The sequence below is a fragment of the Vigna unguiculata genome, chromosome 11 (genome assembly GCF_037176805.1).
Source record: "Vigna unguiculata cultivar grain cowpea cultivar isolate G323 ecotype 2 chromosome 11, ASM3717680v1, whole genome shotgun sequence".
Lineage (NCBI taxonomy): Eukaryota > Viridiplantae > Streptophyta > Magnoliopsida > Fabales > Fabaceae > Vigna > Vigna unguiculata.
The window spans coordinates 39,521,339-39,642,516 of NC_140802.1; the positions used below are offsets into that span (position 1 = coordinate 39,521,339).

The 121,178-nt window shown below is 30.1% G+C and overlaps 11 protein-coding genes across 15 annotated transcripts; 7 read left to right on the forward strand and 4 right to left on the reverse strand.

Annotated features, from left to right (window-relative positions):
- Positions 1 to 946: 946 nt before the first annotated feature.
- On the reverse strand, positions 947 to 3,379 carry LOC114168369 (uncharacterized). 4 transcript variants are annotated; one of them, XM_028053153.2, is made up of 5 exons: positions 3,112 to 3,379; positions 2,748 to 3,019; positions 2,371 to 2,582; positions 1,904 to 2,165; positions 947 to 1,397 (listed from the first exon to the last, which is right to left on the reverse strand). In XM_028053153.2, the coding sequence occupies exons 2-5, from the start codon at positions 2,994 to 2,996 to the stop codon at positions 1,062 to 1,064; spliced, it is 1,059 nt and encodes a 352-aa protein (XP_027908954.2). In that variant the 5' UTR covers positions 2,997 to 3,019; positions 3,112 to 3,379; the 3' UTR covers positions 947 to 1,061. The 4 variants fall into 4 exon arrangements, with proteins under 4 accessions (XP_027908954.2, XP_027908957.2, XP_027908956.2 ...); XM_028053156.2 differs by having other exon boundaries at positions 2,748 to 2,939; positions 3,112 to 3,377; XM_028053155.2 differs by having other exon boundaries at positions 2,748 to 2,962; positions 3,112 to 3,349.
- A 25,145-nt stretch (positions 3,380 to 28,524) lies between these two features.
- LOC114168502 (zinc finger protein WIP3) lies at positions 28,525 to 31,986 on the forward strand. The gene is made up of 2 exons (XM_028053344.2): positions 28,525 to 29,121; positions 31,064 to 31,986. The coding sequence occupies exons 1-2, from the start codon at positions 28,642 to 28,644 to the stop codon at positions 31,523 to 31,525; spliced, it is 942 nt and encodes a 313-aa protein (XP_027909145.1). The 5' UTR covers positions 28,525 to 28,641; the 3' UTR covers positions 31,526 to 31,986.
- Positions 31,987 to 39,286: 7,300 nt separating this feature from the next.
- Positions 39,287 to 43,839, forward strand: LOC114169319 (poly ADP-ribose polymerase 3). 2 transcript variants are annotated; one of them, XM_028054426.2, is made up of 18 exons: positions 39,287 to 39,453; positions 39,611 to 39,900; positions 39,995 to 40,190; positions 40,307 to 40,420; positions 40,498 to 40,555; positions 40,634 to 40,703; positions 40,926 to 41,100; positions 41,202 to 41,335; positions 41,425 to 41,662; positions 41,744 to 41,871; positions 41,945 to 42,021; positions 42,100 to 42,260; positions 42,337 to 42,546; positions 42,626 to 42,728; positions 42,828 to 42,910; positions 42,991 to 43,134; positions 43,242 to 43,424; positions 43,509 to 43,839. In XM_028054426.2, exons 1-18 carry the CDS (start codon positions 39,448 to 39,450, stop codon positions 43,575 to 43,577), a joined length of 2,439 nt encoding a protein of 812 aa, XP_027910227.1. In that variant the 5' UTR covers positions 39,287 to 39,447; the 3' UTR covers positions 43,578 to 43,839. The 2 variants fall into 2 exon arrangements, with proteins under 2 accessions (XP_027910227.1, XP_027910228.1); XM_028054427.2 differs by having other exon boundaries at positions 39,321 to 39,453; positions 39,617 to 39,900.
- Positions 43,840 to 44,558: 719 nt separating this feature from the next.
- Positions 44,559 to 46,578, reverse strand: LOC114169320 (Glycosyltransferase family 29 (sialyltransferase) family protein). Its single transcript, XM_028054428.2, has one exon. The coding sequence runs from the start codon at positions 46,191 to 46,193 to the stop codon at positions 44,772 to 44,774; it is 1,422 nt and encodes a 473-aa protein (XP_027910229.1). The 5' UTR covers positions 46,194 to 46,578; the 3' UTR covers positions 44,559 to 44,771.
- Positions 46,579 to 60,967: 14,389 nt separating this feature from the next.
- Positions 60,968 to 61,755, reverse strand: LOC146881897 (uncharacterized). The gene is made up of 4 exons (XM_085669392.1): positions 61,641 to 61,755; positions 61,461 to 61,545; positions 61,273 to 61,357; positions 60,968 to 61,093 (listed from the first exon to the last, which is right to left on the reverse strand). The coding sequence occupies exons 1-4, from the start codon at positions 61,753 to 61,755 to the stop codon at positions 60,968 to 60,970; spliced, it is 411 nt and encodes a 136-aa protein (XP_085525518.1).
- A 576-nt stretch (positions 61,756 to 62,331) lies between these two features.
- On the forward strand, positions 62,332 to 65,405 carry LOC114169542 (UDP-D-apiose/UDP-D-xylose synthase 2-like). The gene is made up of 9 exons (XM_028054746.2): positions 62,332 to 62,656; positions 63,530 to 63,622; positions 63,715 to 63,816; positions 64,111 to 64,225; positions 64,316 to 64,449; positions 64,541 to 64,642; positions 64,728 to 64,820; positions 64,904 to 65,039; positions 65,129 to 65,405. Exons 1-9 carry the CDS (start codon positions 62,396 to 62,398, stop codon positions 65,236 to 65,238), a joined length of 1,146 nt encoding a protein of 381 aa, XP_027910547.1. The 5' UTR covers positions 62,332 to 62,395; the 3' UTR covers positions 65,239 to 65,405.
- Positions 65,406 to 65,626: 221 nt separating this feature from the next.
- LOC114169541 (S-adenosyl-L-methionine-dependent methyltransferases superfamily protein) lies at positions 65,627 to 72,864 on the reverse strand. The gene is made up of 5 exons (XM_028054745.2): positions 72,571 to 72,864; positions 72,299 to 72,405; positions 66,477 to 66,981; positions 66,192 to 66,310; positions 65,627 to 66,005 (listed from the first exon to the last, which is right to left on the reverse strand). The coding sequence occupies exons 1-5, from the start codon at positions 72,862 to 72,864 to the stop codon at positions 65,807 to 65,809; spliced, it is 1,224 nt and encodes a 407-aa protein (XP_027910546.2). The 3' UTR covers positions 65,627 to 65,806.
- A 3,809-nt stretch (positions 72,865 to 76,673) lies between these two features.
- LOC114169640 (protein SUPPRESSOR OF K(+) TRANSPORT GROWTH DEFECT 1-like) lies at positions 76,674 to 81,209 on the forward strand. Its single transcript, XM_028054880.2, has 8 exons — positions 76,674 to 77,318; positions 77,443 to 77,548; positions 78,703 to 78,901; positions 80,126 to 80,194; positions 80,277 to 80,351; positions 80,461 to 80,559; positions 80,652 to 80,807; positions 80,911 to 81,209. Exons 1-8 carry the CDS (start codon positions 76,847 to 76,849, stop codon positions 81,034 to 81,036), a joined length of 1,302 nt encoding a protein of 433 aa, XP_027910681.1. The 5' UTR covers positions 76,674 to 76,846; the 3' UTR covers positions 81,037 to 81,209.
- A 1,574-nt stretch (positions 81,210 to 82,783) lies between these two features.
- Positions 82,784 to 87,229, forward strand: LOC114169167 (subtilisin-like serine-protease S). Its single transcript, XM_085668809.1, has 11 exons — positions 82,784 to 82,900; positions 83,240 to 83,331; positions 83,466 to 83,563; positions 83,795 to 83,947; positions 84,022 to 84,133; positions 84,741 to 85,281; positions 85,382 to 85,476; positions 85,574 to 85,813; positions 85,931 to 86,049; positions 86,210 to 86,413; positions 86,576 to 87,229. Exons 1-11 carry the CDS (start codon positions 82,820 to 82,822, stop codon positions 87,121 to 87,123), a joined length of 2,283 nt encoding a protein of 760 aa, XP_085524935.1. The 5' UTR covers positions 82,784 to 82,819; the 3' UTR covers positions 87,124 to 87,229.
- A 1,283-nt stretch (positions 87,230 to 88,512) lies between these two features.
- LOC114169166 (subtilisin-like serine-protease S) lies at positions 88,513 to 93,021 on the forward strand. Its single transcript, XM_028054207.2, has 11 exons — positions 88,513 to 88,590; positions 88,727 to 88,818; positions 88,952 to 89,049; positions 89,171 to 89,320; positions 89,396 to 89,507; positions 90,085 to 90,625; positions 90,729 to 90,823; positions 91,083 to 91,325; positions 91,440 to 91,554; positions 91,897 to 92,104; positions 92,398 to 93,021. Exons 1-11 carry the CDS (start codon positions 88,513 to 88,515, stop codon positions 92,943 to 92,945), a joined length of 2,280 nt encoding a protein of 759 aa, XP_027910008.2. The 3' UTR covers positions 92,946 to 93,021.
- A 12,466-nt stretch (positions 93,022 to 105,487) lies between these two features.
- Positions 105,488 to 111,101, forward strand: LOC114168315 (fatty acyl-CoA reductase 3-like). Its single transcript, XM_028053078.2, has 10 exons — positions 105,488 to 105,733; positions 105,963 to 106,066; positions 106,351 to 106,553; positions 106,674 to 106,774; positions 106,897 to 107,095; positions 109,661 to 109,822; positions 109,940 to 110,021; positions 110,112 to 110,381; positions 110,465 to 110,592; positions 110,679 to 111,101. The coding sequence occupies exons 1-10, from the start codon at positions 105,655 to 105,657 to the stop codon at positions 110,830 to 110,832; spliced, it is 1,482 nt and encodes a 493-aa protein (XP_027908879.1). The 5' UTR covers positions 105,488 to 105,654; the 3' UTR covers positions 110,833 to 111,101.
- Positions 111,102 to 121,178: the final 10,077 nt, after the last annotated feature.

Genomic DNA, 121,178 nt, shown 5'->3' on the forward strand with positions numbered 1-121,178 from the left:
AAGTGCTAGCAAGTTCAAATTTTGCATTTTTAGTTAACAAAAAAACTGATGACTAGCTCCAACTTTGTGCTCCAGTCGCAGTAGACTGCATGAACAAACAACAATTTGATAGAGTAAGTGCAGAGAAATTTTATCTCTTTGGTCTATGACAGTATCACTTTCCTCCCGTCATAGTTGTATCTGTACTCTACTTTTTCATCAGAAAGTGTCAAAGTGAACTATATGGCCATTATATGGCCATAAGTTCAGATACAAATGAGTCGATTTAATCCAGTTTATTTATTGTGAATTAGAAATTTTGTAATTCGATTCAATCCATCACAAGTTGGTAGTTCAGTGAATTGACTTATTTAAAGATGTTTTGTTCTCTCAATTTGTTTTATATATTTATTGCAATATAATCAAAGTCGATTAACTCCATTTTTTTTATAACACTCAAATCAAAGTGTTCATTTTTTTTTTTCACCAAATATTATTATAAAGATAATAATTAAAAATAAAGTGACAACTTACTTAACTTTACAAACAAATAAATTAAAATTCAAACTATTTAAACATTATTGAATTACATTCTACTATCTAGAAGGGTCACTTTGCCAACCCACATAAGTAAAAGTAGTAAAAAATATTATAAAAAAGTTATAAAAAATAATAAAAAATTAATAAAGAATTATTATTGGTAGATTACGGGTTAATCTCTTTCCAACCTGGTCCGAACCTGTTTAACCCATAAGTTAATCAAGTCAAGTTTGATTTGATTCCTATTTAAAAAGTCTAAACTTCTTTTACCCTAATTAAACTTGAACTCATGGTGAGACGGTTGAATTTACGGATTAAAAATCATTTTGACATCTTTAATTTTCGTCTTCCTCCACTCTCATGTTTCCTGGTGAAGCCACTAAATAAGCTGACCTTGAAAAGCATAAAAAAGAATTATAGAAAAAAATGAAGTAAACTACATATATGACATTTTTTTCACCCTTTCAATCAACGAATGTGATTTACATATTTGACATTCTTAAAAAAAAAAAAAGTTTATAATGTAGAGAGTTAATGCAAAATCAAGATACAAACACTCCTGATCTAGGCCTATATGAAGGATTTTGTTGTCCAAGTAAAAGTGCCTTCAGAATGGCCTCACATACCCCACTATAGTGCACAATCAAATGACCACCATCTGGAACTTCATGATACTGTATCCAAGGCAGCTTCTCTATAACAAACCTTTGGATTTGAGAGGGCACTACCTTATCTTCATAGCCCTGCCAAATGTGAGCTGAACCTGTGTTCTCAGGGAATGGATTACTCAGCTTCAAAGGGTCAAATTCCCAGTCACCAAAGGCCACCAACCAATCATCCCTCAGAGTGTCAAAAACAACTTGTTCCCTTAATTTTTCCTGTATGTGGAAACATACATATACAATTACCTCAAAGAGGTTTTTCCATGATCTATTTTGATAAAAATCTAAAACAACACTTAGAGAAGAAGATGAAAGAGTAACATAAAATCAATTTTTATGGTGTGTTAGAAATCTCACATCAACTAAAAATAAGGTAAAGTTAAAGTACATAAGTCACTGCAATACATCAATGAGAAAGTTCCACAGCGACTAGAAATAAGATCAATTCAGAGTATAAAAGTGGATGCAAACCTCATCTTATAATCTAGTTTTATAAAGTTGAGTTAAATTTAAAGTCCGGTAAATTTGACTTAGGAATGACCTAGTTTATAGGAGGTGTCTTATTCAACTTCTTTAAAAGCTGGTTTTACCTTATGCTAAACCAGTTTTAGTTTCAATGTATGAGAAAACTTTAGTTTAGTTTATCTTTTACCTTCTTCTCCAACCAGAATCTATCTATATTATTCACATAGTAGAACAAGTGAAAGAAAAATGTAACTTACCTTGCTAAGCATTGGAAACCCGGGAATAGTTTCTAAGATATCTATATCTCTCTTGTTGAAGAAAGCTGGGTTTTTTTCTATGACAGAATTTGAAGGGAGCCACTTGTGAGTCACCCACCAGAGCAAAAGTCTTGGAAAATACTTTGCAAGCAACATTGCACACTTGATGAGTTTCCTCCTATAGTCCTTTTTTATCAGACTCTCAGGAAATGAAGGCCATTGATAGTTTATAACTGGGGCTATCATAGCTACACCAGCTAGCCTGCAAACAATAAAAGGGAAAATTTTGACCAGTTTGTTTGCATTTTCTCACAAATAATCACAAAAATGACTTTTTCTTTTCTACAGCAAACACCATGTGCTTAGAAATGTAATCTGTCATTTACTGCATTATTTGTGAAATCAAAAAGCACTTTCTGAAAACAAACATGGTTTCATAAATTTATATTCTGAGGCTTGAAATTTGCCTGTTGGGAATGTAGTTCAAACAACTCCAGGTAGCATATGACCCCATAGAAACTCCAATCACATAAAATTTTGACCCTATCTGTAACTGATCAGCCAGGTCTTCAATGTCAAGTGCTTCACTTTTCAGTGAGCGTTTGGGGTTTGGATCACTTTCTCCATACCCTGCTCTGTCATATTGCAGAATATATATACCCAGTTCATCTATCAGTTCCTGTAGAATTAGTATCTTAGTTATCATATTTTATAGGCACACACACACTGCAACTTTTATGCTTCAAAACTTAGATCTAAATCCACTCATACAACATAACATGTCCACTATTTCAAATCAACAGAAACAAGTTTTGAAAAGAGAGATTGAGGTTAGAGTACATACTTGGGGTGCCAAAAAGTTCATATCTTTGGAGCTTCCGAAGCCGTGTACAATGATGATGGAGTGTTTTGCTTGGTCTTTGGGGACACCCTTTTCTCTGTAAGCAAGGTACCTTCCATCTCTGAGTCTAACTTTTGGAGAAACTTGAACACCATCTGCAGAATCATTGGGTTTTGGAGGAGGGAGTTGAGTATCCTGGCAAAACATTCCCAGAAAACCTATGAGTAACACTTTTGCTCCTCTTGAAACCATCCCTGGAGGAGTAAAAGGTAGATCTAGAACACATTTTTTTAGTACAATGATCACATAGATGTGCTGGAACATGAAAAAAAGGTAAAAAAGAAAAGAAAAGTGAGAACATGCTTACCTGTCACAAACTGCGTATGTTTCTCTGTAACAAATTCAGGGGTTTCAAATTTTCAATCAATGATTTGTTTATAGGTGTTTGTGTTGGATCTTGTGTAGCCTTCATGCATCATTGGGGGAGATGAATGAATTTCACTGCTTAATTTTGTGCATTTTGACTTTCTTTAACCCCTTTGGTGTATTGAATGTGGTGGAGAGAACCTGAAAATTGGGATTAAAAAGTTTGAAATTTGAATGGAAAAGAAGCTGAAAGGGGAACTTTTATTTTATTATCAGAAGCTAATTTTTTTTCCCTCTTCAACTAAATAACAGAAAGTATACCGATGATTTTTCTGTCATTAAAATATGTCTTTGAAAACGACATATTTGGGTATTTTAATGAGTAATGCATTGGTAATCTAAAAACATTGTCTGGTTTTTCAGCAAAATGTTATTTTTCTCTAGCAGTAAAAAATTTATCTTTATTCTTTTTCTCCTTTTTCTTCTTTAAAAGATTTTGCTTTAAACCAGAATCAGAAGTAGTGATCATTTTTGGAAAGATGTGTTACAATTAAGAATTTTGCATATGTGGGAAATTTTCCACATGTAGTAGCAGTCACCTACCATGATCCTGTGGAAATGAATCAATTCTGTCATCAAATAATTTATTTCTGTCTCTGCTATGATTTCTTAAAATATTTTTTCAGCCATTATTGAGAAATTGTCTACTGGGAGAACCTTAAATTACCAAGATCAAATCAATTTCATGATTCATGTATGGATAAAGTATCTTCTTCATTAGCATAAAAATAGTGATTCATTAGAATAAAAGTTTCATTTTTTTTTTTATCTTGTGAAACAGATGAATCGTTTATGGTGTTGAAGCTTTTGAAACATGTAAGTATTTTATTTTTTTATAATTGAAGATATTTATTATTTAAAAATATTTCTGGCCATATGAGAGGTGAAACAATAATGAGTGAATTTGGTAGGGACACTTAAATTATCAGGGTTGTATCTGAGGCCATCATTGCTCCCACTCTGACATCACAGTTTTGGGGTTTATACCAAAATGTTTAGAATATTCTTTTTAAGCTATTAGGATAAATTAATGAAAACAATTTCATTGGAACATCTATCTTTTGTTTGTGTCTGTGTTCAAAAATTTTCTGGCTTTTGTTGTTGTTGTTGACGTTTTGTTGGCTGCATCCTTGCTAGTTTCCAACACTTCTTTTTTCGTAGAAGTTAAGAAAACATTTGGAAAATCATTTTAATAAAGAGTTTCGAGTTCAATGGTTTACAAAACAGAGTATTTTATTTTATTTAAACAGAATTGGCTCTCACCAAATGTGTGTTTAATTAAATAAGTGTTTGTTTAGATAAATGCATCCTTCCTAATCTACGTCAATGCAAAATTATATTTTTATAATTATATATTATATCAGTTATATATTTTGTCGGTTTTATAAAAGATGATGTAGAAAGAAAATAGTGACGATTTCATACTAAAGAGAATATGTAGTATCTTGGTTCATTTGAGATTTCCTATAACATCACTTGAAAACTGAATTAATGTAAATTCTAGTAAAAATGGTTAATTATATTGGTTCTTATTATAACCGATGTAATATTGATTTAAAAAACTCTTTTCATCCTTCTCGCGCAACTTAACTTTATGTAGTGTTTCTTTTATGTGATGATATTGTTTACGTGTATTTGTGAGGATAAATATTTGACTTCATCCATGTTCTTTTCAAGTAATATGCAGCGATTTGCGGGTGCGAATTTGTGGGATTGAACGTTTATTTCATCTACCCATATGAGCTTATTTGAGTGTATTATGCGTAACATTACCATATTAACCCTAATTTTAAACATGCATGAGTGAATGCACCGATGTTGGTATGTGGTGTGGGTTGCTGTGGTGGGGGAGGAAGATGGTAGACATTAGAGATGGCAAATAAACCCGGCAATCCCCGCATTGACTGGGTATGGGTATAGGTATGGGAAATCCCCGATTTTTTCAATTGGATATGGGGATGGGGATGGGGATGAATATATACTCGCCATAATACTCGTCCCCGCCATATCTCCATCCTCATTTAAATCATTAAAATATTCATAATTAATTAAGTAACCCTATATATATATATATTCTTTCTATTTTTTATTTCTTCTAAATATTTGGTTTGTCATGAAACTCATTCGCATCTCCAATATATTTTTTATCTTAAAATGATGTATGTCAATTAAAAAAAATGTATGTCTAACATTTGAATATTTCTATTATTTTTTAATATTTTTATTTATTGTATATTTTCCTTTCACATGAGAATGTTTAATACTCTTAATTTAAGTGTTTAATAGCATAAACATTTTATTTACTAGGTAATATAAAAAAAAATCTTTACTTATTATTATTAATTTTTGTTTCATTTGAAGAACTATTTTATTTCGATAAAACAATTTTTGTTATTTCTCAACCATTGAGTATATATGTTGATATTTGAAAAGTTTTCTTAGATCCCTAAGATATTTTTCGTCTTATCATACCCCTTAATTATACATTTATTTTTCTTTGTGCAATTCCTTCTAATAGTCTTCAAATTGTTTATAAGACACACATTTGTTAATTTTTTAATATTTTTATTTTTGTTTATTTTCATCATGTAGAATACTATTTCGATAAATTTTATCTAATTATTTTTTATTTTCTAACTCATTACAATCATACTTTAATTTTTTCACTATAATTGTATAAATAATTTTTATTTACTACAATATAAAAATTTAATGTAATTGCCATGAATATTTTTTTTATCATCATCCAACATATATTGGAGTTTAAAAGATACAAGATCTATGATAAACTTTTATTATGTTTATTATTTGTTCTTTGCGTCATTTTTGTGTCAACCATTGAGTATATATGTTGATATTTGAAAAGATTTATTAGATCTGTAGGATATTTATCATCTTATCATACCCTTAATAATATATTTGTTTTCCTTTGTGTGATTCCTTCCAATAGTCTCCAAATTATTTATAAGACACACATTGTTAATTTTTTAATATTTTTATTTTTTGTTTATTTTCATCATGTAGAATATATCTAATTATTTTTTATTTTCTAACTCATTACAATGATACTTTAATTTTTTCACTATAATTGTATAAATAATTTTTATTTACTACAATATAAAAATTTAATGTAATTGCCATGAATATTTTTTTACCACCATCCAACATATATTGTGGTCCAAAAGATACAAGATCTATGTTAAAATTTTATTATTATGTTTATTATTTGTTCTTTGCGTCATTTTGATCAAGTGATGTATTATAACTTTTATTAGTGTATAAAAAATAGATTCATTATAATTTAAAAAATTGAAGTAAACAAACATTTAAAATATATTTTAGGTTTAATTACTCGGATGGTACCCACTTTGGTAGGAGGGTGTCAATTTGGTACCCGCCAGAAAAAAAGTGTCAATTGCATCCCCACTTTTGAAAAAGTGCATCAAGGTCCCTTTCAGAAAAAAATAATTAATTGCATCCCCACTTTGGTTCAATTTTATCCCATTTTGTTTTAATAATTGAAGAAGATTTTTTAAGTCATTTTTTTTATAAAATTAAAAGTAATTAAGTATAAATATTTTTACAACATTAAGTACTCTGATATTTATATTAAAATTTAGTTGTACAAAAAATGTTATACTAATAGAACAATATAATCATCTACTTTTTTTTTTCAAAGTAAAACAATATTGTTTATGTCAAATTCAAGACCAAATCTATTATTTGTATAAATGTTATTTTAATTAAACCTATATTTTAATTTAAATATTTTTTCCTTTTATATTTTTTTTAAAAATAGTTTTTTCCTTTTATATTTTTTTTAAAATATTTTTAAAATTTATCAACTAGGTTTCATTAATGTTTGCAAATTTAATAAATGTTTTGGTTCTCATTAAATTTTATTTGGTATTCTAATATAAAATGTAAACAATTATGATTTATTTCAAAGTATTTGATATCGAAGAAACAACCATACTCCTAATATTGAATATTTGATAATATTGTGTTTCTTTTACCGTAATTTTTTATTATTTTATAAAAATTAATTAAAATTAATATTAAAGTAATAAAAAAATGGGTATGGGTATGGGTACGAGATTATACCTGTTACCCAGTGGGGATGGGGATGAGACAAAAGTTTGATACTCGTTGGGTTTGGGTATGGGGATGGGGATGAATTTTTTTTACGGGAATGGGTATGGGATAGTAAAACCCGTCCCCGCCTCGCCCCGTTGCCATCCCTAGTAGACATGGTGGACTGTGGTGGGGGAGGAAGATGGTAGATGTGATGGAGGAAGATAGTAGTGGAGGAAGGTCGATTGAAGGGGGATGCGCACCGGTTACATAATCGGTGCGTTACAGTGTGTGTGACACCGGTTGCGTAACTTGTGCCTGTGCAAAAGGGAGAGTGACACTGGTTACGTAACTGGTATCGAGTGTGTGTGTGTTTTTTTTCTAACTTTTTTTGTATAATTTTTTTTTTAATTTAATTGTATAACTTTTTTTACATTCATAAAAATTTAAATTTTTATATTTTAAAATTTCATATAATTTTAATATTTTTTTAATTCGTATTAATTATTTGTAATTATTTTTATAACACCATGTAATTATTTTTATAACACCAAATTACAAAATCATTCTCTTTTTTCATCAAGGGTATTTTGGCAACTTTCTAATTCTATCTATTTTTACAATTTATTTTATCTATCACATCAATCAAATCTCTCACTAACTTTCATAAAACTTATCTTTAAATACACTTATTTTACCCTCTAAATTCACTCAAAAAAAACACACAAATTCATCCACTTAAATCCACACAAATTCATCTTTTTCAACTTTTTTTTCACATTTTATCTCCTAAATCGTTGTAGTTAGTGTCTGTTCCTTTATCTTCATTTTCATTTTTGCGTTATCCACCTTTGTGACATTGCTACAACTTTGTTGTCTTTTTGTGTTTTTTTTTGTTTTTCTCCAAGCGTCGTTGTTGCTTTACTCGTTGTTGTTACTTTACTTACTGTCAACACGTTAGAGGTATTATCCCCTTGACACACTAGGAAACTAGGTTAGTGTTTTTTTTTTTTTGTATTTTGAAATATTTTATAAATTATATTAAATTTAAAATAAAAAATTTAATTTTGATTAGAATTTAAAGTAAATATTAAAATTAAATGATACTACCACGTCCAATAGTCTCACCTCGCTTAAAATCGAGGTCTAAGACGATTTAAATACTCTTTCCTCCTTTCACTCTCTGAGGTGACTTTTAAGGACACAACCGTTATGGAATTCGCTCCAAAGCGGACAATACCTTAGATGTAGGGTGATTGACAACAATTATATCATCGGACAATACATTGAAATTTTTGTCCTAATGGGTATGGAGTACAAGAAAATACATGTTTGTCCTAATGATTGCGATATAATTTGAAACATTGAATAAGTGTACAAGACGCGGGGTATCACAATTTAAGAGTGTGTGGCTCGTTTTGCTTATCGTTTACATCCATACTTTGAGAGTGATCTAAGGTATTTAAGACTTGGTTTTGCTAATGATGGAATGCCTTATGGTAATTTAAATAACAAGCATAGTGTATGGCTCGTTTTGCTTATCGTTTGTAACTTGTCATATTGGATGTGTATAAAAGGAAAATACATGATGTTATCTATAATGACATCAAGATCAAGGCAACCTATAAATGATATTGATGTTTATCTAACTTCGTTGATAAAAGATTTGAGATTGTTGATGGGAGATGGAGTTTAGGTGTGTGATGCATATCGAAAAGTCAATTTTATTTTGTGAGCATTTTTATTTTGCATCATTAATAACTTTTTAGCTTTCAAAAATTTGAACTGTTATAGTTTGAAAAGACATTAAGCTTGTCCAATATGTGAAGAAAATACAAGTTACCTTGAACTGAAACAAAGGAAAAAAACATGTTACATTAGTCATTGAAAATTTTGAGACATAATCACCCATATATCATAGAATGAAAATGACTTTCAATGGATGTCAAGGAAAAAAAAAAACTACCCACCACCCTTAACTAGAGAACAAGTGTATGAGTGGGTGTACAATCAATGTTTGGGAGAACACAAAAGAATCCTATTGTAAAGAATAGATGAAAGAAGAAATCAATAATTTTAGAACTCAGATATTGATGTAAATTAGATGTTAAACATGACAAATTTTAATCCATGTGAAAAAGAATGTTTATGACAATGTAATTGGAATGTTACTAAATATTAGAGGGAAAGCAAAGGATGATGTAAATACTTATAAAGATTTAATTGAGATGAATTTTCATTTCAAGTTACAACTACAAGATTATGATAAAAAATATATATATATTTATCTCTAGCATGTTATACTTTGTTAAAAAACAATAAGAGTTTTTATGGGTACTTGGGAGAAATGAAAGTACTACAATAATACTCTCTAAATATTAAGAATTTTATGTTAATGAAAGGATTCAAACTATTTAACTTAAAATTTTATAATTGTAATGTTCTCACGTAACAACTTTTTTCTGTGGCTATTTGTACATTTTACCTAAAAATATCAAACAAATTATCACTTATCTTTTACGTATTTTTACATGTTCTTCAATGATATTTATATAAAAATAATTAAACGTAATTATATTCATTAATTTATATTGAAGTCAATGAAATATTTATATATCTTAATAAAAAAGACATTTTTTTTTTCGAAGAACAATTATTTAATTAAATAACATTTAGCATCTATTTTTTATTATTTTTCATTTTTTATTGCAACAATTAATAAATTTAGCTACTCATTTTATATATTTATATATTATGTATAAGGCAATATTATGAATTTCATAATTTTTAATTCGTTGTTGTACAATTGGATCAAATTTCTCGATCATTTATTTGATTGAGAAAAATTGCATTACCATAGATCTTTTCATTTCTTCCATGGAAAGACCAAGCTATTTACCAAGGGTTTTAACAATTAGTAGTTCTTAACAACATATTTAACAATTAGTAGTTCTTAACAACATATATGTCCAATCTTCTTCATTTCTATTAATTTATTTGATATTTGAATAGTTTTTTTCCTGTTATTATATTTACATTGTTATTTTATTTCTATTAGGAATCTAAGTGTGAATATAAATTCCACATTAGTTAGAAATAAGAAAGTAGAGCATTACATAAAGATGAATACCCATAAATTCAGTGTCTTAAAGTTTTTGATTGAAAATAACGTCAATGTCTTATGTGATTGGACTCAGGTCTGTTCCAATCTAAAACACAATGATAGATTGATAAGAGAAGATACAGAAAATTATTAGGTATTGACTAATTGCAATCCACACTCTGACTAAATGCCAAAATTGAAACCAAATTCATAAATACCCCAAATAATAGCATAGAGTAAAGAAAGTAAGAAAATAGAGTTAAGAACTAATAATTAAAAACTATTTTGTTTCTTTTGCTATTCACTTATTTTCTTTTGAGAAAATAAAATAAATAAATATTATTATTATATTTATTCGGAGAAAAACTAATGTTATTTACAATATCAACAAAAAGTTAACAATACTTTGTACAATTTTAATAAACTATTATTAACATCTAACTAGTCTTATGTAAGGTTTTAATATACAGGAAAATAAATTTTCTAAAAAAAAATAGGGACAAAGATCTTGTAGTTTTTTTCTACAAATTACGTCAACATTTTTATTTCAATAATGTTTTAATCTTAAAAACAACTAATATAACATCGCTATTGCATGTAATAACACATATATGATGATGACTTGATTTTATTATGATTTCATTTTATTTTTTAAATATCTTGGTAAGTTAAAGAATGAAAATATATTGATATCGACTTTTAAGTGTTGATGAAACGTTTGGATGTGCTAGAACATAAATCAAACATATTTTAAAAAGATAATTTTAAAATTATGTAAAATAAACATTGTTTATATAATTTTTCTCTTCTTGATTTTCTGGAAAAAATAAAAATATATAAAAAAATTTATATGTATTTGAGTTTTTTGAAAAAATTAATCCATTTTTTTATTTTAATAGTTAAACTTTTAAAATTTACACTTATCATATAGCTTCTATATTGTACAACATAGAATAAGTTTTCAACAGTTCTAGTTTATTATAGAGTAATAAATATCTTAGGAGAGAGTGTTCCTTGATGTATAATTAAATTTTTTTTTCAAATTTTGAATTGTGGGATATAGTAATTCTAAGAAGAATAATACCATTCTGAAATATTAAAAAAATTCAAAATATATGTTTCGAAATTAATTTTATTACATTGTCGTCTTTTATAACTTCAGTGTTTAGAAATTCAATTTTTTCTTTATTGGAAAAGAATTATAAGATAATTTATGAAAAAAGGTGTTTGAACAAAACTTAATACCAAAAAAGACAATGCTAATCCATTTCGGTAATTAATTTTATTGTAGCTTCTGTTACATAAATTCTTTTACTATTTATCCTAATATAACACAATTTTTTGTACATTTATAAGAAATAAAAATTTATTATTAATAAAAAAAATTATTTTAACATGGATGCTATAGACATGTGGAAGAGAGTTAATCATATAAAAAATTTCTGAGTTCGTGGAACTCATGAAAATAATATTTTTACTAATGGAAAATCTTATTAAAAAAAACTAGAGATGATCTATGAAGCCCAGTAGAAGTGACGGAACGAGAGTATATTTAAATTATGGGGGTGTATGAAGTATATTCCTGGTTGCAGAAAGCAATGCCCTTTGTAACTTGAACAGAGGTGCGTGTTGTTGTGTATTTGGGCTAAGCCCAATGCAAATTGATGTGAGGATAGCCCATGTTATTTGCGAAGAAAGATTAAGCTTCACTCGGTATGAGAAACAAAGTAAATAGATTTCATAATATTAATTAACATTATTTACTCTCTAAGTGCGACTCTTAAAATATTTATAAATTAACTTAATTATTGTTATACTTTCTTAAAGTAACATGTTTAATTTCGATTAACGGAGAAAGTTTAACTATTAACATATAAATGTTTTATTTTCATTTTGACATTTCCACACGATTATAAGTTCACAATTCTAAGAATTTTTAAAAGTATTAGATTCTATACCATTGAACCATGAACATTTCATAGACCAATACATTATCATTCCTAACCCACGTAATAGACCAATACATTATCATTCCTAACCCACGTAAGAAAGAAGATTCCGTAGATTAAAGAAAATATATTGGTCTCTTACATGTATTGTTTCTGATTATTTGGTGAGTTTAAGCTTAATTCATCATGTACAAGTTGAATATTATTTGTCATTATGTACTATATTTTGATATTTATCTTTTTTTGTGTCAAGACATATGTATGTTTTGTGTGAGACTATATATTTTGTAGAAGATCTGATTTAATAGGTTCAATAAACTTCAATAAAATATACTTTGATATCATACTAGAGAGTGAGTTTAAGTCTAACTCATGCATATTCACAATATTAACTTGTAATAAGATGAAAATTATACTTACTTATATCATGTAAATTAATCTTATATCCACTAAACGTAAAGTTTTTGACCCCACATTTATGATGCATGAATATCTTGCATATGAAACTAAATATTTGTAAATAATTCGGTAATGACCTGATAATAAATGATATAATAGACTCAATAAACTTTGTTATAATAGATTTTGATACCAAATTGAAAAAAAATAAATTATAACTTATCTTCATAAAATTGATTAATAAAATAAAAATTACCCTATTTATATCCTACTTATATCCTATAAATTAACTATGTCAAATGAAATGTGTCACATATATCACTTGTCACTTCTCTAATCCTCCAATTTCCAACAATTTGTGTTAAGAAGTATTCCAACCAATCACATAAGCACTTTATGTTCAACAAACATATGACATTCTTGTGCTCCACTTATTTTCTTAGTGAAAAATATATAAATTGTTACAATTTTCAGTTTCAATAACCAAAAGGAATTTAAGTCGTTTAACCTAATTTACAAATTCTCATACAAAGTCTATCGGTCAAAAGCTATAAAAAGGTTTGGTCACATACCATTTGACAAACTATGAACCCTATTTTTGTCTTGACCATTATACAAGTTGAATTATGAGCACACAAAAAATTGAAAATGAGAATTTGAACGCGTCTTCACTAATCTCAGTGTATGTGCTCCACACATATAACTTTTTTCCCCTATGAATCCAAGCCATTTGATTTATTAATATTTTTTTAAGTACATTTGTATTTTATTTTTAGTTTCTAAACATTTTTATTTGTTTTTTTAATTAATTTGAGAGATATAAAATGTGGTTAAGTCCTTAAATTGAATTGAGTGTTTTGTGCATTAGCATTTTGATAGGGAAAAAGGTTACATAAAATTATGCGATGACTTTGGAAAATTTCCGCGTAAAGAGAAAGTGATTGGGTTGGTGAAGCAGTTCAAGACACTTCCCATTTCACACTAAGTTATAAATCACTTCACTTTTCTTTCATTTTCGTTTTTTTCTCAAAACGGTAGTTACTTGAAAGGTTCATATAGCAATGATGAAGGTTTTGAAGTCATCAAGTTTTGTGATTTGGAGAATGACCAAAACGTGGAATCAAAATTCAAGGTAGTGACACTAATTAATAAATACTTTAATACTATGTTTAGAAGATTCTTTTTTAAAAAAAAAATAATTTTCCATAAAGAAATTTGAAAATTGTTTCTTACTAAAATATATTTTGTTCAGATAAATTAAAATTTATAAGAAGTAATTTTGTTACTTAAATTTAGAAAATTAAAAGTTTCACCTAAAATTTGAATATTTTACATTTAACTTAATTTTATTAAATTGGTTTGTAATGTTAGGTTTGCACTCACTTATATACTACAAACTTATCTTATTTATAGTCTATGTAGGATCTCCAATACACACTTTTCAGACCGAAATATATACGTTTTAAACATGTAATTAGATATTGGTGGGTGATCTGATAGTGGGTAACATGATAAAGTCCAATAAACAATAAATGTCTCTAGAATAAACTTTAACTCATAACTCTATTATCATGTTAAAAAATAAATTTTAAACCTAACTAAATCCTATAAAACCGACTTTTAAAATAAGAATTGTACCTACTTATATACTATAAACTAATTTTGTTGACTTGGAATCTCCGATAATTCATTCTTAAATTTGTGTTTTCCTATTCATATTCTTATTCAATTTCTTCACTTACAATAAAAAAAAAAAGTATATCCGAATTCTTATTCAATTTCTTCACTTACAATAAAAAAAAAAAGTATATCCGATTCATATATCTGAAGAAGAAAATAAAATAGAGGGTTTGATTAATTTGTAAAGTTGTGGTCTTTCCATTGAAATTATTCGTTCTCTGGTTGGTATTCTCCCATTCACTATCCCAACGGCTCGAAACTGCCATATGTTGATGATAGTTGAGTCAAGGTCTGTAACGTAGAAACTGCTCCCAATCTAAGTGAATAATTTGCTTTTTGTTATTATAATTTTGGAATTTAATAGAAGTATGCCACTAATTAATTTAAGTCCTGACCTACCACCAATGATGTAAGGTTATGATGTCAACTTCCACTACCATCCAACATTTTAACTTTTCACATTAATATAACCTTAACTACATTTCAAACACAAAATGTTATACCAACCAATACGTATTTTAACTTACATTAATAACTCTTTGGACTTTTGGTATAAAATTAAAAAAAATAAAATTCACACCTATCGAAATGTTAAACAAATAAATAAGGTTTATGTTTATTATGTTGTCACTTAGTCATAAAGATTGAAAATTTATCACCAATGTAGGACAAGAATGTTTGTCACAAATGAAATAGAAACCTGTGTAAAAAATATTTTATATCACTTTTAACATAAAATCTTATCACGTATTATTCTTGGGTTAATCTTTCTGTATCTAAATTAGTGTTCGTTTTGAAATATGTGTTTCGTAACGATTTTGTCCTTAAAAAATATTTCAGTAGATAAAAGTGAGAAAAAAAATTTAAATCATATTAAGTCTCAACTTCTAAACAATGTAAAACTAATGATTGTGATAGAAAAATAACTCATTTAAATTCCTGATACATGTCTCGAACGAGGAATAGGTTAAATATTCTCATAAGTATAACTTGAACCCACTTTTTTATAATAATATTATAAAAGAATTATAAAAGTAACTTTATAATCATAATTGAACCTTAAAATTTTAATTTAAAGAGTTATTTCTTCACAACGAGTAGCAACTTTTGTTTTCATATTTCCCTTTCCCGAGAAAATTGTCATTCCAATTCAAAGTTCTGAAAAAACCATGATAAAGATAGGTTTATAATACTACTATTTTTTTACATAAAGTTTTGATAAACTATTTGTTGATCTATAAAGTCGAAGAATTTCAAAATGAATCAAGAGACTCGGTAAAATTCAATACCATGTATGCAAGACAAATTGTCTTTGGTAGATATTGTTGCATCAGATATTTTTTGTAACACATATATTGTAGTGTTGCTTGTACTTAATGCCTTAATAAAATATTAAAAAAAAGGTTTAATAAAATTCGTAAGAGAATAAAAAAGTATGTATATTTCACAGCTATATGACCTAGCTAGTATGAACTTTTTCATTTAAACCTAATTATACGAAGGGACAAAGAAGGAGGATTACTTGGTTCATGACATAATAATGTTTTTAGAAGTTATATTTTCACCGATAGACTAAATACGTTGGAAGTTTTACATTAACTAAAAATAAAACAATTTCATAATATAAAAATGAGTGCAAACTTCACCATACAAATCAGTTTTATGAACTTAAATTAGATATAAAATTTATCGAAAATCTCATAAGAACACAGTACAAATGAAACATATTCTCAGAAATGACGGAGAACAACTTAAACCAAACGTTCCTTTATGACAAAAAAAAAAGAGAGAGGAATGATTCAAACACAAAAATATAGTGATGGGTGTGACTTTAGGGTTAACTTTAATTAGCTGAAGAAAGATATGTGTGTTAATTGTAGTAATTAATCTGTGGAAGATTAGATTGAAAACTCTGTCGATAATCATTACGTGGTTGAAGAAGAAAAGTTTGAAGATTTTTTAGTCGAGGCTACACACTTTGTTTCTATCTCCTCCATTATAAGACTATGTTCTACCCTTTGATTGCGGACAACTATTTTGAACAAACCAACAATACCTTACACACTTGAATCAACTGTCACGAAACAACAAGGCTTCTTCTTCGTTTTCGATTTCTAGAATGTGAGTGTTTTTGTGTGTGTGTGTTGAGTAATTCAAATATTTGGAATTCAATAATTTCGGCTTAACAAGCTAAGAATGAATGTTAATGATGTACTTGGTGACTCTTGAAGAAGAAAACGTTTAGGATGATTGTGCGCGTGGACTCACTTCTATGGGCTAAGTTCTGATACTCACAAGTCTTGCATAAACATTATTTCTTCCCTTTTACATTGACACATTCTTTTATTGGTTTGGATTCATTCTTAGGTATAATAATAATGAAGAGATTTAATACCAAATAGATCATAAACAAATATAGATAATAAAAAATTATAATATATATATATATATATATATATATATATTTTTTTTTTTTTAAGATTTCACATCGATCAGACATAAGACAAAGTTACAATATATAAGTGGATATAAACTTCATTTTACATGTTAATTTTATAATGTTAAGGTAGGCTAAAGTTCATTTCTTAATATAGTATTATCGTCATTAAAATATATAATAACGAAACTTATTGTTTATTGGATCTATCATGTCATTCGTTATTAAACTACTCTTAAATATTTAGTCTCATACTCAAAATGTATATGTTTTGACGTCAATTAAATATAAGATTCACGTCAATTCAATCTAAAATAATTTCATAATATATGAATGAATCCAAACTTTACCGTACAAATTAATTTCGTTGAGTTAAGTTAAATTTAAGTTACACTTCTTAATATTTTCAATTCAAAATTTTAATAATTTCTATTATATATTACTTAAAATCTTATTTGCACTTAAGTTTCTTACTTAATATTATTGTATTCATTTGTATTAGGGAAATTACATTAAAGAAAATAAGTTATAAAAAAGTGTGTAATAAAATTCATTGATAATTTGTAATTTTTCACAAATTTTATTGGTGAAATAAGTGTCAAATTTCATGTTTTAATTCATGGTCATTTCGTTGTTAAATTCGTCTGTAATATTTTTGTTTTTGAATTTGTTTATGATTGATTTTTTTAAATACGTTGAGAAATTCATGGGTAACATAATTTAATAATAAATAAATAACACAAGTTTATTAAGTTAATAATAAATAAATAAGATAAATATTATTATTATATATTTGTTATGTGAAATACATTTTATATTTTATACTCCTACCGACAATGACAAATTTTAGTGTGTCTTTAGGGACCATGATCCCCCAAAATTTTTTAATTTTTTTTAAAGTATATCCCAATTTTTTTTATTTTTATTTTTAAAATATATTATTATTATTTAAAAAAAAAAATATATATATATATATATATATAATATATATTGCATTGATATGGAAATTAAATTAGATAGATTTTTATTATTTTATAAAGTATAATAGTTAATGTTAATAAATAATAAAATATAAAATTAAATATAATAAAGAAAAAAAACTTATTGATATACTTTGTTATCTCTCATTATCTTTTAAGTTTTTCAATATTTTATTCATCTTTTATTTTTGCATGTTTTTTTTTGTGTTTTTAAAGGAAGTTAGACATAAATTTATTCATTCTGCTCTCATTTTTTTCTTTCATTATTTTAAGATAAAAAGATAATTCTCTTTTATTTGTTGATAGTGAAATATTAATTTAATAATTAGTATTTTTTTCATGTCATTGGTTTTTTGTATATTTATATTTTTATTTATATAGAAGGAAAAGTTATATATGATATGTTTTTTCATAACCATTCCGTACACTTTGCTTGATTATCATATAATATATTTTAATAATTACATCTCTCAATTTTTGATTAAATTTTGTTAAATTATTTTTAGTCTTAAACAATATACTGATGAAAAATAAAATAATAGATTATTTTTTTAAAGTGAGTAAAGAGGGAGATATCCATGAAAAGATAAAAATAATACATATTTACTTCTTTACATATTTGCAAACATGATACTATCCAATGGTTGAATTAGAAGAATAATTTCTTAAGATTCAAAAATTATAGGTTATAATTTTATACTAATTCTTTGAATCTTAACCAGAAAATGTTATCCAATAAGTGAAATAGATGATTTGGAACTTATATCAGTAAAACGTTCTTAAATATGGAAGTATCCAATAAGTGAATAAATGAAAGAGATGAAATTAGAAAAATATATTTAAAATAGATTCTATATCAAATACAACTTAAAAACTATAATTTTTCTAAGGAAAAATTCAATACTCAATTACATATACTTTTGTTATATTAATGACTAATTAAATATATAAATTTTGAATATATTATTTTAGTCCGCTCAAACTTTTTGATCAAGATTCGTCACTAGATATTACTATATAATTAAGAAAAAGTATGAATGTTACTGTATAATTAAGAAAAAGTATATATCATAGTGGCATAATACTTCCGGACATATTATCGTCATTAATACTACTTTGTGTATAATCATATGTCGATTATGATTAATCAAATAGTTAGCTCACACTTTAACTTTTGTTTGTAATTGTCATCCTTATATCACCACTTTTTAACTAAGAATCGTATGATTCTACAAGTTCTGAAGCTAGAAAAATATTTATAGATAATTCAAAATATTTTGCTTTTATATCTTTTATTTTAGATACATACATATTCGCATTTTGTAATATGTACATATGCATGTTGTAATAGAATTTAAATGGTTGAATAAGGTGATAAAACGATAACTTTTTAATGGATTGGAGGGATAAAACGTCAACATTTGTTTATAAATTATTCTACTTTGGTTTCCAATTGTTTCCACATTTAATATAGATTATTTTTATTATTTTTAAGATATTATAATTATATTATACAAGATAAATCTTATTAAAATCAAGTAAAATTATTATGGATATCAAGACTATTTTTTTCTGAATATTTATTGTAACTACTACTTAAAATGGAACAAAGCCACACCTAATTTATAGTTGACATCATTACTGATTAAATTAAAACAAGTTTACACCACTCACATCATCATAAATTTTATGATGTCAATAGTCACATAAATAAGGATCAATATTACATATTTCACATCACAACATTATAAAACTCACCACATAAATTTTTATTATTTTCTTAAACCCCATAAACGTACCATTTCATGATTGTAATAATTTCCTTACATCTAATCTTCTGCAAACATATTAAGAAAATGAGGATTCCTAAAACATTATGAGAATAATTACAAAGCAAAAATTGATTATATATATATATATATATATATATATATATATATATATATATATTTTATCTCTTTGCTAATTAGTTGGCCGGTAGAGAGATTAGGTAAAAACTCTTAAAAATTGTTTCTTTTTGGCATTAGTGGAGGAGTTAGGTAAATAAAGTTGAAATGACTGTGTTGGGGGTTCATGACTTGGTAATGAAAAACCTCTTTCATGATTCTTGGGCAAAGAATGAAAGAAAAAGTGAGATATTTTGGCACTTATAATCTTTGGAGAAAGGAAAGGTGCATGAGGAGGGTTAAGAAGATGATGATAAGAAGAAGAAGAAGATGAAGAAGAAAAAGGAAAATAAAAAGGTAAAAATTTGGATATATCATAATCTTGAAAAAGCTTGTCCTCCACTATCACTACCCTTCAAATAAACTAAATTTGGAAAAAGGTGAGAAAATGATTCAAAAGGTGGTGGTGTCACGGGAGTGTCACTAGAACATAGCCACAAAAACATAAAGGAAAAAAACAACAACAAAAAGAAAGAAACAAAGAAAAGAGAGGTATCAAGGTAACCTATTACCGTGCCTAGTATGCGTATTCATCCAACACTTCCTTGTCAGAATCTTCACACACTCATAACAGTAATAATAACTTTAATAACACACCCCTGCACCTACATATAACCAATTTGTTTTCTTTTTACGATATAGTTGAACAAAATATTTAAGAAAGTTTATTAGGATAATCTTTAATTTGATTTTAATATCATATTAAAAGTAAATTTTAAATCTAACTCAATCCTACAAAATCGACTTGTAAGATGAAGATCACAATCACTTATATATTGTAAATTGATTTTATTTCTAATCGATGTGAGACTTTCAATGATAACTAATAATAAAATTAAAATGAGATTATTCTTGCAAGTGTTTACTGACCAACTACGAATTGTATATTTTGTTTGGTTGAAATCTCATATATATTTAAAGGTTAAGATACCATTGTCAAAATATTAAACCAAGTAAAATCCTAATTATTAAAAATCTTAAAATTAATTAAATTATCCACACATCGATGGCATTCTCTATGAATGTGTACAGAACTTTAATTTCATATTAATTTGCATATTTGATCCATCCCAAAAATTCCAAGAATAAGAATCCTATTAGAAAAAGCCTGAATGACATACATAATTATATTCAAGTCAAGTGATGATAGTTTGACTTTGTTATTTTTCTTTTATATTAAAATTACAATTCTATAAATTATTATTTATTATAAAATTTTATTTATATTTATTATTATTATTTTAACAAACGAATGTAGGTAAAAATTGGGTATAAAAAAAATGAAAATATCAAGTTCCATCTCTTCAAAACTAAGAATGTCACCAGGCTTAATGATCTAATAAAATAATAACCTCTCTAAAATAAATTATTTAAAAATAAGGAGTGAAACTTTAAATACACTTTCCACCACTATGAGAAAAAGTTAAATTAATGACAGAATTTTATAAATAAAACAAATTTATTGGTAAAATAGATATTGTGGACAAATTTTATTACTAAATTTTAAATTTTAAATTATTAATAAAAGTATTTGTTAGTAAAAACTGTTAGATAACTTTTTTTGGAAAAATTTGGTAAATTAATTTTTTTATTGATAAAATATCTGTCGAAAATAGATTTATCGGTAAATTTATCGATAATTTATAATTTTTATTAATGATATATAAGTTGCTAAAGTTCTTGTTTTAGATTTTAACTATGTTTGTCAAAAATTCGTTGATAAATTTATTAGGAATGAATTTTTTTAAAAGATTTATCAATAAATTTGTTAATAATTGATTTTTTTTTTAAAACTTACCGGTTAATCGTTTAATAATTCAAGTTTTCAAAATTTGTTTATAAATTTGTCAATAATTCAATTTTTAAAATCCATCAATAAATGGATAACTAAAATAGTACTAATAATTTGTTGGAAATGCACATCAAAATTAAGGTAATTTATCCTATTAACTACTCCATTGTATATAAAGTATAATTTGAAATGCTAATTCTTCTTTCATCATCACAAAAAAATATTTCATAATATAAAAAAATTTTAAATTCTAAAATAGTCAAAGATTTGAAAATATAAAAAAAGAGATTAAAAAATAACACGAGTTCATGAATAATATACAACCCTAACTAACGATTGATGTTGACCACATTAATGCAGATTTGATGACTAAATGGCTTTTCTTTGAACAATTGCAACTGCATACATACCTGCACATCCATGAGACAAATCTGTGGTGAAATTTTGATTAATGAGAATTACTGTGATGTTTATGTATGCTTTTAATCCTGAATTTCTGGAATTGTTTTATTTTTAATGTTTTACTGATCTTAGTTTTTAAATATTTTGTTCTGCTAATATTTTTAGTTTTATTAAAGTGAGTTTAGATTCGTTATTAATTTTTTTATATTATTATTTGTTAAATATTAAAAATACACTGTATTAATACTTTAAATATATTTTAAAATATTTTAAATATATTTTAAAATATTTTAAAATATGAAAATCAACACAGTAAAGGATCAACAAAATAAAATTCATTAAAGAATCCAAAATCCAAATTATATCAAACTGATGACAACTTATGTGGATTATCACGTGTACATGAGACATGACATCCTTATATTTAGTTTTTCTTTTTTAGTCTCTTCACTTTTTGTAAAAGTTACTTTAATCCTTTAACATTTTGCTAATTTAGTCTTGCACCAACTTTTTAATTAGTCTCTATTTTATTTATATATATGTTATTGTATTTTTTTAATTAAGTTTTATCTCTCTCATAATTTATATAATTTTAATTGATTTTTGATTAAAAATATTGATTGATCAAGTAATTAAATTTTTTATATTTTCTAATTAAATCTCTATTATATTATTATTTTCGTTAACTTAAATATGTTATTTCACTTAAGTTTTAAAAGATGCGAAACTTCGTAACTATTTTAGTGATCTTATTATAAATCTCACTTGTCTTCCTAAATTAATCATATTAGTACTTTAAATTAGTCATAGAATTTCTTAATATGTGAACAATTACGGATCTTGAACCGTGAGACCTTCATCCCATCCAAATTTTTTATATAAGTATAAATTAATCGTTATACTAAAAATAAAATTAATTCACAATATATAGATAATATAATCCTCACTTTATAAATTTGTGAAATTAATTTAAATTTAAACTCCATCTCATAACATTAATATATAAATTATTTTAATACTTAAATTGACGAAATACTTAAAACTTATTTAAATCTCTTGTATACATACATGTAATTTTTTAATTAGCTTTTTACACGTTTATGTAACCTGGGGAAGAACGTAGAACCTTATTTATCGATGAAAGTGAGATACTGAAATAATATAAAAATGGAAGAAAAAGTTAAAAATAAAGATTGAAATAGTGGAAAAGAAAAGAAAAAGATAGGAATGATGATAATGATAGAAGATGAGAGTGACGATATGGTTGGATCATAAACAAAAAGGAGTTATAAAATGAGAGGTAAGCATAAAGATATGCATGAGTGAGCATTTTGTCGGTAAAAATCATTTAATTGCTTCCACACACCTAATCACTAATAACTTCTTCCGTTTGCCTTTAAAATACAAATTACGTACAAATTTCCCTTTTTTTCTGTACGTTTCTTCATAGTTATAGATTTGAATTTTGTAAAACGGAATATTTGCCAAGTGTCTTCATACATAGTCATACGCAACCCCTCTCTTTATATATGTTGTTGGAATGTGCATGTCACATATTACCTAGAGAGTCAAACGTTATTAGTATGAAAACATTTGGTATATCATTATTGACTTCATGTTTAATTATTATTATTAGTATGAAAACATTAAATATTATATATATAGTATTATTTACAAAAATATATAGTCTAATTTAATTTATTAAATACATGTTGAATTGTTATACGAGTCTTTCAAAAAATTCACTTAGAAAATACAATACCAATAAAAAATGTTTAATTTATATAAGTAATTGACATCACTTTCAATTCAAAATCTTAACATAATAAGATTCTGATTTTTCTTCTTAAGTGTTGGGAATCCAAGTGTAAGTCTAAGTCCCACATTGAGTAAAAATGAAAAAGTTGATCACCATATAAGAATGAAAACTCATAAACTCATTACCTTAAAGTTTTGGATTAGAGGTGGTATCAATCGCTTATTTATGGGTTGAGCTCGTGACTTGAAATGCTTTCGCTTGAAGGAAAAGTATCAATGTGAAGGACACCATATAAGGATGAAGACCCATAAATCTAATGATCATTTCTAAAAAAGATCCAAGAGTGATATCAAAACCGAAGATTAATGTGATGTGATTAACTATATAAGTACTCGTGACTTGAAATGTTTCTGTTCGAGAAAAAAATACCAATGTAAAAATATCATATAAAAATGAAAACTCAAAAACTTATTGTTTTAGAATTTTGGGTTAGAGGTGATTATTAATTCATTGGTTCACCAATAAAATAAATTGATTTAAACTTTAAAATAGCTTATCTCATACAAGTCATATTGAAACTGTCTCTATGACATTTTTTACAAGCCAAATCGATCAAATAACGTTGTGCCAACAAATATAGCGAAGTTTTCGAACTCTTGTCTTTAAGGCATTAAGGTATTAGTTATCGTGTTATCATTAGGTAGAATAACACGAAAAATTTTATCCAACCATAAATTTTAGATTTCAATAAATTTTAACAAATAGTTATGTCTTCTCGTATATTTACATATAAGCATAATTATATAATTATTAAAGAAAAGAGCATTTGATCTTCTCAAACTTTATTTCTTATATAAAATGTCCCCAAATTTTAATTTAATTATTCTTAAACTTTGTCATATTTACAAATGCAAGAAATTAGACTTTTAGACAAATCAAACTTTTATCTATGTCAAATTAAATTAAAAAAAGAAAACCAACCATGAGTAAATAAATAGATTTATTTATTTTTTTGATTAAACATCACATTCAAATTTACTAAGGTTAAATTTAACTTGATGTCAACGAGTATAAAATTTTTATTTTATCCTCATATCTATAACATATAAGGTATACTTCACTTGTTTCAAATATTGATTAATTTTTTTTAACAAAAGAAATAAAAATTACAACAAAAAAACATGATATTATTAAAGATTTAATTAATTTCTAAATGACATATATTTTAAGGGTTTATACGACTGGAAACTTGAAATTGAGGATCAAATATGTGAAAAAATAAATAAAAAAGAAATGAAATAATGAAATGTGTGGCCTAACAACTATTTAATTTAATGAAAGTGAGGTTTAGTTTTCTTGAAATACAATATATCATTTGAATAAAATTATAAAAAATAAAAATGTAAAATCAAGGTTATGAAGACAGGGAGTACCTCAAAGATTTGAGTGGACTTTGTAAATATTGAATAAGTGGAATAATAGTTGATAACAAGAATGAAAAGTCATGTGACACAACAAAAAGAAAAAAAAGAAATAAGAGTTTTACAACTAAAACAAAACTAAACAAAAAAAAATAGTAAAAATAAGTTTGTTAGGTTGTCTAATAAACAATATGGTTGTTTTAGAAATTTAAAATAATAACGAATATAAGGACAAAGACAAGAAAAATATGTAAATACTTATCCATATTAAATTCAAAAAAGTTTATTATTACTCATATTCATGCTCATCTAGAGATGAGGATTTTATGTTAAAATCAAGATGAGTTAGGACAATATATACATAAATAAATGGTGAAAGTAATGAATGGTGACATAACTACATAAAGGACAAAAATCACAATAATTATAAATGCAGAAAACAACGGACCGAGTAGAGGGGAAATGAAAAAAAAGAAATGTGAAAACTAAATGTTTATTACAACTAAATTTTATATAGAATTAAAATCGTATGATAATAATTATTTTTTAATTTTCATTATTTCTATCCTATAATAATCATGGGAAGAATTTGCTTAGTTACCTATAAATTTTTTCTGACAAAAATAAGTATTTTGGTAAAACAAGATTTATCAATAAATTTTAGTGACAAAATTTAGAATTTTAATTAAGATCTTTCGATAAATTAAAATTTTAATTATTAACGAAAAATTTTGTAAGTAATAGATTCATCGATGAAATCCATCTGTAAATTATAATTGTTATTATCGACAAATATTTCTGATGAAATGTACATCAAAATTCTTGCTTTGACTTCGATATTTCATGATCAAATTCGTTAGTAATGATTTTTTTTTTTAAAATTTGTTGATAATTGATTTTTTTAAATATTCCTTAGCAATTTTTTTTTAATTTGTTAGTTTCATAGTTATCAAATTTTTTGTCAAATCTAATGAAATATATTTATAAAATAAATGGAGATGGAGGAGAAAAAAAGAAGGAAGAGGAAGAGGAAAAGGATAAGAAGAAAGATGAGAATAAAGTGACAATAAAACGCAACGACATAGTGGCGAAACAACTGCGGGTTACGTTAGATTAACAATGAGAAATAAAATATGAAGAGAAAATAAAAATAAAAAAGAAGAAAAAGAAAAAGAGGAAAAATAAAAGTAAAATCACAATATTTATCACAGATAAAAAAATCGTAATATTTAACAATGAATAACGAATTTTATTGATAACCAAAATTTTCAATAATTATTTATATGTTTACTAATAAATAATTACTTACAATTTTTTTCTAATAATTACCCATCGATAATTATTTATAAATTTTTTATTTGTGTGTAAAATTTATTAACAATCATTAAAAAAATATTATATCTGTCGGTAGAATGTGATAAAACTGATTTTACAGTGAACGATAACAAAGTCGTCGTGGTATTATATATATGATGACGGTTAAAAAACAACTATCACAATATATTATTGGATACGAGTATTACTAATCCTATATTTAACTTAATAGAAAAGTACCATAATCAATTTTTAATGATAATTTCGTATGATGATGCTAAAGAATATTGTTGCACATTCAATACAAGATTCAATGATCCTACATCCTGTTCGTTTTTCTTAATTAGAATATAAAAGGTACGGTTTTAATAAGATATATCCAAAAAGAAGCTTTTGCTTTTCCTTTTAGAAGATGGTATTAAACATCGGAATTTGTTTCTAATTGAAAAAACAAAGAATTAAAACAAAAGAATACAATAATATATCTCTAAATAATATCTTATATTATTTAGGAGACGAATTAAGTGCAGTTCAAATATTCTTATTACTCTACATTCTTAAATATGTTTTTTAAGGATAAAACTATAACAAAACTCTAACTTTCAAAATAGATAATATTTCAAGAACGTACTGATTAATTCTAATGATCATTGTCTGACGAACTTGAGTTTAAACTTGGGTTGGGTCATAAGACTATAGTTTTGTGGATTGAAAAAAAAATTGTAAGTTGGTGCAGCCACGATGAATGAGGCACCATATTTTCTGTCCTTAAATTATTGACTTATTGAAATTAAGGAACACGATGCACATATTTATAAGCACTAGATAACACTATGTCAAGGTCCTTGTTTCCTTTTGTTCGTCATTTTTAGTATTTTTCTTCGTTTAGGTATTGACCAGTTAATGCCGTATTCGCATTTATCCTACATTAATTTCATATCACTTCCTTTAAGGTCAATGTTTCACAAACTCTATGCATACTTCTCATAAACACGTTGCACTAAATCTTTCGTAAACACAAATACCCTTCACATTATACCAATCGGATTTCGATTACTTTTTCCTAAAAAATTATATATACAAACAAATTTATATAACTTTTTTTAAAATTTTATGTAAATTAATTTTAGTTTATAGAAAAATTAAATGTTTTTTTTTAATATTTTTATCTCCTACACAATCTTTAACTCTTGGAAATAAGACGAAACGCTGTATATATATATATATATATATATATATATATATATATATATATATATATATATATATATATATCTATACAAAGAAGAGTTAAATACACGATACGTATATAAGTCTATACCTTCATGATGAAAAAAAATCAAAGTTCAAAGTTTCTAGCTTGAAATAAATAAATGGAATATTACTTGTTTTAGAAAATATGACAATATCGTGTCCCAAAATTTCATTTGGGTAAAAACGTTTTTTTTTAATATATATAATTAACATTTTTTTAGTAGAATACATAAGATATTAAATGAAAGTAACACTCATTATATTTTGAAAATGTTATGAGGTCTACCCATTTGTTTGGATTCCTTTTTTAAGATTCAATTTTCTCTAAAATAAGTAATTTATCTAATTAGAGGATAAATATAAAGCAATTTTAATCATTACTTGATAAGAATAAATTATCATAATAATTGAATAACTCTAAATAAGCCGAATCCTTATATTTATTTATTAAGTTTAAGTAGTTACTTGAAAGTGCATTTATTGAAGGAATTCAATATTATTGGATTTTTTTTAGTTAATTTTAATTCCTTGGTAAACTTATTGAAGAGCTTATATATGATGTTTCTAAAATTGATGACCAAGGAATATCTTTCCCAATCTGACGACTAGCACTGATTAGAATTCAAAGTTGAGACTATTATAGGATTCTTTCTAATAAATGAGTGAGTTTTATTTTTTGCATGTCATTTTCAGCACCTCCAATTAGTCTCACACTAAAAGAAACAAACAATAAAAGGACAAGAAGGGAAAAAAAAAGAAAAAGTAAGGGTTAAAAAAAAAAGAGAAAAGAAAAAAAAAAAGTCCATAAAGACAAACAAAGCCTCCATTCCTTAATCAAACCATATTATAAGTGCAGGCTTTCTACCATAAAGTCTGAACATACACACACACACACACATAACAACATAACATAACCCTTTTCAGAAGAAGAAGAAAATTCTCTGAATCCAACAAGGGTTTGATGGAGTGCAATGTGGAGAACAAAAAGAATCTATACCTTCATGCTCCTACTTTCATTGAGTGGCTCAAACCATCTTCTTCTTCTTCTTCTTCTTCTTTTTCCTTCACTCATGAAACCATCCAATTCTTGCCCATTTTAACTGAAAAGGCCTCAAAAGATGAAGAACATCATCATCTGCAAAGTTTTGAGGTGAAAGAGGAAAAGCTTGAACAAGTGACTGTGGCTTTGCACATTGGTTTGCCTGACAGTGCTAAAAGGCATCATGATCAGGTTGTTGTTGATGATGATGATGATGAGAAGATGATTTTCCATGTCAAGGAAGAAGAAGAAGAAGAACCCTCCAAGAGAAGCTTCCATGGCTGCTCCTTCAACCAAGAAAGAAGGTTCTGGATTCCAACTCCTGCTCAGATCCTCGTTGGTCCGATGCAGTTTGCTTGCTCCATATGCAGCAAAACCTTCAATAGGTATAACAACATGCAGGTTAGTTAAATTCAACTTCTCACATACTCAATTTTGAAACTTGATTTACCAAGAAAAAGGAAATTAATTAGAGACAAAAGATACTCAGTAAAGTTTGTGAAGAACACAAATGAAGAAGCTTTTATAAAGATGGAGTATGAACAGTACTACAAGTTCAAAGTTTTTGATCCATTTTAGTTTTTCATATCTGTGGAGAGGTTTTAGGATCTACTTTTAGGGTGTGAAGTAAAAGGGTTCAAGATCTCTGATAAGATCATAGTTGCACGTGCCTGATCTACCTTAAAAAAACATGATCATGATAATTAATTACGATTTGTTTCGATTAAAACTAAACATATACTGATTAACTTGTGTGATTTCTCTAATGAGTTTTCAAGATTTATTGGGCGGAGAAATGCAAGCTTATTAATTAGTACTGTCAAGTACCCCACTTGCGACAAACTTTGTTTCAGATTTGATCATCACCTCAAAAATTACCTCGGATTTTATTTTCAGAAAAAAAAAGCACTGAATACAATTAATTATTATGTCCTTTGGTACTAAAAGACAAAAATATTAACTTTTATTCTTAGTATTATTATTCTTCATGTGTAGCATTTCAATGGTGTTATGTTAGCTAGGTAGCTAGGTATATTCAGAAAAAATTTATGATGAAAGAGTTGTTTCTGTTCTATAAATAATTGTTGCCACTATGATCATGCTATCATACTTAAAAATATCACGATCACTTTCAGAAGAAATTTCTTGTAACATATATACATGCATTTCATCGAAACCAAACTCATGAGCAGAGTCAATGATTGTTTTGTTTTTCCACAACTGCTCTTTAACTTTGTACAGCATTGAGTAGTTTTAAAATTCCATGGCTTGTGTGCATATATATATATATATATATATATATATATATATATATATATATATATATATATATATATATATATATATATATATATACCTACTGAATTTGAATTCTCGCTGCATTTTATCCATACCAAACTGAAGTAGATGCTTTACATGATAATGACAATGATGAAAATCATTAAAAAGAGATTAAATAGTCGCATAATTTAACTTTAATTAGCATGCTTTAAGAAAAAAATGCACTAGGTGGCGCGTACGTGATGTCCCTCTAACCTTTTTCCCTTCACTTTTAAATTAAAGGCTTCTTTTTCATCTCAGAATTCATTTCAAACGGGAATATTGTAATAATAATAATCTTCATATGCATGCATATGCTTTTACTTCCTTTCCGTTGCTTAATCTTCATCCATATATATAACTACCAGGCTTAAGCCAAGATTGAGAAAGAAATTAACTACTCAAACCTTTTAATTTTTAGTTTTAATTACATTGTGTATGTATATATATGTACAGATACAAAAATGAAATACATGTTAGACCCATCACTGAAGATTAATGATTATTTGCAACAATGGCCACTGTTAGGCCATATAAAGGACGACACTTGGTCAAATATAGTAGGCTTCACATTTTTCTTGAAACACGAAATATAAACGAAACTTTTGAACTAAACAAAATTAACATTTGTAAAATGATTTTCTGACAACTTTCTTATGAGAGATGTCATCTCTTAAGTGTTATCCATTTTTGCATTTACTCATTTCTCTATATTTCAAAATCACTTAAAATATAACATTTTATGTTGTAAGATAAAGTTATCAAAATTTAGTAGTCAAAATATCATTGTCCTTAACATTTTTTAAGCAAACAGACACTTACAAAGATGTTTACACCCATTTATATACTATAAAAATAACGTTTGTATTCACTTATATAATATTATGAACACGTCTTATGTCTTATGTCTTATATCTGGTCGCTGTGGAATCTTCAATATGTATTATAATTTCATCTTATATCTAGTCGATGGGAAACTTTAATCATAATCATTGATCTAAAGTTAATTTTTGTTGATTTGCAGATGCATATGTGGGGTCATGGATCAGAATATAGGAAAGGACCAGACTCACTGAAAGGAACACAACCAGCAGCAATGTTAAGGTTGCCATGTTACTGCTGCGCGCAGGGTTGCAAGAACAACATAAACCATCCGAGGGCGAAGCCATTGAAGGACTTCAGAACCCTCCAAACGCACTACAAAAGAAAGCACGGCACAAAGCCGTTTATGTGCAGAAAATGTGGGAAAACATTTGCAGTGAAAGGTGATTGGAGGACTCACGAGAAGAACTGTGGGAAGTTGTGGTACTGCACTTGTGGCTCAGACTTCAAGCACAAAAGATCACTGAAGGACCATATCAGGTCCTTTGGGAAGGGACACAACCCTCACCCTCCCTTCCAAGCTTTTGAGGATGAGAAGGAATGCATCACTGCCTCTGATGAAGATGATGCCAATGCTCATCATCATCATCATCATCATGCATGATCTGATTAACATTATTACAAAAAAGTTGCAGAGAAATTAATGTAGTAGAGAGAGTTTGGAGAGTACGTACCCTTGTGCTCAGTAACAAAAAGTTCTCAACAATGGCTGAGACATGAAGGCTCAGGGAAAGGTTTGTTACCGAGCACTTGCAGGGTGGTGATGAAGTACTATATGAGTAGAGAGGTTTGAACTGAATTTGCATGCTTTTGGTTAGATAATAATAAGATGGTGCCTCAAGTGATGAAGTTGATGAATTTTCTTCGCATATATATAGTCACAGAGAGAAGTGTTATGTGATGATCATGTTTAGTTTTCTGTAACTTTCAATATGGAGGAAATTTATCCGCTTCATTACTCAATGGTAACCCTCATTATAAGACATGTAAAATCTTGTTTAAATATTTGTTATGAATTTGCTGTTATATTTGGATAACCAGTCGCAGAATTTTCTCTTAGTCTTCCCTATAATCTTTCATTTTTTTTACTCGTTTATGTGACTTAGAATGAATCATTGATTCTTTCAGAGAAAAAGAAAATGATACATTAATCGATGATCCGCACTAAATTCATGTTAAAAAGTAAAAGATGAAAATAAAAAAAATAAGAATCATAATATATTTTTCTATTATTTTATTGCAGAACATCATCTTTTGAAGAAACTACAATTTCATCCTTAAATATCATTGTCTAATTTTTATTTATATAAATAAAAATTTTATTATGTATATAAATATATACAGATATTCTGTTTCTGATAATTATGCAATGCAGATGTAAAGATGTATGTGAAACATGACATAGATGATGTGATGAAGCAAGCATTTTGAGAAAAGAAAACATTGAATTATTATAGAGAAGGTAACATGGTCCTAATCCATAAAGGTTTTGTACAATGTTTGCACCTTTCTTAGGAGAGTAATTATTAACTGCCCTTCATTTAAGGAACACCGGAAAGTGCTTATCTATAATGCATTATCCTTTTTTCCCTTAACATTCCCCTTTACCCTAATAATTTACTACAATGGAAAAACAAAATCACAAAATACTCATGAATTTTAGAGTGGTGTTGAAAGCTAATGAAGGTTATTACAAGAACCAAATTCAAGTACTGTTAATCTTTTTTTTTTATACTTAATAGATTTTTTATCGGAGAAAATTATTTAATGTGATTTTTCAATTTTTTTTGTTTTTAATTCAATCATTATTTTATTTAAAAAGAACTAATGTAGTTTTTACCATTAGATTGATATTGAGTCACTAAAAAGTGATCATTTTTCAAATAATGTCGATATCAATTTAATTGAGGATGTTACATTATTTATTTAACAAAATTGAAAGTGAATTAAGTTTAAAAAATTACATTCAGTAGATTTTTTAAATATTGTGAAAAAAAATAATTTTTTTTCAAAGTAATATACCTGCTCTAATTTTATTCTACTGTGAGAGTCCATTTTGGAGGCATGATGGCTACAAATCATCCACCCCCCCACGTAGATAGAGATGAATTCCATTTTTTTTTTAAATAGATATAATTAATTGGTGTGAATCTTGGTCTCATTGTGGATTAATTTATTATTATTTGGTGAAAGAAAAAATCGAAAAATGGTGATCATGATGCATATGTGTATTTGACAAAGGGATGATGAGTTTGAAGGACCCCCTTTTGTTTTATAGAGAAAAATAAAAAATTTCTTGACACGTGAGGGAGATAATTAAAGGGAGAGAAATAGAGTTTGAAAATTGAGGGTTTTTGAGGTAGGCTTGACCAAAGGAAAAAGTAGGAGCTTTATAAAATAAAATAAAAAAGATAAAATGTGTATTTGGTCTTGAAAATAAGGGACCTCCACTAAGTTTTGTCGGGGTAAGAAAACGTTGGAGAAGGGAAAGATCACAATCACACAATAATCTTAAAGGAGAAATTATAAATATTGTTTTGTAATATTTGATATTTAAAAGTTACACTTTCCCTTAAGTGACTTATGGTAGTTAGGTTAAGTTAATGTTGAATTATGTTGCCGAATCAAACTATCTCTCTCATCCAATGTCCTTTCATCATCTATCAATATCAAAAGTAGGTTTATAGTTTCATCCATCTTATAATACTTTTCACTTAATATACATACACACATATATACCTACCTAGGAGGAAATTGTTTTCTTTCTTAATTTCTTCTCATATATATATATATATATATATATATATATATATATATATATATATTTTTTTTTTTTTTAATAATGTTTGTTTTCTCAAACAATGTCTTGATGATTTAGTAAGCTCGAGATTTCAATTTTTTAATTTTTTTTCTTATAAATAAGATATTGATAAAGATATTATATATTTTCTGTTATTATTTATATTTATAGAGATAGAGTTGTTAAAATGGGTTGGAACCTGCAAGTCAATTCGGCTCACCATGGATTCGGGTCAGGTTGGGTTGAAATTTTTTTACAAATTTCAATACGAGTTGATTTTAGACCCGGCTCATCTAGAACCCGGCTCATCCGGGTTGAATCCATGGTGAGCCAGGTTGGTCACCAACCCGCAAATAAAAGAGTCACACAAGTATTTTTTATTAAATTGGGCTTTACATTTGTGTTAGGTTGTTTTTTTAGCCAACACATAAATAATTTGTATTTTTTTATTTTGGTTTGTATTTGGATTATATTAAAGTTTATTTAGATTTTAATTAAAATTAGAATTTAGTTTTGACTGAAAAAAAAAATTATATTTTATTTAATTAAGTGAACCCGTGAGCCAACCCGTTTAACCTGTCCACCCATGGTGGACTGGGCCGAGTTCGAATTTTGTTGGCTCGCTAAAAAGTGAGTCAGGTTGGGTTGACTCACTAAATCATCAACCCATGGTGGGTCGAGCCGGGTCGGACCGAATTACCCATTTTAACAGCTCTAGATAGAGATATCATATATTTGATTCTCTTTTATTATTATCAAATATTCTGTTTTATTAGGTTTTACTTTTCCCTTCATATGATGAGACATTGTATTTTATATATTCATCAAATATGTCTTCTTAATATTTTTTCTTCTCATGTTTTATAGATATTTCAATGTTTATCTATTCTATTAATAAATAGGATTTTTTTATATATATATACAATTTTTTTTATTTTAGCTTTTAAATATCATTTTTTTAAAATTAAAATACTTATCTCATTATTTTTAGATAATTTATTTAAATTTATTTTTTTAAAATAAACAAATTGCTTATAATAAAATTTACTTTTGCTTACTTTTGGAAGTTAAACTCTAATAAATGATATATCATACTTTTATGATCTTACACTAAAAGATTTATTCATCTTTATCCTAAAAGGACCACATGCAAGATCATTAGTCCCACACGTGTAAAACTTTCCGAAACTAACTCAATAAAAAAGGAAAAAAAAAACTCTAAAACCTCACACAGAAAATTAGGAATTTGGAGGATAAAAAATAATTAATGTTCGAGAGAGTGGAAAGGAGTGTAGGATTTTGAGAGAGAAGAAAATACTTTACGGTGTATTGTAGCACAATTTTGATAAACTTTGAAATAGAAGATAGTATAGTGTAGACATGTGAAAAATAAAATAGAATTTAGTCGAGTGAGAGAGAATGAGAAAACAAGATAAAAAATTATATAATTATTTAGATTAATGAATAACAGGGAAAAGTAAAAAATAAATAGTTTTTATAGCATAAATAATAATTTAATACTTTTTTAAAATAAAATATAATTAAACCTTATATTTTATTAAAAATAAATAAATTGTTATTTCTCGTTCATGTGGTTTTTTCTGGACATGACAAAGTAAATTAATCTGACTCACACATGTTGACTCACCACGAACAAGGTTGAAAAATGAGTGAATCCAACTCGACTCACTTTATGGTGAATAAATTTTTTTGCAACTCAATCCACCACAGGTTAGTAGGTTGAGTCACATAATTTTTTTTATGTATTTATTTTTAGGTATTCATATATTTAAATAATTTTTTAAGCAGTTATTAAGATGACAGTCACAGTAAAATCAAGAATCAATATCTTCATTAGGCTCACCACCAATATATGATGAATTATTTTCAAGAAAGTGTCTATATAGTCAAAGAAAATATGCCTAATATTCACATTTTCTGTCATGATATTCAACAAAATATAAATAAAAAATATATTTTTTTTTGTCATGCTAGTTTAGAAAAATTTGTTTATAAGATAGTTGATTGAGTAATTTACTATAAAGATGATAGTTAAAGATTAAAGTACTAATGTATATAACTTGACAATCAAATTAATTAAACATTCAAACTGAGCAACATTCTAGCATTTAAAAATATGAAATTGTGAACCTATATAATTAGGGATAGTAAATAATTATTTAAAAAAATTAGAAAAAAATTGTAAAAGAATGTTGGTAGGTTAAGTAGGTCAATCTCTTTAACCTATAGTTAAGTAAGTCGGGTTGAGTTCAATCCACTTTTAAAAAAACTAAATTTTTTTCAACCTAACTTGGCTTGAACCCGTGATAAGCTAGGTTAGCTCACGAATTGAAACTCATCGACATCTATAGTTTTTTCTACTAATTTTATCCTTTCATCAAAAAATTTAAACAATGGAAGAATATCATATTCTTCTTTGTATTTTCACACTAATTCCTTAATGCAAACCTCTAAATACTTTATACTTTCATATTGTGTGTTATAACTTTAATATTAATTAATAAAGACATGAGACCTTTTTTAATTTTTTCATCATATTAGTGTAATTTTAAATAAGAATCATGGATGTAACAGATTTTAAAAACTTTATGCATATAAATTACTTGCACTTATAAGATACAATTTTATTAAGAAGTTATTATTTTGTTTTATTATTTTTGTTTTAATTTTGAACTATGACCATAATTTCAATATAATATAAAATCAAGTAAAATCATGATACTCTACACAACTAGTACAAATCAAATTATATCGAATGAAATCATATTAACTCTACACAACTTTCAACTTTAAATCAAATTACACTAAAATCATGTCGGTTTAACAAAACAAAAATAACAAAAGAAAAAAAAAAGGTCAGGACCAACACAACTTCATTTCAAAATTCTAACATTGTGTTCCTTTAAACGGATGGTTAAAATTCGTTGATTTGTGAAGCATATAAGAAACAACAAATTTGTGAAATAACTCCTAAATCCCATCGTCTTATTTTGCGAAGATTTGCATGAATAAAGGATACATTTTCCATTATATCCTGCATATTGCTTCATTCACGTTGTACTTTATATAAAAATTGATTTATTTTATATATAATCGTTTATATATTAATTATATGTTGTTATAATAATAGAATATATTATTAAGGTAACATATATAATAATGTTGAGATATAAATTAAACAGTATATGTTACAAATTATTTCAGGTTATTATTAAAAATAATAATAATTTTTTAAAAGTATTAATGATATTAATAAATTTATTTTATAACTTTAAATAATATTTTTAATTTTATTTTAATATTATTTTTTTTATTTATATCGAAAGGTAAAATGGTAATCATACAATTTATTCTATTAAAAATTATAATTTATTAAATTTTATCAATCATATCATACACAAACTTTTATAAACTTTCCACTCATATCCACTCAAATCATATCATCTTTTCTTTAATCCAAACAATTTCAGCTTTACTTACAAATAAACTCAAATCAACGCAAATTTACTTCTCTAAATCCACACTTCAATCCAAATACAACATAAGGGATTTGGAGATTAAAATAAGTGAATTTAGAAGGAAAGTTTGTCAATGATTTGATTAATGTGATAGATTAAAAATTAAGTTTAATTAAAAATAATTACTAAATTGTCTTTGATGTTGAAAGTAATATAAAATTATATTTAAATGAGTTAAATTTATTTTATAAAAAATATTTAATAAATAAATTTAAAAAAATTAAAACATAACAAAATATAATATATTTATATATTCAAATTTTTTAATAAATAATTTAAAATTTTGGATATTAATTATTATTGTAAGCATAATTTTAAAAATTATATATACATTATTATTGAATTAAGAAAAAAAATCAAGAATATAATGGTAATGTTACACAATTACCTTTAAATCTTGGCAATGAGAAAAGATGGAAAAGTAATAAAATCTTTTTGTTCTTTTCTTTCTCTTAAATTCCACCGATCACTTTAAAATCATTTCTTTCTTATCTTTCTAAACGGTAAATACCCTCACATAAAATGAACACAATGTAAAAGGAGTTAAAGTTAGTTTTAAATTTACTTTTGTAGTTAAAATTACACTAATATGAGTAAAAAACGCTCTTTTTAATTATTGTGGTATTTGGTTATGTAGCGAATCATTGAAATTTTCAGTGAATACATACATTTCGCAATTTTGTGATGCATCTCAATAAATGGTTGACCGAAAGGAAGGAGAAGATAGTTTTTTTTATTTATTATTTTAGGAAGATGTAGAGATAACAACAATGGACATGATTGCTGCACAATATTTGAAGTGGTGAAGGTTAGATAAATTGCTGAAGCGGTGGTGATGATTATTGCACTCAAGTCAATTCAATTAATGTTGACACTGCATTTAAAGTGTATGTGGGGTGTGCAGTTGTATCATCATCATCATCTCTAATCAAAGGGGTCACAATTCTCTTCTCTATCCTCTTTCCCCAGAAAGAAATCGGTAATCAATTAAATATTTTATAGTCAATTCTGTTCATACAAGAATTTCAATCTTCTTTAATTGAAAATGAAATGGCATAGTCAATGACCCTGCCTTACACATTTTTATTTCATCAAGAAACAATATAATTAGTTATGTTACTATAAATATAGCATACTCTAGGATTTTTGTTTTTCTTTAAGGAAAGTTGATCTTCTCTTGTATTTAGATTTTCAGGTTTATTCTTTGCTCTATGTTTTCAGTTTTTCTTCGCCATGAGCCTGAGATTGAGCATATCTATGGATGATGCACTTTACTTTATATATATATGTTGTCTCGATCCAATGGTTATAATATTTATGCTGTTCATTTGAGTGAATACAATAATCATATGATAATTTTTAAATGTACAGATATAAACACATTTGAATAGTTTTTCACCTCTTCAATTTATTTGAACTTAAGAACTAAGTTCAATAAAGTAATTAAATAAAGAAACTCGAATTAATTTCCAGTTGATTCGAAATAAATCCTCTATCTGTGACTAACACCAACATATATGATACTTTTTAGCCTTTAATAGAGATATTTCTCAGCGATGAAAAACATTACAAGTTTATATTTGTTAGAAAAAGATACTCATTCAAAAATGAAGTTCAGCTATGTGCTTATTTTAATTTGTGTGCACGTTAACTTTTCCTATCCATGAGACTTGAAGCAAATATCAACTGCTTTATCTTTTGGGGAAAGAAGAAAACAAAAGAAGAGATGTTTATCTTCTTCCTCGAATATAATGCACCGTTTTCTGACGCCAATCCAACCGAATGGTGCATGCAGGGGTGACCAGAGTCAGATAAAGGATTGGAACAAAAGAATAATTAATAAGGAATCAAACAAGAAACACAGTAGCATGGTTTTACCACATGTCACCGTTGTATGGCCTTGAATGTAAACAGTTGGCTACGTGTAAATAACTAGCAAACGTGGCATGTTGTGGTGACGACAAGAGATTTTATTTTCTTGTGAGAACTGCGAACTCAATGTACGTGGCATTGCAGGGCTGTTGTTGTCTCAGCTCCAACATATTATCATGTTCAGGTTAAGAGAAATCAAAGCTTATTTAGAGCAGACCACATGCGAGTTTTGAGATTCTAAACTACGTTCTTGTCTTTCGTTCATCGTGAGAAAACTAGAGAGTTTTTCGTTATTCAGTTGGATTAAGCACCAAGATGAAGGTTTGTTCTTGTTTTCAGTGTAACTTTACCTGAGATGGAGTTCTTTCTTTTCCATGAATAAGATCGAGTGGTTTTGTTTTGTAAGTTTGATGTGTTGTTAGTGTGGTTCTTTTTTTTTGGGGTTTAAGTAGTTAAGGTGCTTTTGGAAATTTTGAAGGTTCAGGAAACGAGGCCCCATGTCCATGCACCTGGGGAAGAAGAGAAGGTTATGACAAGGAAGCAGAAAGCTGAGTCCAAGGCACATGAAGTGGAGCATTCTCCTAAGAAGGCCAAGGTGGAAAATGAAGATGGTCATGTCAACGGAAAAACTGTGGCTGATGTTGCCGAAGAATATGATGAGTTTTGCAAAGCCACAAAGGAGCACCTTCCTTTGGAGCAAATGAAAGAGATTCTAGAGGCTAATGGCCTTGATTCTTCTGGCCCTGATCTCGAAATTACACGAAGATGGTTGGTTCTGGTTTAGATTAGACTATTTCTTCAAAGTGGATTTTCATGTTTAATTTAATGACTCGTTAAATACACTCACCGCATTTTTGAACAGCCAAGACTTGCTGTTTTATGGTCCATTGGACAAGTGCTCTGTTTGCAATGGGAGTTTGGAGTTTGATGGCAGACGCTATGTCTGCAGAGGGTTCTATAGTGAGTGGGCTAGTTGCATTTTCAGCACCAGAAACCCTCCAAGGAAACAGGAACCCGTTAAGCTACCTGATTCTGTTCAGAACTCGGTGCCTTCAGATGTGACATTCTCCTTACTTTTCATTTTGTTTTTCCTCCTTTTTGTGTTTCAATTTTGTTGCTTGTAACCTAAGATTTTGTTCTTTTTGTTGGCTTGTTTCCTATGTCTTTGCCACAGTTGCTAAAGAAGTATCAGGACCCAAGTCAGAGACCTCACAGGGATCTAGGCTTAGCTGAAAAACCCTTTACCGGGATGATGATATCTCTGATGGGTCGTCTTACTCGGACACATGTATGTACCACTCTCATTGTTGTTGCATTTATACCCTCTATCAATTGGATTTTGACATTCTGTTTTTTGCTATCAAGCATCATTGGAAAACAGCTATTGAAAAGCATGGAGGGAAAGTGGCAAACTCTATACTCGGTAATATAATATAAGAACTGATTTTGTCATCCTTTCGTTGCCAGGAATAACCATAACCTGGCTTGTTAAATTTTGCAGGGGCTACTTGTTTGGTAGCTTCACCTGCTGAGCGAGAACGTGGTGGCACGTCCAAACTTGCAGAAGCCATGTGAGCGTAGTTTAAGATTCCTTTGTCTTGATCCTTATTTATGAGTGTGATAATATCTTTGTTTTGTTTGGTTACATGTTATGAACACCATTGGATTGCCGTTAGAAAAATGATCACACAAATAAGTGTTCATAAAACCCAGAGTTATAGAGTGGCTAATGTGCCGCATTAATAGTAATACGATAGAGCATTCTTAGTTGATTATGAGGTATTTTACTGTAGGGAGAGAGGTATACCAGTGGTTAGAGAGGCTTGGCTGCTTGACAGCATTGAAAAGCAAGAACCACAGCCTTTGGAAGCTTATGATCTTGTCTCTGATCTTTCTGTGGATGGCAAGGGAATTCCCTGGGACAAACAGGATCCTGGGGAGGAGGCTATTGAATCACTCTCAGCAGAAGTAATTAATTTCCTCTTGCACACTCAATTTTTTTATTAAATTAAATTCATGAATAACATATCGAGCACCCTTTTGTGTTTGATTAAATTTGTCCCAAACAGCTCAAACTTTATGGGAAGAGAGGGGTCTACAAAGATACCAAGTTGCAGGAACAAGGGGGAAAGATATTTGAAAAAGATGGGATATTATACAACTGTGCCTTCTCCCTTTGCGACCAAGGACGCGGACTGAACGAGTACTATTATGAACACTAAAATCACTTCTAGTTCATATCGACATATATAGGATAACATTACCTAATTTGTTGGTGTTAATTTGTGGCAGCTACTGTATCATGCAACTGATCGTTGTTCCAGAAAATCGTTTGCATTTGTACTTTAAGAAAGGGAGAGTTGGCGATGATCCAAATGCAGAGGAGCGATTAGAAGAGTGGGACAACGAAGGCAGTTGTCTGAAAGAGTTTGCGAGACTCTTCGAGGAAATAACAGGAAATGAGTTTGAACCTTGGGAAAGAGAGAAGAAGTTCCAGAAGAAGCCATTGAAGTTCTATCCCATTGACATGGTACAATACATATTTATTCTCTCCTAAATTATTTGCCCATTCCTCCTCTTTTAGCTAACACAGTACTACGAAATTGAACAGGATGATGGAGTTGAAGTTAGACACGGAGCATTAGGTCTTCGGCAGCTGGGGATAGCAGCAACACACTGTAAACTTGAGCCTTTGGTTGCAAATTTTATGAAAGTTTTATGCAGCCAGGAGATATACAAGTAACCACAGTATCTGATAATTATAATGCATGGGATGATTACGAAGTTTCTAAATAACCTACACTGTTTTCAGGTATGCATTGATGGAGATGGGTTACGACTCTCCGGACCTTCCAATAGGAATGGTAACAAATCTTCATCTGAAAAGATGTATGTACATGAGCCACTGCTTTTTCCTACTTCTCTAATGTCACTCAAGAAACGTTACTGACAATTGAACCTTATCAGGTGAGGACGTTCTCTTAGAATTCATAGAAAAGGTGAAATCATTGAAAGAAACTGGGCCCAAGGCTGAGGCTGTTTGGACTGATTTTAGCCAAAGATGGTTCACTCTTATGCATTCCACAAGGCCTTTCAATTTTAGAGATTATCAAGAGATTGCAGACCATGTAAGCACATTTGGTCACTACCTTGATTGGTTCAATTCGACCACTAACTAAAACGAGCAATCTCTTATTTTCCTAGGCTGCAGCTGCCTTGGAGGGGGCGAGAGACATAACCCTCGCTTCTCACCTCATAGGAGACATGACTGGCTCAACCATCGATGATCCATTATCAGAGACATACAAGAAATTGGGTTGCTCAATTACTCCCCTGGACAAAAGTTCGAATGATTATCAGATGATTGTGAAATATCTTGAAAATACTTATGAGCCAGTTAAAGTTGGTGAAATTGTAAGATTCCAACTTTTGCATTGTGTGTTTAACGTAACCATTCGCATATCTTCTTCTGTTCACTTCCAATGAACTTCAGGATTACGGGGTGTCAGTGGAAAACATTTTTTCGGTGCAAACAGGTGGCTGCCCTTCCTATGAAGACATAGTTAAACTGCCAAATAAAGTTCTTTTATGGTGTGGTAAGATACGCAAGCATTTCCTCAAAATTGGAAGTGGGAAAAACTAAGTCTTACTTTATTAGGTTGGTTGTTCTTACTGTACAAATTCTATTATGCAAGGAACACGAAGCTCAAACCTTTTGAGGCACTTGAAAATAGGATTCTCGGAAGCAATATGCTCACTACCGGTTCCGGGTTATATGGTATTAGAAATAAAAATCGTTATTCAAATTTAATGTTTGGGAGCATTCACTCATCCCTTGTTACGTACTTCTGGCAACAGTTTGGCAAAGCTATAGTCTGCTCCGATGCTGCAGCAGAGGCTGCACGATATGGTTTTACTGCTGTGGACAGGCCAGAAGGGTTCTTGGTTTTGGCCATCGCTTCCCTGGGGAACGAGATTACCGAGTTTAAAAGCCCACCCGAGGTATCCAAAATGGACTTGTTATCTCCATTCACTAGGAGCATTTATTAATTTGTTTTTGACATCACCAACTCGGAAGAATTATTTTGTTTTCAACATCATTGACACAGGATACTTCATCTTTGGAGGAAAAGAAGCTTGGAGTGAAGGGACTGGGGAAGAAGAAAACAGATGAATCAGAACACTTTGTTTGGAAAGATGATATAAAAGTTCCTTGCGGTAAACTAGTCGCCTCAGATCATCAAGATAGCCCCCTGGAATATAACGAGTATGCTGTCTACGATCCTAAGCAGGTATAGTACCCGTTTTGTTCAAAAGAGTGGACCAGATTAACAATCCTAAAACATTTTTACATCTGTGAACTTTTTGCTTACCAGGCACGCATAAGTTACTTGGTGGGAGTGAAGTATGAAGAGAAAGGGGTGGAGATTGACACGGCCGAGTAACAGAGAGGTCGAAAGGAAAGCTTTTTTGCAATTCGCAAGTTGAAAGCTACCATCTTGGCTGAAAGGTGTACCCCGTGGTTTATCTAGTTAGGGAAAGATCTTATCTATGTCATTTCGATGTATATTTACATGTGACAAAATCAGCTCTATGAAAACCGGCTGTATGTTGTGTCACATTTTGATGTAAGTCAATGACCAGTAACTTAGGGTAAGTAAATATTTTGTTCTACTCATGACGGCAATAGAGTGGAATTACAATTTACATCCTACAGTATGTCGTTAAATCTTAGTCGACTACTCTTCAGTCGGTTTGAATCAGATCATGAGTAGAAGAAATGGTATAACTGTGTCCTTTGTATAACTTGACTGTCATAATCAACAATTATGATTAAAAAAAGGGATCTAGTCTACAGCATTATAGTCACAAAACCCACATGGATATTCTTATAAATTTGTACCTCCAAATAGCATTTGGCCAGACAGTAAGCTTGTATGAAACGTACGACGAGAAATGCACCCAAGTGACCAGACGCCCTGCATATTTATAATTTTAAATGAGTTATAAAATGTAAAATAACAGCAATTTCACACTAAACCTTAAGGGGCATGCCAATTAATGATAATTTTGCTTCATCAGCCAGTATTTTGCGAAGTTGTTAAAATACCATTTTAGTGCTTGTAACCTTTCTGCGCAAAGGACGGGGCAAAGTCAAAGATAAAACAGGCAGATGATCCCTGTTAGCGAGTATGCCTATTCCTTAATATAGCCAGCATCTTTTACCAAATCACTTGTTTTACTTTAAAGGCCATGATGTTTTATACAGATGCGAGAAAATCATTTTGGTCCAATTCGAAGGCATGCACTCCAGAATTTTAGTTAGCAAGCGATCACAACCGGAAAAACCGGAAAAACAAAGTTACCCAATTAAAGAGAGTCCAAGAAGAGAGTCCTGAACAAACACAAATTATATATGGACATGCTTAATCATCATTTACTGGTCAAAGCTGTATTGATCTAACCAAAATTTACACTTGGTGTGGTTGCCTTGAGGCTTCATATGGGACAGTACGACGCAAAAACATATCTTGAATCAGTATTTTGCTTTCCACTATATGTGCATCTCACAATATTACAATAACAGAACAGCAACTAACAGATGCCCTCTACCACTTGCAGAAGCAGTTCGACATCCATCAATGATACATGACAACAGGAGGAACCTTAAACCTGTCCTCGAGGAAGGGTATCGGCCTGTGTCCATCAACAAGGTCCCTATAAAACGCATACTCAGCCTCATAATCATGCAAATGAAGCTCAGCCTTCTGGTTAGTGTGGTAATGATGCTTGGCAGAAGCCGATTTTCCAAACCCAAAAATGCTAACCCTATCACAAATACCCAAAGCCAGCATCACAGCCTGCATCCCAGAAGAGTAATGAAAAAGAGCCCCATCGTGATACTCACCCCACTTCTCCAAGCTCTTCCCACTCTCCTCCACGAACCTCTTCAAGGAATAATACTTCACAATCCTCGCACACAACACATCAAACCTAGGATCAGTGACCAATAAAGGAGCCTTGTGAGAAGCATTGCAGAAAGTGTAATCCAAGAAATGCACGGCCTGGCAAATATACATGACAATCGGAACATGGTCACCATAAGGGTGACAAAAACACCCAGCCCTTCTAGCACACAAATGTAGAATGTTACTATTCATAAATGAAATGCTAGTTTTCTTCCCAACCTTCTTCTCAAAGTGATCAACCCTAGCATTGTTCAACCTTATCACAACTTCATGTGCATCAATTTCACTTCCATAATCCCTATTCAGCAAAATCCCACTGTTCCCAACAACAGCACAAGAAGAATATCTACTTTTGCCATTGGTTACTACTTTGTTGTGCGAATCAATTGGAAACTTAATCGATCGAGTCAACTCGGACATGATACCGGGTTGGAATCGTCGCTTCCTGAACCAATCATGCAGAACCTTCCGGAAGTCGAGCCAGTACCGGTAGAAAAGGGGCGACCGGAGCGTCACCGGGATATTGGCGGCGACTCCGCCGCCGCGGTCGTGGTGAATAAATCTACGCCAGGAGACGAATGTACGGTGGCGCGCATGGCTGCCGAAGTTTCCATCGAGGAGGCTCTGGATCTCCTGCTTGAACTTCTCCTCGCCGATTTCAACTGCCGCGTGGTGGAGGAGCGTGTCGTTGAGCTGCGGCGGCGGAGGGTTGCGGATCCGGACGCGGTACTCGAGCTCGATGGAGAGGATGCCGCGGCGGAGGACCGCGCGTGAGGTGAGCGTGGCGGCGAAGACCAGGAGGAGGAGGAGCGCGAAGAGAGGCCGAACTGTGCGCTTCATCGGAAGACTGGAGAAATTAGGTTTCACAGTTGCTATATGTGGAAAAGAAGAAAACGGATCGATGATTTGTTTGAGGGTTTCGGTTTCAGATCCATCTTTTTCTTCTGTGTCATTATGCATGGATGAAGAAGAATACGAAGAAAAACGAAAGAAAGTAGAAGATCTTTCGGGTTTTGTTAGAGTTGAAATGATAATGCATGGAGAATGTAATGTGGAAGTTGAAACTGTTTTCCGGTCAAAAAGTGATTTCATTCATCATTGCAGTGTTGAATATTGGAATAGCAAGTGATAATGGAGTTCTGAAATTGAAGGCACAGGAAGAAGATGAAGAACATTGTGTGAGTGTGATTCATGTAATTAAGAGAGTGAAAGATGAAGAACAAACCAAAATCAAAACCAAAACCAAAAGAAAAAGAAAAACCCTAAGAAGAATCTAGATTAAAGTGTGTGTGTGTGTTGTTAGAGCACATTAAAAAGACGTGTTGTTTCTGGGTGAAGTGTAGTGGCCACTATGGGGAATGATAGTGTGCTTTGCAAGAGAGTGATAATGGAGAAAAAGAGATTAGGGTTGGTGGGTCCATGTGTTGCATTCATTGCTTAGAGTCTCATAGATCTACCATTCTAGCTATGCACGGATTGAACATAGGTAAACAAATGAATCATCAAAATAAATGTTCATATGATTGGATTTTGAATCTTGTTAATGAGGAATTTAGCCATAGATTTCTTTATCAATGTAAATATTTTATTATTTATTCGAACGTTTCCAAAAATGGGTATCTTTTTCTTGGTTTAAGTGATAATTCATGGATGTTCTGCAATTGGGTTAAAAAAATTTGGCACCACATATGAGTAATGAAGAAAGAGAAAGGTTAGCGTGTGGTGCGGTTGGAGACGAAAGCGATTAGGATATGGAGGTTAGATCTAAGGTGACAAATGAAGATCTACTTTCTGGTTTTTCTTTTGTATCACAATTCTTAACTTAATTGAATGTTTCAACTCACTTTTAGTAAAGAATATAAGGAATAAAATCACTTTTCTTTTTAACTTACTATCATTTATTTTATGCAATCATTTAGATTATTGTTTACACAGGTTTAGAGTTAGCTAGCTTTCAAAAAGTAATCATTTTGAGTTCAAAATTTATGCATTAAATTGTTCTAATTTTTCTATCGTTTTAATTTTCAAATATAAAAAGTATTTAGTATTAGTTTTCAAATAAAAGTTTTACTTTTATGCACTGAGTCTTTTTAATATTGTTCAGTTAAAATATATTTTTATTTGTTTTAATATGTTTTTTTATAAATTAAATAAGTTTACTTCTTTTATTCTTATTTCGCTTAACTAATTGGATTTATCTAAAAAATAGAAGTTTGTTAGAAATTTGCGTAACTGACCTGACAAATTGACTACAAAAGGTGTATTCAATTCTGTTGACAAATTGAATTTGTTTGGACAAACAAATAACAATTTAAGAGAACTGATATTTTTCTAAATAGAATTTTTTTTCATTGGAATTCAATTTTACGCAAACAAATTATTTTAAGGAAATATGTTTCTTGTATTAATATTTAGGTATAATTACTGATTTTGTGCCTCAACTTTTCAGTCAAGTTCAATTTGGTATTTATACTTTTGGTTTGTTCAATTTTGGTACCCCAATTATCTAAGGATCATCTCCGTTAAGTCGGAGTTAACCCCGTATCTGTACAGGAAACGTGTCAGGCCCTGGAATTTTTAATTTTTTTAAAATTATTTTTAAAAAAGAATACTTTTATTTTTTTATTTTTAAATTTAAAAACTGTCACATGTCAGTTTATCATCGTGCCACGTGGTAGCTTACAATCATGACACGTGATAATGGTAATAGTTATTTTTAATTTAGTATCACAATTTAAATTTTTGGTTCAATTTAATACCCAATTTTTTAAAATGATCCAATTTAGTCCTCTCCAATTTAAGACTAAATTAGTAAATAAACTTAATTACAACTTATATATACATGTTATAATAACTTTTTCTAATATATACATCAATAATTTCACCTAAATACTTAAATTATTTTATTTTTTAATTTTTTACATCTGTAAAAAATAAAATAATTTGAATATTTAGGTGTAGTGATTTGATGTATAAATTCAAAACAATTATTTTAACATGTATATATAAGTTGTAATTAAGTTTATTTACTAATTTGGTTTCAAATTGGAGAGAACGAAATTGGATCATTTTAAAAAATTAGGTACTAAATTGAACCAAAAATTTAAATTGGGTACTAAATTGAAAACAATTATTATCACTGTTATGTGTCATGATTGTAAACTGTTACGTGGCACGATGATAAACTGACACGTGGTAGTTTAAAAAATTTTTGAAAAAAAAAATTCTTTTAAAAAAATTATTTAAAAAAAAAATTCTATGGCTTGATACGTGTCCTATACGAACACGGTGTTAATTCTAACTTAACGCAGAAAATCAAATTGAGTATCTTTAGATAGTTGGGTACTAAATTGAACAAACAAAAAATATGGATACTAAATTGAATTTAACCAAAAAATTTGGATACCAAATCAGTAATTATATCTAATATTTATTATGCATGTGTCAATCATTTCTTATACCAATGGAAATATTATTCACAAGAAATAAAAATATTAAAAATCAGGAAAGAATATAAACTATAAATTTATGAAGTTTAAAACTAGCTACAGTTAGACAAGATTCAAGATATCATATAAGTGTTAGAAAACTAATTTTATATCCTTTTATGTTGTGGTAGCACTTGAAACTATTTCTAAATCTTTATATAATAAAAATATTTATTAAACTCAAAATCTCAAATCTCTCAAAGTAATTTGAGAAATTCGATAGAATTATATAATGAGTAATAATTATTTCAAATGAAAAATAATAAAATGTTTTAATTTACTAATTATATATGTTCTAATTCGTTAATTGTGACAAAATCTAATTTATTTTACCAAGTAATCAATATTTTAAGTATGAGATTGTTCAGAGAGAGAACAAGTATAATATGGATAAAATATTAAGATAACTAAAATAATCTAATATTAACAAAAAAATTAAAATATATAATAAAATAATATATCAATCCTATAATTAAGATTCAATATAACAAAATGGTTCCTACCTCTCACTATTCGTCTACTTTTCTTTTCTTTTTTTAATTAAAAGTTTTTTCTTTCTCTCTCATGTTTACATCTCTTTCATATATTGTTTTTCTATTAGCCTTTTTTCATGAATTGAGTTAAATTTGTACTAAGATTAAAAAATAAATATTTTTCTTATTCATTTACCACTATACGAAGGAAAAATGATTTTACTGTTGATTTTTCTTTTTTAGTGTATAAGTATGTGAACTTTTTAGAGTCTTACCGTTTCTTGTTGATATTCAAACAAATCAAACTTTTTGCTCTTCAAATATTTATCGAGAAGAAATAACATAAAATATGGATAAAACATTTTTGCATAAACAATGTCAACTCACATCGTGGTTTACGTTTTTTTTTTCTTAATTTATATAAATATTATATTATATTATTCTAATTATTTTGTTTAGTGAAATCTAATTGCATGGATCATATTAATGGGTTAAGATATAATTAAATGGTTATTAAATAGTAATTGTATGTATTATGATGTCTTTATCCGTATGTATAAAATGAGTATTGAGTTATACAAAATCATTAGGAGATATCTTATTTAGATTTTATAAGTAATGTTTTAAATTATGTACACAGAGGAGGCTAATTATACATTTTATGAAGTAAGGATATTTTATGCGAGATTCTATGAAGGTAAGGATATTTTATGGAATAGATATAAAATAATTAAGCGTGGTTAAGATTTAGATCACACAATAAAATATAATAAAGCATTAATTTTGGAATAGATGTAAAATAATTAAGGATAGTTAAGATTTAAGATTCTCACACAATAAAACATAATAGAGCGTTAACCTTGTTCATAAGAATTCTTGTGAATATGTCTTCTTCAATTTGTAATGTTCAGTGCTCTTTAACCACTGTCTCCCAATCTATCTCCTGCCTTTCTTTTCTTTACATCTCACACGTTCTTGATGGGTTAATGTGAAAAGAACCGCAAGAGACAGAATCTCAATCCCTTCTATAAACCAACGTTCATCAAGTTAGTTTTTATTTTATTTTATTATCACTTTCCATAATAGTAACTAGATCTTTAAATTTTATTAAATCACAATTGGGTTCATCATAATATTTCAAACGAGTCACTAATAGAATTAATTCGTCAATTAATTAATTCTAACAGTAGAGTAGACCGTAAACATATATGAAATTATTTTGATTTTGAGGTGTGTTATGAATCTGAATGAAATATGTGGTTTTTTATGGTTAACCACACATTTATCATAATTAAGTGATGGTTTTGTTAATGTAAATTATTGAATTTTGCACTATTTCATTTATGTTTCAATGACATTGTGTAAACTTTACATGTTTAACTTGATAATATTAAATAAGTGTTTTCTTTTTTTAATTCATTCAATGTGTTCTGTTTAATAGTTGTGAGAATTGTGTGTTCACATCTAAGGAAATGTCGGTGTATATCTTAGATATATGTTATTTTATACGTTTTATATTGAAAGTTATAATTACAATCTTTTTTAATATATAGCTATTTGATTTAACTTTTGTATAGTATGTGATTTAATGAATATGTACATCAATATATTGAATTCAATTTTATTTCTAAATAAGCTTATGATAGATATTTGTATAAATTTTGACGTTTTAATTATAGTGATATCCCAAAGTTTATTATTATCATATGAAATTTTATCAAAGAAAAAATAAAATAAATAAAATAAAATAATAAAAAACATGAAACAATATTCATAATAAAAATTATATTTCGTGAAATATAGATAAATTATATTTATTATGAAAAGAATATATAAAATAAATACATAAAGTAAGACATTAATTCACTTATACTGTTTTCTATAAATAAAAGTTAAATTAGTTAACTTATCCGCTCAATAATTTTTCTCACAACAAACATGACAAATTTTAAACTTGAAAAACATCAAACATTAGTGTCATCTTTCTATAAACTCTAATGAATCACTCGTTAATATTTAACCAAAGAAAAAAAAATGACAACTTAAGATAGAATCACACTCCAACTAAAATGTTAGTTTGGTACCCACTTTTAAAAATGTATCAATTGTATCCAAACTTTTGAAAAATGTCTCAATTAGGTCATTTACTGTAAAGAAAATTTATTAACGTGGTTAATTAAATTAAAATTAAGACAATAACATCTGCGACACATGGTAGTACCTTGCCCCGTGGCATTATCAGTATCACGTGACATTAACAGTGTCACGTGTCACACTTACCTAGGACCAGACATGTAACAGAAAAATTTAAAAAATTAAAAATTAAAAAAAGAAATAAAACAGAGACTAGTACATGACACATAGTTAGACGTTAATAATTTTTATCTGAAAGTGACATAATTGAGATATTTCTCAAAGGTTAGAACCTAATTAACATTTTCTTAAAAACGGGTAACAAAATGTCATATCTAAATCAAAATGGGATTATCTAACTAATTACACCAATTATTTTTAGTCTCAACTTCTCCTAAACGTAGAAGTAGTGAGCCAACCAAAATAAAACCCGAATTGGAACTAAGAAAAATCATTATTCATATTTGAAACTCTCTTTTTTTTCATTCTCGCAAATGGCGTTAATATTTTAACACAAGATATGTTGAGATAATAATATATATACTCAAACTCCATCGAAGATATTTGTCTGCTTAATACTGAAATAGAAAGAAAAAAAAATGATTATTTCAAAGGTAAAATTGATAAAAAAAAACGGTTAAATAGAAAAAATGTTAATATTCTAACACAAAGTATGTTTAGATAATATTACATATGTTCAAACTCTATCGAAGATATTTGTTTACTTAATATTGAAATAGAAAAAAAAATTATTTCAAAGATAAAATTGATAAAAAAGAAGCGATAAAATAGAAAAGTTAACGAATAAATTTTAAAAAAGGGTTACTTAAAAAAATTGATAAAATAATTATTTTAATTTAAAAATGTAACATCCCATTTAATAGATAAATCTGATTAAATGAAACATCATAAACGATATAATATAAAGAGCAACGCCAAAGAGTATAAATATCACCCATTATAGTTATCCAAAAAAAATACTCGAAGAGAAAACTAAGGCACTACACAATGCCAGAACAAAATATAAAAGTTTCAACGGATACCTAAAGACTTGCCCATAAGCTGGGAATTACAAAATAATGAAAACTCTCAAACATGGACTCAACAGTGAGCCCAATACCAAACCATGCGCAACTAAGTTCCAGCATTTCCGTTGCCACTGTGATCACCAAGAGTTCCCATATCTGCTCACATCAAGGGATTGGTGATCATTGCAAAAAGGAAAAATCACACAAGAAGACAAACACAAGCAAGAAGGGTAAGCTAGAGTAAAAAGGTTTTTATCATATGATTAAGCATAAAATTTAATAGTCAAGAACACATAAATCAACCAAGCATGTGATAGCAAACAATAGGAGTCTAAGACTCAATTTATCCGAATACATATAATCGATTGGATTCACTAGATGGTTGCACTTCTAGTGGCCTCTACTACTCTACAGAGCCATTGCCAATGGGTTTCATGTAAGACCCAGTGAAATTTAATTAATTAAATAAAGGTATAATTAGTCGTATAGTACCCAGTTTGGGGATAGGGTGTCAAATAGGTACCCGATTTAAAAAAAGTGTCAATTGCATCCCAATTTTTGAAAAAGTGCTTCAATTAGGTCCCTTTCAGACAGAGTTGACTAACACTGTTAGTCAACATGCCACGTGTCAGTCTGTGGTTTTTTTTAATTTTTTTTAAATTTTTTAATAAATTTTTTAATTTTTTTTAATTTTTTTGAAAAAAAAAATAAAAATGCCACGTGTCAAGTCCCTGTGTGTGACACGTGGCATTGTCAGTGCCACGTGGCAGAATCACTATCAATGCCATTGTGTTGATTTCGATTTAGTTCCCATATATGTTGTTTTGTTTCAATTTAGTACCTAAGTATGTGTATTTGAGTCAATTTTGTCCCAATTTTTTTTAATAATTAAAATCCATTTTTTTATAAAATTAAAAGTAATTAAGTATAAAAGTTTAACAAAAATTAAGTATTTGATATTTATATTAAAATTTAGTGGTAAAAGTCATTTTATTAAGTCATTTTTAATAATAATAAAATTAGTATAACATTCAAACCAATAGAAATTTTGGTTTAAAATTAGTAAGAGACAATATTGTTCTATTTAAAAAAAAAAAATTAACAAAACATGAGTACTTAATAAAAAAGTAATTAATAAAGTAATATGTTAAAAAGTCATTTTTAATAAAAAATATTAGTATAACATTTATATAAATAATAAATTTGGTCTGAAATTGAGGAGAACAATATAAATATTAGTACTTAATTTTATAAAAATATTTATACTTAATTATTTTTAATCTTATAAAAAATGGATTACAAAAATATTTTAATTATTAAAAAAAATTGGGACAAAATTGAATCAGATACACATACTTAGGTACTAAATTGAAACAAAAAGACATATATGAGAACTAAATCAAAATCAACATAATGACATTTGATAGTGACACTAACACGTGGCATTGCAATGCCACGTGGCACTAACAATGCCATGTGTCACACATAGAGACTTGACACGTGGCATTTTTATTTTTTTTTTCAAAAAATTTTAAAAAAAATTTTAAAAAAAATTTAAAAAATTAAAAAAAAACAAAAAAAAAACAGAGACTGACACGTGGCACGTTGACTAACGAAGTTAGTCAACTATGTCTGAAAGGGACCTAATTGAAGCACTTTTTCAAAAGTTGGGATGCAGTTGATACTTTTTTTAAACTGGGTACCTATTTGACACCCTAGCCCCAAACTGGGTACTATACAACTAATTATACCTTAAATAAATAATTAATTAATGAATGCGGGTAGTGAGAGCCTTTATGACATTAATATTGATTGATGTGATGTGGAAAAATACTAGCTTAATTAGTTAAAAGTACTTTATTGTATGAAAGGACTTGGGTTCAAGTCCTATGTATGCCAATTGTGTATTATTTAATTATTATTGTTTTTAATAATATGATTGAGAATGTTGAATGATGTGATAAATATATAATTATATTAATCATTACGAAACACGATTTGGTTGAATGGTTATGCATTGATTTGGCATTTGCATGTTTATGGGTTCAAATCTTGGTGAACCCAAATTAAACTTTCTTTTTCCAAAATTTCCTTTGGCATGAAGGTGAAAGGGCATGGAAACCAAGGGTGGCTGAAAAACAGACCATAAAGAACAGAGCATTAACATTACCATTAAAAGCCCAATTTGTTGTCTTGTAAGATAGTGGTGAGGTTTGAGTGAGGCATTGGGCTAAATTGAGGGGAGCTAAGGAAGGCTATTAGAAGCAAGGGGTATTCAAGTTTTAAGCAAGGGAAATCAAGTTAGGGGAGTTGAACCCATATTTTTTGTTGTTTTGTTAATGGTATGATGTATGATGTGTAATTACATGCTTCTTGTTGAATCAATTCGCAAATTCTGGGTTTCTGGTAATTTTCAAGAAACCGCCTGGCGGACGATGAACTGCCGCCAGGCGACTCATCCTATTTTGCTTGTTTTCTGGGTTCCCGAGAGGAACCGCCTGGTGGTGAGCTTTGTGCCGCCAGGCGACGCGCGACAGATTAACCCAATTGTTGGGTTTTGCTTGAACTGCCTGGCGGTGATAAACACCCGCCAGGCGACGCGAGCCAATTTTGGCTCGGTTTTGGTGTTTTGAGTATTCTGATTGAAATCCAAACGGAAGGGAAGGATTCTTTAGCTTTTAATTGAATATTGGACGATAGAAATTGGGGAATTTCACTGTCAACTAGAGTTAATTTGAAAGAACTCTTATGAACCCTTTTAGGGTTGGAAGAATTGGGGTTTTTTTAGAACTAAGCATAATAGTTGTTAATTATACTAAAATTGTTGTTGGAATTAGTCAAGGTGATTAATGGTGTCATTGTTATCGTGTTTTTGGAGAGAAATGACTAAGATAGGCAGAGAGAAGCATCGAAAAGGTGTGAGAGGTTCCTCGCAGGTGCTTAAATTTTGGGAAATTGGCCAGAAATACATGCACCGCCTGGCAGCATGGGGCTTGCTGCCAGGCACCAACGCATAGACAATGAGTTTGTGTGGTTGCGGGACACAATGATGGTTTTGGGTGTTGTTACAGTCTTAATTGGAATTAGAAGACTGGATTTGGTGATATCTGGGAGAAATTGATGATGGAGTTCTTGGGCATGAATTAAAGAGGTTGGATTATCTTAGAATGTGATGGTATTAGCTATTATAGGACTTGCTTATATAAATTGTGACATAGTAGGAATTATGGATTTGGATAATCTGTGTGCAAGGGGTCTAAAGACTTGACCTATTTTTGTGAGTGGGTTTGGATTAAGAGTGAAGTGTTGGTAAACAATTAGATAGTAATGAATGGGAATTTAAATCAAAGCTAATGTTAGAATGGGATTGAGTTGTGATACCTAAGAGGAGTTGACTTGGAATGAGTTGGGAATGGTTGTAAGGACTAGAATCAAGGGTAAGGAATAAGCAAAATGAGTGCATTGTGGTATGGTGGTGATGAATAAGGTTAACTTTAAGAAAGCCAATTTTGTAAACTTGGGTGGCTGAACTTAGATGGAAGTAGGAAATTTGATAATAAGTTAGCCTTTGGGAAAGCAATTCCACTAAACTGGTGAAAGACATCGTGAGTTTTGATGCCTGGGTTGAGGAATTAATTTTGTGCAGGATTACAAAGAAACCAGTACTGTTCCTATACTGATACAGTGCTTGGCGGTGGTTTTAGACCGCCAGGCGATAGCGACAGCGTCAGAGGGCTTTGGAACGAGTGCGCCTGGTGGTGAGGTTGGTCCTGCTAGGCGGTGTCTGTAGTGATTGATGGTTCAAAGGCATTACACGCCTGGCGGTACGTTTCCCCCGCCAGGCGATTTTACTGTAGCAGTATTGGTGTTTAACTTTGGACGTGCGTGATTTACAAGGCTTTAGTGATGCTTCAAAGGCGGGTTGTTGGTGTTCCTTGAGTTGAGCTCGAAACGTATCCCTTGAGTTGAGCTCGGGATAGGGGTTAAGCACGTGACATTCCTTGATTTGAGCTCGGAATGACATCTGTTAACTCTTTGGCAAGTGTACCAATTCGTTACAAGTAGTAAAAATGGAAGTCCAAGTATCGTTTTCCCAAGGGATTTGTTGTTCATTTGTCTAAGTGTGATTATTTACTAATTTTAGCAATAACGTCAAAGTAAAAGATTGATTTAATTTAAGAACAACATGCAAAATTTATAAACACTAAAGTTATAAAAGGATTTAAGAAACACTTCATCAAGGTTGGATTTCATGAACCATACTAACGCAATATTTCCTACACAATTTCTCTATCGCTCAAACATCCTCATTATAAGCTTACTAACCACTAATTCCTTAGAAGTAAGTTCTAAGTCAAATATGTCAAAATATTAATTCCTTAACTATTTTAACACATGACTTGCATTAAGATTTAATGTATAGAATGACCTAGAGATTATGTCTATTCCTAGAACCCAATCTCATGGTTGTTCTATCCAAGGTTAAGTTCTAATTCATTTTCCAATAATTAGATACAACCAAATAGCAAAGATTTCCATCAAGCACATTTATAATTGAGATAAAACATATGAACAACGAAAGAGATTACATTGCATAGGAAAATTACAAAGAGTATAGGTTCATTACATCCAACCCCAATGAAGGAGGAGTTTAGTCACTCCTAAGCATCTAGAACAAAGTATGGATGAATTTGATGGAATGGATGAATTGTCGTGAAGTCTCCCTGCCCTAGAATGGCGCTTTTTTCGTCTCCTTTCTGGTTCTGTCGCGTTCCCACACTCCAACACACCGTTTCGTGTAAGTTTTCGAAACTATAACCACTTCAGAAAACCGTCTTCTCGCTGGGCGAGATGACTTACTCGCTGGGCGACCGGTGATCACTCGCTGGGCGAAAGAGAACACTCGCTGGGCGACTGGGTCCTGACAGAATAACTTCACTTCTTCTCCAATCCTTCACTTTCCTATACAATAATTTCAAAAATAACACAAAATATATCTAACCTAAAAGAACCTAAAAACAACCTAAAACTATCCACAAAACACATGATTAAGTACAATTAAGAAGTCCAATAAAATAAGAATAATAAGTATTTTTCATACTTATCAACATCCCTCGAGTTGAGCTCGAAATGGCGGATGAACACGAGGAACCCTTGAGTTGAGCTCGGGTTGGCGAGTGTTGCTAGTGAGAGTGTGCTGGTTGTGACCAATACGGATGGGTCTAGATAGATTGCCCTCCTTAGTAGTTAGTTGACGAGTTTGGTAGTCTTGGGACGTTGCGAACTATGTTCGTATTTGGGAACTCCACCTGGCGTTACGGTGTATGATCCGTAGCAATGGTTTCCCACACGTGCTCTATCGCTTGTGGCCGATAGGTATGGCAACAAGTCACCTTGAGGTACTCACTAGAGGATGTAGAACACGAATAACATGGTTGTGGCCATGTGATATGGAATCAAAGGAAGAAATCTCTATGAGGTGGTTTTATGATATATATATATATATATATATATACATATATATATATATATATGTATGTATGTATATATATATATATATATATATATATATATATGTATGTATGTATATAGGTGTTTAATATATGTATGTGCATTTATATGATTATTCTGTTAAGCTCACCCTATCTGCTTGTGATTGGCGATGATCGTATACGTAGTGCACGTGAGCAGATGATGTTGTTGCAGGTGGTTCTGGTGAAGCTTAACGCTGGAGCGAGGATAGCTTGGGAGTTTTATTATTTTATGGTTTTGAAATAATTTGTAAACTCTTATGAGATGCGTTTATATCATTTCTAGTTTTATAATTTATGGATTTTGGATTATTATTTGGAAGTAATAAAAGTTTTAAATTTCCCACGTTTTTGGGAAATGATGCATTAATAAATGAAGCTGACGCAAGATTTCTTTATTTATTATTTAAAATATGTAATATCCTGACAGGATGTTACATTTCACCCTACCACGCACAAGGTTTACCTTCAAACATCTAAGGCCATTATCTTATCAAAGACTAAGGCCTCCTGCTACTCTCACCACTTGAGTCAGTCCACTCTATGTGAGACTAACTGACTCTTTAGAGTTTCAGGATGCAATCCTTACTTGAATTCTTACCTAATTATATACATTACGACACCATTATGAAACCTTACTAAGAGGTTCATGGAATTACATCTATCACATATGGCACCACCATGAGATCCTTACTTTAGAGTTTCAAGATGCAATCCTTACTTGAATCCTTATGATGAAGGATTGACCCCAACCAAGGATGGAGGCACATGCTCAAGAAGACTAAGCATGTTTAGAAAGGAAGTTCACTAATCCTTCATCCCTTTCATTTGTGGTTTTTATTTTTGATTCCCTATGTTGACTTAGTTGAATCAACTTTAGTTGACTTGTTGACCTTTGACTAGGTTTGACTTGTTGACTATAGTTGACTTGACTTAAGCCAACATGTTAATATATGTTTATTTGCTTTGTAGGTTAATTAGGAGTAAGAAAACAATGCTAGGTGGCGCATGGTGATTGGGGAGCATAAATGATGTGGAGGAGAGAGTAAAGCAAAGGCATAAAGCATAAAGTAAAAGACATAAAACAAGTGTACCTATGTACCTTTGGTCTCCTTTGTTTTTAACACACTTTGGCCACATTTTGGAGACATATGAGACACATTCTTTGTCTCTTTTTATGCTAGAACGAAATTAGCCTTGCACACACCATAGTTAGCTCTTTTGTCTCTCTTTTTTTGTAACCTTATTTGACCTAGTTTCTAGAAGCTAGGGTTAGGTTTTTGTAGAGACATCCTTAGGTATCTTTTATTTGCTTAGAGGCCCCTAAACTCTTCTATATAAAGGGTGCTCCTAGACATGTAAAAGGGTTGAACATTTTGAAGTTAAAACACTCTTGTGTCTCAACCATTTGTGAGAGTTTCCTCCCTTGGGAGTGAATACTTTTAAGCCTTATCTTGCATAGCAAGTGACGGCACACATCCACTCATCTTCAAGGTTGCCATGGCTTCTAGCCTAGCCTTGTAGTGGCGTGCTTCTCACATTTTTACCATTTCTTTCCTTTCCATTTTATGTTTTCTTCTTCCTTTGATTATTCTTGGTTTTCATTGGTTTATGTACTTTCTATTTCCTTTTTGTTTTGAATCAATCCATCATCTTCTTCTCTTGAGCTTTGTGAAAGGAACCTTCACATCTAGATAGCTTGCTATCTTAATGTCCAGTGGGGATTTCACTTAACTTTCTTAATCAACTCACTTCAATAATCTTAAAAAGGAACAAGTTAATCCTTCATCACCTTACCTAATTATATATACTACGACCCCACTATGAAACCTTACTAAGAGGTTCATGGAATTACATCTATCACATATGGAACCACCATGAGATCTCACCAAGAGGCTCATGGAATTACGTCCATCACATATGACACCACCATGAGATCTCACCAAGAGGTTCATGGAATTATGTCCAACTCATACCATAGCCATGTCTCACCAACCAACCATAGATTTGTCATGCATAACAAACTCATACCAATATCCAACCAACCACCCCATCATGTTTTATGAATTCATTCATACCAATCTCATCAATTCAAATCCCAATATATCATATAGAGCATACATGGCATCATACTTGAACTTTTTAAAGCACAAATCATCCAATCATGTGAAACACATACGTGTACAATCAACTTTGTCAATCTCGCTCAAGCTAAAGAGCTCTCGCTTAGGCGAGAGGAACTCCTCGCTCAAGCTACCAACTCTCGCCTAGGCGAGACTGCAAATAGAGGGCACATTGAAGTCTTGCTCAAGCTAGCCCATCTCGCTCAGGCGAGTGGCCTTCTCTTAAGTGAGCCCTCAAAACAGAGAAGGGGTGAGCGGCTGCTGTTCTCGCTCAGGCGAGAGCTCTTCGCTTAAGTAAGAGCTTTCGTTTTGAGCAACCACCCCGCTCGCCTGGGCGAGTTCAAAAGAACTCACCTGCTCTCACGCATGTCGTCACGACTAGAAGCACACCATACATTTTCCATACCATCAACAACACCACACAAGCATTCTAGAGTACCAAACATTCCAATAGTAGATAAAACAACATAGAAATGAAAAACCCTAACTTCCCTTACCTTTTAGTAGAGCTAAACTTGAGGGTTTAAACACTTACAGAGGGACACCTTAACTCCAAGAACGAACTCAGTAGCTGTAAGGTACAATAGGAACGAGAATGAGCCTATAGGAATGACTCAAGACAAAAACAGACAAAAACACGCAGATACAAATTGAGCCACATTCTTCTTCATGCTCTGCCACCAAAAGGTCTCTTTGAGATCCTGGTACATCTTAGTCATGCCAGATGCAAGTTAAGATGACTCTTGTGTCCTTCCTCAAGGATCAACCTCTTCACCTCAACATCTTCAGGTACACACACTCTGCCTTTGAATCTTAGTACACCGTCACTACCCAAGGCAACCTCCTTTTCTTCATCTGATCCAAGCAATTCTCTCACCCCTTTCAAACTAGCATCCACCAACTACTTTTCCTTAACTAAGCTCAGAAAGTCACTAGATATAGTCAGGGTGCTACACCTAATGAACTTCGGTCCCAACTCAACTTGCAGCTTCAGATCTCTGAATATCTCTAGCAACTCCATCTCATTGATCATAAGGTGCACTACATGCACCGTCTTCCAACTCAAGGCATCTGCCACCATATTCGCCTTTCACTGATGGTATAGAAGTTCAAAATCATAATCCTTCAAGAACTCTATCCACCTCCTATGCCTCACGTTCAGCTCCTTCTGATTAAATAGATATTTGAGGCTCTTGTGATCACTGAACACACGAAACTGGGCACCATATAGATAGTACTTCTAGATCTTCAAGGCAAACACTACTTGCCGCCAACTCCAGGTCATGAGTGGGATAATTCTTCTCATGCACCTTAAGTTGTCTCGAAGCATATGTCACTGCTTTCTTCTCTTGCATTAACACACAGCCGAGACCTTGATAAGAGGCATCACAGTACCTCAAAGGGTTTACCAACATCAGGGATAACCAACATTGGAGCACTCGTCAACCTTTGCTTAAGCTCTCGAAAGCTTTCCTCACACCTATCGGTCCAAACAAAAGGTTGGTCCTTCCTAGTAAATTGTATCAGAGGCGCCACTATCTTGGAGAATCATTCTATGAATCTCCTATAATAGCCAGCTAAACCCATGAAGCTTCTGATTTCTGTTACTGACTTCGAACTTTCCCACTTTATCACTGCTTCCACCTTTGTTGGATTCACAACTATGCCCTGTGCAGAAATTACATGCCCCAAGAATTGTACTTCGTTCATCCAGAATTCGCACTTGGACAACTTAGCATACGACTATTTCTCCCTTAGAATACCAAGCATTATCCTCAAGTGCTCGGCGTGTTCCTCCTGAGTCCTGGAATAGATGAGTATGTCGTCTATGAAGACCGCGATAAACTTATCAAAGAATGGCCTGAAGATCCTGTTCATGTAGTCTATAAATACAGTTGGAGCAACTCAAGACGAAAACAAACAACCAAAAAGGGAAAAGAGAAGAGGAGGGTGGAGTTTAACTTACATGGGGGAAACGCTCAACTAGCTTGGAGAGAAAGGGGCTCACTCAAATCCTAACAGAGCTCTTTGCCTCATCAGTGGAAGGAGAAATATTCCTGTTTTGTGAGAATGGACAGAATGAGATGGGTTAGGGCTGGAAAAGGGTCTTGAGACACTCTATAGACTAGCCTTAGACCCAACAGTTAGACCTTTAAACATTTAGGACAGATATAAAATGGGTCTTATAAAAAAACTTTTATTCAAAGAATGAGATTGAAACTTAAATATGAATTAGAAAATAATCCAATAATTATAAATATTTAATTATAAAAATGAAAAAATATTTAAGTTTTCAAATACATTATTAATTATAAATAATTATAAAAATTGCATGGGAAATAAGAAAGAGTAAGTAACGTCCTTAACTGAAATCTAGGGATTATTTACAACACTGCCACCGCTTCCGCTTTCGCAGTTCCTTCGTTCTTCTATCGTTCAAAAACCAGTTATAACTGCCACACCCTTTCTCTCTGCAATCTCCTCTCCTCACTCGACTGCACAAAACTTGGTTGCTGCAATGGCACGATTGAACCTGGACGGAAAAACGATCCCGATGATGTCAATATGCATGATTGGCGGCGGCGGCTTCATCGGATCGCACCTCTGCGAGAAGCTCGTGGCGGAAACCAACCACAAGGCCGTAGTGGTCGACGTCTCCTCGGAGAAAATCGACCACCTCCTCGACAGGTCCCTTCCCTGGGCGCACCGCATCGAGTTTCACCAACTCAACATCAAGAGCGATTCCCGACTCGAAACACTCATCAAATCCACCGATCTCGTAAATATTCTTCCCTTTCCTTCCAGTGGTCTTCTTCACGTTTTCAATACTCTTATTCCGCTGGCTAAATGTTCTCATGGTTTAAAATGTGATTAAATTAACCTGTAAAAAATACTACATCTAGCTAACGTTTTAAATAATGTATCAATACGATAAGACATGGTTGATTCTCAGGTATATATTCGAGAACTAGTTTTTAATTCCTGTTCTACAGATAGCCAAGTTCATCCAAAATGTTGTGACAAGGTAAATGTTTTTGGAGTCAAAATGGTTACAGTGTGTATCTCCAGTTGTGAACATGTTCGATTTTTGTAATATCAAGAAATGTAATGATATTGTGACTCAAAAGTGCTTCCGGCTAAAGTTTAAAAACCGTCGCATGTAAAGGAAAGTAAAATTTGGGAGAGGATCATGGTTCCCTGTATGATAGCATAGCTTGTTATTCATCGTAGTCACAGTTTTAATTTGTGGCACAGTTGTAAATAGTGATCAATAATGAATAATAAGTGCAGTTGACTCAAGTCTTGACTTGGGACCATAGTTGTTTATTGCCGTAGCAATTTCATCGCAATTAGGAACAAATGTGGTTAATGAATTGTAATTGAAGGTCGTCGTCTTGAATTTTTATTGCACATTTTTTTCTTGAAACTTTAATCACACATGTTGTTATGTCACAATTCCAGGTGTTATGAAAAGTTGCATGTATTGTCAATGCCATTTCAAAATTACAAAAAAACTAATGTTGCAGCTAACTTATGTGTACTTGTAATTTCAATAGTTGTGGCTCTGTGGTAGAAATTGACAGCTAACTAAAACCAGGTTGGATTGCTGATATGTCATTTTTATTTGAGACTGAGATTTTGCTTGCTGTAGACGATCAATCTTGCGGCAATTTGCACGCCGGCGGATTACAACACACGCCCTTTGGATACCATCTATAGCAACTTCGTTGATTCGATTCCGGTGGTGGGTTTAGAAGATCGGGTCGTTTCTTGAAACGAGATCTCTTAAAGTATATGTGTATATATGTATGTAATTGGGTTGTTCATGTGATGCAGATTAAGTATTGCACTGAAAACAAGAAACGTTTGATCCATTTTTCTACGTGTGAGGTTTACGGGAAGACTATAGGAAGCTTTCTCCCACAGGAATTTCGAAAGGTATCTCTCCTTATGTTTGTGCCCCTCGTTAGAATGCAAATTCATACGCTTGTTCTTGATGCAAATGAATGTCCACCTCGCGTCATAGCAAAGTGTAAAATTAGGAGTTAGTTTTCAAAGTTAGTCGATAGGGTGTTGTTTACTTCTTTTTTCATTTTCAGTTCATGTGATTTTGTTGATAATATGCAATCATTAAACTGTTTTAAGAATTTACAAATATAATTATGAGAGATTAATTGACTTATTTCAATAGTCTCATCATTTTTAGAATTAAGATGAATTTGCATGATGCAGGACCCCAAATATTTCATTCTCAAGGAAGATGAGAGTCCTTGTATTTTTGGTCCAATTAACAAGCAGAGATGGTCTTATGCCTGTGCAAAGCAAATGACAGACAGGCTAATATATGGTACACAGTGACCTGGATTCGTCTTTAGTTGATGATAGTTATGATTAAATTTTCTTTCCCTCTTAACTTACTCTCAGTACTAACCCATAGCTGAGTACGCGGAGAATGGCCTCGATTTCACCATTGTGAGACCTTATAACTGGATTGGCCCAAGAATGGACTTCATTCCTGGTGTGGATGGCCCAAGTGACGGTGTTCCACGAGTCTTAGCTTGCTTCAGTAATGTAAATTAGCTAGTCCATTTTGTTTTCTGCAAATGTCTCCATGAATCATGATCTTAATAAACTACTGTGTTTCATATGCTTGTTGTTCCAGAGTCTCCTGCGTGGGGAGCCTCTTAAACTTGTTGACGGCGGGAAATCACAGAGAACCTTTCTCTACATTAAGGATGCAATCGATGCTGTTGCGTTAATGATTGTAAGTTCAGATAGTTCAAAAGTGAACTTCCATCACCCATGTTGCTGTATGAGCTTGGACTAATGTACATGCCAACATGACACAGGACAACCCTGAGAAAGCAAATGGGTATATATTTAATGTGGGAAACCCAGACAATGAAGTATCTGTGAAAGAACTGGCTGAGCTTATGATAAAGGTAGCCCCAAAGCTTAAATTCTAACAGTTCTACCTTCTATACTCGGTCTGTAAATATACACTCATATTTTCTTTCAAATTAAGGCTTATGCAAAGGTGTCTGGTGCACCTGCCTCTAGTATGTCAACTGTAAACGTGAGTTCAGAAGATTTCTATGGTAAAGGCTATGATGACAGTGATAGGCGCATCCCTGACATGACATTTATCACCAGGCAGCTTGGTATTCAATCAATACTCTTTTAAGCCCTGTGTGTTTTTATTAAACAGAGTCTGAAAATTCATCTTAAAATGTATTCTTCTGGGTTTCAGCTTGGAAACCAAGGACACCTCTCGATGAACTGTTGGATGTTACCCTCCAATATCAACACCGGACATATTCTCGTGCCATAGAGAGAGAACTTTCAAAACCGACAAATTGACTACAAGTTTTTTTGGGAGATTCAGTTTACTTTTTATGTAAACATGCCACGAGGGGCAGAAAAATGTACATGCTACACTAATTGTGAGGTTATAAATCACAAATCAAGTGTATCTATAGGGTTTTTGAATGACAATTCTTCCCTTCCCTTGACACTTCAATTACTTCTTTTGTCCAAATTTTGTTATGTACACACCGATATAAAAGTTAGAGTTGAGACATTATTTCTAATCATTTCCCACATTTACATTGAACTGCATACGACATCTCTCTGAACTGTTCTACCTTCAGCATGTATGCTGCTAATATGGCAAGAGGTAGAGTTAGTAAGTGTTCAGTGACACCCAGTCTTGATCAATGAATGTTCATGCATTGATTGAACCAATAAGTATACTCATTCATGGTAAGATCCATTGATGAAATTCCATACCAAACATGACAGAAAGCACCTTGAAATTTTGTTAATTCTATTATTCTTCAAGATGAATAGAATTGTTACGCTTCATAAGGGAGCTTGTCTAGTTATGACAAAATTAATGTAGCAGAAAACTACCATCTCTAAGATGAAATCATGCAACACCAACTATGTAAGCATTCCAAGAATCTTGTTGCTGAAAACTTGTTGCCTCTTCATATTTTACATTCTTTCCCGCACCAAATCCCTCTGTCTTCATAATTTCCGCGCTGTCTGGCATCTCTCGAACCCAAAAATGAACAGATCGAAATCCAGCCTCTTCCAGGCAATCCTTAATCTCAGGCAACGTCCACCTGTATAATCAAATAAAGATTACAATTATTGATCAATCACACCTCTTATGATGTTAAAATGACCAGAAATAAACAATCAAACCAGGAATAAACTTCAATAATGAGAAGTATTGAGCATAATTTTCACCTCAAAAGCGGAAAATCATTTCTTAAACTGAAGGTGGAAAAAATAAATATAGAACTTACAACCGCCAGCTGTATGAAAATGCATGACGGAGTTTTCTTTGTTCCTTCTTCAAATGGAAATGGAGGCTAATCCTTGTCTTCCGTTGAATGATATCAAATTCAGCTTGCTCCCATACATACTACAGATTTGATTACAAAGTCCATATTACAACTTCAATATTTGATAATCAAAGAAATTCAGTGAGAATATACTTGTTTCCATGCACTATAATAACATAGATTGTGGCAACATCATCATGTAAGTCTAATGAACTGTTACAAAATTAATGTCAAATAATATTATACCGTAAAATTAGGAAATCTTCTTTGAAGCCTCAACTTGTGCTCTGAAGATGTACCCCCATATAAATCCATCACAAAAATTCCACCTTTAGTTGACAAGGCATCACGGGCATGCTTGAAATACAAAACCAGGTCTGATCGTTTATGTAGACAACAGCAGCTGTAGTTAAAAGCGCACACAATATCTCTTCTAGGTAATGTTATGTTTCTCTTAGTAAACTTATCATCTTGAGCAACAGAGCCTGTTGGATCCTCAGATTCCAGCACACCAGTCTGCATATTTTCTTCATTCTGTGCCAATGAAAGGTCGCTTACCAGCTTCTGAGGATCCATGTTTACAAGTTTAGACTGCAGAGGTTGTAGGACATTCCCATGAAAGAGGGATATTCTTGAAAATCCATCAGCCCCAAGTGAAGGCACGTTGTTTTCCATGCACCAATTAAGTGCTTCATTATCCAAATCTAATCCTACTGCTGTTCTTCTTGAATCACTGCGGAGCCATTCTGTACTGAAAAACATAAATCCTAGCCAGGTAAGTTAACTTGGTCTGACAAAAAATATCGTGAGCCATCAAAAAGAGAAAAGGATTAACAGTGTTAGGAACTGCACTACAAAACCACAAGCAATGATGCAGAAGCTACAATATGTAGCATAAATTGAACTTGTGTTGACCACTTTGGATCTAACTAACAAAATTCATGGCTTTTTTGTAATTGGGAGTCCATTGTAACTCGAATTTGTAAAAAATGGTCCCTCAAATTTTTTTTGCGAAACATGGTCAAGTCCTTATAGGGGAGGATGACATTTAAGATGAAGTCGTCCTCCCCTACCCGGTTTCATTTTTTTTTTTTTTAAAGTGATGTCTTCAAAGTGGAAGCCGGTTTTTTTTATATATAAGATTGAAGTCGTCAACCAAGCCGAGGCTTACTTGCTCCATATGAATATTGTTTGAGTTTTAGGAGAAGCAAAAGGTTGCATACCCTTATGAAGCAATCGTGAAAATGCATCCGAAGGAGAGCAGCAGGAACAATTTTGTCATTCATGGTTGCCTTGTGAACAGAAGCAGCTACAATGGAGTACACATGAGGCCACGTATTTTCATAGTAATTTACATTTAGTGCTCTCCTTCGGATGCATTTTCATGATTGTTTCATAAAGGTATGCAACCTTTTGCTTCTCGTAAAACTCAATGCCTGTTTCATTTTTTTTTTTTTAAAGTGATGTCTTCAAGGTGGAAGTCGATTTTTTTTATATATAAGATTGAAGTCGTCAACCAAGCCGAGGCTTACTTGCTCCATATGAATATTGTTTGAGTTTTAGGAGAAGCAAAAGGTTGCATACCCTTATGAAGCAATCGTGAAAATGCATCCGAAGGAGAGCAGCAGGAACAATTTTGTCATTCATGGTTGCCTTGTGAACAGAAGCAGCTACAATGGAGTACACATGAGGCCACGTATTTTCATAGTAATTTACATTTAGTGCTCTCCTTCGGATGCATTTTCATGATTGTTTCATAAAGGTATGCAACCTTTTGCTTCTCGTAAAACTCAATGCCTGTTTCATTTTTTTTTTTTTAAAGTGATGTCTTCAAGGTACAAGCCGGTTTCTTTATATATAAGATTGAAGTCATCAACCAAGCCGACGGTTACTTGCTCCATATGAATATTGTTTGAGTTTTAGGAGAAGCAAAAGGTTGCATATCCTTATGAAGCAATCATGAAAATGCATTCGAGGGAGAGCAACAGGAACAGTTTTGTCATTCATGGTTGCTTTGTGAACAGAAGCAGCTACAATGGAATCCACATGAGGCCACGTATTTTCATAGTAAATTACATTTAGTGCTCTCCTTCGGATGCATTTTAATGATTGCTTCATAAGGATATGCAACCTTTTGCTTTTCCTAAAACTCAATGCCGGTTTCATTTTTTTTTTTTTAAAAAGTGATGTCTTCAGGGTGGAAGCCGGTTTCTTTATATATAAGATTGAAGTCATCAACCAAGCCGACGGTTACTTGTTCCATATGAATATTGTTTGAGTTTTAGGAGAAGCAAAAGGTTGCATACCCTTATGAAGCAATCGTGAAAATGCATCCAAAGGAGAGCAGCAGGAACAATTTTGTCATTCATGGTTGCTTTGTGAACAAAAGCAGCTACAATGGAGTCCACATGAGGCCACGTATTTTCATAGTAATTTACATTTAGTGCTCTCCTTCGGATGCATTGATTGCTTCATAACGGTATGCAAACTTTTGCTTCTCCTAAAACTCAATGTCGGTTTCATTTTTTATTTTTTAAAAGTGATGTCTTCAGGGTGGAAGCCGGTTTCTTTATATATAAGATTGAAGTCGACGGTTATGAACCAAGTCGACGGTTACTTGCTCCATATGAATATTGTTTGAGTTTTAGGAGAAGCAAAAGGTTGCATACCCTTATGAAGCAATCGTGAAAATGCATCCGAAGGAGAGCAGCAGGAACAATTTTGTCATTCATGGTTGCTTTGTGAACAGAAGCAGCTATAATGGAGTCCACATGAGGCCACGTATTTTCATAGTAATTTACATTTAGTGCTCTCCTTCGGATGCATTTTCATGATTGCTTCATAAGGGTATGCAACCTTTTGCTTCTCCTAAAACTCAATGTCGGTTTCATTTTTTTTTTTTAAAAAGTGATGTCTTCAGGGTGGAAGCCGGTTTCTTTATATATAAGATTGAAGTCATCAACCAAGCCGACGGTTACTTGCTCCATATGAATATTGTTTGAGTTTTAGGAGAAGCAAAAGGTTGCATACCCTTATGAAGCAATCGTGAAAATGCATCCGAAGGAGAGCAGCAGGAACAATTTTGTCATTCATGGTTGCCTTGTGAACAGAAGCAGCTACAATGGAGTACACATGAGGCCACGTATTTTCATAGTAATTTACGTTTAGTGCTCTCCTTCGGATGCATTTTCATGATTGTTTCATAAAGGTATGCAACCTTTTGCTTCTCGTAAAACTCAATGCCTGTTTCATTTTTTTTTTTTTTAAAGTGATGTCTTCAAGGTGGAAGCCGGTTTTTTTTATATATAAGATTGAAGTCGTCAACCAAGCCGAGGCTTACTTGCTCCATATGAATATTGTTTGAGTTTTAGGAGAAGCAAAAGGTTGCATACCCTTATGAAGCAATCGTGAAAATGCATCCGAAGGAGAGCAGCAGGAACAATTTTGTCATTCATGGTTGCCTTGTGAACAGAAGCAGCTACAATGGAGTACACATGAGGCCACGTATTTTCATAGTAATTTACATTTAGTGCTCTCCTTCGGATGCATTTTCATGATTGTTTCATAAAGGTATGCAACCTTTTGCTTCTCGTAAAACTCATGCCTGTTTCATTTTTTTTTTTGAAAGTGATGTCTTCAAGGTACAAGCCGGTTTCTTTATATATAAGATTGAAGTCATCAACCAAGCCGACGGTTACTTGCTCCATATGAATATTGTTTGAGTTTTAGGAGAAGCAAAAGGTTGCATATCCTTATGAAGCAATCATGAAAATGCATTCGAGGGAGAGCAACAGGAACAGTTTTGTCATTCATGGTTGCTTTGTGAACAGAAGCAGCTACAATGGAATCCACATGAGGCCACGTATTTTCATAGTAAATTACATTTAGTGCTCTCCTTCGGATGCATTTTCATGATTGTTTCATAAAGGTATGCAACCTTTTGCTTCTCGTAAAACTCATGCCTGTTTCATTTTTTTTTTTTAAAGTGATGTCTTCAAGGTACAAGCCGGTTTCTTTATATATAAGATTGAAGTCATCAACCAAGCCGACGGTTACTTGCTCCATATGAATATTGTTTGAGTTTTAGGAGAAGCAAAAGGTTGCATATCCTTATGAAGCAATCATGAAAATGCATTCGAGGGAGAGCAACAGGAACAGTTTTGTCATTCATGGTTGCTTTGTGAACAGAAGCAGCTACAATGGAATCCACATGAGGCCACGTATTTTCATAGTAAATTACATTTAGTGCTCTCCTTCGGATGCATTTTAATGATTGCTTCATAAGGATATGCAACCTTTTGCTTTTCCTAAAACTCAATGCCGGTTTCATTTTTTTTTTTTTTAAAAGTGATGTCTTCAGGGTGGAAGTCGGTTTCTTTATATATAAGATTGAAGTCATCAACCAAGCCGACGGTTACTTGCTCCATATGAATATTGTTTGAGTTTTAGGAGAAGCAAAAGGTTGCATACCCTTATGAAGCAATCGTGAAAATGCATCCGAAGGAGAGCAACAGGAACAATTTTGTCATTCATGGTTGCTTTGTGAACAAAAGCAGCTACAATGGAGTCCACATGAGGCCACGTATTTTCATAGTAATTTACATTTAGTGCTCTCCTTCAGATGCATTTTCATGATTGCTTCATAAGGGTATGCAACCTTTTCCTTCTCCTAAAACTCAATGTCGGTTTCACTCTTTTTTTTTTAAAGTGAAGTCTTCAGGGTGGAAGCCGGTTTCTTTATATATAAGATTGAAGTCATCAACCAAGCCGACGGTTACTTGCTCCATATGAATATTGTTTGAGTTTTAGGAGAAGCAAAAGGTTGCATACCCTTATGAAGCAATCGTGAAAATGCATCCAAAGGAGAGCAGCAGGAACAATTTTGTCATTCATGGTTGCTTTGTGAACAGAAGCAACTACAATGGAATCCACATGAGGCCACGTATTTTCATAGTAATTTACATTTAGTGCTTTTCTTCGGATGCATTTTAATGATTACTTCATAAGAGTATGCAACCTTTTGCTTCTCCTAAAATCAATGCCGGTTTCATTTTTTTTTTTAAAAGTGATGTCTTCATGGTGGAAGCCGGTTTCTTTATATATAAGATTGAAGTCATCAACCAAGCCGACGGTTACTTGCTCCATATGAATATTGTTTGAGTTTTAGGAGAAGCAAAATGTTGCATACCCTTATGAAGCAATCGTGAAAATGCATCCGAAAGAGAGCAGCATGAACAATTTTGTCATTCATGGTTGCTTTGTGAACAGAAACAGCTACAATGGAGTCCACATGAGGCCACGTATTTTCATAGTAATTTACATTTAGTGCTCTCCTTCGGATGCATTTTCATGATTGCTTCATAAGGGTATGCAACTTTTTGCTTCTCCTAAAACTCAATGCCGGTTTCATTTTTTTTTTTTAAATGATGTCTTCAGGGTGGAAGCCGGTTTCTTTATATATAAGATTGAAGTCATCAACCAAGCCGACGGTTACCTGCTCCATGTGAATATTTTTTGAGTTTTAGGAGAAGCAAAAGGTTGCATACCCTTATGAAGCAATCGTGAAAATGCATCCGAAGGAGAGCAGCAGAAACAATTTTGTCATTCATGGTTGCTTTGTGAATAGAAGCAGCTACAATGGAATCTACATGAGGCCACGTATTTTCATAGTAATTTACAAATTACTATGAAAATTGATGGTCAAAACGACCCAAAAATAAAAAAAGCCCAAAATTCATACTCTGGTTCTTCAATTTCGTAAACTGCCATTCATTTTACTCTTATTTTTTCAGTACAAAATGAAAAAATGAACACTGCACATTCCACTGTCATGGCACCCGAGTATGAATTCGTAACACAGTTCCAAGCACACTCACTAAAGATCGAATCTTTGTAAACTCAGATATCAAAGGGAGGAATTCGTAATGTGAGGCACCCTAAAATGTAATAGTAACAATCTAAAGAACTAACAAGAATTTGCTCCTTCAATTCATCAAAAGAGATAACAATTTAGGATATCCATGAGAGTATCAATAACTTAAAAGAGGCATGAATAAGGGACGATGTACCTAAGAAACGCAGTACCACAGAAATCTTCTTGAAGATGAAGGGCTACCCTTCCACCCACATACATGAGAAAGAACTTTTGCATATAGCTTATGTCTCCTTTAGGAGACTGCACAAACACAAAATAACATGATTCACCAAGTCACATTATGAACTTCTCAATCAACACAACAAATCACACAAAAACTAACAATTTTGAATCTTTCACATTTCATCATCCAGAAGCATATGCCCATCGACAAAAATCCAATTTCTTTAAGATGGGAACACAAACCTGCACAGATTGTTGATAAAGGAGAAACTTTGAAGGCATATCGTGTGATTGGTTTTCATTACTTATCGTTGCTTCGTCGTTATCGGCATCATCTTCTTCTTCTTCCTCATTGCTGTCATGATCAGGTTCTTCACCGGAAGGTGAGAGTCTTGGAGTGTCATCAAAATCTTGGTCTTCTTGAAGATAGTTGAAGGAGCTTCTTCCACGGTTACGCCTCTCATGCTTCTGCTTCTGCTTTTCTCGTTTACCCATTTCGCCGCCGAAAAGTGAAACCCCAACTGTTTGTAACGTCATAATTTATATCAATGTAAATAGTAATAGTTTTATTTTATTGGATTTTTTTTTCTATTAGTCTACTGGCTCAGTTTTTCTTCTTCCGCAGAAAAAAAATAAAATCATAAAAACAAGTCTACCTTTTCTAATCTTGATTAATATAACTATTATTTTTAGTATTTTAAACTACTTTTGTAAAGACTAAAAATGTTTCTGTACAATTTTTTTCTTATTTCTTTAATCAAAATCTTATTAAGATGAGTGGTATAATCTTAAATAAATGTAAGGTTCACTTCTATTGAATGAAAATTTATTGATTTTTTATGATTAAAACATGTTAAAACTATTAGAATTATTTTCAAGCCATACATGATTAATGTTGTTTTATAGATTTTTGTATATTTATTTGCTAGTTGAGGAACACTTAATACTTGAAATTTGAGCTAAGGAAGCGTGCACATGAGTATCTCTTTTTTTAGAATGCAATATCAAATTTTAAAATTGAAATTAATTTTGTATGTTAATGGAAAATTAAATATAAATAGCAAAAATAGATAAAATATTATATAAATTTAAACTTTTACGCATGCCAACGCACAGGATTTCTAAGAAATTAAAATATATTTCTTATATAAATTTAAATTTATAAAAATATAATTAAAATTTAATATAATCATTTTATTTTGTAAAATTGAATAACAATATTTTTATATTTTTATTAGGAAAATGTATCTAACTTATTTATAGATTTTTTTTAATAAAATGTATTTTATTATACAATTAATTGTGATAAATAAATAAATAAAAATACAAAATGTAAATATAAATAAAGTAAAATTTAAATATAAATAAAGTAATGGTTAATAATTTCACATATTTTGTGAATATTTAATCAAATATTTATTTAAATTCATTAAAACAAAATAAGTTCTGCAACTTTAAAATAAATTAAAACAAATTAGTAGTAAGATATTTCATGTATAATAAATAATAAATTAGTAACAAATTAATAAATATTGAAATTTTATAACGGTAAGATGATTTGAACATCAGTATATTAAGGGTGTGTTTTTAGAAGTAGAACGATTTGAGGGATATGGAAATAATTACTTTAAGTGGATTTGAGGATAAAGTTTGTATTGTTTTTTTTTTAAGGAATTTGGAGGTTATAGTGAAGTAGATTTGAGAGTAAATTTTGTGAAAATTTGTGTAAAATTTTAGTGATGTGACTAATAAAAAATAAAATTTAATTTATGAAAAAATTAGATTACAAAATTGCCCTTGATGTTAAATATAGTATAAAATAATAATTAGATAAATTGTAATTAATTTTGAATTTTTTTTCTACATATATTAAAATATTAAAGATAATTATTAATTGAAAAAAATAAATACATATCCGGATAAAAAATAACACCAACTTTTTGCCACCACGTAACAACAATGAAAAAATAAAAAAACAAGAAGTTGTTAATCGAATATATGCAATACGTATCTGGATACAAACTTGAAGCACTTGGAACCGGATACATCAACAATGGAATCGGGTAAGTGGAGAAGCAAGAAACAAGGTGGAATCAGATATAAGTAGAGTGTATCCATTCCTTTACTTTTCTATATCTCCATGAAAATTCTGCAAAGCTTGGGTGTGGTACGAAAAATCAAATAGACACACATAGAAGGGAAGGGAAGTAGAGTCAATGAAACATCTTATGTTTTATGCAGACCTCAAGTCCATGAGTGCAGTTTCAGCAACGGATATGTTATATTTTCCAATATAATAACAAGGGGTAGAGTGGTAAATTAGCAAAGTTATCTCGCAAATCTCCTAAAAACAGCAAGATCGAAATTACAGTATAACTCCGTAAATCATCGTCTATCAAACACATTGAACGGGAAATTTAAATTTTAATGTAAAAACAAATATAATTATTAAGATCAATATAAATTAAATTAAATTATATAAATATATAAATATTCTTAAAATCAATAATGGATCCAGAGTAGAGATGATAAAAGTATTGTGTTCGTAATAGATAGTTGTACTTGCGAGTATTTATTACATTTGGAGGGTAGCATGTAGCAGTATTCATTTATAAATGGATCGGGTGCGAGTATCATACTATTTGCACTTATGACTATCTACGAGTATTCGAGTATTCACAAATTTTAAAAAGCTTGTGGGTATTTTCTAAAAGGGTACCTGACAAGTAAACGAACGAGTAATAGGTGGACATTTTGTTGCGAGTAGGCATTATCTGTATCTGACCCGACCAGTTGTCATCATTATGAAATTCATGTTCCATTCATTCTCAAATGAGATAACTTATCTATCAACAATTTCTGAGCTATTTTAAGGATTGATGAAAATAAGAAAATATTTGACTTATCCTTTGATTGATCATTTAATTCAATTAATATTAACTCTACTTGTTTCAATTACTACAATTGAGATATCTTTTTCTAAAGACTGTGAAAAATAGACTTAGAAATAAGATGCAAGATGAATTTCTAGTTGATTGTTTGATTATCTACATTGAGCATAAGTTTGATAAAGATTGTATGATTGATGAATTTTATGATAAGAAAGAACAACATATACAACTTAAATAACATATATCATGTATTCATTTACTAAGATTTAAATTTTATTAAATTTTATTTCCTTTCTACCACTTTCCTTAAATTCCTAAATATATTCATGCTTAAAATTACACTTGAGTATATGTTAGCTTTTTGTGTAAACTTCTTTCATTGAAGAAATTGTGGTGATCTCCTTATGGCTAGATTTTTTACATTTTTTTTTACTATATTGATGGATTAGGACATTGGATCAAGATGACCAGACTCGAAAATTTACGTAAATTCATAGAATTTTTAAACTTGACTTGTAAACCAATTTCGTAAGAGGCTACTTCATATGAAAAAAAAAATTATATAATAATGCTCTATCAATTCAAAATTTCATCCCATAATTAATGAAAATAATAAATAATAATTCAACGGTTTTAAAATAACTTAGTTTAACACATATTATATAAGTTCAAATAACACCAAATACAAGTCCATGCAATCATAAATCATAAATATCTTCAACTTTCTGAGTTGAGAGAAAAAGAGGTAAACCGTGAGACTTTTAGAAATATGCAGATAGAGAAAAATAAGTAGTCTATGTGACTCTTTTGGATCTACGCGTTCAATGTTTAACTCATTTTTATATTTTATAGATAAATTTGGACAAATCTAATTATTTAACTTATATGAAATGTGTCAACTAATTGCAATAGATTTTTCATATTTTTTTTATGAAAATTGTGTTTTAGATTCAAATACACTTATAATTAAACTAGTATTCAAGGAGTCACGTAAAAAAGTCTCTCTTCTCTTAATACTCCATCAGAATCATAACAATTAAATAAGATAACGAATAAATAGATAATAGTCACTGATTAATAAAAGAATTAAAAAATATAAACTTTATACCTAAATATTCAATAAACAATAAAATTTAATAACAACTGAATTAAAAATACTTAAATTACATAACTAAACCAAAGATTAAAATATATCAATGTATTAGAAAGAAAACCTGTTCCTCAGGAAAAAAAAAAAAAAACATACAAAATGAAACGCAAAGCATTACGCAGGCGAGACGGGTTTCCCTGAAGTCTCCCTACTCACGCAATCACACACGCAGAGAATAAGAACCGTTAAATAAAGATCGAACAGTTTTTGTTTCATACAAATGAATCCAACCCAAAATACGCATCCGAAACACAAACCGTTCGATCTTCATCCAAGGATTCCAATTGAGGAATATATATAAACCCGCGAATTCACGAAATTCGATTCCCTGCGAAGGAAGGTTCGACGGAAGAACCTTCTCTGACTCGCCCAACCATTCCAAACGCTTTCTCTTTCCACGCGCATCCTTTTCTTCGTCTTCTTCTTCTTCTTCTTCACAATCAGATCCTTCACAAAATCACAGAACAAGAAGAAAAAGATGTATAGCAATTTCAAAGAACAAGCAATAGAGTACGTGAAGCAAGCGGTGGATGAAGACAACAAAGGTAATTACGCGAAAGCGTTTCAACTTTACATGAACGCGTTGGAGTACTTCAAAACGCACCTCAAGTATGAGAAGAACCCTAAGATCAAGGAGGCCATCACGCAGAAATTCACGGAGTACCTGCGTCGGGCCGAGGAGATCCGGGCCGTCCTAGATGATGGGCCCAGCGGCCCACCTTCCTCCGGGGATGCTGCTGTCGCTACCAGGCCCAAGACTAAGCCCAAGGACGGCGCCGGCGGTGACGGGGAGGATCCTGAACAGGCCAAGCTCCGGGCCGGGCTCAACTCTGCCATCGTTAGAGAAAAGCCCGACGTGAAGTGGAACGACGTGGCGGGGCTGGAGAGTGCCAAACAGGCTCTGCAGGAAGCGGTTATCTTGCCCGTGAAGTTTCCTCAGTTTTTCACCGGTGAGGTTTTGACTTTTTTTGTTGTTGTTTGTTTTTGATTATCCGATTGAGGAACGGTGATGGTGTAACCTTAAACCTGAAGTTTGAATTTTCTGCTGTTTGGTGGATGGTTTGGTCGGTTCAGGTAAACGACGACCTTGGAGAGCGTTTTTGTTGTACGGACCACCTGGGACGGGTAAATCGTATTTGGCCAAGGCTGTTGCAACAGAAGCTGATTCGACATTCTTCAGGTGAATTTTTTGATTTTCTGTTGTTTAAGCTGGATTAATTATGTGTTTGGGTGAGGTTTTGCAAAATTGATTTTGGAGTGATGCAATTTGGATGTATGTTTGTTAAAAGCAAGTTACCGGCAGAACTTTGTGGTTGTTTGGTTTCATTTTGGATTTTCCATGTTGAGATACCACCAGTTATTGTGATTTAGATTAATTTTTGAGGTTTAGTTTCATGTTGAGGAGTTTATTATGTGTCTAGAATTGATCATGAGTTCAAACAACTATGGATAGTTTTCGCTTGGATAAAAAAAATTATATTAAGTTTTAATAATACTAACCTGTTTCTATAATAAAAATATCTAAATGTAGATCACTCCACTTCACAGTCAGTTTTAACCACAATCAATTCATTAAATTTTCAAGTTTGTCATCGTTAATCCAAACACACACTTAGCACACTCAGTAATTCAATATATTTCTTTTGGTGCAACAAAAAATTAGCTGAAGTTACTTCAAATAAAAAGCAATTCTAGATCCTTAACATCAAACCAAACGTGTGAACATTAGGTTAAACCACATTACTTGAAATTTCAACATGATTTTGTGAAGAGAAGTCTCACTTCTTTTTCTTTTTTACTGTCTCAGTGCCTGAGAGAAAAATTGAGCGAGGAAAAAAGTAGTTTCTGCTTTCATTCTCCTAGTAGTTGTTTTTTCCATTTCCAAGAGAGAGTGTTATTGTTCTTTTCTCGATGTTAGAGAGAGGGGTATTGCAATTTTTCCTTCCTTCGGTGAAAGTACATTATTGTTTATTGTCTGTTTTATTTCCCTTTTCAACTTTTATTTTATTTTTGAGTTCTTGTACTATTTCTCTGTTTTCTAACATAATATCTTGGATTATCCAGTGTGAATTGAAACACACTAAGTTTGGTCGATAAATGTGTGTCAACATGGATGATTTCACATCATCATCAACATTGTTAATTGTTAAAATTTTCAATTTGAGTGACAATGACATATTCATGATTATGATTGATTTAGTTCCTTGTGCTTGTGCAAGCAAATCAAACAGTTCTGTCTTCATAGTGATCTTGTATTGTTAAATAAGGCTGTAAACGTGAGTGCTTAGGGGGGCATTTTTTTTTGCAGCATTTTTTAACTTTTGAATTCTTCAGTGTTTCTTCATCAGACCTAGTTTCAAAGTGGATGGGTGAAAGTGAAAAGTTGGTTTCAAATCTTTTTGAAATGGCTCGTGAAAGTGCACCTTCTATCATATTCATTGATGAAATAGATTCTCTGTGTGGTCAGCGTGGAGAGGGTAACGAGAGTGAGGCTTCAAGACGAATTAAAACTGAAGTTCTGGTGCAGATGCAGGTAAAAAATTTATGGTGTCAAGTTGGTAATATGTTGATTAGATCATATGTTTTTAGTTTACATCTGAATTGCATTATGCGGAACTAGTGAAGGAGATTGTATACGGGTTTAGGATGTTGATGAATTATCCTTACTTTATTTGAGGAGCAGTTGAATTAAGTTTCATCCCCTTATCAGTTGTTTGGGCTTTTATCGTTTCCTTTAATAAGCCATCTAGAGCTACCTGACACATTACCTTTGTTGTTGGGATGTCTGTAAAATATCCCATTAAATCATTTGTGTCTTAGAATATTTTGGAAAATCTTAGAATATTAATTTGTTGCTTCCTTGGGTTAGTAGCCTTTCGATATTAACTGGAGTAATACTGACTATACTAGTCCTATTTTTCTTAATAATTATTGTTTTGTAATAGCCAGGACTAGTGCAGGGAGTAAATTACATGGTTCTTAATCCAGTGAAAAGAAAGAAAGAGTAACCAAGAAGGACTTAAGAGGAAGTTTTTAAAAAGAATCATATGACGAATAATATTTTGGTCTTTGATTGAGTTAAATGATTTCGTGTGATTCATGTTTTATGATAGAAAGGACTGTTATATTATATTTTCAACCATATCAATTTAAGAATATCATTTTCTGTATTCTTTCTCCGTTTCCTTGCCTACTGAACATTATAAATTATAATACAAACAATTGTTATGCTTGATATGTTCTACATGTTTTTCATAGTATTCCATCATTGTGCAAACTGCCTTATATCTACATCTATTATATTCTTCTTTTTGTGTATTTCCTTGTTTCCTGAAATTGTGACTCTTGACATAAATTATTCAATACTTTAATTGTTTGATCATTTGCAGTTTTTTTTTTGGGCATCCATAATCACTTGACTGGCCAAGCCTAGATTTGGTGATAGTATTATTACTCTTTTTTAACGGTAAAAGAATCTGTAAAGTGACATATTGGATGATTTTTAGCCATATAGAAAGTTGTGCGCACTTTTTGATTAATGACTCGAGTCTCGTCATATATAGCATTTTTTTATTAAGCTGAACACATCATGTATGGCTCAAGTTTTGTTATACATATATCTTTGTTTTTTTTTTCAAAAAAAAGGTGTTCGAACTATCCTCTCCCCCTGTAATTAACATTATTATGCATCCTTATCTTCTAATTCAGAAGATTCAAGGTTTCTATCATAATGTTGGTTTTCCATTTTACGTTGTAGGGTGTAGGACACAATGATCAGAAAGTTCTGGTTCTAGCGGCTACAAATACACCTTATGCTCTAGACCAGGTAAGAAAATAGTTATGGTTACTAGTTCTTATTTTAAGTCAACGGTATGATACTATTTATATTGATCAAGTTGTTATTGTAGGCAATAAGGCGACGTTTTGATAAGCGAATATACATACCCCTACCAGATTTGAAGGCTCGCCAGCACATGTTCAAGGTATGGGCAATATGCACGATGATGTTCATTGAAGGATTGGTCTTATTATGTATTGTGAACCTAGCAAATGGTCTTACTATGTCTTTTTCTTCGTTGATAAATTGAACAGGTGCACCTAGGAGATACTCCCCATAGTTTGACAGAAAGTGATTTTGAACATTTGGCTCGCCGGACAGAGGGGTTTTCAGGTTCAGATATATCTGTCTGTGTAAGTTTGACTTCTATGTGAAATGCGTAGTTAGAATGATCATTTTTACTTAGAAGAATTTTAAGGCAAAGGTAATTTTACCTATTTTACAGGTCAAAGATGTTTTATTTGAACCTGTTCGCAAAACCCAAGATGCCATGTTTTTCTTTAAGAATCCTGAGGGCATGTGGATTCCATGTGGACCAAAGCAACAGAGTGCAATACAAATTACAATGCAGGAGCTTGCTGCGAAAGGACTTGCTTCACAGGTATTCAAGCTGATGCAGATTTTTATGACACTAGGACTCCAGAATTTCATTATCTAACTCATTATTGAAGAGTAATAATTTTTATGTCCCGTCTGCTCCACAGATCCTGCCACCACCTATATCGAGGACAGATTTTGACAAAGTACTTGCTAGACAAAGACCCACTGTAAGCAAGACCGACCTCGATGTTCATGAGAGATTCACAAAGGAGTTCGGAGAGGAAGGATAATTCTGACGGAATTTTTCTTCGACTATATGCACTAGTTCAAACATGTTATTATTTGTAATTTACAGAACTATTGGATCAAGTGAAGTGCATAATTTTACTTCTCATAAATTGTGTATAAAAACAGTCTGAAATTCTCAGAAAAATAAATTTCATGTGATATATGGTACCGGTTACTCATGTTTGTCTGCATTTTAATGGAGGATTCACAAATTTTAGGGTTTTCAGGTTTGAGAATTTTTGCTGCTGTGCTTCACCAAGCTGCAACAGACATACTAGTTTCGATACTAAGAAACAGTCTTTTAACCATAAAATATAGTTTTCAACAGAATGTTAAACCAGATGTGAGATTAGTTTACACTTCAAAATACTCCTAAAAGAGATTGTAAATTGTATAAGATGTGATTCATCTATGTGAAAATATTCTTGGCAAGGCCATTTATGGACTTGAAAGAGAACAGCGGGTATCGATTCCTGATAGAGTTAGAAGTCATCTACAGAAACAGATAACTTTTCATTCATCTATTAGTTTGAATCTTCTGGACGGCCATTTGATGATTTGAAGTAACATGTAAGCTGTCTGGTTACTATCAGTTATAAGTGTGAGGGAGGTGATCTGCCAAATGGACATATAAAATCAAAAGTGGTTTGCCACACATCCTTTGCAAAAGAACAGGGACAATTATGATATAGATGTTAAGAAAAGCCTGACTAGAAGGACTCAATCATTCTACTTGGTATGCAAAACATCAATTTGGAGAAAGCAAGTTCGGCTTTTTAGTGTTTTTTTTTTTGTTACTATTAACTATTTTCTTATATAAATATATATATATATATATATATATATATATATATATATATTTTGTTAGAATTTTCATATTGGTTAAAAATAAGACGATTTAACAGTATATAAATAGGTGCAAATTTTCCTTTACGAGTTAGTTTTGTCGAGTTGAGTTAGGATTAAAATTCACTGAAAAAACTTTTATAATTTTTCTTATTTGTATATCTTATGGAAGTCAATTACTCGGCATAAAAGTAGTTTATTTTTTCTTAATAATAGAACTGTGTGTGAGATTTTGGACAAAACTATATTTATCTCAACAAAATTTTGTGTATTTACATACAATTGAATGATTCCAAATTAAACCAATCCAGGTTTTATTGAACCGGTTTGATTTGGATTGCATTTTTCTTCTGAAAACTTCAAATCAGTCTAAACCAATGAAAATAGATTGTTCTGGATGTTTTTTTTTTCAAAATCTGATCTAACTCAAACACCTACAGCAGAAAGAATTGAATAACAGAGTATCTTTGGAAGAAGCATGTAGTAGTGAACTGTAGTTTTTTCTTTCTAAAAGACTCTAACATACACTGTAGCTTTTGGTATCTGGGTGAGTATATGCCATTTGTAGTTGCCAATAACACACTCAAGTTCAGACAAAGGGAAGACCCATCGTCCTTTTATGTTTTAAATATTGGACAATTGGTGTTAGTTCTCTGTAATGTAGCTGTGAATGATACAAGTTTGAATCCAATCATTGTTGTTTATAATTCGTCCAAATGCTGTTAGTTCGTTAAATATATATTCATCTTATCTCCTTTTGTGAATGTCATTTTACTTTCTGAAGAATCCTAATTGTACACCAAGTAATAAACAGAAAAATATAAAGCCGGCAACTGTTTGAATTGGTCAGTTTTGGCTATAAAATGGACGAATCACCAACCATAAAATTAGTCACCATTTCCAACTCCAGCTTTCTATTCTGGACCCTTTCAGTGTATCATGGGGTTTGCCAAAGTTTTAAGCTATTTCACCCTTCTCCTTTTCATAGGGTATACTTTGGTGAATGGATCCACCCCAAAGGTAAGGAGCATATTTCACTTGGACTTGATGTATGCATGCAATGCTGTCTACGTTAGTTGCATGCATGTACAGCCTCTTAGCTACAATAGTAGAAGGAATTTGAATTCTCTGTTAAATTTGTCTGTACTGTTTCTTTATTGTGTCTTTGTAATACACTCATGGATAACAATTCTGATGTTTTAAAATATATTAAAAGAAATTTAATATATCACATCACTGTATTTTTAATGTTCAGTTGAGGACAATACTAAAAAATTCAAAAAAGAATCTGGACTTAGAGTAAAAGCTATAAACTACTTGTATGGAACTAAACTAACTTTTGGAGTTGTATTGATACAGCATCATATAGTTTACATGGGAGATCATTCACACCCTAATTCAGAATCCGTGATCAGAGCAAACCATGAGATACTAGCTTCAGTCACTGGAAGGCATGCCACTCATTTTGAGATAAAATCCATAGAATTGTTTATAGTTATAAGTGTTCTTCTAATTTTAATTTATTTGAAAAAGGAATAGTTTTGACCAAAATGGACTTCCTGTGTACATTCTTTCTACTTTTCAGCCTAAGTGAAGCAAAAGCAGCAACCATCCACCATTACAGTAAAAGCTTCCAAGGCTTCTCAGCTATGATTACACCTGAACAAGCCACTCAACTTGCAGGTATTATTTCCAGTGTTATATGCTTCTGTCTTCATCTTTTCACTATATTGGAGACAAGGAAACAATGAGGACTAATTCAATAATTTGAAAATGGCCTCTGGATTTAAAATATGTGGCTCCAATTTGGAGTTGTATTTGCTCAGGTTTCAGAGTGAAAAAACATATTCTATAAGGAATTCATCGACCATTTACTTGCTCAGGCTCTGAACAACGTTTTGAATTGTGTTTCAGAACATAAATCGGTAGTGTCAGTTTTTGAGAGCAAAATGAATAAACTCCACACCACACATTCTTGGGATTTTCTTGGATTGGATACTATCTACAGGAACCATCCTATACCACTGGACACTGCATCCGAAGTCATTGTTGGTGTCATTGACTCTGGTTAATATTTTCCTTTGCACTCTCTTTTTTCTGTCATTTGGATTAAAAACAAGTGACTCAACATTGGTTTTCAGGAATCTGGCCGGAATCGGAAAGCTTCACTGATTATGGATTAGGTCCCGTGCCCAAAAGATTCAAAGGAGAGTGTGTGACTGGTGATAACTTTACACTAGCCAATTGCAACAGGTAAGAACTCAAAATCCATCATTGACTGTTTTTGAGATTGATGTACAATATTGAAGTAAATAAATCAAGCAGTTGAAACTGTTAAAGTGTAATGTAAAATCATCACATTTTTCACCTAATAGTTTAAATTTTTGGGACAGTGTTAATCTCTAACACGCTATTAGCATGTCTATGACAAAATATTAAGAAATGAACTTTAAGTCTAACTCAATCTTATAAAACCGACTTACAAAATACTGTAAACGGCTATCGATGAGAGACTTCTAACATCCTCACGTCGGGGGTATATACATTTCGAATGTCAATTTTACAAAACTAACTTGTAAATTGACCTTATTACTAGTTGTTGTAGGACTACATAAAGTGGTCTAGATTTCTACTTCTATCTTTGCCAACATAATTCTTCTAATAAGAAATACTAGATTTCAGCACAAACTAGATTCTCTTACATGAATGAATGTGTTCAAATTCATCATACATTCATGTTCCCTCACCGAATAGGCTAAACTTTTTCGATAGCTGGTTTCTGGCAGAAACTTATGGTATGCAACTGATATATAAAGATTGTCATTTGCTATGTCATTCACCTGGAGTTTGGATTTTTCAGGAAAATTATAGGTGCTCGGTTCTATTCAAAAGGGTTTGAAGCAGAAAATGGCCCTCTAGATGGTGTTGTGAATAAGATATTTTTCCGGTCACCTCGAGATAATGATGGACATGGAACACACACAGCTTCCACAATAGCAGGGTCCATTGTTGCTAATGCCAGCTTATTTGGCATTGCCAAAGGAACAGCTAGAGGTGGTGCCCCAAGTGCTAGACTTTCCATCTACAAGGCCTGTTGGTTTGACTTTTGCAGTGATGCTGATATTCTTTCAGCAGTGGATGATGCTATTCATGATGGCGTTGACATATTATCTCTTTCTCTTGGTCCTAATCCTCCTCAGCCAATTTACTTTGAAGATGCAGTCAGTTTAGGAACATTCCATGCATTTCAAAAGGGTATTCTTGTTTCTGCTTCAGCTGGAAACTCAGTTTTTCCACGTACTGCATGCAATGTTGCTCCTTGGATCCTCACTGTTGCTGCTAGCTCCATAGACAGAGATTTCAGTTCAAACATCTACCTTGGCAACTCAAAGGTCTTAAAGGTGAAGTCATCAACAAACCCTTTTGAAATTTTAACACCAATATACGTGTAATGCATATATCAGTCTCGGTTACTAAATTAAGGTTTATAAACTCCATCAGGGTTCTTCTTTGAATCCAATAAAAATGGAGCACCAGTATGGTTTGGTATATGGAAGTGCTTCTGCAGCTGCTGGAGTTTCAGCAGTAAATGCAAGGTATTCTCTCTGTTATGTGGCTGATCACAAACTTTGCTGTTATAAAGTGACATGATTGAACTTTTAATCCTATTTCCTTGATTTCTCCATGTAACAGCTTCTGCAAGAACAATACTCTAAATCCTACCTTGATCAAGGGTAAAATTGTGATCTGTACAATCGAGAATTTCAGTGATAACAGACAAGAGAAGGCCATAGAAATAAGGAAAGGTGGAGGGGTTGGAATGATACTTATTGATCATAATGCCAAAGATGTTGGTTTTCAATTTGTCATCCCAAGCACTCTCATTGGTCAGGATGCTGTAGAAGAGCTTCAAGCATATATAAAGACTGATAAGTGAGTTTCAAAAGTTTGTCAAATAGAGCAATAAATCTATAATATCATTGTTAGTCACACTTCATTGTCAGAAGATTGATCCATAAAACATCGTCCGCTAATGCTTTATTATGTCAGGAATCCTACTGCTAGAATCTACCCAACAATAACTGTAGTTGGTACCAAACCAGCACCACAAATGGCAGCTTTTTCTTCTATGGGGCCAAATATTATAACACCAGACATTATTAAGGCAAGTTTACTTAGACTCATGTATATTTAGACTACTGCATGCACCAGATTCTTCCTAGTTAACCTTTTTGTTGACCCAGAAAGGATACAGAGGACATAGTGTTGAAGGTTTATTCTATAGCCATTTATGCTAACTAGTGTGCTCTAATTCAACTCTGCAGCCAGACATCACAGCACCTGGACTGAATATTTTGGCAGCATGGTCTCCAGTAGGAACTGATGCCACAGTTGAACAACGACCTGTCAACTACAACATCATTTCAGGAACATCAATGTCTTGTCCACACATAACTGCAGTTGCAGCAATTATTAAATCTCACCACCCATCTTGGGGTCCTGCAGCCATAATGTCTTCAATAATGACAACAGGTAAGTTTTCATGAGTGCAGATTTTCTATTGAATTTTTCGGTAGAGAATCCAAACTCGTTTTTCATGCTTCAAAACTTTGTGGCAACTACCAAAGTCATGAGAATAGGTGTTTGTTACTATGATCATCTTAAATTAATGCCGTTTTTTTCCTAATGTTACAGCAACAGTTACTGATAACACACACCATCTCATAAGACGAGAACCAAATGGAACTCAAACCACACCATTTGACTATGGATCCGGACATGTTAATCCAGTTGCATCACTGAATCCGGGATTAGTATATGAATTTAACTCCCAAGATGTTCTGAATTTTCTGTGCAGCAATGGAGCAAGCCCAGCACAACTTAAAAACCTCACTGGGGATCTTACTCAATGCCAAAAACCTCTTACAGCTTCCTACAACTTCAACTATCCTTCCATTGGAGTGTCCAACTTGAATGGAAGTTTATCAGTTTATCGTACAGTTACTTATTATGGTGGGGAGCCAACAGTATATTCTGCAAGTATTGAAAATCCATCTGGTGTGAAGGTTACTGTTACTCCAGCAGAATTGAAGTTCTACAAAACTGGGGAGAAGATAACTTTCAGGATTGATTTCTTCCCTTTCAAGAAAAGCAATGGAAACTTTGTGTTTGGCTCCTTGACATGGAATAATGGCAAACAAAGGGTTAGGAGTCCTATTGGTGTCAATGTACTCTCTACTTAATGTGGAGTGCTTCTTGGTCTGTGTCATTCTTGGGTTTACACCTAAGAAAATGCATTTATGATCATATCACTTCGATTTCTGCAATAAAAGAAAGGTTCAACTCAAACCAATATTTATGAACTTCTATTGCCTGTGATCATCAGTGCATATGCTCTCTAAGTCATGGTAAACATTGTATTACACATGTTAAGGACACTGTAACATTGTGTTTTTCCATGATGGTTAACAAAAAGCTTGTTTTTGGAAGCATACCAAATCATACAAGTAGTAAAATAGAAAGTTCAAGAAAAAATATTGGACCTACTCCTGTTTAATGGCTGGATTAACATCAAATTAAAGCAAAATTTCAAGTAAGATAATTGCTAGACAAATGCTCTAAATGTTGGTATATAAAGCATTTATCAATGGTTAACCTTTGTCCAAACCTGATTATGTTTTATGTAAACACACTGTGTTTATTGTGGTTAAACTTTGTGTAGTTTTTGTGATGTTAATGTAGGTCATTATACCTTTATCAATTATCATCAAGGGGGATCAAGATGCATATTACAAATAAAATTTATTGTTTCATTGTGTCACATATTTTAATAAATTGAGACTAAACTGTTAGTTTTTCATTTTTTAAATTTGGAATGAAGTAAAAGCTTTCTTATGTATTGTTGGTCTCACTCATCTCCACTAAATATGGAACTCTGACTTCTCACCCTTAAATTTCTTACAATTATCAAGTTTTATCTTGAAGAACTTCTTAGAGTTGAATCTTCTTAGGTTCCTTTTATTGACTTCATACGAACCCATTATCTGTGCTTTGAAGTCTTCTTAATTTGTTGCATTCTTTGAGATCACCTTTTCTTATTGCTTGAATCCTGAAAGTCCACATCAGTAAATTCAATTATTACTCAGCACATTTTACTTCTTACCAGCACCATAGCTTTTGTTTTAACATAAAAAGAAATTTGAAATGAAACATTTTGCATTGTAAACATACAATTTGTGTCGCCAACAACACACTTTCGAGTTTCAAACAAGATAGATTAATTGAAGTTTTAAATATTGGAAAATTTGTACAGTTGCAAATAACGTTGTTGTGAAAGATACAAATACGAGTCCAGCAAATAATGACCCATGTTGGTTATAATACAATGACCAAGTGATTAATTAAATCAATATACATTCATCTTATCCTATAGATGTCTTTTTTGCTTTGTTTAGAATCTCATGTGTTCACTAAGTTGTAAACAGAAACATATAAAGCCGGCAAATGATTTTTTTACATGAAATAACATATAAGTTTGTTCATTTTTGGTTATAAAACTGCCCTATAATCTACCATAAAAAGGGTCACTATTTCAACATCTATCTTTCTACTCTGAACCCTTAGGGAATATCATGGGGTTTGAAAAAATTTCAAGTTTTTTCATCCTTCTCTTCTTTGGGTATACTCTGGTGAATGGATCCACCCCAAAGGTAAGGAACACATTCACTTGAACTTGATGCATGTGTGTCTGTGTAATCTGCATGCAACTGCACCCTATGAGATAAGTTACTAGTAGCAACTACTTGCACAGATCAAAACTAATTTTTTGGATTTGAATTGTTGTAGCATTACATAGTTTACATGGGAGATCATTCACATCCTAATTCAGAATCTGTTATCAGAGAAAACCATGAGATACTAGCTTCTGTTACTGGAAGGCATGCCACACAATTTGAGATGAACTTCAAGGACTTAATTACAATTATCAGTGTTTTTCTTTTTGTTTTATTCAAAATGGAACAATATTCAGGCTAAAAAGGGTTTCCTGTGTAAATTCTTTACACTTTTCAGCCTCAGTGAAGCAAAGGGTGTTGCAGTCTACCATTACAGTAAAAGCTTTCAAGGCTTCTCGGCCATGATCACTCCAGAGCAAGCTAAACAACTTGCAGGTATTGCTTCCACTGTGTCAATTTTACAAGAAAACATTTTGAATATGACAGGGAGATTCCCAGTTAAAATAATCTTTGATTGTCATCTAAAGAACAGTTTTCTAAAACAATTTTGTTTCAGAATATAACTCAGTGGTATCCGTTTTTGAGAGCAAAATGAATAAACTTTACACAACACATTCTTGGGATTTTCTTGGATTGGAGACTGCCTACGAGAATCATGCAGCATTGGACATTGCATCAGATGTCATTGTTGGTGTCATTGACTCTGGTAAATAATTTTTTTGGTACTTTCTCTTTTTTCTTTCATTTAGATTACAAAGAGTGACTTAACATTGGTTTTCAGGAATCTGGCCAGAATCAGAAAGCTTTAATGATTATGGATTAGGTCCTGTGCCTGAAAAGTTTAAGGGAGAGTGTGTTACTGGTGATAACTTCACACTAGCCAATTGCAACAAGTAAGAACTCATTTTGGAATTCAAAACCTAATACAGTGGTAGGTACTGCATCCGATGTACATAATGAAGTTATGCAACACATGCCATCTGTTGAACATAATTTGGGTTCTGCATCATTTAATACTTTTTTGAATTGGGTTAACCACAAAGTGTAGAAGAGATAAAACACTATAAAATGAAAGATATTAGCATTTGTTGTAGCTAAGTGTGAGTTGGAGTTCTACATCGGGTATAAATGGTTGGGAATTCAAGTATGAGTCCAAGTCTCATATCGGTTAGAAACGAGAAAGTTAAGTACTTTGTAAGAAAGAAGACTCATTGTTAAAAAGTAAACTTCAACTTTACAAAACGATGTGTAAGGTGAAATTTGCATTCATCCACTTAAATACTGCAAATTGGTAGAACAATAAACTCAACAATCATCAAACTTTGTTAGGATAGGCCATAACTCATGGCTCTAATATATATGTTAAGAAGTAGACTTTAAGTCTAACTTAACCCTACAAAATCCCGGTAGTAGAAAGTGTCACAAGTCCTTCACTACCTATGTCATCTCACCTGGAGTTTGGATTTTCAGGAAAATTATTGGTGCACGGTACTATTCAAAGGGGTTTGAAGCAGAAAATGGTCCTCTAAAGAGCATTGCCAACAGGATATTTTTCCGGTCAGCCCGAGACAGCGGTGGACATGGAACACACACGGCTTCAACAATAGCAGGATCCATTGTTGGCAATGCCAGTTTACTTGGCATTGCCAAAGGAACTGCTAGAGGGGGTGCACCAAGTGCCAGACTTTCCATCTACAAGGTCTGTTGGTTGGGGTTCTGCAGTGATGCTGATATTCTTTCTGCCATGGATGATGCCATCCATGATGGAGTTGACATACTATCTCTCTCCCTTGGCCCTGGTCTTTCTCAGCCAATTTACTTTGAGGATGCTATCAGCATAGGATCATTCCATGCTTTCCAAAACGGAGTTTTTGTCTCTGCTGCAGCTGGAAACTCGTTTTTTCCAGGTACTGCTTGTAATGTTGCTCCTTGGATCATGACTGTTGCTGCTAGCACAATAGACAGGGAATTCAGTTCAATTATCTACCTTGGTAACTCAAAGATCTTAAAGGTTAAGTCAACAATAACAAACAATTTCTATAGTTAACATTAGTATACATCTAATGCATTCCAGTATCAGTTAATTTAATCAAGAAAGGTTTATCTGCCTTCAGGGTTCTTCTTTGAATCCAACAAGAATGAATCAATCGTATGATTTGATATATGGAAGTGCCGCTGCAGCTACTGGAGTTTCACCCATAAATGCAAGGTATCTTCTGCATTATTTCTCTAAGAACAAACAAATTTCAACATTGATAAATGTTTCAGATTCTACCTACGCAACTTCTTGGCGTCTACTCTACACTCTTTAAGCAAACTCAAACAAGTACTTTAGTGAGAGAATGAGACAGTATTTGTTGTGGATTTGAAACAAAAAAATATTTTTAATGGCAGACAAAACTGGTCTCATTAAACCAGGGTGACATGATTCAAATTTTTTAATACTATTCTTTGATTTCTTCGTACAGCTTCTGCAAGAACAATACTCTAGATCCTACCTTAATCAAAGGTAAGATTGTGATTTGCACAATTGAGGATTTCTTGAGTGATGACAGACGAGAGAAGGCCTTAACAATAAGGCAAGGTGGGGGTGTTGGAATGATACTTAATGACCATAATGCCAAAGATTTTGGTTTTCAATTTGCCATCCCAACCACTCTCATTGGTCAGGATGCCTTAGAAGAGCTTCAAGCCTATACATCGACCGAGAAGTGAGTCCTAAAAGTTTGCTACAAAGGAGAGAAAATATTTAGTAACAAGTTAGTCACACTAATTATCAAAATATTGATCATGAAACATTGTCTACTAATGTTTTACTATGTCAGGAATCCCAAAGCTAGAATCTACCCAACAATAACTGTAGTTGGTACCAAACCTGCACCAGAAGTGGCAATTTTTTCTTCCATGGGACCAAATATAATAACACCAGACATTATTAAGGCAAGTTTACAGATAGATTATGTTTAGAGCTACATGCACAACAGATTATTCTGAATCCAGATTCTTTATTGGATTGTTTGATGTTATCCTCTGTTTAACATTAAAAATACACTCACATTACTACGTTAAAAAACTTTTTAATATATTTTAAGACTTCAAAATCAGTGTCCATAGGTGAATTTTGAAATCACAGAGGAACAACACATAAAATCCAACAGAGAATCCAAATTTGATGATTCCTGATCTAGTTGACACAAAGGGATATAGCGTTGAAGGTTGATATATACTTGGTCCCATAATTATATATGATGCTAAATAGTGTGCTCTCATGCAATTATGAAGCCTGACATCACAGCACCGGGAGTGAATATTTTAGCAGCATGGTCTCCGGTTGGAACTTTAGCCACAGTTGAAGAACGAGCCCTCAACTATAACATCCTTTCAGGAACATCAATGTCTTGCCCCCATATAACTGCAGTTGCAGCAAATATAAAATCTCACCATCCACACTGGGGTCCTGCAGCCATAAAGTCTGCAATAATGACAACAGGTAAGGTATTCTTCGTTCATGCTAAAAAATTCCTTGTCAAGAACAAGAGTGGATGTTTGTAATTGTGATTATTATGATGGTTCACCGAAGAGATACAACATCAATTAAACATGAGCCTAACTCATATATAAGGGATTAACACTACTTCTGACTCAAAATCTTAAGACAATGAATTTATGGATTTTCATCTTTATATAATATTCAACTTTCTTATTTTTACTCGATATGGAACTTAAACTTACACTTGCATTCCCTAACACATTCTAACCGATGCCTTTGTTTTAATGTTACAGCCACAGTTATGGATAACACACATCACCTCATAGGAAGAGATCCAAAGGGTACTCCAACCACACCATTTGACTATGGATCCGGACATGTTAACCCAGTTGCATCACTGAATCCGGGATTAGTATATGAATTTAACTCCCAAGATGTTCTGAACTTTCTGTGCAGCAATGGAGCAAGTTCAGCACAACTCAGAAACCTCACTGGGAATCTTACTCAATGCCAAAAACCTGTTACAGCTTCCTACAACTTCAATTATCCTTCGATTGGAGTGTCCAACTTGAATGGAAGTTTATCAGTTTATCGTACAGTTACTTATTATGGTGGGGAGCCAACAGTGTATTATGCAAGTGTTGAAAACCCATCTGGTGTGAAGGTTACTGTTACTCCAGCAGAATTGAAGTTCTGGAAAATTGGGGAGAAAAAAAGTTTCAGAATTGATTTCTTCCCTTTGAGGAATAGCAATGGAAAGTTTGTGTTTGGTGCTTTGGTATGGAACAATGGCACACAAAGGGTGAGGAGTCCTATTGCTCTCAACGTGCTATCTACTTAATGTTCATTGCTTCTTGGCTTTGTATCAATATAAGGTTTTCATCAAAAGAAAATGCATTCAAATGTTCTATCTTTTATCGCAGTATCAGTTCTGTATCTGCACATAACTTCATCTTAATTTTAACTAAATTATAAAATTTACTCCATTATTAAAAAAAAATCATTTTTATCATTATTAAAATATTATATTTACATATATTAATATTAAGAGTCTTAATTTAAGACGATATATATGTAGAGGCACGTTAGCATTAAGGTTTTTCGAGAAAAAATAAATAAATAATGGGTTTGCACGAGTAATGGTGTTGAGTTGAATGGGGCTTCTGGACTAATGCACTGGGTTAATTTATTGGGCTTATGTCAAACAAAAAAAGAAGGAAGTTACTTTTTCCACCCCCACGACTATTTCCTAATTCTCTACGAGGGTGTTTAAAATATCTAAAACACCCATGCTTGAATTGTGAAACTCATAAACATAATCCAGAATGTATTTTCAAATCAAAAACTATATTTCAAATTATGCATTTCATAATTATATTTCTAATTGCATAGCTTGGAATGCATGTCAAATCCAAAAATCTACTCTTGATTTTGTGGTATGAAATAAACTTCTAGATGTAATCCAAAAATGTTTTTCTAAATTTTTAGAGAGTTAAATATGTTTTCAATCTTTTAACTTCTAGTAAAAATTGAAATTAGTTTCTCTTGGAATCTCTAGCTTAATTTAGTCTCTCAACTTTAGAAATTTGTGGATTTAGTTTTTTTAACCAGATTTCATTAAATTTATTTGACGTTTTAAATGTGTTTCATAATACCATTTAAGCGGTTTACACTATTTAACACACATTTTCGCTTTAATGATAGCTGGAAACACGTTTCAAACGTCAAACAAACTTGACAAAATATTGTTAACGAGACTAAATCCACATATTTCTAAAGATAGAAGACTAAATTAGTCAAAAATTTCAAAGATTGACTAATTTTAATTTTTACATAAAATTAACCAAAAAATATATTTAATCCATTTTTAAATTACAATGTATTTCTAAATTATTCATAATACATTCTTTAATTACTCAATTCAAATTTACTTTTAAATTATGAAATCTAAAATGTATTTTTAAGATTTAGAAGATAATTTTGAATTATATAATTTTAAAAAAATTAGAATGTACAATATAGAATATTTCCAATCAATGAATAAGAACATATGCCCAAAATCTAGACCAAGCTCTACTCAAGTGTTCATGAAAATGGAAATTAAAACAAAGAATGAACAAAGGAGAAAGTAAAGCTGGGAATAAGAACCATGTTTTTCTTTTCTGTTTTCTCTCTTCCTTTTTCCCCTTTCACTCCATCATTTCTATTTCTTGGTTTGTTCTGGCCATGAGATAACGTTATTTGAAAAACAATCGGTATCATGAGATAACGTTGTTTAACTTTCTTTGTTTTTTCTTGTCCAAATTTATTTCATGGCTCTGATAATTCATGATTGTGAATATTTAGAAAGTTCCGTTTTGGGTAAGAAAAAAAAAGTTGTTTTTTTTTTTGTGTGCCTAGAGTCAAGAAAGTTCATAGTTGGACCTACCTACCTACGACCAACCAAATAATGTTGCATAATTTATCCACTTCGGTCAAACATATGTGAATGTTGAAAAGAGAAAAAAAAAGTCAACAAAATTTGGATGGTTTAATGAAACTGTCAACTGTGACCAATTTGTGTGACAATTCATCTTTTGCCGATTAATAAAGAGATTGAGAAAAAAGAACACAAAAACGGTGAGACTCGTATTTAAAATACAAACACGTAAAAGGAATAACTACATTATCATCTTTTACATTAATAACGTAAAAGGAAAGATCAAAAGGAATAAATTAATTATCTTAATAAAAAAATTAATGTCATCAACTTAATCATCACCTTATTACCTGCTCATAAATCTATCTAGACATCATAACATTATTTCATATTACTTCTATTTTTTTACGCAAATTAAAATTTTTGAGAGATAAAGTTATGATGAAATAAAAATAAAAAACATGAATAGTTTACTAAGAAATTTTTTAATTGTATTCTTTAATTTTTGTTTTTATAAAATTTTGGATTTTACAAGAAAAAAATGAAATATTAATGAGATTTTGAGAAATTTTATATTTAAATATCATATAAAAACCACATAAATATTTTCTTTATCTAAAGAGTGAAAATCTACTTACTCTAAGAATAAGCCACTTAAATTGTTCTCAATCTCAAATGTCTATATTTATTTTATGTTGAGAATTCATATTAATAGATCATTATTAGTTTTGATGCATCAATATTTCACAACGAAGAGGGGTGAATTGGTTTTTCAAACTTTTGATTTGTTCTTACACTTGAAAAATAATTTTTATGAAATCTTTAACCAATTGACATACGAAGTTTAAAAATGCATATTGTTCAACTTTTATACCTAGCAAAAATTAGAAGAGAATGAAAGAAAGCACAAGAGAACAAAATTTATACTGGTTTGATTCAAATGAATCTCATTAAAAATTTCACTATATCAACAAGAGAAGGAATACAAGAAACATTTATGCAATTCCTAAACTCTAAAATCACACTTTCTTGAAGATATCCCTTCAAGAAATGTGCAAACTGTAATGCTCCAAACAATTACACACAATTACCACAATCACAGTGATAACACAGAATTTTAAATTCAAGAAACTACAAGAAAAGAATATAAAAACAGTGACAGTAATGGAACAATAACACCTGATTTAGTACACAACTTTGGTGTCAATATTACACCTTATTCATTTGATCTTGATGATCATTCTTTATGAACACTTAAGCCCTTGCTGCAGAATTTGCTCCAAGAAGATTTTCAGCACTCTTTTCTCTTTCTTTTTGGTTGAAAACGTTGTTAACAGAAAGTATAAAATCTGTTTTTATTTCAACCGCTGCTGTCAGGATAAGCCTAGTTGACCACATTAGTTGACTAATCAACTATATTATGACAGGATCCAAATCCAAGTTTCAAAACTAATTTAATTAACTAGATTAATAGCTTAATCGACAACAAATTAACATTTTCATATTATTATATATATATATATATATATATATATATATATATATTTCTAATTCTAATCATTCTCATGTTACTATACGTTGTTATGTAAGTAATATATTTTTTATACGAAAAAATTAAAATTAAAACTAACTTATTAGAATGTATGTTCATAAATTAAAATATTTTTTATTTGTTATCATTTTAACGTCGGTCATGTAATATAAAAAAGAAATAATTTACTTTAATATATTGTCGTATCTATATACTAACAAATATTATACTATTTAAAAAAGTAATTGATTGACTTGATTTAGTTTTTGGAATAATGCAATCTCCAATGTTATATGAAAGTATGATGTTAGATTTAAGAAAAGAAAAAACAAGTGTTGATGGAAGTGAGAGAGGTGCCATGTTTGAGTGATAAAAGCTTCGTTACAGTTTTCATATCATTGGCAGTCAAAGGTCAACCTTTCACATCATCCCCTCACTCCCTATTTAATTTCGGTGCCTATCTTTGCTGTCCCATTTATTTACTTTCTTCACCTTCTGCTTCTGCACTGTACTTTGCTCAAAAAAACAAAACTTAAAAAATGCAATGAATGATGGATGATGGGTGAAGGTTAAAGTGATGGGTGGTGAGACCTCATTTATGGAATGGGTGGGGTCGCACACACACGATCTGACTACCTTCTTTAAATCACATCAAATGCAATGAATGGGAGCCTCAGTTCCAAAGAACTTCTTCAGAGACTGAATCCCAAATTCAGACCTTATTTTCAGATAATTAATAACCCTTCAATGTCATCACATCCCAATGCTCCAAGAATCGGAATATATTCATCTTATCCACCATTTTTAAAATATCAAATAATTATTCATACTACTAAAAAAAAACTCAAATTTTGTATTAATTTCGTTTAAAAGTTTGGGTTAAATATATTTTTAATTCTCTAGAATTTTGATAAATTTTGATTTTTAAACTTTAAAAATGAATGAATATAGTTCTTTTAATCCAATTTTGTTAATTCCTTTTTAAGTTTCGAACGTATTTCTCAGTAAATATTGGAGTTATTTATGCCGTTTGACATATTTTTAACTCAATATTACTGAGAAATGCGTTCGAAACGTAAAAATAAAATAACAAAATTGGGTTAAAAAGACTATATTTATTCATTTTTAAAGTTTAGGAACCAAAATTTATCAAAGTTTTGACCAGAGACGAATTTCAATTTTGAGTCAAAGTTCAGGAACTAAAAACATATTTAACCCTAAAAATTTTTATAGAAAATATTTACAAATTTTGTGTAAAAAAATTACAAGAAATTACTATCAATTTTTTTTATAAAATATTTTATATAAAACACTTTTTTGTAACAAATTTTATAGAAAATATTTGCAAATTTTATAATTTTGTAAAAAATAATTACTCACGAAGGAATTATATGTTAATTAAATTTTTTTAAAAAAATAACAGAAAAAAAAAATTTTAGTAAATTTTTTTTATATAAAAACTTCTAGTAATATCATGAATAATCACCGACATGTTATCTTAAATTAGTAAAAAGTTGTAAAGACGAGATTTTAGGTTTAATTTATAAAATTAACTTATGAAATTTTCATTTGTGTTAATATTATAGTAGTATTATAATGAATGTTATGACAAGTGTAACAAATAATAGTTTTGTTTTCGTGTTAAACCACAATAGTTATTATTTTTAAATAAAACGGAGAAGATGAGTGACAAAAAAAGGTGCCATACATTGACTTTTCTTAAATAATGAAATGGCAAACGTGCTTTTCATCCTTAGCCACAAGAAATAACAAAAGGGACTTCTTTGTAAAATGAAAGTTATATTCCTCTGAGGACGAAATTGACTTAAGTAACTGGTTGTTGTTGTTGTGGCCCCTCTTTTATCACCTTCTTAATTTCATAATTAACATTTAAATCTTCATTCATAATCTACTAAATAGTTAGAACGGATAAAATTTAACCTAATAAGTTATTATTAAAACAATATTTTAGACGTAAAAGTAATTCAAAAGTGTTATTGTGCAAGTGTTCTTAGTTTAGGGTGATTTAATTAAAGTATTTAAGTACTTATATATGTTTCCCAATTATTGTTGTTTGATTGGTTGAATGTGTAGATGTTATTCAATTAAGGATAAGTTAGGTTTTTGATGAGAAGATATCAAGAGGATTCGACATCAAGTGAATAAATTTAAACATAAGAGATTAAGAAACTAATTAAAAAAATTAAGACAATAAATTTAAGTATCTATTTATCTATATATTATTTATTTTACTTATTTTTATTTGATTTAAAAATTTTAATCTATTCTCAAATTTTATTAAGATGTCCAAAGTTTACTACAGAAATGCTGAATTTATCAACAAAAATTTACCAAGAAATCAAAATTATCAATAATATGTAATTAAATATAAATATATATATATATATATATATATATATATATATATATATATTCATGTTTGAATTATTGACAAAAATATTTGTTGGTAAAGTCTCACGATGTTCTGAACCCAGCTCACATACCGTTTTAATGGACGAACAGCCCAACCCTTAGAACATACTACAGTCCCAGGTGGCGAAGAGCCGATATCGAGGTGTCAAACCTTTCTGTCGATGTGAGCTCTTGGAGAAGATCATTCTGTTATCCCTAAAGTAACTTTTATCTGTTGAGTGACGACCCTTCTACTCGATACCGTCAGATCACTAAGGTCGACTTTCTTTTGTGTTCAAATATGAAATTATATAACAAATATCCATTGATAATGATTAATTATGTATCCACGGATAACCATTTATTTACCAAGAGATTTTTCATCAATAAATGAGGGTGAATTATGGTGAAAATTTCATATTCTGAGGTGATATTAATTGGTTCGAAGCATTAATAAATTAAGTAGTTTTAGTTAAAAAAAGAAATATACAATCTTCTGATATGAACAAAAAGGTTTTACATAAAAATATTGGTGTGATAGTAAACCCTAAAAGGTAGCAATGTTGACATTAAGAAAGAAGAAAAAGTGAAACTCTGTAATGGTGGCAACAAAGGCGAAGTCAATTTACAACCTTAGGAGTACATAAGTGTATGATTCTCCAAACCTTAGCTTGCTAAAGGCTCTTTATTGACCTACTCCTTTAAGTTCACATGGGTATGAGACACATTTTTCTTTCCGAAAACTACAATTAATAAGAGGTTGTTGGTTGCACATCATATTTTATGTATTTAACCATGTCCAACTCATGTGAGCAAAATCTTGCATACACATGGAAGAGCTAAGCACATATAATTAGCGTGTTGAAACTCAATTGATTGAGAGGGGAAAGTGATAATAGATACCTAATGTTGTAATTGATGAATAGAGTGGCATTGGTCCTTCTTTGTTTCTTATGTTTCAATAAGTCACTATCTTTTTGCCTACCAAAACCTACATGGACCACTCACCTAAACGCCCTAAACTAGTAACCGTGTTTATCCAATTCAATTTATGACACTTGGTTTCGTAAAGACAAAAAAAAAAAAAAATGAGATGAAAAAAAATAAAGTGTCGTAACAATTATTATTTAGTTAGGGGTTAAATATGTTTTTTGTCATTTAACTCTCAGTGAAATTGGAAGTAGTTCCTTTTCGAAGTTTTGACCCAGTTTAGTTCTTCAATTTTACAAATATTTGAATTTAGTCCTTTTAATCAACTTTTGTTGAGTTTATTTGACGTTTCAAACGCGTTTGAAGACAATTTATTGGCTAACATTGAAGCGGGAATGTGTCAAACGGTATAAACAACTCAAATGCTACCATGAAACACATTTAAAACATCAAATAAATTTAACAAAATTTGATTAAAAGGATTAAATCCAAATATTTTTAAAGTTGGAGGACTAAATTGGACCAAAATTTCAAAAAGGGACTAATTTCAATTTTCACTAAAAGTTAAGGAAATAAAAACAAATAAAGGTATCAGTGAAAATTTGTTATTTTAATTTGATTATATTTCTGGATAATGTAGAATTTTCAATGCTATTGATCATAATCAAATTATATTTAAAAACTATAACATAATAATTATGCTTCTTCTATATATGTTATGTGTCAACAAAGTTTTTAATGCATTTCTTTCTAAGTGTGGAAAGTTTGAAACATAGACTCACCTTATTTGTTTACACTTTACCATCATTTCCATGTTCCAGAGCAGTACATTTCTATCTCTGGTCTTTCTTGCTTTCTACATTCCAATTTTAATGGTGACAAACTCACCCTAAATAATAATGGAAAAATGGTCCCTGAAATGGCGTGTTGGATGTAATTGCATGTAGCGTTCCCACCTATTCTACATTCAAACTTTATAACACTTCCAAATCACATATATGTTGGTGAACAGGGAATCTAGGTAGTTCTTTTCTATTTAACCATTAAAGTAAATTCAAAATTGTGCTTAATATGTGACAAAAAATATCAAATAGAAAAACATATCTTTAAGAAAGTGCTCAAAATGGCAAAAGCACCAAAATGATGTATTTTTTTTAAATAATTGAAATGGACAATTTTGAAAAAAATTACGAAAAATAGACAAATCTTGTACTTTTAGTATGATTTCATTGTAAATAAATCGTGTCAAGGTAACATAACTTTAGCATAAAGTATTTTTAAGTTGAACTTGTTTAAATGTGACATAATTTTGATTCAATGTATTTTAAATCGAAATCGAATTAATGTGACATGACTTTATATCAATTTTGGTAGAATTCATATTAGATTGTCACGACTTTAATTTAAAATATTCTAACTTAAAAGTTCTTTCACAGTGTCACTACTTCAGTTTCAAAAATACTCTACATTAAAGTCATGTTACCTCGACACTACTACTTGAAAGTGAAGTCATACCATTTTAATACGACTTGTCTATTTTCGTTTTTTTTAAAACTGTCCATTTTGACAATTTTTGAAAAAAATTACAAATGGTGTTTTGTCGCCCACAATTATATATAGCATTCTATAATAAAATGTGTATATACTTTAACCATGATTTTTTTAAAACAATCTTATTAATTATGTTCCAAACAAATATATAGTAAGTTGATACAATATATGTTAGTAATAGAAAAATGGCAAGAAAATAAAAAACATAAAAGAATATAAAAAACAGTATAGTAGAAAGATAATATTTGTTGATGCATTTCAAAATATAAGCCACCAATCTATTGCATTATTTAGTATTGTCCCCTACATAAAATTTAATCAACAGTATTCAATTTTTAATATATATATATATATATATATATATATATATATATATATATATATATAATGTGATTTTTAGGGTGGACGTATGCAAAACTTGAAGTAGAAGTTCATAGAAAATTAAAGAAAGGTCATAATCAGGTGAAGTTAAATAGTTTTGGATTGGAGTTCAGTTCAATTCCAATAATCTATCTATATCTTTATGCAAGTGTTAGATGTTAGATTGTTTTTGTTGTTATTAATATTAATTGAAGTAAACACTTAACATGTTTATAACACTAATTGACTCATATATTAATTATTTTTAAAATATCCTTAGTAAATTTATATATTTTTATAAAAAATAATAAATGTTGACAACTGATAACATAAAATATTTTTTAGGATTGAATATGTTTTTATCCCTTAATTTTTAGTAAAAATTGAAATTAATTTTTTTTGAAACTTTGATATAATTTAGTTTATCAATTTTAAAAATGCGTAGATTTAGTTTTTTTAACAAAAAATTGTTAAATTTTATTTGACGTTTCATGATAGCATCTAAGTTTTTTACACCGTTTGATACATTTTCGCTTTAATATTAGCGTTTACTAGAGTCTTGTGTACTATCGACAATTGTGATATTTCTGATTATAGTGGTTGTAAATTGATAATTTTTTTGCTTTACCCTTTAATAAAATTATTTCTTCTTCTCTTGCTTCTTTTGATCTTATGTATTTTGATGTGTGAGACCTTTTCCTATATCCACCAAAGGAGGTTCTAGATATTATATCTCTTTGATTGATGATTTTACTCATTTCACTTAGATCTATCATATGAAACATCGGTTTGATTATCTCACGATTTTCAAAAATTTTAATGCTCTTGTAAAGATCCAACACTCTGATACTAGATAAAAAATAAAGAAGTATATGAAGGAAATTGTATATTATTAAATGAATATAAAATATTATAAGTACACAAAACTAATCCTATAATCTACAAGTAAATGAGCTAAAAATGTGAGCCTAATAAATGAGTCTAAAATATAGATATATGTTAATACTGGAAACAAGTTTTTTAAATAATGTTAAATGTGAAAATTATTTTAAATAATCGATAAGTTTTTCAAAAGATGTGTTGAATGTGATTATTATTTTGAAAAATTATTACGTACTTGATTAGTCCTTCTTAAATACAAGCCATTATTTAATAATGGTTCGTTGTATTTGTTATTTGGTTGGAGAACGTACATGATGTTTGGCATGAATTGTGAATGATATTAATGTGTTAATTATACATTTATGTGAATATGAAATTTGTATTGATTTTCAAATTAATCTTTATTAAATTAGTTCACCTCTCATGTATGAATTTCTTCGATTGATCTATTTGATATAACAACTCCACCGATAATAGCAAAAGGTGAGAGACATCTTGAAAGATTGTTCTTCTATTAATATTTTAGTTTTACATATATTATTTGGAATTACGTGGTTTGAAGATAATTATAGTAGTAAATATATGTTTATGTATATGAGTAAATTAAAATTTTAAAAATAGTTTTATTTAAATTAATTGAAACAAATAATTAACATGTAACGATAATAAGGCGGTTATTTTTGTCGGTCCGGTTCCTTGACAGAAACAGTGGGAAAAAGAAGTTGGTACATTGAAATCCGAGAATGCTTTGTTTTGTTTTCTTGATTTGTTAACCAATTAGTTATCCTTTCTTCTGAATTCTTATGTAGCTGGGTAGTAGTTGGTTGGTACCACCTTTTATTACACCACCATTCTTTTAAAACTCATCAAATTATAACAATCTTACAAGAATCAAAAAAAAATTATAATTGTCTTTTTTTATCAATACAGACAAATAATTCATATTTTCATTGAAATCTGAAAATGTCACTTAATTTAATTTTTATAAGTTAACAAAGATTGTTGATTTCATAAAATATCTCATAACCATAATTAATCACTTGAGATGATTTTTTAGTGCAGATTTTAGATTAATTTTTTCTTGAAAATACAGTGAATTTAATATATATTAAAATACTAAATTTAATGTATTTTAAAAGCATAATGACAACAAAGAATCTAAAATTCATCATCTTTTCAACAAAATTTCTGTATAGAATAACGTGTCTCTACCAAAACTATTTTACTACGCACATCCAACACAAAAAGTTATTAATTAATTTTGTATTTAATATGATATGTTTGCCAAGAGAACATAAATTATCAATTAATCATTCATGACGTATAATTCTTTTATATTATTTATCTCAATCTCTATAATTGATGTATATAAAAGTTCATTTTAGTTTCTAAAAGGATTTATTTAACATTTTAATCTTAGATAGTGTTATATTTATAATAATTAAAAGTTCATTTAAGTCTCTTCTACAAAAAAGTATGTAGGAACTTAATTCAACAAGTGAGACATTTTATTTTGTTGTTACTAATTGTGCATATTAAGGAAGAAACTCATCTTCTAATTGTGTCATATATAATACGTGCAAAGTGTTCTATTTTCCCTATGATGGAAGGAACATGTTTATGATTCTTGGGTGTTTGTTGAAGTGAATAATGACGCTAGGCACAACATATGGTTTAGTTTCTATTTGGTTTATTAATGGTACTTGGAAATCATGAACCATTTTATTATCTTTCCTATTTTATAATGTTTGTTGGAATATAGAATATGTTGAAAGTAAAGGAATGTGATGTATGAAAATGAGTGATTCAAGGAAAATTTACATGGAGGAATCATTACTTGTGAGGACCATATTCTTCCCTTACATGCATATGGCATCATTGCTTCACATTTTTCACTATTTCTATTTGGTATGTTTCGTATTTAACCACATGAATAATATGAAACAATATAGTTTTGCATTTTTTTAAAGGCATAGTTTATTTTTTTTGTGTTAATGTACATTATCGGAAAAAAAGGTAATAAAAAGTTTACACATTTGAAAAAATAGTGTTGTTCTTTTTAGGCAATAAATATGTTGAAGGAATAGTTTGACACGGTTGGGTACTAACTAAAAGAAGGAAGAAAAGGAGAGAACAAACAAGAAAAGAAAATAGGAAGAAAGGGAGAGAACCATTCATAACTTATAGTAGCCAATTAAATAAAAAATATCTTTGATAAAATAATTTAAAAAATTCAATTAAATACAACATTAGAACTTTATATTTTTATGAATTTTTAATTCATTTCAAATAACTTATCATCTTAAAATTTATAATAATGTTTTTTAATTTTATTCTCATTATATATATATATATTATTTAAAAAATTAATATTGATAAATTTACGTCATTGTTTGGCGATTTTATATTTTAAAGAAATTAAATTTGATGGTTTTGTTGAATAAAAAAATGTTAAAAGAATAATTGCTCCTGGAGGTAATACGGTGACAATTTATATTGAGTTAATTTATTTTTTAAAAAATCTTATTTATTCTTTAAATGTGTTTTCAAATTATGATAGACCATTTATTTTAAAATTTTAATATTTAAGTAACACTTTGGTATTACAGTTTTTGATTACTAAAAAAATATACTGAGATAAAAAATGAAAAAGAAAAAAACGAGCTAAAATAACAGAACACTATTGGGAAGTTGTACCTTACTGTGTCGTGGGTAGTTGTTAGTTGGTGGTTTGATCACTTCAAATACCAAGATGAAATCAAACCACCATGGTTCGTCAATTATACCTACATTTATATAAAAAATTAAAAAGTACAGCAAAGATTGTTTTGTCCACATAACACGTTCTTTTCAGGAAAACGGTGATGAAAGTTTTAACACTCACAGATCCACCCAAATGATTAACACTTAAAAAACACAAAACATGATGTTTTTAGAAGAATGTTTAGAACATGCAAAGTCAGAAAGAACTACTAAGTAAGGATCTTACAGTAGTTAAAACAACATGGTTTGGTATTGAAATGAAACTCAAATTCTACTCTTATTACAAGGATGCGTGTGTATGGTTGATGAAACGAGTCAAACCAGAACTGGTAAAGGTTTTAAAGAAAAGGTGATAGATATAATAGGTGCAAAAGTTGCAAAATCTTGTTACATAATTTGGTATTAGTTTATTGACTTTCTTTCCTGATCCATACAGTGTATACAGAAAAAAGAATACGAAATTGTAGCCACTATTTACTGCATTATACCTAAGTCCTAAGATATTAAACTATCACCAACAGCTTGCGTACACTCCATCTCATAAATGCTACATGCCGAATTCTGTGCTTATATGAACACCCCAAATGGCTATAAGAAATCCCCAACCCCATTGTGTCTGCAACTGCATCATTTCAAACTCCTTATTTCACCTCTCTCTCTCTCTCTCACTAACATTAATACTGTCACACACTTTTTTCTGCAATGGAGTTGGGAAGCATACTGCACTTTCTTCAGGACAAGACCATTTTGATCACCGGAGCCACCGGCTTTCTTGCTAAAGGTATAAAATTTGAATTCTCTGTTGTTGTTGTATTTTACTGTACTGTTCTTCTGTTGTGTCTTTAAAATAACATAAAAAAAACTCTTCCTTTTCCTTTCTGTGTTTCTGCAACTTTTTTTCATTATTTTGGTTAAAAAGGGTACACAACAATGATATGTTACATGCAGTATTTGCATGATGTAGACTATTATGATGATGTTGTACTTGTGTGTGTGAATGTGTGTTGCAGTTTTATTGGAGAAGATATTGAGGGTCCAACCAAATGTTAAGAAGCTCTACCTTCTCTTAAGAGCTGCAGACGCCAAATCTGCAACTCATCGCTTGCACAATGAGGTAAATGCACAAGATCAGTTTCTGCTCTGTGCAGTTCTTTTTAACCTTTTTCTCATCGTTTTAAGAATCAACTTTTATGATTTTCAAGTAGATATACATAAGTGTTGAATAACCATTTTCAGCATCTTTTTGGAAACTCAATGTAACTTTCGAAGAACTGCATTTTCTTCTAGGAAGGGTAGAATAGTTGTCTCAGACACTACACTAGCAGCAACCTTTGTCACCTGTCATAATATAACTAAGCTCGTGACTAATACCTCTTAAATTTTGCTGCTTTGGTGCAGATCATAGCGAAGGATTTGTTTAGGGTGTTAAAGGAAAAAGTGGGTGTAAATTTTAACACTTTCATCTCGAAAAAGACGACTCTGGTGCCTGGAGACATTTCTCGTGAAGATTTAGGAATTGAAGATACCATTCTAAGGGAAGAGATTTATGATCAAACAGATGTCATCATAAATTTAGCTGCAACAACTAACTTTGATGAAAGGTATAGTATATATACATATAAATATACATATATAAATAGTAAAAGTTCATATATCTGTTTGATGTTTTTACTGTCTCACCTTAAGTATCATCTTTAATATATTTCATGTAAAAATTGCAGGTATGATATATCTTTGGGGCTAAATACCTTTGGTGTTAAGTATGTGATAAACTTCGCGAAAAAGTGTAGTAAACTTGAGGTTCTTGTGCATGTATCAACAGGTTGGTATCCATTGATGACCATAAATATTATGAGTTAGAAAAAGGTAGCATATATACTTAGGATCACGTGCATAGATTAAGTATTAGCTAATTATTGTTTGATCTTAATCGTTTGATTTCAGCTTATGTATGTGGTGAGGGAGGAGAAGAAGGGCTCATATTAGAGAAACCTTATCATTTGGGTGATTCTCTGAATGGAGTTTCTGGATTAGACATCAATGCAGAAGACAAGGTGGTTCGTGAAAAATTGACTGAGTTACGACAACTGGGGGCCACAGAAAAGGAAATTAAAGAGGTTATGAAGGACTTGGGTTTGAGCAGGTTTGTCAAAATCATTCTCAACTATTACAGTTTTAATGCTTCAAAAGATCCAAACTTTTTTCTAAATTGTTAAACTTTTTTGAATATGTGTAACAACAGACACATGGGAACTGGTATTTTTTTTCTCTTCACACTTCAAACCTAAAAACCTAATCTAAGATCAGTGATTGATGTTGAAGTTTAGATAGTTTAGTTTGAATTTGGTCAACAATGAGATATTGCAGGATTCTTTAGTTGATTGAATTTTCATTACAAAGTGAGCGTGGAATAATTATAATTCAAAGAAGAATATACTCGATTTTATGGTCATATGATAATTAAATATTTCAGTACATAGAAGTAATATTAAACTATGGAACCTGTCACTACGTACCAAGAACACATTTATATGTACAAGATTAGGTTGTTATGTAGGGTCCCAATGCTCTATACATCTTAATCACCAATACTGCACATTAATTAGGTTATCAATAACTTGTTAAGACACGGTAGGAACATACAAATAAGGGTCTCCTAACAAACAAAAATTGCACTATTTTCAAGAAAAATATTTTCAGACAACTAAATTTTTGACAATTTTTTTATAATATTTGATAATAACACAAATTTATCTTCTACTCTTGAAAAATTAAGTATGAAAATTCATTAGACAACAAAATGTAAGATATAAATCTCATTTTATAATTACTTTTAAGGTTAAGGTAAACTTTAAAGATCACTTTTAATATTTTTAAGATATGTTTTGGTAAAAATTTAGATTCTTTACTAGATTTGTTTGATGTTATTATGAGCATTAAAGACCCAATTGAAATTCAAATTCTGAATGTTCCTACATAATGTCATGATAGCAAGAAAACTAAAAAAAATGTTGTCTAAGCATAATGGAGTGTTTGTTTTAAAGTTGGATTCTCGGTTGGTTTTTTCTGTGTTATTTTTTTATTGTATTTTCATAATACAGTGATTATTACTAATTTTAACATTTTAAAATATATTAAAAGATATTTAAAATATCAGTACAATATATTTTTAATGCTCAAATAGTAACAGAAGAAAACCAATAAATTGGTGGTTTTGTAATAAAATTGATTAGTATATTGTTGTTATAATAATGATTTAGTGTAGGTAAGAGTGTGAAAGTACGTGTAATGAATTAATGTGGGGTTGTTTGTTTGGGTTGGTCCATTAAAACCTCGAATTAATTTCTTACCAAACCCCACTAACTCAGCTTTTCCCTATTGAAGAAGAAAGATAGGGTTATTTTTTGACATGGGAAATGGAGAGTGATGTTAATCACAAAATGGTGGTTCAAACAATGAAGGAGAAACAGAAACATAAATTGACCTACTAAACCCACCACCCTCTTTCATTTATGGTTCGTTCATTCATAACCTTTACACGTACGCCATCACGTGCTCAAGGGTCATCTCCAAAATTTATTTTATGATGCTTCAAATCACTTCGAAAATGACTTCTCACATGCATCACTTCCTCACTCCTACGGATTAAATTAATTAAATTCCATTTTTTTACTTAGAACTTATTTTTTTTAACAATATATGAGGTTATCTTTGAAAATCACTATCTTTTATGATTAGGAAAGATAAATATATAAAACTATTATTTATATTTACTAAAATATGTTAGTGTTTTTTTAAGTATCTACTACTTCAACTTTTTCTTAACTAAATATGTTTTCATGGAAATCTATATGTGATCTACCTTTTAAAAAAGAATCTAATCTAACATATGCATGACGTAGGTCAAGTTATATAGGTCATTGTTGAAGTTAGTGAAAAATACTAAAACACATATATATATAATTCTATTATGATTTTATGAAAATAAAAAAATATTATCCATGTACTATACTAGTTGGAATTCGTCACATATTATCATTCTTTTCCTTTTCTTTGCTTTAAAATGCATGCACTGGAAAGGTTGTTTTTGTCTTTGACATACGTATTAATATAAATACACCTAAATTTTGCAACCTTAGGTTTTGTTAATTATTTTCCTCAGATAAATTTTCTTGGAGAATTTCTATTTCCTTTGTTTTGTTTTCAATTATAGTCACTGATGAAAATTAGGTTTAATTAGATCTGTATATTTTAATTAAATGTTTATTAATTTCTTTTTCTGTATATTAAATATTTAAAAATTTTATGTTTTTTATATAATAAAAATATTAGATTTATAGTTAACATAAAATAGTATAGTTATTAATGTAAAACGATAACAACTTAAAAGAACAAAGTTACTTGGAGCATGACCTAGATACCGAAAAGTATATAATATATGACAATGATGTTTTAATCTTTTTTTTTTTTACCTATTTTTAATCTATCATTTCAATCACCATTAGATCATCATATCACATTATTAAAAAAAATAAAAAATGATAATTTAATGGTGATTGAAACCATCAATTAAAAGTAGGTAAAAAAATAGGTTAAAATATCATTTTTCGTAATATATTTCTGTAAAATTTACCTTAGATGATAATAACAAGTTTAGTGTGAGTATCTGTTCTGAAAACCAGAATGTTCTTGTGTATAAACCTATCAGGGCAAAGTTATATGGATGGCCAAACACATACGTATTCACGAAGGCCATGGGAGAGATGCTGGTGGAGCAACTAAAAGGAAACTTATCCGTTGTCATCATTCGTCCTACCATTGTTACAAGCACATTCAAAGAACCTTTCCCTGGTTGGGCAGAAGGTGTAAGGTAAATCTTTCTTCCAATTTCTCTCTCAAAATATTCAAACTATTTACATAATTTATGCTTTCTAAGTTCTGATGCCAAATTTCTTGTCTTTTTCATTTGGGGTGGTTCTTCTATCAGAACCATTGACAGTTTAGCAGTAGCTTACGGGAAAGGAAAACTCACATGCTTCCTTGGAGATCTCAGAGCAATTGTTGATGCGGTGAGGCTTCTGCATGAACCCTTATTGTGATTCATTTCTTATTTTTTTCTTCTCCAGATTCTGATCTCACTGAACATCTTCTATGAGCAGATACCAGCTGACATGGTGGTGAATGCAATACTTGTGGCAATGTTGGCTCATGCAAAGCATCCTAGTGATGATGTTATATACCATGTTGGTTCCTCTGTCAGAAAACCACTGAGATACAGCAAACTTCAAGAAGTTGGCTTGAGGTATTTCACAGCAAAACCATGGATAAACAAGGATGGAAGACCAGTTAAGGTTGGCAAAGTTACGGTGTTGAACAACATGGACAGCTTCAGAAGATATATGTTCATCCGCTACCTCGTTGTGCTCAAGGTAGTGTGATCAATGATCATATCACTGAAATTTCACTGCAGATTTTTACAATGACAGGAACTTAAAATCTTTTACTTGCACAGGGACTTGAGCTAGCCAATACTGCATTTTGCCAGTATTTCCAAGGAACATATCTTGATCTCAACAGGAAGATCCAGATTGTGATGCGGTTGGTGGACCTTTACAAGCCCTACTTGTTCTTCAAAGCTGCGTAAGTTTTGATTACCATAGAAACAAAATAGTTTGTGCATTTATGTATAAGGTATGAACTTAAAGAAAATGAATGTTATGACACAGGTTTGATGATATGAACACAGAGAAGTTGCGAATGGCAGCGAGAGAAGGAGGGGTGGAGAGAGATTTGTTTTACTTTGATCCAGAAGTGATCAATTGGGATGATTACTTTTTGAACATTCACCTTCCTGGTGTGGTGAAGTACATTTTCAAGTGAGATTATAAATGAAGTGAGATTTATATATATAGAGAGAGAGATATATAATATTGTTAGAGTGAATTTTATTACTATATGGTAAAAAAAATTGTACTAGATGAGTGAGATCACGGTTATGTTAGAGTATGTGAATGGCAGCATAAATGGTGTTAGAGCTGCTAAATATGTTTCAAAAACTTTGATAAATTGTATCAATATTTCAATCATATATTTTAATTTACTTGTCTCTTACAACAAGTAAGAGTGAGTGTCTGATTTTAGTAAACAAATGGTTTTTCTTTGTACTTTCTCTCTTTGCACTTCTTATTTTTCTTTAAAATGATATTCCTTCAAAATTATTTTCATCACCTTTGAAAGGTGTACGTTAATAGTTTGGACAATGATATTTTGACTATTAAATTTTGATAACTTTTTCTGACAACATGATGTATCATCTTTTAAATGGTTTTGGAAGATTGAGAATGATAAAAATGAAAAATAAAAGATTATTTAAAAGATGACATCCAAAATTATAAGAGAAAGTTGTTAAAAAATTTTAATTCAAAAGATCATTTTTATAATAGTTTTCCTTCTTTCTATTCTTTGTACCTTTTCTCTCTTCCTTTTACTTTCCATCTCATTTTGAATGTGTATTTTAGGAAGAGGTGATGAGAAAGCAACTTGTTTATTGGTTATTTATATCTAGCTATAATTAAATTCATCCGTCACAAAAACATATATATATAAAAATCGTATTAAATTCATTATTTAAAATTATAAATAGCTAATTTAAAAAATGTAATGCGTAATTTTATCCATACAAAATAAATAAAAATGAATCAAACCATTTTTTTATTAGTAAATCTTGAACTTATCTTTTTTTAAACTATATTTTTAATATTTTTCAAAGAAACTACTTCTAAAAACTTTTTTTTAATTAATTATACGGATGAATTGAATATCCATTCATGAGAAAATATATATATCAATCGATAAGTTAAATATATTTTTTATTAATAAGATCGGATTAGATTAAATTTTTAATTAAACTTTTAATAGATTAAATAGATTCATTATTTTCACTATTCAATTGATTATAATTCAAAGTAAAATTAAGTGATCGATCATTTTTCACATTCTTATATAAAGTATAATTAATGGTATCTTTTTCCTTACACTCTCTTTTTAGTCTTTGTTGGTGTCATATTTTTTGGTTTTGCAAAATTATAAAAAATTACCGTTCATATAAATAAATTATTTATTATATTTTTTAGTTTTCCTTTTTCAAATAATTTTCAATGTATAATAAAAATAAAAAATATAATTGAAAAAAAAATGTTACCTTTGAATTAAAAAAAAATGACATAAAAACGATAAATTTTCTTTCTCATCAATTTTAATTTTTGTTGCTTAATTTTTTTACTGTAGATGACGTTTTTATTTTGCCCCATCACCTTAGTTGTTGTCACGCGTTTTTATTTTTATTTTTTGAAAATGACTATTATTTCCATCTAACATTAGTTTTATAGAATTATAAAATTAGAAAGTTATTATAATTCTATAATTTAATGCTTTTAAGTAATTCTAAAAACGTTTTCATGACTCTTCAACTATTTTTCACTTTCAATTTTTATATATTTTTTATTATTTTTAAAATAATGGTATATGTGTAAAAAAATAGTTTAATTAAAAGGAGGATTAAAACTTGAATGAAAAGAATGGAAGGTGTATGAGTAAATGCGCGGATGCAAATATTAAACAGGTGGCCCAAAAACAAGATAGGATAAGGTGGGGGTGTGTGAAGTGTGACTCGCAGTGCAAAAAGTAAATAACGTGGAAATGTGAACCGAAGTCAATTTGAAAGAAATATTTACTTACTTATTGGTGACGTAAAAAGTCCTTTTTGTGAAGTAAAAATATTTTTATATAAGTTATAATTAAGTTTAATTATTAATTTGAAGAAATAAATTATTTCATTTTAATAGAAGAGAAGATCAATTTAGATTAAAAATATAAATAAAAAAATTAGATTGAAAACAAATAGTGTCATGTGATAATAATATGACACATAATATTATACAGACATCAATTTAACAAAATAATTAAATTAAACATTTTTAAAAGATTGAAAGTCTAAATTGAACAAATAAAAAATTAGAAATTGTTTTGAAAATTCAAATAAAATTAGAGAATCAAATTAACTATTAAACTTTATAAAATTAATAAGTATATTGGAAATTACTTGAAGATTAAGTGAGAATACACACTATAGTGCCTCTCAATAAAACCTTTAACTGCTTAATCATTAGTCAATTCCACCAACGCCCAATGAGTTATCATAATTTGTGGGGTGCAGGAAGGAAAAAGGGGTGCAGGAAGAAATTTCGTCTTTGACTTTGTCGGAACATAGACTCAAGAATTATTCCCAACACATCTTGGAGTAGCATAATAAAAAAAAGTTTTTACAAATTTTATCTAAACCCTTCTTAATAAGATTACTAAAGATAAAACATTGATGTTCTGAAAAGTTAATTTTGTATGTTATAATTTTTATTGGATTTAAAGTTCTACATCTTCTTTATAGAATTACTTATATAAGTAATAAAGTGAAAATACAATCATTAATTTAACCGATAACTTTTGCACAATTGTTCTACCTTAAATGAGTAGCTTCAAGTTCAAACCTTATAGTTATTTCACATCACTGCTAACAGTTACTATTTTATATAAATATCAACCATATATATTATTTGTTTCTGTAGCATATGACTATCAACACCCCATCCGGGCAATTCAAGGATAAAGGATCGAAGGTCATCTGCTACAGGCGGACTATCCAACAGTTAAAGTCTAAAGTTGTAAACTTTGTTGATGTGACAATTTCTCCAGAATAATTTTAGGGAGTTCATAACCGAGCGACCCCGAGAACAAGCGACCGAAGGTTGCCCGCAACGGTCGGTGGACCTAGCGATGAACAATTAAAAATCACATTGAGACCTTTCTTAATGTGAGCATTAACAAGTACATGGCTGATCAGAGTGTGAACACTCAGCGATGTTAGTCGGGCAGCCAAAAAGATAACATTTGAAGTTAAAGTAAAACAGGTCAGTAATCAAGTTTAAAAAGTAATTGGACCGTAATTAAGAAAACCCTAATCAGAGACCCCATATCAAAAACTATAAATATGGGTATAAGGTAAGATGGTAAGAACTTCTACTTCACATCTATTACGACATTAATTGCATACCCTCGAACAGACTTGAACTGATTTAAGCATTGGAACCTAATTGACAAGTATCCCGATCGTCTGGACAACCGAGCAGGAGAAAGGAAAAGAAGACTGAACAAAAAGTAAAAGAGAAACTATGACAAGAAAACTGATGATTAAGTGAAGATGATTAAGCGAATATTTTAGATAGATATTCAATCCATACACCCGAAACTGTTTCTTTATATAAAAAGAAAATTAATTTTATTAATTGTATCATTAGTATTCAACCCCTTTATGCACATCTTAATGTTGCGCATATATGTGACAATTGGGGAAAGTATAGTTAATGCCATCGAAATGGATTGAAGTCTTGTCAATGGATTAGGTGCACTAATTAAATGTGTGGATAAATCAAATTTATAATTGAAGTGATGAAATATGTTTAGCAGATTTTTTTTATAAATACTTTTCAAAATAAAAAATATTTTTTAGTAATTTATAATTATAGTTCGTAAAAAAATTAGAAAAATAGATGAAATTATGTTTTACAAATTATTTTATACGTAAACTAATCTTATTAATTAAGAAGTAATAATATTAGCATTCTAACAAGAAAATGAGAAATAATGTTAGCATTTTATAGAGTGGAGTAATGAGAATTGGTTACTCATCACATTTGACAACTTAAGAATCTTACATAATCCTAACAGTAATAAGTGATTATTGAATGAAGTCCAAAATCGAATCTATTTAGTTCCAATTTCAGCCATATATAACATATATCTATAAATGCCCAACTTCAAAGTCACAATAGACACCAATAACATGTGTTCATGTGAACCCATACATACAATAATTAAGGCCTTCATAAAATCAACACACATATATACATAATTAAAAAAAAATATTCCTCTAATACAATCCAACAAATCAATTAAAATATACAAATCATTAATTATTTTCTATATAAATATGTAAAAACATACAAATAATTTCAAAGAAACACTAACTTAAAATTTTTAATTATTTTATATTTTTAACTTGAAAGAAAAAAAAAACCTTGTTTAGTGACAAATTTTTTGTTGAACAATTAGATAAAAAAAGTCTCTAAAAATATTACGTAATTTTAGTTTTAAAAAGACCGACTTATTTGAGCGAAAACTAAATAAAAAATAATTCTAATTTACTATTTTTAGTTCTTTTAAATAGATATATTCCTTTTGGGTAAAAATTATCGTACAAATTATTCATTCTATACAAAAATTAGTATTAGATAAGTTTGTTTGTACACTGATTAGACCAACCTAACAAGACACATTGGAAAAATAACACACATTAAACGACTGTATCCATTATCTGATTATACGAGTCTTAATATATATACATTAACAAAATTGTTCATATATTAATTGAGTAAGTCTAACAATAAATATAAGATGAATGTGTCTATATAATTATTAGACAAGTCTAATACTACATATTAGTCGAGATTGTCAAAGAACTAATTAGATAAGTTTACCATACACATTAAATCAATATGTTCATATAATAATTTGTACTTTCAACAAATCTATTCTACTTATTTTTGCATATTTTTTTATATTTTTGGAAAGTCTACTTTATATATTTTTTACAAAGTTTATTATTTATATTTTTAAAAGCATATTAACTTTTTTAAAGCTATAAATTATTTTTAGATGAATTGTATTCAAAATTTAATTATAAACTAAAAAACATTTAGTATTTCTTTCCTCGATCTCCAAATATTTTGTAATGAACATACAAACAAACATAAACTCGTAGCCATAGGTTTAAAGTTAGTTTGAGTGAAAACTAAACCAAAAATAATTATAACTTACTCTTTTAGTTTCTTTTAAACGAGATATATTCACTTGGATAAAAATTATTGTACGACTTGATCATTCGATACAGAAATCAATTTACTTTCTAAAGAATTCAAATTTAAAACTTTGCGTTTAAATATTCTAAAAAAACTTAAAAAATAAAATTTATATACACTAATCTCATCATTTCCCTAAATAAAATATAACTAAAAGTAAAATAGTATCCAACCCACTTAAAGATGGTTTACCCGTGACTTGAACAAATCTTTCGTATACGGTAAACACAACTTTATCCAACATTTCAAAACAAAATTTTAAGGGTTAAATATGTTTTTGGTCCCTCAAATTTGAGCAAAATTTGGGTTTACTTCCTCATCAAAATTTTTGACCAATTTAGTCCTTAATCTTCCAAAATGCATGAATTTAGTCCTTTTAAACAAATTTTGTTAAGTTTATCTGACATTTCAAGCGCATTTCATGATAGTATTTAAATTATTTATTCTGTTTGACACATTTTTGCTTCAATGTTAACTTAAATACTATCATGAAATGCCTTGAAACGTCAGATAAACTTAACAAAATTTGGTTAAAAGGACTAAATTCACGCATTTTGAAAGATGAATGACTAAATTGGTCAAAAGTTTTGATGAGGGACTAATTCCAAATTTCGCTCAAACTTGAGGGACCAAAAACATATTTAACCCAAATTTTAAATATTAAATCATACTTAATATATCATAAATATCACACTTTTACCTTTCATAACACAAGTAAACCATACACACATCAAAATATAATCCTTACATAATATATATATATATATATATATATATATATATATATATATATATATATATATATATATATATATATAAAAACCTTTTTTTTTATCTTTGTTTTTCAATTTCATCCTTTAAATAACCTTTTTAAAATTAAAATAATTACTTTATCAATATTTTCTTTTTAAGTAAACATTTTTTTTAAACTTAATTACTTTTTCATTAAAAAATTACTTACAAAATAAATAGAAACTACTTACAATAAAATTAAAAATAAAATTATTTATATTTAATTTTATATTTATAATAATAACACTAATAATAATTTTATTAAACTTTATTAAAAATAATACACATATACGCATAGCACATATATATTTTCACTAGTATATACATAAATCTGATCTTCTTAAAGTTTAAGGTTCTACGAGGTTTACGTAGCTCTTTTTATTTGAAAATTCTAATTACGACAAACCTTACTTAAAAACTACAGTTACTCGACCTTAAACTCCAACAAGACTAGTTTTAGACATAAGAAGCTCAAATTTATTCATGGAAAACCTTGATCATTAAATTAAAGGTATCACTATGGTCGTAGACTACTATAAATTTATCTTTGTCCATTAAATCTCTTATGTAAACTCTTACTCTTAGGCATGTTAACAATCCAAAAGTATATTTATTGCAAGAAAAAAAATGACAAAAGAAAAACCTATTCTAAATAATATTTTGAGTAGTACAATTCTACTAGCATGATATGTTCAAACATTAAAAATGATCAATTAATTCTTTAGAGAGAAGATAGAAAAATATGTTTTTATATAATTGTTCTTGTATGGAACCGAACTATCTTGCAAGATTCGGTATGTCCTTACTTCACTGTATGTTTCTATTTTACTGTTTGAGATGTATCTACGTTCTTGAGTGAACCATAAGGGATGAAGTATTTACAAACACTCTGACGCTGAAGTCAATTAATATGATCTAAGAAACCCAGTCATATGAATATGATTAGAGATAAATCTGTACCCGGAGATAAATCACCTTTATATACCTTATTAGTTGGACCTTAGTTTGATTGGGCTAGTTGTATCTATATTAAGAATGTAATCGTATTAGGAAGGTTTAGATTCAACAATAAATTTGGTATTGTAACATTAGATTGAAGTATTATTATCACGGAGAAACCAAGATGATACTGACTATTCAGACTCAACATGATCTCGGTTTACATATGATTGTTCCAACTGTAAATCGGGATAATCTCGATCCTACACAGTATAATAGATGAATTTATATGCAACATTCATTAATAATTAAAAGTTAATTCAAGTACATGAAAGGTCTCATAAATCATTCAAGATACTAGATGTGTGTATATATCTACAATTAGTTAATTTATGACAACGATCTATAATTAAACTAATTAACATCCAATATATTTGTAGTTAACCTATATGTACTTTATTCAAACCTTTTATTTATTTTTTTAATTAGGAGGAGAACTTCTATATGGTAGAAAAATAAATAAATTAGTCGTAATATTTTAATTTAAAATTAAAAAAATGAGTGTTTTGACTTGAAGTGTAAGATGAACGGGTAATGAATTTTAATAATCATGGTTAATATTTAATATAACTTTTTATGTGAATAGCTATAATATCATCATTCACGTCACGTTCAACGAATTTGAATTCTTACTTTTCATGTATTGTTGTTTTGTTGTATCTTCAAAATATACCGTAGACATTCGTTTAAGTCCGAATTCATTTAAATCCACATTCTGTATAAATGCGCATTTGGAAAGGAAATATTTTCTGATCAATAATTTTGTAACTTTATCTTTAAAAAAAAATCCATAAGGTCATTTGACGATTATTTTTTATTAATTCACGTGTGATTGTCGATTGACCATTTTGTAAAATGCAACTAAGAGTAAAGAACACAGTCTTAACTTGATTTATTTAACTGATGATAAATAAGAGAAATCTTTCAACTCAACTTCAGAAAACACTTTCTAGCTAATAATTTTGTGACTTTATCTTCAGAAAAAAATCCATAAGGTCATTTGACGATTATTTTTATTGATTGACCATTATTTAATAGATAGAATAAATTATTGTCATGAAAATAATGTAAAATATCTTAATATATTTTTGCTGATGGAACTAATTCATTTAACTTGCAAGTTAAGTGGATAAATAACAAATTTTATAACACAAATTTATAAAAAATATTTTTATTTTTCAAAATAATCAAATAATATAAAATAGAGAATATATTTTATAGAAAGGTATTCTTTTTCAGATTCAAAATTATAAATAAAAATAATCAATCTTATATCTCTTACGTAAATTTGCTATAAAGTTTGATATTTTTGTTCACCACAATAGAGTTTTAAGTTATTATTAATTATGATATTTAAAATTCTACTAAAGTATAATAAATTATATTATTTATTAAATATATCTTAAGTCAATACTATCAACAATTATTAAAAGAGTAACTTATCTTAGAAAGTTGAAAAGTAGAGAAAGAAAACTATATATCAGTAAATATAAAAAAATCATGTTAAAATAAGTCTTCAAATTACCGTTCACATATTTAAATAATACACTGGACTTAACCGTATGTTAATATCGATATATTAATATTAAAGCAAGCTCATAAAAAGATAAAATAGTTATTAACAAAAATTACTTTAGCAAATTTTATACATAATATTTGTAATTAACAAGGTTAATAACTAATCTTTAATATATATATATATATATATATATAATTGAACTTGAGAAAGGAAAGGGCCCACATGTGTAAATGCTTCTGTCGGTAACTATGACCTTGTCCATTTTTGGAAAAACACCATTCATCATTCCTATGTTAACAAATTTATTGTGATTGATTAAATTAATTAAGTTTATTAATTCTTAATAAATTAGTTAAATTTGTATCTTTTTACCTGTGATATCTTCGTGAATTTTATCATCGTTAAGTTTTTTTTTTTTTTTTTGTGAATGGTATATAATATAAGTTAAAAATTAAATCTTATCAATCCTTCCAATAACTGGAATAATATGATCAATAAAAATAAAATAAGTACTTGGAGTCTAATCCTTGTATTCTCGACCTTTGGTTGAGAAAAAATAATGAAAGATGATACATTCTTTTAGATGGATAACTCTTTTAGATGGATATGTCGATACGTTTATTTTAAAAATAATAGGATATAATATGTATACGTGATAGGTATATGAATATTAGAAAGTGTATAATAATTGTTAAAAGCATAATAAATATATGATTATTATTGTGTAAATCCAAATTAAAACTTTGATAACTAATGTTAGTGACAAATTTAAAAATCAATTTATAATAAAAAATACTTTAATTATCTAATTATTTTTTGTCACTAAAATCATTATTCAAATATTTTTTTGTAGTCTATTACGACTTCATAAATTAGATATTTTATTTATAAGTATTGATAAAATATTCTAAAGTATCAGATACAAATATGTATCGGATACGGATACGTAAGTCAAATTGAAATATCGATGCATCATAGCAAATATTTTATTATTTGGAGTTCTTTTTCTAATATATTGAACCTTAATATTTCAAATTGTGTTTCTATTTTATTCATTTGAAGATCAAAGATAAGAAGAGATTAATTTTACTGAAATATAAATGTATAATCACTAAAAGAAATTCTGATAAAAGAAAAAAAAAACTTAAGTTTCAGCTTACTTGAATGCTGCAATATATAGTTGGGAAGCATAATTTACTTCCTTTGGGACAAAATTATTTTTGTCCTTGATGTCACTCTTTTCCTTCTCAAAATTATTTTTCTTTTCAAAATGGTAAAAGATATATCAACTAAAAATAAGTTTAATTTGTAATAGATAAGTGGGATAATTTTTTTTGGAATAAATAAGACGTAAATAAACCTGTATAAAATATTAAGCAAAACTTTCAACTAAAAATTTTAAACAATACATTTATAAATTTATTATCTTACTCCTTTTTACATAAACACTTTTAATATCATATGAGAACTTTAATAACGCGAAGTTATATTTTATACACATGATCTGCGTTTTTTTTTATATTTATTTATTATCTATAATAATATATAAAGATATTTTTTCTTTTATATGTAATTTTAAAATATTAATTTTAATTTTTAAAATATAATTATTTATAAAATTTTACTTTTATAAATTTTATTATTTTATTTTTCAATATATTTTATTTTATTTTTAATAAATATAATTTTATTTTATATATTATAACTTAATAACATTTTATTATCGTGACTTATTAAAATAATAATATATATTTAAAAAATATTGATATAAATATATGTACATAGTTTCAATAAAAGTGATATGACAACAGAGACGCACGTATGTACGTTAGCTTTAATAAAAGTGATATGACAACTGTGTCATTCTTTTCCACAACATTTAAAACTATAAAATTATTAATCGTGTTATGAAATTAAGCTCTTAAAATGTCATTAATTAACCGACA

What these genes read in the sequence shown, in the direction of transcription:
- LOC114168369 (XM_028053153.2), bottom strand. Translation starts at nt 2,996, where the DNA reads ATGGTTTCAAGAGGAGCAAAAGTGTTACTCATAGGTTTTCTGGGAATG. An exon ending in TGAACTTTTTGGCACCCCAA is followed by an intron (nt 2,583 to 2,747) that starts GTATGTACTCTA and finishes CTAATTCTACAG; the next exon opens with GAACTGATAGATGAACTGGG. An exon ending in TTGAACTACATTCCCAACAG is followed by an intron (nt 2,166 to 2,370) that starts GCAAATTTCAAG and finishes TATTGTTTGCAG; the next exon opens with GCTAGCTGGTGTAGCTATGA.
- LOC114168502 (XM_028053344.2), top strand. Translation starts at nt 28,642, where the DNA reads ATGGAGTGCAATGTGGAGAACAAAAAGAATCTATACCTTCATGCTCCT. An exon ending in ATAGGTATAACAACATGCAG is followed by an intron (nt 29,122 to 31,063) that starts GTTAGTTAAATT and finishes GTTGATTTGCAG; the next exon opens with ATGCATATGTGGGGTCATGG.
- LOC114169319 (XM_028054426.2), top strand. An exon ending in TCCAAACTTGCAGAAGCCAT is followed by an intron (nt 40,704 to 40,925) that starts GTGAGCGTAGTT and finishes ATTTTACTGTAG; the next exon opens with GGAGAGAGGTATACCAGTGG. An exon ending in CTGTCTACGATCCTAAGCAG is followed by an intron (nt 43,425 to 43,508) that starts GTATAGTACCCG and finishes TTTGCTTACCAG; the next exon opens with GCACGCATAAGTTACTTGGT.
- LOC114169320 (XM_028054428.2), bottom strand. Translation starts at nt 46,193, where the DNA reads ATGAAATCACTTTTTGACCGGAAAACAGTTTCAACTTCCACATTACAT.
- LOC146881897 (XM_085669392.1), bottom strand. Translation starts at nt 61,755, where the DNA reads ATGAACAGGATCTTCAGGCCATTCTTTGATAAGTTTATCGCGGTCTTC. An exon ending in AGAAATCAGAAGCTTCATGG is followed by an intron (nt 61,358 to 61,460) that starts GTTTAGCTGGCT and finishes TTGGACCGATAG; the next exon opens with GTGTGAGGAAAGCTTTCGAG. An exon ending in ATGTTGGTAAACCCTTTGAG is followed by an intron (nt 61,094 to 61,272) that starts GTACTGTGATGC and finishes TATGGTGCCCAG; the next exon opens with TTTCGTGTGTTCAGTGATCA.
- LOC114169542 (XM_028054746.2), top strand. Translation starts at nt 62,396, where the DNA reads ATGGCACGATTGAACCTGGACGGAAAAACGATCCCGATGATGTCAATA. An exon ending in GACAGACAGGCTAATATATG is followed by an intron (nt 64,226 to 64,315) that starts GTACACAGTGAC and finishes ACTAACCCATAG; the next exon opens with CTGAGTACGCGGAGAATGGC. An exon ending in TCTTAGCTTGCTTCAGTAAT is followed by an intron (nt 64,450 to 64,540) that starts GTAAATTAGCTA and finishes TTGTTGTTCCAG; the next exon opens with AGTCTCCTGCGTGGGGAGCC.
- LOC114169541 (XM_028054745.2), bottom strand. Translation starts at nt 72,864, where the DNA reads ATGACGTTACAAACAGTTGGGGTTTCACTTTTCGGCGGCGAAATGGGT. An exon ending in TTTATCAACAATCTGTGCAG is followed by an intron (nt 72,406 to 72,570) that starts GTTTGTGTTCCC and finishes GTGTTTGTGCAG; the next exon opens with TCTCCTAAAGGAGACATAAG. An exon ending in TGTGGTACTGCGTTTCTTAG is followed by an intron (nt 66,982 to 72,298) that starts GTACATCGTCCC and finishes TATGTTTTTCAG; the next exon opens with TACAGAATGGCTCCGCAGTG.
- LOC114169640 (XM_028054880.2), top strand. Translation starts at nt 76,847, where the DNA reads ATGTATAGCAATTTCAAAGAACAAGCAATAGAGTACGTGAAGCAAGCG. An exon ending in GCTGATTCGACATTCTTCAG is followed by an intron (nt 77,549 to 78,702) that starts GTGAATTTTTTG and finishes TGAATTCTTCAG; the next exon opens with TGTTTCTTCATCAGACCTAG. An exon ending in GTTCAGATATATCTGTCTGT is followed by an intron (nt 80,560 to 80,651) that starts GTAAGTTTGACT and finishes CCTATTTTACAG; the next exon opens with GTCAAAGATGTTTTATTTGA.
- LOC114169167 (XM_085668809.1), top strand. Translation starts at nt 82,820, where the DNA reads ATGGGGTTTGCCAAAGTTTTAAGCTATTTCACCCTTCTCCTTTTCATA. An exon ending in TGTTGGTGTCATTGACTCTG is followed by an intron (nt 83,948 to 84,021) that starts GTTAATATTTTC and finishes ATTGGTTTTCAG; the next exon opens with GAATCTGGCCGGAATCGGAA. An exon ending in ACCAGACATTATTAAGGCAA is followed by an intron (nt 86,050 to 86,209) that starts GTTTACTTAGAC and finishes CTCTGCAGCCAG; the next exon opens with ACATCACAGCACCTGGACTG.
- LOC114169166 (XM_028054207.2), top strand. Translation starts at nt 88,513, where the DNA reads ATGGGGTTTGAAAAAATTTCAAGTTTTTTCATCCTTCTCTTCTTTGGG. An exon ending in GCAAGCTAAACAACTTGCAG is followed by an intron (nt 89,050 to 89,170) that starts GTATTGCTTCCA and finishes ATTTTGTTTCAG; the next exon opens with AATATAACTCAGTGGTATCC. An exon ending in GCCTATACATCGACCGAGAA is followed by an intron (nt 91,326 to 91,439) that starts GTGAGTCCTAAA and finishes TTACTATGTCAG; the next exon opens with GAATCCCAAAGCTAGAATCT.
- LOC114168315 (XM_028053078.2), top strand. Translation starts at nt 105,655, where the DNA reads ATGGAGTTGGGAAGCATACTGCACTTTCTTCAGGACAAGACCATTTTG. An exon ending in CACCGGCTTTCTTGCTAAAG is followed by an intron (nt 105,734 to 105,962) that starts GTATAAAATTTG and finishes TGTGTGTTGCAG; the next exon opens with TTTTATTGGAGAAGATATTG. An exon ending in GCTACCTCGTTGTGCTCAAG is followed by an intron (nt 110,382 to 110,464) that starts GTAGTGTGATCA and finishes TTACTTGCACAG; the next exon opens with GGACTTGAGCTAGCCAATAC.